General features: G+C 39.4%; 2 protein-coding genes across 3 annotated transcripts in view; one reads left to right on the top strand and one right to left on the bottom strand.

Annotated features, from left to right (window-relative positions):
• The window catches only part of LOC146314840 (unconventional myosin-VI), a 196,396-nt gene extending 185,705 nt beyond the window's left edge, over nt 1–10,691 (top strand). For both annotated transcript variants that reach the window (XM_084737001.1, XM_084737000.1), the window contains 2 exons: nt 4,742–4,960; nt 10,343–10,691. In XM_084737001.1, the coding sequence (XP_084593127.1) occupies nt 4,742–4,960; nt 10,343–10,542 (419 nt within the window). In that variant the 3' untranslated portion in view covers nt 10,543–10,691. The remainder of the gene's footprint in view (nt 1–4,741; nt 4,961–10,342) is intronic.
• A 5,210-nt stretch (nt 10,692–15,901) lies between these two features.
• Nucleotides 15,902–76,176, bottom strand: LOC146314839 (uncharacterized). Its single transcript, XM_084737112.1, has 17 exons — nt 75,667–76,176; nt 71,480–71,695; nt 67,771–67,937; nt 65,099–65,136; nt 60,422–60,477; nt 58,048–58,178; nt 55,055–55,204; nt 52,722–52,780; nt 48,338–48,358; nt 45,170–45,363; nt 44,899–44,954; nt 40,378–43,774; nt 38,223–38,923; nt 29,936–30,155; nt 25,657–25,864; nt 18,433–18,515; nt 15,902–16,317 (listed from the first exon to the last, which is right to left on the bottom strand). Exons 1-16 carry the CDS (start codon nt 75,728–75,730, stop codon nt 18,476–18,478), a joined length of 5,718 nt encoding a protein of 1,905 aa, XP_084593238.1. The 5' UTR covers nt 75,731–76,176; the 3' UTR covers nt 15,902–16,317; nt 18,433–18,475.
• Nucleotides 76,177–130,998: the final 54,822 nt, after the last annotated feature.

Genomic DNA, 130,998 nt, shown 5'->3' with positions numbered 1-130,998 from the left:
ATTCTGTAAATGGGAAAACTTTTCATTCTCTCCTCTGTTTTTATCATTTTGTCTCCATATGTGAAAACATCTCACTACTAAACATCAGATAGAGTGATGATGATGGTGATGATGATGATGGTGATGATGATGGTGATGATGATGATGATGATAAACGGTGTCATTAGGAGTAGCTGCAGGTTTCATCATGTTTTATGAACAGTGTGTTTTATATTTCCATCCTGGTGTCTGATTCATCATCATGTGATCATGTTTCACTGTTGCTGCTGTGTTGCATCACTTCCTGCAGTGTTTGTCGTGTAACCTGGCATGTTTACTTTCAGATCATGCACCTCCTGTGAGAAAAGCATGTAAGTGGTCCTCCAGTGTGTTAACGCTACTAACCAGCAGAGCTACACCCCCCTCCCTCCCACCTCCACCCTTATTAACCCCCCCACCCCCCCTCCCACCATGGTAGAGGTCTGCTCTAACTGGGATCACTGCTGGCCTCAGGTCTGCGCTTTGTGCTGCTCAGTTTGATGGAGAAGTTTCCCTTTTTCTGTGGAGGAGGAGGAGGGTGGATGGGTTTCCATGGCAACCGCTGCCTCTATTGAGACGTGTGTGGAAGAGATTATTTGAGCGATCTGCAGGCACGGAGCCACCGTTCCGTCTTTATGGCCGGTGCAGCGGTGCCGGCTCCGGTCCGTTCTGCGAGACGCCTCCCAGACAGCTATAAGGGTTTGATAAAGAGCCGAGGTAATTCCTGCGAGCTCTCAGGGCGGCTTGTTATTGATGCTCCCACACGGATGAGAAATTCTCATGGAGGAGGGGAAAAGACGGTGGGGCTTTCAGGGCACTTTGCCCGCCTTGTGTTTGGTGGCAGATGATAGCATCACGTTTTACGGGAGCGTGACGGGAGGAAAAGGCCGCCGCGCCCGCTGATTGGAAGGGAAACGTTGTAAAAAGGTGTCCTCGTTCAGGCAGCGAGCAGACGCTTCACTCCATTCACTCCTTGCTTAATGAAGATTTTAGATACATAACAGCCCATTCAGCTGCATGAAGCATCCAGTACGAGTGTGAGACCAGAGCCACTTTTTACAGAATGATTCAAGTCTGACTGACGTGGTTTATTTCAAATTAAAAGCTGCTGAAGTTTCTGTTTAAATTCATCAAGCTTCACGCTTCATCAAGAAGTTTGATCGTCTGTCTGTTTAGAAAAGGCTCATAAAGATCGTTTAGACCACTGAAACCCAAATGAAATTATTTAAAGGGTCAGTTCACCCAAATCACACCAAAGTCATTCATCCATCCAAATACAAACTCTACATGAATAAATACAATATATATACAAATACATACATTACAGACTCTCCCAAAAATCTTCTAAAACCCTGACATGTTTTTAGTCTGAATCTTCACTGCAGATCTTTAGCTTGGAGCCACGTTCATGTGCACACAGTCTGAACTGTGTGTGTGTGTGTGTGTGTGTGTGTGTGTGTGTGTGTGTGTGACGGTGTGCAAACAGCACGTTGGAGCTTTAGGAGACGACATTTGAAAACTGGTCATCATCTACTTTCATTGTTGTGAGATTCTGCACCACAGTTTTCCTGTGAAACTCCACCCAAACCATGATCTTTCCGTAACTATAACCAAATGTTTTTTGTCTTTAAATCTGAGCAGATTTTAACCACAGCGTTGTCACATTATTATTTGTTTGAATGATGCAGGAGTTTAACAAATCTTTTCCCCATCTTGCCAACCCAAATCAAACATTTCTGGTGGAGCCACTGCTGTAATCGGCAACACTAATTATGACTTGTTAAGGACTTGAAAGTCAAAGTTTAGGACTTGGGATTGACTGTCAAGTCAAATTTTATTTGCACAGTCCTAAGTCACAATTATCAATACAAACCTCAGTCCTTTAGACCCTCGATCAGGTGAGGAAAAACCAAACACTTGTGATTTGTGAGCTGCAAATCAATGACTTGGTCCCACCTCTGCAGAACACAGAAAGTGAAGTTTGTTTCTACTGTTTGGGTGAACTTTCCCTAATCTGCTAATGCAAAGATCAATTAGCAAAGAGAAAAATGTGAAAGCGCACAAATAACATTTGATTCTCAGCTTCAGCTTCGTCAGGTTTGACAGGCAGACGTATCATCAAACAAGTTTCTGCAGACAGACGTCAAACCTCATGTTTCCCTCTGTAGTGAAGACTTGAGTGTTGGACAGGTGTGTGTTTCGTGTGTTTCATGTTGCACAGTTCGAACTGTGTCCGTGTTTGGTAGCTGATCTTTATCCACACCATCAGGTCACAGATCCACCTCGTTTCCATCAGCCTTGGAACCTGAATGCAGCTCTCGAACTCTCAGTGAGTCACTGAAGGAATCAGGCGCTTTGTAGCAGAAAGCAGGAAATACGACAAACAGTAATCAACAACCTGAGAGAATCTGCAGGGAGTTCAGTTCAAGAGCCTCTCTGAGGAAAGTCTCCACACTTCTGCTGCTTTTTCTAAACAAAAAGGCTGATTCTTTTGTTGTTGTTTTTGGTGAAGGTTTGGGATTTTTTTTCTTTCTTTCTGGAAGTGGACGTTTGTTGGCGTCGCTCTTTTTCAGTTTCTCGCCTTTTTTTGGAAGGTGGTGTGAGGGCGCCTTTCTGTTGGTGATGGTGAAACGACGTGTTGCTCTTAAACAGATGGTTGTTTTAATGTTTTCAGATGGATGCTGCAAAGATTCATTTTAACAAGCTGTTAAAAGAAGTTTGGATTTTTAGACGTGAGGTTTAATGAGGTACTTATACAAAGTCAGTGTAGTAGATTGTGGTTGGAAGAACCACTGCTGTGAACAGGGTCAGAAATCAATATCAGTTTTAGGTACACTTTATTTTGACCACTTTTCACCACTTTACCTTGAAAATTGATTAAAACTTAAAAAATCAGGTCCTTTCTTTCAGCATGCTGTTACTCAAAATCAAGAAAATCCTCGTAACAAGCTGAACTACACTGGAAACAAGCGATTTCCCCCCACGTTTTATTTTTAAAACTGAATACAAGATGGAACGACTTCTTAAAATGACCATCTTTGCAGAGCTCTGATTCAACAAGCTGCTGCAGCTCGAGTCTCTTTATCACGTAGAGAAGCTTCCTCAATCTGTAGATCCTTATTTTACGCTCCACTTTGTAGAAAGATGCACATAATTTACGTTTTATGTTTCACGAGTATGCAAACCCCGGTGTAAACATCTGCCACGCTTGACGTCTCACTGATTTCCCCCCTCTGTCATCAGCGCCGCTGTGATCTCCGCTGACCCTCCTCTAACAGCAGGACTCGCTGACTGAACGTAACTCGGAGACCAGGGAGTCGGTTTATCGCTCAGAGCTGATCCGACTACAGCGGAGCGGGGACTAATGTTTACATGCAGAGAGTTGATGGGGATGAAACACACCCTCTGAAATCAGAGTGTTTCAACCTGCAGCGAGCTGATTGGGATTCTTTGTTCCATGTTTGTTTTTTTCTTTTTGCATGAGCCCTGTTCCAGTTTATCCACCTGTGTTTTAACTTCATGCAAATTCACCTTAAAAGCTCTTTTAGGTGGAAGTGAAGCTCCACAGCTGTTCTTTATTAATGCTACGTACATGTCAAGGTCAATTCCAGCGCTGGTAGTCTGCAGTTCCAGCTGTTTGCATCACAAGCAACCCGAAAAACGTTTCATGAACTTGTAAATTATTTAAGACAAGGACGAACTTCCCCTTTAAATGCGTGTTTCATAATTTGGGCAACGGGCTTATTTGATGAGAAGACCTTTTTTTCAACTGCAAATTATGTCTCCAAAGGAAAACTCTGTCAGTATTTTTTATCTAACGAGATCGAGCTTTCAATCTGTTTGTCTCACTCTGGAAACATGAGACTGAAGAAACACTCCACAACATCTCTCTCACTGAAAAAAACAACTGATTTCATAATTCTAGTTCCAAAAAGTTTTAGTCGCATTTGCTAAAATTACTAATTCATGTAATAAAAGATGTCGATAAAATATTGCCATGCAAAATACTGCAGTACTATCCTGTTTGGTTTTTTTTCCCACTCTTACTAACAACAGGTTATATTTCATTTGTGAGGCTGTGTGGCAACTAGCCTGGAAAAAATTAAATAAAAAGGATCAGAGTTGAATTTCAGTGAAATAAAGGTCAAAGACTTTTGAGTGTTTGAATGGAAACACTAGATCTTCAACTGCAAAAACCTTTGGAAAAGATCAAAATCAACAAACCTACAGTCCATAAGATACATGTCACTTTATTTCATTACACCTGGATCTGAATGTTGAGACGTTTTCACAAAATGTAGAACAGAAATAAGTTCTTCTTTGGAAACAAGGTGCTCTAATTGAAATTTAAACGCTGTTCTAAATATCTTACATCACTGAACTGCAGCCGTGTCGTGCCCTGAAAATAGTTTTGCAGTAAGTTATTTCCAGCTGAAGGGAGATTCTCTTTTTTCTCGCCCTCTGTCCGGAGGTCAGACTGACATCTGCTGGAGCTGATAATCACATTATGTTTCTTTGATGATGGTGGAGGTTCAGTCTCTCTACTCTTTCATTAGTTAATACACAGGTTGATAGAGAGGACTCAGGCTGTTGCTCAGTAGATTTTGCCCATCTTTCCCTTTAACTGACCCCACGCTGCATGTAAACACAGTCCCTGACTCCTGACTTTCATCTGTGGAAGACATCTAACTTTTTTTTTTCTTTTTTTCTATCCAATCAACAGCCCAGCAGAACCCGGCCCCGCCCATCCCGGCCCGGCAGTACGAGGTGGCGATGAACCGGCAGCAGCGCTACTTCCGCATCCCGTTCATCCGGCCGGGCGACCAGTACAAAGACCCCCAGAACAAGAAGAAGGGCTGGTGGTACGCTCACTTCGACGGGCCCTGGATCGCCAGGCAGATGGAGCTGCACCCCGACAAACACCCCATCCTGCTGGTGGCAGGTCAGTACACGGAGGAGGAGGAGGAGGAGGGGAAACAAATGAGTAGGAAAGGAGGAGATAAGGCTGGAAAATTGATGAACGAATGAATGGAAGTATTAATGAAACGGTGGAGGATGTGAAGGAGAAGGAATGGTAACATGATGAAAAAATCAAGAAAAGAATCAAGATACAGGATGGAAGAGAGAGAGAGGACTGGGAGGACAGGGACTGAAGGACAAATGGAGGGTGCAGGTAGCAGAATGCAGAGAAGGGATGATGAGATATGGAAGAACAGATTAAGGGATGGAGGGAGGACTGGAAAAGGTAATAATCTAGGGAGGAGGAGGATGTCAGGCTGCAGGGAAGAAGGGATAAAGAGCTGAGTGATGGAAGGAATGAGGTTACTGACTCTTCTGTCAATCTTTCCTCTCTCACTCCGCTCACATACAGTTTATGATGATCACTGTGGCAAATTTACCACCTGACATTAGGGACTTTTGAGACAATGATGGCTGTTGATTTTATTGGCCGCAATGACAACTTCAAGACTTTTTAAACTTTTCTTTTTCCCATGATGCCTCACCAAGGAGGTTTATGGACAAATTTACTGATAAAAAACAAAAACAAAAACAAAAGAAAGAGAAATAAAGTAGTGACACTTATAAGGCAAATATGTTAATAAGGAAGTCAAAGTAGTTACTTAAAACACAACGTTATTATTCTACCAAACGAGATTGGTCAACTTCATCACAGGAAAACTTCATGAATCGTTATTAGAAAGCTAATTAATGCTAATTCCATGAGTTGAAAGCTGCAGCTGACTTCTTTTTAAAACATGAAGGCTTGTTAGAGATCTTACACATGCATGTGTTGTTCTGTTTATCATGTTGAAAGACTGAGGCTAAAACTGTTTCTGCTGAGCATCACTGGTAGATTAGCACATCGTTAGCGTTATCTAACTAGCTAACTAAGAACTCATGAAAATTAGAACCCTGCAAAATGGTCAAATGTGAATTTGATAGCTTTGTAGCCGATATTATGGTACAAGACTGAGGCTAAAGCTGTATGCCACTGGCAGATTAGCAGACTGTCAGTGATAGCTAGTTAACTCATGAAAACCAGAATCCTGCAAAAAGGTTTAATATGCATTTGATAACTATGTAACATGCTATCATGCTACATGATGAGGCTAATGGTGTTTTTCTGTTTTCACTGGCAGATTAACAGATTATTAGCTGAAGCTAGCTGGCTTCATAGGAGATGTCATTTTTTATCGTAACCTGTAACCTGCTCAGTAATGTAGTTAGTTAATGATAATGCAGTTAGTAAGTGACATTAACTCATTACAGTGGGTAACTAGTTAGCCAGAAGTGACAACATTAGCGGCTTAAGTAAGAGCACATTATTCCTTTAAATGTTTCAGTTTAGGGAGGTGTTGGAAGTTGTGATAAATGGAGGGGATGAAAGACGGAAGAAAAAAGCTAGTATAGAAGAAGAAACAGATTAAGAGTGGAGGCAGTGAGGGTAGGAAGAATGGAAGGAGAGAAAGAAGAAGGGAGGATAGAAGGACAGAGAGTGAGTGCAGAGAAGTGCAGCAGAATCGATGAGTCGATGCTCAGACGCCGACAGAAACAAAAGAAATCAAAAGTGACACTTCACTGGCCGACTTTAATAAACGTTCAGGAATTTGACTTTGTGACAGAGCGGCAGATTCATCATCATCACGTCTGATCATAACGCGCAGTCAGAGCGTTCACCGCCGGCCAGCTGTAAAGAATATGAGGCTTTTATTTTTTAGGAGTCCTGTGTTGAACGTCCGATATGAATCACTGAGCAGAACTGGCAGAGTTCAGCTGCTGTCAGCTCTCATCAGACACATGAATGTGACAAATATACACGTCCATACTGATTCAATAGTTTATATGTAGAGCAAAGAGAACAGAGACAGGAGACATATTTTATCGAGTGTTTCTTCCCCTTAATGCACAGTCACAGTTTTACTACCCTGAATACAAAACCATAAATAATAAATATTCCACTGTGAAGTGTTGAAACAACAGAAAGTCTCAAGTCAGGAGTGAATCGCAGATGTATTGTTTTATTAGTGAAAAGAACAAAAACATGACATGTTTCCTTGTGCGTGGGCGGGTCAGTGTTCATGTTTGACTGACAGCTGAGACAGAAACAGAACCAAGACACAAAAACTTGTTCTGGTAACTTATTTTATCTCACGAGTCCAGAGGTCAAAGTGAAATAAAATGTTTCAGTTTTAGTTAAACAAATCATAAAGCTGCTGTCAGAAGTTTCAGCGTTTTGGTGCTTCTGTTTTATTTCTTTTAACCAAGAATAAGGTACAAGAGGCCTTGGTAGGTGTATTTTTTTTAACTTTGGTTAAAGACAGTCTAGCTGTTAGCCTCTTTTTCCAGTCTTCATGCTAAGCCACGCTAAGCTAATCATCTCCAGATTTAAGGCCTCAGATTAATAACTTCTCATCTAATTCTCTTCTAATTTAATTCACCATAGAAAGTAAAGTATATTTCACAGAGTACTGACCTGCCCTCACCCTGCGTCTCAGGGCTGAACTAAGTCAAAACAAATGAAAACACCTGTTCAGGTGTTAACAACATTTGTGCCACAACAAGCTGTAAAATCACAGACTGAACCAAATGACGAGTGAAAACACAACACTAAAAGTGAAAAAAACGAAGTTGTTTTGTTTATCCATCTGTCTCAGCATATGTGTGTGTTGATGAGTTAAAACCTCACGACTCCAACCTGCGTTTTTCACGACTTGGACGATTACAGTCGTCTGTGGGTTGAGGAATGTTTGTGAGTTCTGGCTTTATGAAACTGTGTCGTCGGCCGCACTTTGTGTGATTCAAAAACTGTGTGGTCGTCAATCAGAAAAGGCTCATATTGTGGTGAAATAGTTGGTGTTTTGGAGCAGCAGTGTTCACAGACAGCAGCAGTATGTGGGTGAATAACTACCTCATATAACACTTGGCTAACACACTGCTGGAACTTGTTATTGCCTTTACAGCCGCAGATGCAGCGCGTTACACTGACAGAATGTAAATTATAACCGTTGAATGTGTTCAGGGAATGAAATATGTCGTCTGAAGTTTGAAGTTATTCAGGATGCAGGAAAAAAAAGTCCAGAATGCACCAACTAAACCTGCTGTTTAAAGGAGCATTAAGTAATCTGTGGACAAAAAAACTTTTTCATTTGCGTAAGTTTGTCATCTTCCTATTAGAATGTGTCAGTTAACATCAAACTAATCAACTTAACTAAACAACATTATTTGAACAGTCACAAAATTAAACAGCTTCAAAATAAACCTGAAATTTGCAGAAAAGTTAGTCGTGAGCTTTAGGACGTCTGTAGGTCTGTTGATCTTTTCAACTTACAGGTGAAATATCTTGACATAATTCTCATTAACATAACTTTTATCATGCTAACTTTAGCATATTAGCATGCTAACACCCTAAATGTCAAAGTGAACTATATTGCTACAATTTAGGGTTTGATTATGTTAGCATATAACATCAGGGTAGAATATTGAGAACATCTAATTAAAGAATGTTAATCTGTTAACTTTAGTATATTAGCATGCTAACATTTGACGTCAAGATATTACATTTAGGCTGTTGCCATGGTAACCGCAGCATGTTAGCACAATAAAATCTTGCATGATACATCTAAGATGAAGTCTTCATATTAGCATGCTAGCATGATAAACTTTTAACATTTTAACATCCATTATGTTTACATACAAATGTAAGGATGCTAACATGATAATCTCATGAAACAGGTTAGCATGTTAATATCCTAAATGTTAACATACAAACTTTAACATGCCTACATTTTAAATGTTAGTGTAATCTGGACACGTTGCATAAGAATTAACATATCAACTGCATGATAACATGTTAAATGTAAGTCAACTTAAGGTTTTATATATGTATGTATGTACACGTGTGTGAGTGTGTGTATATTTGCTAAGCTAGTCGTGGACCTTGGGATGTAGGTCAGTTGATTTGTCTGATCTTTTCTATGTAAAAATTACTCATTAACATGTAATTTTAGAGGATGTTAATGCTAACAGAATGCTAACAGAGAACAGCATGCTAACAGAACATTAGCATGCTATTCACTTAAATCTGACTACACTTCACTTGGTGTATTATTATGTTAACTTTGGTATATTTGTATGCTAACATGTTGCTGTCACATGCTAAATGTCCGAATAAAGTCAACATACTACATTATTTTGACTGCTGACATGTTAAATGCAGCATGTTAGCACAGTGAAATTTGACATGCTACATTTAAGATGGTAACTCCTCATATTAGTATGCTAAAATGGCAAACCTCACCTTGTTAGCATGCTAACATCCTAAATGTTAACAGACTAACGTCAGCATGCTAACATGCTAAGTGTCAGTTAAATCTGCATACGCTGGATTTAGAAATTAACAAATTACCTTAACTAATGACCTCAATTAACCTCAATAATTAAGGTTGTTGACATCTTTCCTTCAGATTTGTAATCACAGTGATTCACAGTGTGTGTGTGTGTGTTAGGCTACTGTTAACGTTAATATACTACATGTAGGAATGTTACCTTTAGCATATAAACATGCTTACAGGCTAAATGAGTATTTTTAACATGTTTCGTTCTAGAGTGTAACACACAAATTTTAGAATGCTAACATGCTAAATGTCAGAGTTAATATCTTAATGTGATATATGAAGGATAACATGTTAAACCAAAAAATTTAAATAGCCAAACCTGCAACATCTAAGATGTTAACATGTCAGTTGGCTAAACATCAGATCTTAATAGGGTACATTTAGGATGGCCACATGTTAAATTCAGCATTTTTCTTGCCAACAAGCTGAACTGCAGAGTATATGAATATACTACATTTAGGATTTGTTTCTGGCAGCTTTATACTTTGTTAAACTGACAAAATGAGATTACACTGTACAGGTGCTGAAGAAAGACAAAAATAAAGGCATGGAAACTTTTTAAAATTTAACTAAAATGGACCTCGACTCCAGAGAGTTTTAAATCATGTAAAGCAGCTACTGTAGGTTGTCAGAAACAAGATGACCTCTAAATAATTGTTCCCAAAGTGGCTGCAGGAGTTGAAAAACTTTCCAACCAGAGCCAAGATTTAGCAGATGTTCAGTCTGTGGTTTGGAGGAGTTCGTCTGCTCTGGTTAGAGGCATCTTCAGGTCAAACAGACATGAAATCTCTGCTTCTTGTTGTAATCATGTAATCTGATCCCGACAGGTCATTGATTGGATTCTTTCTTTTCTGGATTTTTCTGGTAAATAATTAAAATTGGTTTTTGGTTTTAGGAGTCTAAAGCTGAACCATATTTCCATCTTCCAGGAAAGGACGACATGGAGATGTGCGAGCTGAGCCTGGAGGAGACGGGCCTGTCGAGGAAGCGGGGAGCCGAGATCCTTCCTCGGCAGTTCGAGGAGATCTGGGAGCGCTGCGGCGGCATCCAGTACCTCCGCAGCGCCATCGAGAGCCGGCAGGCGCGACCCACCTACGCCACGGCCATGCTGCAGAGCATGTTCAAGTGACGGGGCCCGGGGCCCCTCGCTGCAAACAAAGGGACAAACGCACCAGCTACCTAACACAGATGGCGTGTGAGCGTACTGCACCAGGTTCTGACTGGCATTCAGCGAGTTTTCTCATCTGTCCTTTTGTTTTGTTCTTTTCCTTCTGTTGTTTTTTTTTTTTTTGTTCTTGCCGGCTTCAGTTCCTCGATGGGTGGGCGAGACCGAGGGTGAGGCCGAGGGTGAGGGCGGGGAAGTTTTGCGGAGAACCCTATGCAGAAAAATCACTAAATTATCACGTCCAGTTGTTTTCCAAGGAATTCCGTTTCTGCAACACTAACTACGAGGCCTTAATACTACTTTAACAGGGTTTAATTGCCAGAAGTAGGACTTTTATTTTTCTTTTGTTCGAAGCTGCCTCCCCAAACGAGAAATCTTAATTCCTTTGTAATTATGCATTCCTGATTATTCCACTGCAGTCTCACTGGTGTGCCGCTTCCATCTTAACAGCTAGCTGGTGATCCCTCTCCGACTTAAACCCTGCTGTTTACATTGTCTTCATGTGGTTCTTACAGGGCGACACACACACACACACACACACACACACACACACACACACACACACACACACACACACACACACACACACACACACACTTGCACAAGGAGCTGTCAGTTCTCACCGTGAGGCTGAGCTGCGTGAGTGTCAGGTTGTTCCTCGTGACTGCGCTCAGATTTCAGTCAAATATTTGCTAATACTTTACCTTTTTATTTGACCTTTTGTCTTTCCGACCGAATGTAACTTGAGACCTCGTTGATTTGTTCATGTAGTGATTCCTCTTCTCTTCTCATCATGTGTGATTAATGTGTAAAAGCTAATGAGAACGGTCCAAAAACACTTTGAGAACTGTAATTCAGCTCAGTGATTAGTTTTTTTTCTTTGTCTGCGTTTATCAAGCAAAGCAGAAAATGTGAAATAATTATGCAAACTCCTCTCGTCAGAGGAGTTCAGACCAGATCAGCGCTGCAAAAAGAAAAAAAAAAAAGCTCCATCTTTAGTCGTCAAATTTGATCTTTTTACATGAAGAAACAGAATTTGCCAATGCAGCGATTCCCAAGGCAGTTTCACATGTTTTTCATTGATGCTAAAACATCAAAAACATAAAGAAAATCTCATGTCAGGTTGGATCTGTCGGCTGTGTGAGAAGCTATCGAGCACGTGGTTAACTCTGTACGATGCACTGGTACTCAGCCGTGAACTGGAACATTCAAACAACACAGAATATTTTCTATACAGCCGGTACAGTATATGCAGCCAACAGTGATTTTCCAACTGGAATGTAGAAGTTTATTTTTGAACAGTTTCTACTCGAGTGGCTCAGGCATGCGAGATTGTCAAGAGAAGCAATAACTCACACAAACTAAGCTAAGAGAGAAAAAAAAAAAGACAGGCCTCTTCTGACGGGTACATGAACACCTTAAAGACAATCTGCTGCGACGTTACACCTTCTCTATTCACCTGTTGCCAAGTTTGTTCCTGAGCTCTCTAGTGTTTTTTTGTCTTCTTCTGACGCTCTTCTCTGCACAACGAAAAGGTGACTTAAATCGAAAGCATGAAGATCTGTCTTGCTGCAAAGTAGCTGATCCCCTCTACAGCTGGCATTAACATGTAGGAAAACAGGCTGGAAATCAGTGAGTGAGTGAACGAAGCTGAAGGTCTGACACTGCAGCTGACAGCATCAACGTATTTATATGAGGATTATGAAGTATTGCATTAGAGAACGGTTGATGGAAACAACGAAATTTGAAGAAAAAGTCCTTAATTTCACAGAATACCCTCACTTGAGGTGTTTTTTTTTTTGCCTTTTTCAAAACAGTTAATACACTTGATCAGAGATGGAAACACTTTCCAAATATGTTTCAACAAAGCTAGGACTGAGCCTTCATCAGATTAATACATGACACTAACAGAAATGTCTGATTAGTGTGTCTGTGTCCTCTTCTTCTGTAATGTTTTTCTGACTGGTTACTGTTTATCTCGATGGACCAACACCCGATAATCGCATAATGTTAGTGGACAGAAACAGGCGTTCACCTGCTCTTTCTTTTGCTGATTTACTCAAAATTTGGTTAAAATTTGTGATACATTTATATGGAAACCTGGCAAGTTTGATTTGGTGGTTCACAGGTGAAAAGATGTGTGAATGTCGAGGTTACGAGCTGCTTCAACGTGTTCCAGTAAATATATTTCACTATGAAGCCAACAGTCTGTGCAAGAGAATTCACTTTTCAATCAAGTTCATCCCAATTTTAGGCAAGAAATCCAGGTATATGGAAGACAAATCATAATCTCAGTGCTTACTAATTGTGTTTCAGGACTGTGCTTTACCCTCCATGTACAATTAACATATTTCAGGTACATTTTTAAGTCGTCCATCTTGTCCCGTCTGATCAGTACATGCAAGGATTTGAACTTTCCAGCTGCAACTACGACCAGAGGAAAAGTTCTTGTAACTGATGTACTGACTGTGTCTTTGGCAGTGACGTGCAGATATGGTTACTGAGCCAGTTTTAATAATATACATCTTAAAAAATAAGTGTTTTATCCAAATTTAGCCAGTTTAAACTTCCATATCCTGCTGTCTTTCAATCTGTGAATCACCAAGTCATTGTTTACCTCGTCTCTGTCTGTTTTCTTCTAAACTGATTTATCCTGAATTGTTGAGGCAGTTAAAACTCTGAAATGCACAGCAGCACTGTGGCAGAACAGAAACGGCGTGAATAACAGGATAACCAAACTTCTAATCGTTTTCTAAGTTAATCAGCTACACAAACTGTCCAGTACTTGATCCTCTATAACTGCTGTCAGATTCAGTTGTATTTTTGTGACCTTTAAGGCCGTCTGTCATCGTCTCTGTGAAGCCGGTCTACTAGGGTCCATGCTAAGAAAACTCTCATCTGAGAGAGTAACTGTAGGCTCTGTGTGGATATCTAGAAACTTCTACTTTGTTGTGACAGGACTGACATGTCCATGTGATTCTGTAGACACCGATCTACAGAACTACTACGCCTCTGTGATGTCCACAGCTGTCTCTGTGCATCTTTGTTTGGGAGTATAATCCAGATTTAATCCATTTCAGGTGCGAGTAAACTCTTAGTCAATAAGATTTTTTTCTGAACAACAATTTTGCTCTTAACAAACAAGTTCTCACCTGTTTACTCTGATTAAGATGCCGTCTCTCACCTCCAAATCAAACGTCTTCTTTCGCTTTGTTTTTCTCTTGCTCTCTGCCTCCTGTAGTTTAGCTGTTTCCTGCTTTAGTTGATGCTGCCTGTAACATCAGATACGTGCAGAACAGAGACTTTAGAACAGAAGATTTAATATCCAGTCAGAAATTATTCCCACCACCAAGACCTACAGAAGGTAAAGTCCGATCCATGCAGCCAGGTAAACAAACACAGGGAAGCCTTCAGGGTGCAGGTGAAACCAGGTGAGACGATTTGTTTTCCTGCCTGTTTAACAGCACGTTAATGCCGAGCGTAAAGGAGCCACATCCTGAGCTTTGCCCACGATTCAAGATCCCAGTGTCGGTCTGAACACCCGAGTGATGACTTTGAAATAATTCCTCAGACGTACAAGAAACTGTCCTGCCTTTGCTCCGATCTGTTTCTCTCCACACATTTTACAATCATTCCTCGGGAAGCACTGCCTTTGTCCACTGTCATTTTTCTAACGCTGATCTCTCTAACAGATGAATAAATGCATTCCATGTTTCACTCACCTCTCTGCTCCTTCTTTGACTTCAGTTTGGTGTCCTGAAAGAGAACTTTTCAAGAAATAAACATGGTGACATCTCTTATTCAACACAGTTTGTATTTTTTAACTATTGTTTATGAAACTTAATCAACACTTTCAGTTGGGTTTTCTCCCCAAAAGCATCAACAAACATCAGTAAATGTGGGTTTTTTTTTTGTCTATTTACATGAACTGTACATGAGAATATGGCGACGACATCAGAGATCTACTGACTCACAAAATTGATGCACAAAAATATTAAATAAGATCCTGTTTGTTCTTGAACGGAGAAACATCAAACTCAAAAAGAAGCTGTTAAAGCTAGCTGTAGAGTGAATACTAGAGACTGTGATTTAACTAAAACATGGCTGTCATCTCTGAGTCTTGTTTGCAGTTCAGTGTCTTTAGGATCCTAATTCTGTGTCAGTAATCATGTGGGAACCCCAAAGAGGACCCAAAGTGAACCTGAGGAGTTACAAGATGAATAAAGGGTACGGTTGGGCGATGAGAACCAATTTCAAATACAACTAATAGGAAATTTTGATTCTGCTTATCACTGCTGTTACCTGCTAGCTTCAAATTAAACCGTGAACTTTACAACCTTCTGTATACCAACCTGATTGTCTGCACCTACAGATATTCAGGTTCAATGCATTTGTCTTATCAAATCATGAGTTTAGCATTATTTAGTTAATCTACTCAGCTATTGCTGAGTTGCTTGACTAGCAGGTGTGCAGTTGAGCTGCTCAAGACTTGTGTCCATGTTAAACCTTCAGACAACAAGAGGCCTCAAGTAGTTATAGCCTGATTTTAAAGGTACAATATGTAAGAATTTTAGTTTAAAATACTCAAAAATTATCAACTGAATGTGATGAAATAACAGTTTAACTTTATATCAATGACATCTATGTATTGTGCTGCAGTTAGCATGCTAACCAGCTAGCCTGGGCCGATCCTGTCTTGTAATACCACTTTGTACCTCAAGAGGTGATAGTAAGTCACTTAAGCGTCCAGTCTGCCTTCAGTCCAACCAAGGTTTTGGCTCCTGGTATCCTGCTGTAACCTCTGGTCAGGCCTCTGGAGGTGGGCGCCGACTCCAGCACTCCTCTGCATTTCCATGCCTCTCCGTTCCCCGCCTGAACCTACAGTGTCTTCTTTTTCCCTGGAGTCAGAGTCCTGGTTGGGACTGCTGTAAATCACCTGGGAACAGTACTCCCCATCATCAAAGCAGCCTCCGTCGATCTCAGAGGCTGTGTTCTGTCCTGGTCCACCCCGGCCTGGGCCTGGGCGGACCAGCACTCTCCCAGAGCTCTGGACGACTAGCTGCACAGCTAACTGAGCTACCTCGATAATGGCAGCTACAGTTAGCAGCAGTTAGCAGGTACTCTTGTGATATGCTGCTGCCACCTTTGTTTTAAGTATGAACTGAACAGGTGCCCAATTCTTACATACTGTACCTTTAAAAAAAAAAACGTTCTATATACGCCATGAAACTGGCCTATCAGCCTCCTTAGACTAGCTAGCTTCAGTCCCAGTATATACAAGGTTTGGGTACAAGAAGATAATGAACATTATGAAATCTGCTGAGGACCTAAACAAACAAAGAAAAAAAACGGATTCCTGATGCAAGGCTCCTTTTTGTTTCCTTATTTGAACTTTCAAAGTATCTCCGATTCAGATCCTGTGTCTTTACGAACAACCAACCTATTTACTACAGAAACACAAACAGAGCCAGCAGACGAGTACAAAAACAGTCCCGGGTCGATCAACATCCACCCGATTCGTGCTGCAGAGTTGTCCGCTGAGCTCCTCTTCGTCGGCTCGCTGCTCTCGGCTGCAGACGACGGCTGACCGACAGTTTTCAAAGTGACCTAAACGTCTGTTTCCCCTGAGGGGATTTAGTCTTTGGATATGAAGCTCGGTGCTCTGAAGAGTTTGTCCTGAAGTGTCTTCAGCTCAGCATCATCTTTGATTTTTAACTGTCCAGTCCAGTTCCATCGAGTCTGCAGGTGAAAAGAGACAATATTTAAAGGACAGGCTGCCATTTTTACACGTCAACATCAGTTTGATAGTCAGAAATCCTGCTTCACAAACTGGAGGTGCACAAGAAGGGAGTTTGGATCCTACACTTCCCTCAACAGTAAATTTGTATCTCGACAAACACCAGGGACAACAGAGATATCTCTGCCTCTACTGAATTCAGTTTTTAAATCTGGCTCACTTCAGTCCCTAAATCAAAAAAACATGCAGTGCTACAGCAGAAATATTGATGTTGTTGACCTTCAGATGTGTTTCGATCCTGATGAGGACAAAATTCTGCAGCGAAAACCGTTAAGTTTGACAAGACAGTCTCATGTTTAAAGGACTAGTTTAACATTTTGGGAAACAGGCTTGTTCACTTTCTTCCCAAGAGTGAGACGGGGAGATGGAAATCAATCTCATGTCTGTTTAGTACAGAGCTGGATTCAGGATGTGGTTAGCTTAGCTTAGCATAAAGACAGGGCAGCAAGGGGAAACAGTTATCGTGGCTCTGTCTAAGATAAAACCTACTTTATGACATCACAGATACTTTAAACCATATATTTGAATTATTGCCTCTATGACAATACCAACAAACAGCTGAACATTAAACTGCAGCCATCAACAAAATACTGCAGACTTTATGGAACCTGTGTCTAATGGACTGCATTAGACTGCACAGCTGTACCTAATTATGTGGTCAATCAGTTGCAGTTCCAACAAAACTCCCCTTAAATCAAATTTGAATTAAAAAAAAAAAAAAAGTTTATCAGTGAGCTTTAGAGATGTTAGTGAGTAACTTTTGAACAGATCCAGTCTAGCCGTTTCCCCCTGCCACCAGGCTTTATGCTAAGCTAGGCTAACACCATCCACACAGACATGAGACTGTTATCAATATTCATTCTTATATATTCAACTCTTATAAGAAGTGTAGAGTATTTCCCAAATTGCTGAACTACTCCTTTACATTTTTGACAAATTTAAGAAGCACATTAAGCAAAAATTACAGAATAACCATTAAAAAGTTACTTGACAGCTCTCCAAATATGTAAAATCTAACCTTCAAAATGAATAACTTTCTCTTAACGCTTCGTTTGACAGGTCAGTCATTTCCAGGAAAGAAATATGTCACTTACAGAGAAAACTGAGACAAGATCAGAGACAAACTTTAACAACTTTATATTGTTTTTCTAAGCAGTTAATTTGCAGAGAAATTTTCCTGCAAAGTAGTTTTCCAAGTAAATATTTTTGAATTATCAGCTGGCCTGCAGCGCGCTCACTAAATGATCTGATGATTCATGCCAGCAATTAATTGGAATTAATTAATCAGAAGTGCATCAATTTCTTATAACTAGTGCCAAATTACGTGTTAGTTCCCAGGAAATAATTAAGAAATGACAGACCTGTATCATAAAAACTAACTGATGTTGTAAATTTGGATTCAAACGGCTTCTTTCTCGCCTCAGTTTGTTCCACTTCACTGTAAACGTTTCTGCCTTTTCATAGTTCAAGGTTTTATTGTGCACAAACTGATCCAGGAAGACAAAGACAACACGCTTCAGTTTGCTTCAGGAGGACGACGACGACAACAACAACAACGCATCAGTGTGTTTTATTTTCCCTCGCTGCTCTGCAGCGGTTCAGACCCTAAAAGAGGATCACAGAGGAGCAGACTAATTGCCCCGAGGGGAGACGTGGACCGGGGACAAATCCTGGTGGAAGTTTGTGCTCCAAAACAGTCTTGACATTCAGTCCTCCTCCATCCTTTGGGAGGTTTAATTACTCACCGTTCAGCTCCGTGTCTGTTTTAAACACACAGCGGCTCTAAACCAATCTGGGCTCAGACCAGCAGGAAGGATTACAGTCCGCCAATTTGTCTAAATAAAACGCTCACAGGAGGATACCGGTGTGCACGGGTGTTTGAGATTAAACCTGAAAACAAATGGCGGGGTTTTCTCTGCATCATCAGATAACACAATCACCTTATTCAGCTCTTAATTTACACACTGAAGCTTTGCTGAGCGTGCAGCAGTAACACATGATTGCACATGTGGGATTTACCCAGAACAACTTTGCTCCCGGCAACCAGCCCTGCTTACCTTTTGTAGCGTTCTCAGGTGGCGTCCAATCCGATATATTCTCCTAACTGGCCAGGCTTGGGAGGGAGTAGCTGTCTTTGTATCTGTAATGAGAGAAAAATGAAGCAGGTGTGAAAAGGAAACTGCAACTCTGCAAATGTAGTGAGACGAGACTCCACCCTGAGAGCAGAGGGAGGACTCTTCTTGTCTTTGTGTGGAGGACAGAGATTCAGAGAACAGATATCACAGACGAGCTGCAGGTACTGACAATGTGCTGAAATACAAAAGACTGGACCAGGAGAAGACAACATACTCAGCTGATTATTGGAAATACACACACTAGACATGATGGTTGTGTTTGTCTCTTCATTGTTTTTATCTCTGAGGTTTTTCATCCAGATTTATCTTTTAAATAATGAATCTTCTGATTCTTCTGATGATCTTCTGTATCAATGAATTTCAAACAGATGTTCAGCTCCACTGACGGTGAAGCTTCAGACGCATTCAACATTTTTACTAAACAAAAACTTTTGTTTTTGCTCTCATTTTTTATGAATTATAGTAAAAGACTTCTTTTCTGCACACAAAATGTTTATCTCAAATCTTGCTCACAAGAGACCTGACACCCACCTGACAGGTGTGGCACACAGAGATGCTAATTAAACAGCAGGATTATTATTGTACTTGTCAACTTTGAGACCTTTACAGATAGGCAGGATTTTAAAACCAAAACATTTGAGTCTCAGAGACTTTGTTTCCTGGATTCTGTTGACTTTTAAAGAGTGAAAAGAACTAAAATGTATGCTGCAACCGTTACTTAAGTGAGGAGCCAGTTGAGGAAACTGGGGCGTCTGAGAGCTCCTTCCTTTGAAGGTGTTTTGGACATGTCTGATCATCTGAGGTCAGAGACACCAGGGTAGACCCAGAACATTCTGGAGAGATGATGCATCTTATCTGTTCTGGGAACGCCTTGGGATCCACTAAGAAGAGCTGGAAAACGTTGCTTGGGAGAGGGACACCTGGATGACCTTGCTTAACCCGATGCCATCGCAACCCGACCACTGATAAGAAAAATGGAAGATGAAATAAGACTCGTCTCATCTCAAGTTGTCCTTGCTTGAGTGCATGAGTTTAATTCCCTCTCAGTGCTGTTTAGAACAGAGAACATGCATCGGTACAGGTTCACCAAAAACCTCTGAGTGTCCAGCTGATATATTCAGCTGTCTTCTGTAACCACGTCATAAAGAAGAACCCAAAGAAGGTCAGACTTAGTGTCTGAAATTACTGGACAGTTTTCACAAAAGCCATTGAAGGTCTGTATAATCTTTACTACTGGATTGTCTGCATCTCCCCACATAAAGCTGGCCGACTGTGAAGGTCGCTGAGGCCCTCAGGTTACCCAGCTTTAACAATGCAGAAACCAGACAGTACATTTCTCCATCCCTAATAAATTTTCTACCACACTCCTAAAAAATGAGGCTCCTAAACTTAAAGGCTCTGAGGTTTTTGGTCAGGCAGTAATTCACAAAGCATTTTGGTGTTAACAGTAACTCCGAAGTCTGAGAGACATTAGAGGACGTCCAGAGGACACCTGAGTCAAAGTGACCTGCTCACAACAGAGAGACAAAGTCATGACATCAATTCCTGTCTAACATCCGTACCACAAGCTCAGTTCATCTCTCATTCAACATTTCTTTTATCCGTGTTTCTAGAAAAATTAAGCCTGTTCCTGGAGTTTGCTTTAAGAAAATCAATCAATCTGCTGCAGCAGCTCAACTCAAACTAATAATGAAGTCAACTACACAGGCGGGCCGTGACATTTAGCCTGCAAAGGTCTGAGGCTTATGGGAAACAGTGTTTGTTAAAAGGCTGCTAAAAAACCATTTATATTTTTTAAAAACTACGGTCCTTATTTTCACATATGTAGTGAGCCAGACAACATACTGCTGAGAAATAATTCGGTCAGCTCCACATTCATCTGGCAGATAATTAAACAGTTTGTATTAATTTATTTATCCATCTTGGTGTGAGCAGCAGAGTTTTGGAGATATCAGTCTTAAAGATGTCTGCCTTCTCTCCAATATGATGGAACTAGATGGCACTGTGCTGCTCAAAGCACAAAAAACATTTGAAAAACTCAACAGCAATGCCTCTTTCCAAAAACCATGACCCGGTTTCTCAGGATAATCCACAGAGCTTATATTGAGCAGTTTCATGTAAGAACTACTTTCTAGACTCTACTGCAGAGAGAAAGTAGTTCCTACATGAAACTGCTCACAACAAGGTTTGTGGATTATCTTGAGTACCATGGAGGCAGACATCTCTACAGTCAGTACCTCCAGAACCAGGAAACTCACACCGACACAGTATAAACGGCACTACAGGCCAGAGGAAACACATCTATTTTTGATTTTTGGGGGGAACTCTAACATAAGCTGCTTTACAAACAAATATCTGTAATCTGTACCAAAGAAACATGTCAGCAGTTTGCAGTAAATATAACGAGGATTACCACCTACTGGTCACACAGAAACACCCAGTCTGCCAGTGAACTGTATTTAAGATACTCTGTGAATCAACTTTTACAACATAAATATTTGTATTTAAAAATACACCTGAAAAGACACACAGCTGACAAATTATAAATCTGTTTGTTACACAAACACTAACCCAGGCAACGATGTTAACGTTGTTAAGCCAGCAAGTGTGTGGCTGCGGGACCTGGAGCACCAGGGGCGCATGGAGAGCAAGGTGCAGGACGAAACCTGAACAACTGTGTTGTGACTCAAAGAGTCTTGGAGGTTTTCTCTCAGTGTGTTTTCAGGGAATCTTCTGATTAACAAGCCTTTATCTCACACCAAAATGATTGTGTTGCTCCTTCCAGCGGCTCTGTGTGTTGTCAGGCAGCCAAGTGAGATTAAAAGGAGCGTGCAGCTCTGCAGTATTAACCTTCTAGGTTCTGCTCACTGTTCACTGCTGTTTTGTGCTTCTCTGTCCTGTTGTCGGCCAGTCTGGACGCAGGATTAGAACAAACAGGGTTCAGTGTTAATGACAGCTGGCAAATCCAAGACGACTGCAACCCCCGAGACCCCCCTCCAATCCCCCAGACGAGACAGAAAAGCTGCTGGAACCTTCAGTTTCAGAGAGGAGACCAACTTTAGCTTCTCTGCTATTTGTTCATGTAAAACTGATCAAATATTCACACGTGGAAAAAAAAACACTGCAGCTGCAGTGCAGTTTGAAGAAAAACTCCCCCAGACGACAGACGCAACAACAATCAACGTATCCAATAAATGTCAGTGAATTAAAAGTCTGCACGATGATTTGAAATCACCTGAAGCAACATTAAACAATCTAGTCTGTAGTCTCACAGAGCCAGACCTCCACAGTGCTGTGTCTGCAGAAAGACACAAAGTAGATTCATACAGGTGCTGTTCTTCAATGGGAAATATTGCTCTTTTTATTCCACTATAGAATCAGATTAATTATACAAAATATAATTAACAATGATGATGATGTATCATTATAGGCTAAGATAAAATTTTGTTGAACCTGCTTGTCAAAGTCTCAAGCCCCGCAGCAGTACACAAGGTAGTTAATATAGCTCCAACTTCACCACATAAAATGCATGAATAATTATAATTCAGTTATATAATATGTATATTATCCTGAAATGATCCATTCTGGATAATTATTACTTTTAATTTTGGTATGTTAAGTATATTTTGATCAAGTAAGATTTTAAATGCATGACTTTCACTTGTAACAGAGTATTCCAACTACTTTTACTTGAGTAAAAGTTCTGAGTACTTCCTCCACCACTGGATGCTGCTGTAGAGGAGTTGTTACACAGCAGCTTGGGTTCACAGGGGTTTCATGATATTGTAGTTCTCCTGTGTAACATCTCATTACTGACCAGGGGCTGAATGGAGATTCAGAAAATGAAATTTCTTCTGTCTGACTGTGCAACAGGCCTCATAAAGATGATAAGAATGTAACCTAAAAATATCTTTGCAAAGGTCCAGATGATGGGAAATTAATGTTTCAATAGAAAATTCTCTGAGGTGCCGTGTGTCAGGAGCCGAGCTGCTGAAGTCTAACAGGGTTGAAATTAGATTTTTCTGGCAGCAGAAAGGCAGCGACTGTGAGCCGGCTGTTAATAAGAGAAATGCTTTCTATCTGTTAAAAATCAACTTAGCATTGATTTACAGTGGAGAGAGCTGGAGATGTGACGCTGAGATTAGTCTGTATGTGAGTGTAGAGCTGCAGCACGACAGAGTAAACACACAAGACGGAGAGAAGAACAAAGACAAGACATACAAGTGTAGAGCACCAAAAACCTCGTCAAACTGTGCGCAGGTTTTAACCCAGCTCTATTTTAACACGCACAAACATCGTCTTTGCTTTTAGAATTTCATCATGAAAAAAACACCTCATAAAGGCTTTTTAACTTTTTGCCAGGAGAGTCCTTTGGACCTTTCTTCTTTTTTTTTTTTTTATTAAACTTTTGTGTTCTCTGCACCTTCATTACACCTGTTTGAACTCCCAAGTGCTTTTTTTTTGGTGTTTAAACTGAATTTAATTTAGACACGACACAACAACACAGAGTAAATAAAAAGACCTGAACATGGAAATACACAGATTGAGTTCACTGAGTCCACTTTAGTTAATTTGATATCAATCCCAATGACCTGTCATCTTTATACTGTTTAACTGTCTGACCAACAGTCTAAAACCCAAAGATATTCTGTTTAATACCTTAAAAGTCTAGAAAAAACAGCAATACAGCTGAAACAAGTGAATTCTTGACAAGAGTCTACAGCCACACTAACAGCTCTGTGAGGCTGTACTCAGACATCACTACATCACCATGCTAACATGCTTACAATGACAGTGCTAACATGTTCGCAGGTATAATGTTTGACATGTTCACTATCTTAGATTAGCATGTTAGCATGCTAACGTTTGGTGCTATATAAATAAACCTGCCTTGCCTTGGAAGAAACATCAGTGGATTAACAGTCATTAGAACACATCAGGCCTCATGCAAGAACAACTCATATGAACAGATTTGTTCTTCAGTGGTGCATACAAGTGATTTAAGACAACTTGTCACATTCATCAGTTTTTTGGGATTTGGAATTTTCTTTCAGATACAAATAGAATTGACTGTGCAGTTAGTCTGCTGGTATCCAAACTGATGTTTTTCACTAATTACTGTGTATTTCATTAGTTTGAAGATATCTGAGTTTGAGAAATAAATCACACTTCATAATTATGTTGACAATTATTGTTTGACTACATTTCAAATTATAATATAATTGTAAATTTACAGATAAAACCCTCATCATTAATTCAATGATCTATTATTACCTGCTGTAAGTTTTATTGAACACAAATCTTCACATGCAGGTTTATGAAGTCTCTGTCCATTTGAACATCCTCATTTATTCTGTCCTCTTTTCCCACGGTGGAAACTTCCCCTCGACCCCCTCCTCCCTCTGCAGTCATCCATCACCCCCTGCAGATGCCATTTTTATGAATGAACATGTCTTGACTTATGGGGCAGGAAGTATTATTTGGGTGTTATTTATGCTGATTTGACATTGGTTGAAGTCTCATGCATGTGCACTCAGAAACACACAGGTGGATCATTTATACAGTTATTTGAAGTTATGGGCGTTTGTTGAATCTGACACAGCGTGTTCATACGAGCCCTTTATACATAAAAAATAAGATAAATTTAAGATATGAATATGAAAATGTTCTTGCATGAGGCCCACTGTGTGGTCACCATGGATATCTAACAAATCTTGTACCAATACATCCAGTCGATGATGACATACAGACAGCATTTCTATTTCTAAACCTAAAGCCACACTGCTAGCATAGCTAAAAACACACAGTTAATCCAGCATCAAAATTCTGACAGACTGATTTTCTGTTGGTTGACTGACTGTTTCAGCTCTGTTACACTTCATTAACTTATAAAAACAGAATGTATTTACTGACAAGTATTGTGTGAGTAACAAAGCCTGATAGATGTTCCTCCTCTGTGTCATAGAGCTCCATTTGTGTCCAAGAACTATTAAAAACTCATCAATGAGCCTCACTGTTACACTGGCTGACATGTTCCTTCATTACATGAACAAACACACTGTAGTTTATTCAATAACTCAATCCCACACACACACCGTCCTGCTGCCACAAATACTCACCAAACGTGGATTAATCCGCAGCTGAAAATAGTCCCCAACAAACGCACTATTTCAGTGAGAAGCTGCTTTAAAAATGAAACTTTATCATTTTGAGGTGTTTTAAAAGTTTAATGTCCTCAGCAGGATGGGCTCAGGGCTCAGAGCCACAGACAGAGTTGGGAAAATCAGCCTGTTAACTAAAGTCTCAGTATGTAAAAAGAAATCCTTTCAGTTTTCAAAGCGCTGCGGTTCCCCACCAGGCAGTTTATTAAACAGTCCAGGCAATAACTTTTAATTCAGTTAAAGTTTCATAATTTAATAAAAATCCCCGGAGGACAGAGAAGCTGTGCATGTGAACTGACACACAGTTAATGAAGCACAGTACTAATTAAGCTTTTGAGGAATATGAGCTTTTGATGAATGGACTGATATTTTTAAACCGAGGCTGTGGATAGTTGATACTTAAATTATTACTCAAAACTTTAAACTTTGTTGCTGATGACTGGAAATTAAAAAAATAAAGAATTTTAAATGTCTCAGTGTTAATCACACCTTTAGACTGACAGACTGTGAACTCACTGCAGTTTACTGTCATGAAATAGTGACTGAATAAATGTTTGTTTTGGTAGTTTACATTCTGTTTATCATCTGCGTAGCTGCATTTTGTGAAATTCAAACTTTAAGAAAAAAGCTGTTTAAAATCAGGGCATGACCCTTTCTAGAAAAGAATCACCAAACAATGACATTATGTCAAGCTGAGTCTAAAGTCTTCAAATTTGTGACTCAAATATGAGTGAATCCAAGTCATGTGACTCGAGTCCACACCTCTGACTGATGTAGCTTTAATGTGGATCTTGAATGAGGGGAGGCAAAACTTTTCTTACCTCCTGAGGTTGATACTCATCTTGGAACTGTCAGCTTTCCAAAACTATATTTATTTCTCTAATAAGCTCTGGTTTCAGGGGTTCCAGCCTGTTTTTGTGTGGCTGTCGGCTGTTTTCTGACACTTAATTAAAACATCTGACAGGTCCTGTATGTATTTATTTACCTGCACATGGCTCCCTGTCCAGGAACGATGTGACACTCTCCTCCTTGGCAGTAGTCGGGCTGGAGGGCACAGAGGCTCTGACAGGGCAGACCATCCACCGACAGGTAGCCCGGCTCACACAGACACTGAGCCTCCTTCGTCCAGCCGTTCACCACGCAGCGAGAAAACTCGTCGCAGGCCAGGAACTTGCAGGCGTCGGCCTGATCAGCTGCGAGGAGAGGAGGGAGAGAACGTAGTCGACATTAGTATTCATGAAGTGTGTGTCTGCGCCTCCCTCTAACCAGCCTCCTCTCTCCAGGAGGTGTTGAGGAGTGTTTGATTTTAATGAGATCCTCAGCTTCTGGTCTGCATTGAAATGTAAGATTTAGCCTCTGGCGTGGACGACTTCCGAGACTAAACGTCAGATACACTCCCGGGAAATCAGCATGTTTGGAGAGTTTCATGGATGAAATGTGCATGACATGTGGTCAGTATCTATCTGCGTATCTGTAAATTAGACATATATCCACATGTATGAGTGTGTCTGTGTGTGTAGGTGTGTGTGTGTGTGGAGTCTGCTGATGATGCACAGAAGTAGAAAGTAATAAGAGTCGGACCGATGGATCAGCTGGGCCGATCAGCTGATCAGATCTGATCACAGATGCATCAGTATGTGTACATGTTGGCCGGTACGGATCAATAAAACTTCAGTACAGGAACACCAGTCAAGACCAAACATTTTGTCAGCTGCTGTTTACAAGGTCAGACATGAACTTTCTGTATGAAGCCTGTGTCTATAATGCATTATTAATGTACATATGATGCTATCTACTTTATGAGGGATCATTAATATTCATGTTGCTTTCATAACAATAATTATAGCACTTCTTCTTCATCTTTCGGCTGCACCCGTCAGGTTTCGCTACAGCAGATCATCTGCAGGACAGACCAGGATGGTCATATTTTTGATTTAGTGTCTGATTTGGTCTTTTTCTCCTGGATGCCCCAGTGGCTGGGGGACAAACTGGGGTACAGTGTCTGACCCAAAAACACTTCGCTAAACCTGCTAAACCATCTGAGCCAAGAGCCACAGCCTCCTCACAACAATCATAACACATTATAAGCTTTTTATAAATCACTTATAAGGTTAGGTGTCATAATATTTCTTCACTACTGGTCAATGTCAGTGTTAAAAAAATGTTGTTCTGTTTATTAACATGTATTGTTTGACTTTCCAGCAAAGAATTTTGCAAGCTAGTTAGAAACTTAGCTTTGCACCACCATCTGCTATGCTGACCCTTCTACACTCTGCAAACACTGCTACCAGTGCAAAGAGCACCCACATTTCCCATGATGCTTTCAAGTGCTGAAATGCAAATGTTACTTGTTTTTAGTGTTTGTGACGTGTCTGTTCAGAACTGTTGTCATTTTTGTGCTGGATTACAGTGAAACATGAGTGAGGTGGCTGTTACATTTCTTGAGGGCAGCTGTATTTTGAGTTTGACTGCGAGTATCTCCTGCAGTGAACGCTGTGAGAGGACTAATGATGCTGAGAGCCTCCTTTGATCCCTTTCATGGAAAATCTTGTTTAGATAAATGCTGGTTCACTTGGTTGGCATAAAATTGAGGTATTGCATGAGGATTATCATTGTACACCAGCCTGATCAAACAGCTAACATTATATCTTATGTTACTGTGCAACAGTCTAACTGCTGAAGGGACAAAAGACATTTTAAACCTGTTGGTCTTATTTTCCTTTGCAGAAACTTTGCTTTGCGTCTGATGGCTTAGCTGGAATCCGTTGTGTCAAGGATGAGTCGGGTCACTGAGGATTCGCTCAGCCTTACTGAGAAAGAGGTCTTTACACAACTGAGCAGCTGACGTCTGATCGCACTCAGTGACCCAACTCGCCAGAAGACAGGATACTGTGTAGGACAGCTTTGTAAACAGCTGCGGGACATCACAGCAACATTTAAACTGAACAATTTCCATGAGAAGAAAATCTCTGTCGCAGTTTTTTTTAACATTCGCAGTAGCACACTGATCAAACTTCATTTGGTCATCAATCAATCAATCTATCTGCAGGGGCTTAAATAATCTAAAACCCTTAAAATATCAAAGATATATTTTTGACATGTGCTAAAAATTGATTGGATTAATGAATTTAACTTTACTTTTATGTTGCTTTTATGTTAAGTTGCATTTTTCAGTCTCTCTGGGAGAAATTTGTCTGGATCATAATGTAAATGTGAATACTTCTTCCACCACTAGAGATCTGCACTTACAAAAAGTTAAAGATACTGAATACTGAGTGGGGGTGACAGAGAGCAGCATGCTGTTCTTCTGTTCGCACGAACATGTTGATTCATAAGCTGAATAAAATGCAGAACTATCCCTTTAAAAAGGCATGAGAGGAGGCTGAGATTCATGGGTGTATGGTGTATTAAATACGAGACAGAACACAGTCTTGTATGCAAACCTAAATTCATTTTTTCTGTAAATATTTAAAGGGATAGTTCACCTAAAAATGTCATTATCAAAGTCATTATCCACTCACCCTCGTGCTGATTGAAGGTCAGGTTTAGTATTTTAGTCCACAAAACTCTGCTGGAGTTTCACAGGAAAACTGTTGCAGAACCTCCAAACAATGGAAGTGAATGGTTATCAGTTTTCAAATGGAAAAAAACAGCAGAATAAAAACATAAAATGCTCCTATGCTGCTTGTTTGGGAGATTCTGCGACTCTGTTTTCCTGTGAAACTCCAGCAGTGTTTTGTGGACAAACAAAATAAAGCTGACCTCCAGTCAGCATGAGGGCGAGGAGTGACTGAATGACTGAATTTTGATTTCTGGGTGAACTATCCCTTGTGCTTTTACTTTGTGGTATAACTTGTCATCCTGATTGTCTATACCATAATTTTACTATGTTGGTTTATTGTGTCTGTTCTGGTAGAGGGATCCTCCTCTGTTGCTCTTCCTGATGCTTCTTCCTTTTTCTTCCTGTTAAAAAAGTTTTTTGGGGGGAGTTCTTCCTGATATGAATCCGGGTTCTAAGCACAGACGACACTTTAAGCTGTACAGACTGTGAATCCCCTCGAGGCAAATTTGTCACTTGCGATACTGGACTACATAAATAAAAACCGACTTGACTCTCTGGAGGCACGATTGGCTCTGTGCATATTACAGTACTGAGCGTATTTAATCAGTATGACTGTACGACACGATTGTTCCAGCAAAAACTTGATCCTCAAGATTCTGCTGAAACACAATCAGCCGCTCTCGAGGCAAAAGATGTTGCAGCAGCACTTCTCCTCTCTGCTGCTCACTTCTCATTTTCATTACTATTATTGCAGCCCTACAGTGTTCTGTACGGTCCCTCTGTGTATTGGTGGATTTGACATATAGACCTAATTACTGAGTCTATTTGAATGTGTTTGTGATCTCTGCTCTCTGCCTGCAGAATATTACAATACAAGCATACAAGTATGAAGTACATACAGAGTAGAACAGGACTTATTATGGGATGGTGGTTCATGTTCTATAACATACATGAAAGGATATAATGAAACATCACTGTGCTGCAGCTGTAAAATGAATGAGGAGCTTAGAGGTCTGTTCCATGGTGTGAGGTTTATAACAATAAAACTGTATGTAAAAAGGATGATGAGAAATGTAACACACGTGTTACGAAAATAAACCTGAACAGAGAAAGGTGAGCTGAGACTTGATCTAACAAAGTGACCTTTAAAGTTCCTGTTACTTACTTTATGTTATTATTAGAGACGGCATGATTCCTCACCGTTTCTTCTACAGTACAAGTAAACAAGCTAGAAAAGTTACCAAAAATTATTCCACTGACACCATGCAGGTCGAGGTGTTGTGTCTAGTCCCAAGAAAAGCGCAGGTATAAATAATAAAATGAATCATGGCTGCTGCAGTGTCAGGGTCCTGGTATTGTGCACCCAATCAGAATAAAAAAAAGGCCTTGATTATCCTCCACAGCTGGAAGAGACTGGTCTGATCTGACCCCATAAAGAGGAATTTTCACTTGCACTTATAAAATCTGCTAGCGAGTCATAATTTTATGACCAAATGTATCAAACAAACTAAACTGATTAGTGGAAAAACTATCACCAGATTGATCACCAGATCAGATCTAAACGTGCGCTCCACCTGTGTTCATGTTTGGATCTATTTTTCAACTGACAAGATTGTGACAAAATCAATTAAGCGATATATTTGTCACCATGGAAACCTGTTAGAGACACATCCCCAAACATTTCTGCATTCCTGAGCTGTACCTGGCTCAACGTCCAGAGAGCGGGTGTCAATCTGGATGTGCAGGTTCTTGAAGGCGTCGGAGCAGAAGTCCTCCAGGACGCAGTGGACGGCCTCAGTGATGTTGTACGGCACCGACTTGGTGAACTTCATCTTGCTGTTGACGACCACACTGCCCTTCCTGAAGTTGAGGATCTCCAGTTTCTTGAAGCCCGTCAGGTTGGCCTGCAGATACGGCAGCAGCTGGAGACAGGAGAGGGAAAAAAATAAAATAAAAATAAATCACTTTGTGGTCCGTTTCTGTCATTTTGAAAACAATTTTGATCGTGAATGTCTCTGAGGCCGGGTGGGAGACTGAGTATCCCTCAGAGGAAAGAAGCTGTTACAACATTTGACAGTTAATTTGATATTAATGGCCAAGTGTTTGGCTTCATTTATCAAATCGCCTCATCTGTTATACATGAGAAGCTGCAGAACTCACTCACACAAGGAAGACATTAAGAAAAAATGTGAGTTTTATAAAAACTACAGATTCCCACCATCCTGAATCAATTTTTCAGACTTTACAAAGAACAAACACTGGCATAAAACAAAACTGCTACATGGACAAAAACAAGAAAAAGGGAGAAAACATGTAAATGCAGTTTACAGGTGATTATCATAAACTTCTGTCTAAACCGACTGAAGTCATAAATAATTCGACGCTTCCCCTGTCAGGTCGCTGCCAAACAGTCAATAAATCAAAATTCTTCATGTCATAAATTAACAGATACGATCTGATTCTGTCCTGCGTCTCACGTGAATGCCTGGAACGTCTTTTTGGTGATTTGGGTGAACTGTCTCTTTAAACCAAGGACACATATCTCCACCACGGCTGCACAATACATTATTTATAGCTTATTCATTAATAATGGAAAACCTTAAGAAATTCTATTTTCATACAATAAATCGGTGGCTTTTCTTGAAGAATTACAGTCACGGTCTCTTCTGAAAGGAAACTCTCTGGAGTTTAGTTGGACTGTCAAAGTGTGTCTCAGTCAACAGTTTCAGACCCAGTAACCCTTAAATAATGTCCACTCAAAGGAGCACATTTGGAACATGCCAAGTAGAGTTCATTGACAATATTAATTTTATGTAAGTGGACATAATTGCAATATTTTTTTGTTACCAGATCGTCCATATTTAGGCGTGAACTCCTTGTTTTTCTTTTCTTTTCTTTTCTTTTCTTTTCTTTTCTTTACTTTTCTTTACTTTTCATATTAGCCTACCATTTATACTGGTTTCCACTGGATGTTTGATCCATTCATTTAGTTTACTTTAATAAATTACATTTATTTGACATTTTTATCAACAGAACAACAACAACAACAGAACTTTTGGACTTTGTATTCCTCATTTCCTCTCGCTGGATTTGTTTGTTTTGGACTCTAAGTTTTGTACCTGCCGGCCTTGCAACTAAGCTCTTTGTATTTTCTGTTTGTATATTCTGTTGTTTTATTAAACACATTTTAATGTCTGTCTAATGTCTAACGTCTGCATTTGGTTCCTGCATTATTGTTTAGTGTTACACTTGGATAATTATTAATTCTACCTGTGGTTGGAAGTCACATGTCTACAGTGAGTGTTAATGCATACTATGTACAGAGGCACAAACAGGAAAAATATCTGTTTATTCTGATCAAATCAAAATGTTTCAGTTTTGTACCATCTGGGTAAAGCAGCTGTTGTCGGTGATACAGAGATTCTAAAATGTTCACACAGATATAATAATGAAAACTTCTAGTCAAGCAGCTGCATATTATGGGGTTAAATCTCAATAAATCCTATTTTATCTGGGATGGTAACTCTACTTTTCATAAAATTTCCTGGTAATTTTTGCATGAAAGCAGCAGCAGGAAATGTATTTTGTAGCTGCTGTTTGTGTTGTTGTTTTGTGTGTGTGTGTGTGTGTGTGTGTGTGTGTGGTGAAATGATAAATACTAAGTGGTACTGGCAGCGACTGCCACTGATGTGATTATGTTGTTTACTGGAGAGATGCAGTTTAGCAGCACACTGCTCCCTCCGATGACTAACGGTTGCTTCAGTTTGTTTCAGTCATCAGTTTCCTTCACTTATTTCTTCTGTCGTCAAGGTCGTTTTTTTTTTTAGAGTCAGTCACCTCAAAACAGACACCACATCAACTTCAAAAGTCTTCAAACATCCACTTTAACTGATCCATTTGGGGCGACGTTTATGCACAGCAGACAATTAAACTGAAAAAAACAGAAACACTCAACTATTTTGTTTCTCTAATTCCCATATGGCCGTACATAATTACCTCTATTGATGCAGTTAACACAACTGTTCAGCGGAATGAATAGTAAAATCTATTCAGAAAATGTGGGCCCCCTGGGATTTAGAGCACTTTTTTTTTTTTACAAGGCAATATATAGGCCTGAGCCAATATATTCTATTCATGTGATAATTACTGTGTTTCAGTGTTTGAATTGATTTTTACTGCTGTCAGCATTAAACAGCAGCACAACCAAGGACACAAAGAGAAAGAGCAGGTGGCTGAAAGGATGCTGGTTTGAGTACTCAAGTTAAAACAGGCAAATCGTTCAGCAGCGTTTTTCAAATTCAAGCACTTTTCAAGCATTTTCAAGGTGCATTTTCAAGCTTTTCCAGCAACTTCCAGCTGAGGTAAATGACAGTTAATTGTGTTTCATAACATTATACTGAAGGAAAGGAAAGGTTTCAAAAGGTGTCATCTGTTTGTAAGTAGACTCGACATCCGATATAAAAATGCTGAGCTGAAATTAAACAATCACTGGACAAATAACTTCAATTAGCATAAAATCTTTACTGCTGTACTGCCATTAATGATGGCTCACACCAGAATGTGAGTAATAGACCAACCTGAAATACTAAAATAATCCAGCAGGTTGTATCTAAAAATGTTGTGCATCCTGCTGGCAGCGATCCTCACAAAGATGAAACCAAAACACCCACAACATGGTCAGTGATGATGTTTCATATGATCCGTGAGAGATGATCACAGGACAACAAAGTGAGTACATGAAGCGAGAAGAGAGACCAGTGCATATCTAACCAATCAGCAGCTAACATTGGCTAACATCTTCAATTGTGGAAAAGAACTGTGATGTCATTTAAAGATGCCATAATTTACATACAGCACTACCATATTCTATCACCCTAAATTCTTCCTGAGATTTCAGTCCCTCCAGGAAGTTGTGATGTTGCGATCGCAACTTAAACTGCACATGCAAATTCAAACAATCTTAGTTAATTCTGTATGACTTTGCAATTTTGTCCAATCATCTCAACTTTTCGACAAATGTGACCAATCACTGCAGTGTTTTTTCCCCCACAGGTCACGGGTACTGAAAAGAACTTAAGGTTTTTCATTGTTTTTATTGTTGTTGAGGGGACTACACTGTTCAATCCTATTTTGTATAATGACAATAAAGCTGAACCTTGAGATGAATAATACCCAGACATATAGCGGAGTAGCATTTCTTCTTATTCTGGGACACGATATAATGGTGGGTGAGAAAATAACATTATTCATTCAAAGGCCACTTACTACAGAAGAAAACAAAACTTCATCCAGTGTTTGAGGTCTGTTTAACCCACAGTTATGTTCACAGTGACTCCTCTGGTGACGCAACAGTAAAGCATCAGTATTGTTTCCATGGTAACATACAATCTAAGCTATCGACGGGTGCTGTAAAAAAAAAAAAAAAAAAAAAAAAAACAGGCAGCAGGGCATAAGGATGGAAGCTGTGAGTCAGATGTTGTGTGCATTCATTTAGAGTTATGGGTTAACTGTTAAAACAATTAGCTGCACCCCTGCTGCTTTAAATATAAACTGCAGTCTGGCAGTTCTTTCTTCATAAAGTTACAGCGATCAGAAGAGCGATAACGATTTTAATCTGTAATCACCTCTCCAGGCAGTTTGTGGATACATAAACTGAAAGTGAAACTAAAATCAAAGTTTACAGCAGAGGGACATAACTGAAACACGTCACTACACTGAGTCAGCTCATCAAAGCTGAACTCTCTTAAACTCCAGCCAAGTCCCACAGATCTTTCCACCTGTTTTAAGTCCACATTTGTGGAACAATGTGCTGCTTTGTGAAGTCACAGCTAATTTAACTATAAAGAAAGGAATCTCTGTCTGCCCTTAGATCAATCTTTTCTAACTGATTTGCTGAATTTGGCCGGATGTTGGAGCTACAGCAACGACCTTTATGTTTTGATCTGAACTTTTGAACTGTAAGTGTCGGACACATTTTCTTTCCTCGACAATTTTGAATATTGTCTATATTGTTTTTTTGCTACTCCTCCTAAAAAAAAAATGGTGCAGAGCATATCTGGACCTACCCAGAAAAAAAAAAATTTTTATTGTTTTTTCCATTTTTTTATATTCCAGACACTTTTGCTAAAGCTGCTGACCCTCAAAGTTTGTTTAAATGCTGTGGGCGGGGCTTACAGTGGATACGCTGATAGGGATCATGGTTACAGTAACTTGTCTGATTCTGCCTTTGCATGCACATTGAAATCTTGAAAATCATTGTCTCCTCAAAGCTTACGAGAAACTGTCAGTAAATCAATAAAATGCTGCAGCAAAACTACAGTAAGCTTATTATTAAAGCTTAAAGTTTATTAAAACATGCTTCTGGGCTTTTCAGCGATAAATTCTTAAAGTTTTTATATGATAAACTGTGAAGAATGAGACACGGAAAACCAACGCGCAGACATCTTCTTGCTTCAAATACAAAGTATGGGGACACAAATTCACAGCTGTACTTAAAGTTTTAAAGCCTCGGCACATGTGAAACCAACAGCTCTTCATTCTCATTTGAAACTGCTGTATGTGGTGGTTGCATCTTTGCCTCTGTAGGCCATCTCTTCTTTTCCCCACTTGCAGCCTGCATGCAGGATACATGTGCAGGTCAATCAAGATTACATGGCCTCAAACATGTTCTGATTGATTTTTATTCAGTCTGATGTTTTTCTGTGTTATTATAATGTTTAAAATATGTGCTGAGACGCAGAAGAACACAAACTTCGAAATTTTTTTTGCTTTATTTATTGAGTTAAGGTATGCTGACCGTGTGTGATCTCTCTCAGCCTGTTTAGTATTCACCAGAGGGAGAACCACTGGGAGAACCACTGGGAGAACCACTGGGAGAACCACGGCCTTCTAATAGCAGCGACTGGGAATGTCCCACTGCGAATGGTTTACTGGTAAATTATTGCTATTTGAGAAGTTAGACTGGAAAATATATCCACTGCAGAGAAGAGGATTCACAGCAGCTGGCAGAAACATATGTCAGATAAGTTCTTGAACATAAGTCAAATAAATGGTTGTGAAATTAAACTTCTAATTTGATGCCTAATCATATACAATAAGGGCACTAAATTCAATCTAAATTTAACCCTATACTTAGCTCTTAGTCTAAGAAAGACCCTGTTTGGGTTTGTCTGTTCTGGTTCACAGCAGAAACATGGCTATCCAACATGGCGGACAACATGGAAAAGGACCCACACCCTCTGTAGATATAAAGGGCTCATTCTACGGTAACACAAAGACAACAATTCTTATTTTCAGGTGATGATACACTAGTGAAAACATACATATTCCATTTCTGTCATATTCTGCCAATGAATCCCCCTAAATCTGACACAATGGACCTTTAAAAGGAGAACTCTTCAAATGTAGTTCAGGGGGTGTTTTCTATTTAAAGAAAAGCTTCTTACTACACAGAGAAACCACAGCAGTCTGATCCAAATGATTCAAACCAGGCGAGTGCAGGCAGCCAAAAGGGCATCTAAATTAAACCGCTGCCTGGCTGCTAATTGAAGGGATTTACACACTTGTTTAGGGAGGAGTGCTAATCAGAGCTGCATTCAAATGAGAGAAACTCGGATTAATGAAAAAAAAAGAGTAAAAGCAGAGTGTGTGTGAGCATCCCACTGAGTATTTAGGCTGATAAAATGGTAGAGATAAATGTTGAGCTCCTTTCTGGAGACATTATTTGATATTTGATGTTATTTCTGTTTAAATACCTTTAAAGGTTTTTTACAAACAGCCCTGAAGGAAAACATGCTGCTGTTTTACATAATCCTTGACTAGAGGTGGAATGTTTTTTGGATATCACTGGTATGACCTGTACGCCTCACTTCTTTGACTATTTCTCTTGTGTTTCTTTTGTGTATTGGTTGTGTTCATGTGACATGTGAATAGTGCTGGAGTGATTCATCTATTACAAATTATATGCTGGTTTGCATAACGTGCACTGGTGCAATGAAGCTGTTCATTGTTTTTTCCTCTACTTTTGTACGTTTCTTTCCTTATTCTGAAAACTAATAAAGTGGTGAAATAAATAAAAGGGTGCATTCTTTACATATTTAAAATCCTCCCTTTACAGGTCAGACTTCAGATATACAAAATGTCCGGCCCCCTGGAACTCTGGCCCTTTTAAAAAAGTAACTGAATAGTCCTGATGTAAAGCATGTTCGTATTTCTCTCACAGAGAGTAAATGCATGAGAACTCAGAGCAGCATTGTCTCTTATTTATGACTATATTCCCATAGCACATTCTCCCTACCTCATTAATTAGGTCGAGTCATTGTTTGTAGTAAAATGAAAGCTGCATTCTGTTTACCTGAGCTTGAAATTATTCTCTTCACTTCGTCTATTCATAAAAAAAAACTCTGACTCTGCTTCTGGAAAACTCCTCCAACATGAAAACAAAACTACAAATGAACAAAGCAGCTGTTCATGTTCATTAATTCACAGGGTAAAGTCACACACCTTCATCGTCAGAGGCTTTAAAAAACTGAGGTTAGAAAACTCAGAATTCTTTTCACTTTAAGAGATAACTGTTTTTGATGTCTTGATACCTTTTTTTTTTTTTTTTAGCTTATTTTATGCTTTTAACTAAAGGTTATATTTACTGTTTTATTACTATGTTTTATGTTCTACTGTAAAGCACTTTAACTCGCATTTCTTTGTATGAAATGTGCTGTATGAATAAAGGTTGTTATTATTGTTATTCTAATTCTCATTATTATTATTAACATCATTATTGGTCCTTGACAGCTGAGCGACTCTATTGCCCGAGGAAAGAACTACCTGGAGTGGCTGAAAACTTCAGAAATAACAAGTGATTTTAATTGTGTGACAAAAGTGATTCATGTTTTTGGATGTTTTTAATCTCGTTCCTCCTAAAGGAAACTAGTAATTAATGGAATGTCCAAGGACTGCTTGCATCATGAAGAGTTACCTTTGAAGCAGTGCAACAATAAAATAAATCCTTGAAAACTTTGTTGTTTGATGTGCATTGCAGGGATCAAACTATCATAAACTGCTTGTTTTATTATTTAGTCAGAATCATGTGTGGGTGGCAAAGAGCTAAAGCAATGTGTCATTCCTAACCTGACAGACGCCTGTCAGCTGGGAACAGATTAAAGCAGGAACCAAATAGTGTGTTAAATGAATACCAATACAAGTAAAAGTATTCAAATGTAGCACGAAAGATTAAAATATAATGCATTACTTTCATGACATGTTCAGAGGCCTGCCACTGGCCCACGGACCAACTTTGAGAACCCCTGAGTTAAAGGATTACAGAGTCAGTGGAGACATGCGAAAGAAATGTCAAAGAAAATATCACTCAAGATCTGGATGAAGATTTCTTTCAACTATAGTTAAACTCATTCCTCGGAGTGTAACAATTCACTCATGCATCCGATGCATCAGGCTTTAATGTGTCAGATACAAGTGCATCGAATCAGACGGCCTGTATCAGTAAAAAGCTGAACGTGAATCAGAAAAAAATCACCACTCTCGTGGGATGCCTGCTGCCTCGCTAACACAAAATAAGCATTCCCTAATACGATGTTAACATTACTGTAACGTCCCCTTCCCTCTGTCTCTACTGGATTTAGTAAAACTAATAGGATTTCTTTTTGCCAATAACAGTACCAAATATATCATTAAAGGAATCAAAATGCAAAGATTCAGGATTAATCGGTTTGAGTAAGAAAAAGAAAAAAAAAAGTCAAAATTCATTGATCCTAGCTTCTGAAATGTGAATATTTTCAGGTTTCTTTACTTCTCTGTGAGAGTACACTTAATATCTTTGGATTGTGGACAAAACAAGACTGATTGACATTTTTCACCATTTTCTGACGAGGACCCAACAACTAATCGATTAATTGCAAAAATAACCAACAGATTAATCAACAATGAAAATAATCAGCCCTCATAGGTACTCCAGTTTTTGTTTTCCTACTCACCACATCTAAGAAGGTGGTCTCCAGCGATCTGTACTCAGAAGACGTCTTGTTAAAAAGGTCCTCAGAGAAGTCCATGTTGGTAACGCGCAGGCTGAAGAACACCACCAGCTCCCTGCCCTGGGTGGCCGTGGTCATGGTGGGTGTGGTCAGGTACCTCAGTGGAGGCGGGGCTGTGACGCTGACAGTGGTGTGTTCCTCACTCAAAGGTGGGAAGGCACTGCCTTCCTCCGGTGGCTCGTTTGCTTCTGTGGCTGCTACGTCCGTTTGATCCAGTTCCACTGCCAGGTCCCTCACAGCCTCGTCAATGACGTCTTCAGTAGCTGCCGGTGGGCTGGTTGGACTTTCACCTCCTTCCTGCACGGCCTCTTCCAAGTCTTCATCGATAATGATGACGGTTGGCTCACTTTGCTCTGACTCTGCCTCTGGCTCTGTGCTATCGTCCTCTGAAGATTCAGGAGCAGAGGAGATTACAGACGGCTCTGCTAGCTCAAAGAGTCCTGAGTCTACAGTCGGTCCGGGTGCGGACGCTTCAGACACAGCAACAGAGGATGCCGGAGGTGCAGGGAAGTAGTCTGAAGCTGGTGCTGCTGTAACACTGATGTCTCTTTCTGGGGATGAATCACTTTCTTGTGTTTCCTCCGGCACGTCTTCTGTGACTTCAGTGGCCTCTGATGTATCCTGCTGGTCTGGAGCTGACACGTCTTTGAAATGTGAGGCAAAAAGGGACAAATTAAGTCATGAACGATTTCCACAAATTACAAAAATGTGCCTGCTGAGTGAACTACACATAATACATTCAAACTGCTTTATGCTGAATTTTCAGTGTGAATCCCCATTTTTGCAGTGAGATAATATCATATTTCTTAGGACCTGACAGTATCTGTGCCCAGTTGTATAAACTACCTGAAGTTTCAAACTTATGTTTGTCCTTAAGCAAAATATATTTTCTAAGCAAAGGGGTTAATTTAGGAGTGTTGCATAATGCTCAAACTGGGGCTTTCAGTTACTGTCATCATACAGCGCATGGGAACTTCAGTTACTATGGTTATACTTCACTTGCATCATTCTTCGGTTATTAGAAATCTTTATGAGGTTGTGTCTCGAAGGAAACTTGAGATTTGCAAAACTCTCGAGATTTGTATTAGTACCTAATGTGCTGTGATTGGTTAGCTTTCGTTTCCTTAACGATATGTTTTTGTGATTGTCAGATAGCCTTTCTAACATTGTGAAAAGGGTCTGTTTTAACCACAAACCATGACGTTCTCCTAATTCTACCCAGGTAGTTTTTTGTGCCTAAACCTAACCACAGTGCAGCTGAAAACTGAAAATTAAAAACTACCACTACTGGGCTGAATCAAGTGTGCATGTGCAAGACTTTCGCAAATGTCAGGTTCCCTTCCAGACACAGCTGCATTACTGTCAGTTGTTTGTTCGCTTAGCTAACATACTTTGCTGTCCATTTTGGAGAAGCTAGGACAGGAGATGAGAATGTTATTCTCCTCGAAGAATAATCCAAAGTAAACCAGCAGCCATGACACAAGATGTGGCAAGATGTGACTGACAAAATGAAAGTGAGAAAACTGCTGTGAAACCAACTATAGATGAAGAAATGAAGAAATATGAATATATTACTGTAACAGCAAGAAAGAAGAGAACATCAACAGGCAGGAGTCAGCAAAAACTGGTGAGTTTAGGTAAAACGATATAGCTAACATTTATATATGAGACAGAGTTATGTTAATGTTTGGCTAGCTAGTTACAAAGTTGTGAGTGCTAACATCAAATCTTGTAAAAAGTTGCTAGAATAATTCATTGTGTCTTGGTGTCTCCTCCTCTTCATTCACCATAAATTCAGCCATTGTCTTATGTTACACAAATGATTTCACTTTTAAGGGATTGTTATGGGTCCCTTAAAATTTTCTGATGAAAATGGTCACTGACAGGATGCTGATAGCAACATCCTTAGGAAATCCTTGTGGTAATTTTATGTGACTCTTTTTTTTCCTAAGGCATGTTAGATAAAGTTTTAAAGGAAACTTTAGCCAAAGTGGTTTTATGCAAACAGGCACAGAAACCCTGCTCAATTAACATAATTCACAGCCTTTAATCACATATCATTTCATGCTCTGTACAGCAACTAATGCCTGTTCCTCACCTGCAGCATCAGAGGTCTCAACAGTATCACTCTCCACTTGTGTGTCTATGCTGTCAACATCCTCCTTGTAAATGTCGTCAACGATGGGATATTCATGGTCAGATTCACCTACATCTTCTTGAGGTTGGATGTCTATTGGTATGATGGGTAAGTTAGCCTCGTGTGGCCGGTGATAGTCTGGTCTGTCTGGCTGAAGGAACTCGTCTTCAACAACATGAACAGTATCCTCTCTAAAGTGACCCCTCCCATCCAAGGGGACAAGGATTTTAATTGATTCAGCTGGTGGCTCAGTAACATCTTCTTCAGGTTCTGGTTCTAAAATCTCAACTATCCCGTCTTCTGGATTTGATTCTGGAACATCAACTCCCTCCCCTCCTGGTTCTGGGACATCAACCACTACTTCCTCTTCTGATTCTGGCTCTGAAACTCCAGGTACCTCTTCTGCTAGTGGTATGACATGATCTATACCTTTCCCTGGCTCAGATGCTTCCTCTGGATTCTCAATGGCCTCCTCTTCTTCTTCCTCCTCTGAAATATCAGTTGCCTCTTTTCCAGTTTGTGGTGGAAGCTGTGGTTCCGAAATGTCCACAGGATCTTTCTCCATTACTGAAACCCCAACAACTTCTTCTTCGGGTTTTACATCCTCAGCTGCATCCTCCTTTGGTTGTGGTACATCTGGTACTTCCTCTGAGTCTTTCTCTGGTTCTGGAGCCATCTCTACAACCTCTACCACTTCTTCACTTGGTTCTGGAACCTTGTCTGTGTCCTCCTCTGATTCTGCATCCTCCTCTCCTGCTTCTGTCATTTCAGTTACATGCCCTTCCTCCAGTTCAGATGCTGGTTCCGATTTGTCAACCACACCTTTAACTGGCCCTGGAGCTTCACTAGCTTCATCTTCTTCTGCTTCCAAAATCTTCACCACTTCCTCCTCTACAATCTCATCTTCTGGTTCTGAAACCTCAGTAACCTCTTCTTCTTCTACAGGTTTCACAACATCAACTGCTTTCTCCTCAACTACCTCTGCTTCTGGTTCAGAAACTTCAGGTACCGTCTCCTCTGGAACTTCAGGTACTGTTTCCTCAGGAACGTCAGGTACTGCCACCTCTGATGCTTCAGGCACTGTTTTCTCTAAAACTTCAGGTACTGTTTCCTCAGGAACTTCAGGTTCTTCCTCCTCAGGAACTTCAAGTCCTGTTTCCTCAGAAATTTCAGGTGCCGTCTCCTCTGGAACTTCAGATACTGTTTCCTCAGGAAGTTCAGGTACCATCTCCTCTGGAACTTCAGGCACTGTCTCCACTGGAACTTCAGGTACTGTTTCCTCAGAAACTTCAAGTGCCATCTCCATTGAAACTTCAGATACTGTTTCCTCAGGAAGTTCAGGTACAGTCTCCTCTGGAACTGCCGGTACTGTTTCCTCTGGAACTACAGGTACTGTTTCCTCAAGAAGTTCAGGTACAGTCTCCTCTGAAACTTCAGGCACTGTCTCCTCTGGAACTTCAGGTACCGTTTCCTCTGGACCTTCAGGTACTGCTTCCTCGGGAACTTCAAGCACCGTCTCCTCTGGAGCTTTAGGTACAGTTTCCTCTGGAACTTTAGGTACGGTCTCCTCTGGAACTTCAGGTACTGTCTCCTCTGGAACGTCAGGTACTGTTTCCTTGGGAACTTCAGGTACTATTTCCTCAGGAACTTCAGGTACTGTCTCCTCTGGAACTTCAGGTACTGTTTCCTTGGGACCTTCAGGTACAATTTCCTCAGGAACGTCAGGCACTGTCTCCTCTGGAACTTTAGGTACCGTCTCCTCTCGAATTTCAGGTACTGTTTCCTTTGGAACTTCAGGTACTATTTCCTCAGGAACTTCAGGTACTATTTCCTCAGGAACTTCAGGTACTATTTCCTCAGGAACTTCAGGTACTGTCTCCTCTGGAACTTTTGGTAGCGTCTCCTCTGGAACTTCAGGTACTGTTTCTTGTGGAACTGCAGGTTCAACCACCTCTTCCACTTCTGAAACCCCTTCTACATCACCACCAAGTTCTGACTCTCCCTCTACTTCTGGTGCTTTATCTGAAACCTTGTCATCTTTCTCAGGTTCTGGACCTGGGTGAGACACCTCAGTTACATCTTCTTCTGGTTCCCCTTCTGTAACTTCAACAATTTCCTTTCCTGGCGGCAAAACTTCCACTCCATCTTCCTTCATTATCTCAACTGTGCTGTCATCTGCTTCTGTCTCTACTTCAGATTCTTTTGGCTCTGAAGCCTCAACTACTTCTGAAACTTCATCAAGTTCTGAAGCTGCCACCTCGTCTTGACTTTCTACCACCAACTCTTCCTCCGTCTCTGAAACTTCAGCTAGTTCTTCCTCTTCAGCAACCTCTTCATCTATCTCTGAAACTACAGCTCCCTCTGGCTCTGAAACTTCAGCTACTTCTTCCTCTTCAGCGACTTCTTCCTCTGTCTCTGAAACTACAGCTTCCTCTGGCTCTGAAACTTTAGCTGCTTCTTCCTTCGGCTCTGAAACTACAACTACTTCTTCCTGTTCAGCTATTTCTTCCTCTGGCTCTGTAATTATTTCTATTTCAGGTTCTGTAGCTTCTAAATCTTCTGGGGCAGAAACTTCAGTTTGGTCAGGTGTTGGCTGCAAAACCTCAAGCAGTTCTTCATCAGGTTCTACCTCTAACTCTCCCTCTGGTTCTAGCAATTCAACTTCAGTTTCTAAGTCTGAAACTGCACCTTGGTCATGAGTTTCAGCATTTTCCTCATCTGGAAGAGCATTAGCTTCTTCATCCTCTAGAAGGCTCACAATTGGCTCAGTGGGCGGCTGCCCTGTGATGCCTGAAAGTGTTGTGATTTTGAGTCCTAAATCAGACAGCTCCTCTCCAGCAGGAGCTGTAGTTAATAAAATCTGTGTGGTGGGAGTGACAGCATCAAAACTAGGATTCTCGCTGTCCTCATCAACAGGAGTCAGGTCTTCCACTGATATCAGATTTGGAGACAGACTGACAGATGGAGCATCTGTCTCCAGCTCTGGAATTGTAGGAGGGGTCGGGATGTAGTCTCTCACAAGTTCACCAGTTTCATCGTGATGAATGGTTTCAATCTCATGTGTAATGATCAGTAATTCTTCTTCCTCTCCTTCTTCACTTGATGGCTCGGGCTCAGGCTCATAAATTGCCTCAGACTCATCAGTAATGCCCTCTGAGGCCGGGGAATGATCACTGCTGTCTGCCATCCCACCAGTCACGACCATCACCCCATCATCTGGGACAGCCGTAGGATCCAGCAGGGTCACAAGGGCATTTTCCTTCTCCATGGGGGTGAGAGGAACCACCAGCCGAGGTTTGTCAACTTCTAGCTCATCAGGGAAAACTTCAAACTCATTGTGTGAATCAGGCTCACTGGACTGTGGAGAGATGGATATATAATGTGATCAATGTCATAAAATTCCTGCAAAGGTTATCATTAGTCAGTGGTATTGCTTTTAATGCTACACAAAGTATCCCAAAACCTTAAATCATATATATATATATTCAATTCCAAAAGCTTGTGTTATTGGGTTGCTATCAGTCAGACTTTATTTTTCAGGTCTATTTTTTTCCGTATAATTTCTTGAAAGGAACCAATTTTAACTACAAATTCTTAGTGAGGTTTGTGAAAAGAATTATGTAATTTGGTACTAATTATAGGGAAATTGAGACATTGTTTATTTGGTACACTTCCAGTTAATCAGGTCCAATTAAATGCTCACATAACCAGTAGTCTTTTTTTGAAGTGCACCGCAGGTCAGAAATATATTCATAAAGTTTCCAATAAGAAATTATTATTATTTGGGTTTAAAAAGATACCTGTCAGCTTTTTCAGTCATTAGTATTTTAGTTCTTCCAAGATGATTTCTATGACGAGCAAAACTATACAAAACCCTCTCCTTCATTGATTCTTCCATGAAACTTCCTGCGAAATGATGGGGCTTGTAAAGTAACACTTCACCTCTTGTGCATGAGGTGATATTTTTTTTATTCTAACACATAATTAAATCATTCCATGTAATGTGAAAGTGCTGCTTCATGCTGCCAATCACACTGAGAATCAACACTAAATCTGTAACTTTGCACTTCTTTTAGCACTGTTTGACTTCATACTTTTGCTTCTTTGTTCCCCTCCAAGTATTATTTTAGATCTTACTTTAGATCTTATCTGAACCACAGGTCTACAGAAAGAGCACAGGTTCTCAAACTTTCAATGACGGAATGTCAATTTAGGGAGCCAGCATACGATTGAGAGCCGCACATGAAAATCCATTAACTTGTCGTAAGACTTGTGACTGTTTCATGATGACATTTAACATTAAACACTAAAAATTCCAAATTCACCTGTTAACAGATAAATCGGTATAAGTAAGATTTAATCAATTTTTTTCTGAGAACTTTTCTTCTTAACCATACAGCCATCTCATTTCCAAAAATCACTGTATACCTAAATATCTTCCCTTTCTTGGTCTATTCTTGTTGCAATTATAAAACCTCTTACCTCATCCACTATTTCTACTGAAGAGGTTGATGTCAGTGCTGGTAGGATGATTGTTTCTGTCAAAAAGAAAGCAGCACAATGAATTTTTATACATTGGTTGGATCAAATACTATAAATCATTAACAGATCCCCCCAGCTTGCTGTCAAGGACAGTTGGGTTTGTATGAAATCCAAATATTCCACATCATTCTAGATAATTTAATTTACAGTATTTTACATTTTGTATTAATATCAAAGTTGAGGAAGACGAAAAGTTCTTAAGAGGTTGTACCTGGTTCAAAGTTAATTGAATCCAGATCGATTGGCAATGAGGCCTCCTCACGTAAAGCCTTGGTCACCATTTCCCTCAGTCCTGAGTTGGCTGAAGACTCTGGGGCACTGGTCGTCGTCTCTGAGTTCTCAGAGTTGATTTTAGGTGAGTTAATCTCAAAGACGAGAGAATAGTGCACTGAGATTCCTCCGGGCCTGAAAAGGAGATATTATCTCTCTGATTCGGGGTTGATGGCTCTAATTCTTCACAATAAATGTATTGATCGACTAATCTATACCAACCCTCTGCAGCTGCAGGCCTACTGCTGTGGTGATTTTGTGCTTTTGGCCAGTGAAAATCTCACCTATTGTTCCTTTAATTGTGTGATGTTCAATACAGAGAGTCTAATTTGTCAGTGTCACAAGTCCTGAAACTGTTAATAACTCTGGATTAAAGGGTTTCTGATGCTCAGCATGAGCTGCAGAGAGAAGACCTCAGTTTAACACACAGCAGGTGGCAAACAAAGGCAATCAGAAGTCGCGTGGTGCTGCAGTAAGACGAGGCACATTCAGATACCAGGCGTCAATATCTGTGGCTATATTTCAAAAACAGAAAGAAAAAAGACACTGCATCAAAGCTTCATCAATATTCTGCACAGCTATTGTCATCAAGAGAGAATAAGCTGATTTTGCTCAGATGTGACTCTGATTAGAATGACGATGATGTGAATTTCCCTGCTTTTGTGAGAACTGACGTCTGGCAAACAAAAGCACTTCTTCATTAGTTTGCAGTGGTGGTTCTGCGTCTCAAACATCCCCCGCATCACTTTATTCCAAACTCAGACAGCTCTTTGTCTGGAGTGGACCTGATTGTGTCCCATATCTGTGCACGCACACCTTGTCTCCTCTCTATAAAGGCGGCCAATGTTCTGAATTTTACTGACTTCTTATCCGTAGGATAAGGCGGCCTTCTTTGCGGAATATTTCCCATAGACAGCTAAAGAAGAGGGCGGTGCTTCTGGGTCTGAAAAATGAAACCTCTTTAAAGCCAGCCAGCCAGCTCTCCAATCACCAGCAGGGGGCGACGTCACTGGCTGAAAAAAGAAGCCTGATTGTATGAACTCTTGCGGCAAAGTGACCCAAGTTCTCACTTGATTTATGACCTCAGCAAACAGCATCCTGATGAGTTCATAGTCTCAGTCACTTGTTTCAAGTCTTCCTCAATACAACATGATGTTCATTTTGGAAATTCTGGTCCCATTTAGAGAAAAATAGACCATATAGCAGGGTATACTTTAAGACGGGACCACTGTCTGATTGATAAGTCATTCTCAGTGAGTCTGTCCAGTGTAACACAAAGGGCTCACCAAATTCAAATCAAACTGGAGAGAAGCGATCAAATATGAATCAGTATTCTGTTAATACATTGCCTATTTCTTGCTTAAATGCTTTCACAGACATATTTTATTGTACTGTTTAGCTGGTAGTATTTCACTCTGAACGGACGAGCCAAAACCAAGCAAAAGTCGCAGTACGTCACTGAACCAGCTGTAGTCGGTGCTGCGCATGCTCTGGTTGCAAAAAACCCAAGATGGCGACCCCCATAATGATGAACTTGAGAATTTGAATGTTGGTCCACATACCAACAGCTCCGTCCACTTATTCTATTGTCTATGATATGTCCTGATGTTTTGTTCTGTTGCCTTCAGTAAGTCATTTTAAAGGGTGGCAGGCGGTGTGTGTCTCCACCCACTCCCTGCTGTTGAATGTGCTTCACCTGTTGTCAATCATGTCGTCATGTATCTGTTTCCAAAGCATCTAAGTTGAGTTTCTCTTTGTTCTTATTTTCACTCTGATGGAGACAGGCGGTGGAGGCACGTGGGTGTCGCTCACATATTAAAGGCTTTTTTCAACTTTTCAAGCAGAGAAATGTGCCTTGAACTATTCTTCTGGGGAGATCAACCTTCCTGAATACAAGCAAAACAGCTTTATTCTTTGCCTTTTGTCTTCCTCTGTACACACCTTGGTTTCAAAGAAGTCTTTTCATTTATCTGATGTACAAAGGAGCACTCCGTGGCTTTTTTTTTCCCTTTCCTTTTTTGTTTGATTTCAAAAACTCCTGACTACCTTCATTTCCTAGATGATGTTAACAACTTAAAGCTCCACTAATCAGAAGTTTTTATATTAAAACTGACTCAAATAACTTGCTTCTAGTGTGGAAGTGGTCACACACAGTAAAAAATCCACAGAAAGTCACTCACTCTGAAGCTTTATGGAGCTTTTTAGTCTCTTTTAATTCATGGTTTTGATTTTTACAGCAGATTTACTGTCCTGTTCAGTGTCAGTGTTTCCATCGTTGGGCATCAAACACACCCTAAACCCACTGTACACTACCTGCCCAGGACCAAACAGCAGACAGACACAGATAGAGAAAAGCTGGTCAACATGGTGGAACATTCTACACATTTAATCTTGTCTGACTGAGTGTGAACAAAACAGTTTTGCACTGCAATAAAAAACAAATTGATTTGACAAGAACAGAAAAATTACTGTTTTGGCTAAATGTGAGTATAAGTTGTCAACAGAAAAATATTGTTTCTGTCATGATTTTTAATTGAAATTAACTCTGTAAATGATGTTTCCAGAAAGTGCGACTCTGCTGTAGTTTCCTTTGTTTTGCGAGTGCTGCAGTCTGGCAGACAAAAGCAGGAGGAGTTGTGAATCCTTCATAAGATTAGAGGACGAGCCCCCGCTGAGGCCTCGCCTCCGTGTTATTGGCCGTGACAGCGCCAGACACCACAGGGGGAGGCAAATTAACGGGGGAGCAGCTTGACAATTACTGTATCCACAAGTCTTCCTGTTTCACTGCTCACCTGCCTTCTCTGATAATGAGAGAACGGGCAGAGCGTTCTAACGAACTTTGGGGAAAAGAGCAGCACCTCGGGCCTCTTGTTAACCTTTAACAAAAAGACATTCACAGGGCAAGTGTCCTCTTGTCTTGTTATTTGGTCCTTGCAGGCCACTGTGCAATTTCGACTCTGTATTGAACTGTCTGGGGTAAAATAATCCCCCTTTCTGCATCTGACTCGGATCCAAATAAATGCCGAGCTGCATACTGGCAGGAACCTGCACAGACACACAGGGGAGGGCGGGTACTACAAGAAACATTTCATCTCTCGGTGTCATTTACCCGTCAGTGTCCTGGGTCTCGCTTGCATTGGGGAGAAGAAAAGAAGGTAAAAGAGCTGTGAATGAAAACTGTAGCAGGAAGAAATAACACAAGCAGGGAGGGGAAGAGTCACAAGATGTGTCATTTCAGATTTTACACAAACCAGTCGACATTTTGGTTTCAAATCTCAAGGATTTATCAATAGCATGAGCCATCTGTGACGGAATAAGCAACAAAGTTAAAGAGGGAAAAAAACATATTTAGTTATGAATCAATTAGTTTAACAACTAAAGCCTCTGTGGATCTGTTTCATCGAGACTGTGGGGAATCTAATGTTTGACTGAAGTCAAATTAAATCCAAGGGATAAACGTGGCAACAATTACATCTGACAAGATATTAAAAACCACATCAGAAACAAAACATACAAGATAAAATCCAGCATTTTAATCTTTTGAACCAAACAAATAAACCCAAAATGTATCACATCAAACATCTAACTGCCACACTGTGTTTTGTACTTTTTTGAGTGTCCTCATATTCTTAACAAACAACTAAGACATAAAGTCAACAGTGTGGTTCTACCTTTAGTCTCTACTCTCAGTTTTTATTATATTTCACTGTAATTTATCTATTTTAGTTATAGTTTACAATCTAACTTTGTGAGTGCTTTTAGTTTTTTCTTACAGGTTTCATTTGTTTGCCGTTTTACAGCAGCCAAGTCACATAAACTGCATAATTTCCAGCCTGTTCTCACCCCCATAACATCAAATATGGCAGCTTGCTCAGTGCCCCAATGCTTCACACTGTGAGGCTTTACACACCCCTGTATCATCATCATCATCATCATCATCATCATCATCATCATCGTGATGAATGGGTCGAACAAACACAGGACATTTATTTAAGAGACCAGAGTTCATGTCCCGTGTAAAACCAGCGATTAGCCTCAACTTAGTAAGCATGTTATGTTACCTACGTTATGTGTGTGATCTTTTCCTAAACCAAGTAGTTAACGTTAACCACCGCGTTCATCACTTGAAAAACTGACACTAGAGGAGTACTTACAGCATTATATTTTAAATCGTACGACCTCTGATCAAACTGCTGTATTTGGGTGCCAGATCACACTGAACTTTCTCTTAAGAGATTAATTAAGTAATTGGTAGAAGAAATATTAAGATACTTTAGTGAAGTAAGAGAGCTAAAACTTCAACACAACTAAAACTCCTGCATTCAAAACCTTACTCAAATAAAAGTATCTAAGTATTTTCATCGAAATTTAAGTTAAGTATCAAAAGTAAAAGTACTTATTGTGCAGTAATTTTATGATACTATATCAATTCTCAAAAAACTGTATCAAGCAAAGATTTATATCAGTGGTTCATTTTGTGTTGTGTTTAAAATCCTGACTGATACAGAGCAATGTTGTTATCTATTTTCACTTTTCTGACAGTATAAAAAAATGTACTTAATAACTCCTATTTTAAAAGTAAAATTATAGCACTTTGCATACAGTATCACAATATATCACAATCTACTGAACCCCTGTTTCGTGATATATACCTCAACACCAGATTATTGCCAATTCACTACAGAACTGATAGATACTCCACACACAATACTTCTGTGTACACCTGTAACTCTTACTTTGGTACACAAATCCTAACATTGATGTATTTATAGTGTTGTATTTTATTAATCAAATTACGTTTTTATTTCATTGTCTGTTATTCATCTTATTTTCTATATCTGACTGCTGTTTTACTGCTGAGCCACCTGTTTTTCTCGTCCTATACGTTTCATTGTACTGTTGACCCTGCGTTAATCTACATATGAGTAACACAACCTAATATGAACTTAAACTGCTTCAAACTAGTGAGAAGAGCACAGACAAAAATACTAAATCATGATAAGTAAGCAGTTTAGACTCTGGCAGATAATAACTCATCATTAAAATGATGAAATAATCAAGGCATTTGAGTTCTCACCACTTAAAAATCAAGAACTCTTTCAAAATCAGATTCATTTCTCTTCAAACACAGGAATTAAATAAGTGTCTAAAGTAAACTTTTAAACTATCACGTCCTAAAAACACTTGGTGTGTGACGTAGGTGAACTCTTCATGTATCCATCAGTCTAAACGCTTCTATATTTATCATTTAGAAACTATATTCATGAGGAACACGTCAGGAGTGACTGACATCAATAAATACACCATCGCTGAAATGTTTCCTCTGCAAATGACTGGTGGCAGTGATGGTGATCACACATCCATCACAGATCTGCTGCCAGTTTTTTCCTTCTCTTTCTTCAATTAAGAGGAAAAAGAAACACACCGTTTTAAATGTGTATAGTTTTAGACAGAAACTGTTAAATTCCTTAAATACTTTATCATCTGAGATCATTGTTGGTTGACTGTTATTGAATACACACAGAATATTCACAATACATAAAACTCTCAAGCAGAAAAACAGCTGATTTTATGTGTCAACATTTTCATTTTCCACGTTTTCTTCATTGTTTGTGGTTTGATTTATGAGAGTTTTTTCCTTCAATTTCAACCTTAAACCTCGAAACAGTTGTTGTTTGAGCCCTTAATTGGAAGTTTGTTTGTTTTCTAAAGTGTTATAAATTTGTGCCAAATGTGTATATATTTTTTTTTTTTTGTTAAATCAGTGGTGTGTCGTGCAGCCATCCAAAACATTTCTATTTCCTGGAGAGCAGAAGGAAAAAAAAGTGCTCACAGTTTGAATTCTTTTCTATTTAACGCATTTTCTTCATTACTGTTGATTCACTTTGGTGCTGCTTCTGGTATTTTTATCTCTCTTTTATCACTGAAACCTTTGAGCTATTATTGTTGAATTCTTTGCAGAAAAATGCAGCGATTTTCTTTTCTGAACTGTTCATAATCTGTCTTGTTTATCAAAAAAACTGACAAAATTCCTAATTTCTCAACCAGTGTTGTACATGAACATGCCAAAAGAGTGTGTTGTATTACAGCATGTAGCATGTCGGTGTTTGGTCCTAACTAGTTTTCAAATTGTTAACCATGCGCGAGACAACAGTCTCAAATATAAATCTTATTCATCTAAACAGCAGCAGTTGCAGCGTCCCTCTGTCACCAGATTACTGTTCATTTTCAAGTCGCATCTCATATGTGGCAGTTATGATTGTGTAAGTTAGGGCTGGGCAATATAATGATATTATATCGTATCAAGATGTAAACATTCATCAGTCACAACCTACATGATCTATAATTACTGATATCGACCGATATGAACCTTAACTATCGTGACAGGATTTGGAAATGTAAGAAATGAAAGTGAACGTCTTCATTTTAGTCTCAGTTTAATCTGATCTAAACTTTGAACTAGCTCTTGTGAAGTGTGAACTTGTACAACATTGTTATCAAGGTCATCATCACTGGATAGAAATGGAAAACGTAGTCATCCATATTAATAATATCTCTTGAAAATCAGATGAAAAATTATTACCTCTAGATTTATTTCTCAGAACTTCTGTCATTGTTTGTACCAGTTCTGACAATTTCTCCAAAATTTAACTGAACATATTGTTTGGTCTTTTATACTGAAAATTGCAGAGACTTTGTTTACTAAACAGTTCATGTTGTTCTGCTGTTTCTGGCCCAACATCACAGGATATAAACAGAGAATGTGGTGCCCATTTGGGCAGTTTTTCTTCAATTTTTCTCCATTTACCATTCAAAATGTGACAAGTCTGATGGATACGTGCACAACCAGAAACTTCACAGTCTAAATGCTTCTGTATTTATCATTCATGAGAAACATGTCGACCTGTTTGCATCAGGAGTGACTGACACCAGTAAATACACCATCACTGCAACGTTTCCTCTGCAAATGACTCGTGGCAGTGATGATGATCACACATCCATCACAGATCTGCTGACAGTTTTTTTTTCCTTCAGTTTAACCTGAAAGCCTGAGATTGTTGTTTGGACTGTTAAACAGGAAAAAGAAACATTGACATTTGATATTTTATTTCTAAACATTTTCTTTGTCACTGGAGGTTATATTGTCGTGAATATAAACAAAACATACAACCATCCATTCAGTTTCTCCTGAACAGCAGAGCAAGAAAAAAATCTCAGCTTTTCTATTCTGTCGTGGAACGAAACACTCGCCTGCAGCGGCATCTGACACAATCCCAATGACAAGCAGCCTCTTATCTACTCGAATGGCTGTCCACGCCAAACGATCTGCTCATTTAAATTTAATGAAATTATCGAGGCTCAGTGGAATGACTCGCTGCCACCGCTGTGGCCACGGTGAAGATTTGATTATGCTTTAACGGTGCGTCCCTGGTCTCATCTGCTCAGTCAAACCCTTTAACAGTCAGACGTGTGTTTTCATGCTGACGACCTACCTGATCCCCAGCACATGGATGGCTTTGAATCCTGGAAGTTCGTCAAAAACATGCTGCATCTGCAAAAGAAAAAGGTGCTTTTTAATGACCTGAAGTGTCAGTCAAGATGCCTCTCATCATCATCAGCCTCCCTGTGCAGAGGCTAATGTGATTAACTCTGAGCTTGTTAATAACTTGGCAGGACGCCCGTGTGTCAGTGTAAAAAAAGGCCTGCATGAATGAGAAACTCTCATTGATATCTATCTTTGGGAGAGTTAAGCACCTGGACACTCTTATGGCATAATCGTCTTTACAGCCTCCATCAGGGCAGGTGACATCCTGCTACAGATCGCATGCAGCTCTAAATGGTCCTGATGTCCTTTTAAGAGTCTTTTAATGAGGAAATAACACTGAAGGAGTTAATTTCTCGACATGACTTTCCATCGAGGAGCTCCACAGATGGAATAACCTGCAGAAAGAGAGGACTGTGGGTAATCTTCTCCCTTTCTCTGGCCCTGACCCTACAGCCCCGAGCTGTAATCTTCTTTACAGAAGAGACTCATGGAGACTATGACATTCAGTGATGGACATGCTGGATCAAGACGATAACACTCTGAGTATGACAAACAAAAATATAGATATAACACTTTTGTTTTCCCCTAAAAGACACACCTGTATCACAATCATGCTGTTTAATCAGCATCTCTGTATTCCACACCTGTCAGGTGGATGGATTATCTTGACACAGGAGAACTGCTCACTAACACAGATTTTAACACATTGGTGTAGAAAAAATTGAGAGAAATAAACCTTTTGTGTGCAGAGAAGAAGTCTGACATCTTTTACTTCAACTGATGGAAAAACAGGAGTAAAAACAAAAGTGTTGTGTTGTGTTTTTTGTTGAGTGTACTTTTGGTATGACCTTGTTCATTAGGGAAAAGGGAGGTTGCATAAAACCGGGGGATTTTGGTAAAATAAAGTTATTTATTCACAAGGAGCTTAGATAATTGACACAAACAAAAATACACCAGGCAGACTACAAAGGAAAAGGGCTTGTGGCTGCTACTCAAATCAAAGAAATAAATATAACCAAAAGCCTTCTTAAAATAAGAGCTGCAGCTTTTCCTAAAAGAACCCAAAAATGAAAATAAAACCTCACTGGCTGACCTTACTTAGAGAAACCAAGAAAACAGCATGTCTGGCTGCAAGTGTCTCTTAACAAAGGATTTCTGAGTGTGTGTGTGCTGTCAGTATTTGAATGTTCCTGGCCCAGTCCCCCAGTAGTTTAGCGAGTGTCTCAATACTATTTTAGAGTTCGAACACCAACATGAGAGGCACGTTGGCGAGATGAAAATCCCAGAAGAACCAACTGGAAGGATGACAGCAGCCCATCCAGGTACATCACTTTTGCATCATACCACGCCCCTTTTTTGGGGAAAACAACTATTCTAATAAAACCAATCAATATAAATTATTTGGTCAATATAAAATAAACAACATATTGCTGTTTAGCTGTTAGGAGCCCAAATCTTCTGACCAGTGAAGTGAGCAATTATGCTGATCAATGATCACGACGTAGATAAAAATAAAGAAATCAGGGTTAATGAGTGTCCTTTCAGTCCACCTCCATCATAGTGGACCAACCTGAGATACACAATTACCTTTTTCAATTTTCAGACATCTGTCACTTTTGATAATTGATAATTTGATTATGACACTTAATTTTGCTGTTCTGGTGCTGCTGAACCAAACTACATTCTAAAAGCAGCTGTTTTATGGTACGACTGCACTTTTTCACAGTAAAAACTTAATTTCAAACATCATTAAGTCGCTTTTCTGACTCAATATGATCTACAGACACAATCGGCACATGTCATTTACTCAGTAACATCATTAAATAACCTGTGATGAAGTGTTCAACACAGACACACATAATGATTAGACACTTTCAATTCTGATATTTATCTCCTCAACCCTTAAAGTTGTCCTCTTAAAATGTATTATCTTTTTCCCCCTCTGCACTGCATCACCAAGTCAAATTCCTGTTTACTATGTACAGCGATTCTGATTCTGATTTTACAGTGTTTCTTTTCACCTAAAGGTGGGCGTGGGTTTTCTTCAAGTCATCATATGTAAAACTTTAATTTTTGCCGGAGCACCACTGTTTATATCGAAAGAGATGACAAACAGCCCCAATTTTCAAACAAAAATATAATTAGAAAGGTGATATGATCATAAACAGTGACATGAAAGTATTAGTTTGTACATAAAACCTTGATGACTCTACAGAGAACATGTCCAGACCAGATAATAAAAGTAAAAAAAGATAGAAAAGCTGGAGGGACAAGTTTCACCTGGTCCTGCAGGTGATGAGCCAGGTCGATGTACTGAGGGGAGTCTGGATCATCCAGCAGCTCTCTGTAACCTGGATCCACCAGGTCAATACTGAACTCCACGATCTGCTCCACCGGACTCTCAGGGACCACGTTAGGAAGCTCTGAGTCCTGCGGGACAAAAGAAACAGGAGTCAGTATCAAGGTAACTTTTCTGTTTGGCTCCCAAGTGATCTGAACATCTCTATTATTTTTTGTTGGTGACTGGAAAAACTACAATGTCAGATCCATACTGCAATGAATTATGGTTAATTAAATCAGTGAAGTCTGGCGAATTGTGGTTTTGGAAAGCACTCAGACTTCACAGGAACGTTCATGACTTTGCAAGAGCGGTGAAGTACTGAAACATGTACTGCATATATCAACCAACAACATGAAATGACCACTGATAGAAATACATCAAGCTGGTGGCCTGGTGGCTCGATTGGTGGAGCGTTTGCCCCATGTGCCACGGCTGTGAGTCCTCTGCAGCTGCTGCAGGTTCAACTCCCATCTGTGTCTCTTTGCTGCCTTTCATCCCCCCACCTTCTCTCCCCCTTTGCTGTCATATCTTCAGCTGTCCTACAAATTAGAGGCATGAAGAGCCCCCAAAAATATAAATATTAAAAAAAAAAAGAAATACACTGCACCACAAATTCAACATCCAGTTTTCAGTTTGACTCAAGAAAGAGCGAGAAGTGAAACAACCTGCTCTAAACTGAGTGACAGCAAAAACTAATTATTCTGCAAACTTCAGCTCAGTTTGATAAAATGACAGGATTTCCAACCTGCGTCTGGATCTTTAGAGGAGTTGTATGTCAAAGCTCGGGTGAGGATTTTTACCTTTTCTTTCCAAACTACACTGAACTCCTTCAGTACAAACCCGATCACACAGCACAGACAGGAGACAGCAGTAATTATCTCAGGAAAGACACGCTGCACTGCTGCAGCCATCTGCTGCTGGAACAAACAAACACGACAGGAGCCTGGACCAGGTTTACAGCAGGAACAACACCAGCTGGGAGAGCGCTAAGTAAGTCCTTGTTACCTGCAGCAGGTAAACTGTCCTCACTGTTAGTGAACCAGACGACAAACTGCACAGAGCTCATCCTGTGCATGGAAGGTCACGTGATCAATCTCTGAGGTGGGAGTACAGAAGCCCAGCTGAGATGCTTTTTTTTGGTTGACTTGCACTTTTTCAAGTTTTTTGCTAAGTTGAATTTTCAGAGTTACTTGCAGAACCACACTCAAGTCAGAATTTTGTCAGTCAAATCAGATTTGGCTGGTTCAATATGAAGATTCAATGATTCATTGCTTTCTTTTTCACTTGAGAGTCGCACTAAACTCTTATAAAACCATATGCGAGTGTCATGTACCTCACGTTTCAATGCATTTCATTCATTTCAATGTGCTTTATTTCAGTAATCTACGTTTTCTATTTTTATCACTTTCACTGGGCAGGTTATATTTTTAATTTAATTTGATTCTAATGGTTTATTATCAACTCTCCAAAAACTTGTGAGAAGTTTTCAGTGAAATCCGTTGAACATTCGGCCACGCTCAAGAAACAAGAGATTAGTTTTTGGTGGGGAATCTTTTAATGGCATTTGTTAATATTTGAGCTTTTTTTTATCATGTTCACATTGTATAAATTAAAAATCTGTGCATCTAGTATCACAAGTTGAGTTATCATAGTTTTATTTTAATTTACTTTTAATTTTTGTTTTCAATTCAGTTCAGTTTCAGTTCAGTGGGTTTGCTACTTTCAGTTTAGTTTTAATTGTTTAAAACTATTAAGTTTTAGTTAAATTTTTGTTTTAGTTTTAGTTACTTTTGTTTTTTATCATAATGTTTTTTGTCAGGGGCAAGATTTTAGAAGTTCACAACAGGTATAAAAATACAAACACAACTGCCTCCCAGTCATGAAGACGTCCCAGATGCGTCAACGCCTCCTCGTACTGGTTGTGTTGACAAATTTGATCAAATTGACAAAAACTAAAGACATTTCCTGTATATTTATTTTTTATGGAAACAAGTATTCATTCAGTTAGTTTTCACATTTTTCTAAAGTGGCATTTTTATTTTTATTTCAGTTAGCTGCATTTATTTCACACCTAGTTTTAGGTTTTTTATTTTAGCCTCGGTCAGTAGTGACCTCGGTCACATGGACATGTTCAGTCTATAGATACCCTAATGATTTCAATAATAATATCAATAATGCTGTGATGGATATCTATAATAAATGTCCTCTCATGATAATTTTAAAGCGTACTTGCATAAATGAAACTGTTGGCTGCCTGGAGTTTAGAATCTAAATCTAAACACTTCAGAATGTGGCTGACAGTAACATAAAGAAACTTTATGTAATTTGTAGTTACAGTTCAAAAATGTGCAAACCTTTCATTATGGTGAATGAACTAAATTAAAGTCTAAATCTAAGTGAGGTTCCAGCCTAAAGACAGCAGGTTTCTGAGCAGAAAATCACTTCTTAGGGACGACGATAAGCTGAGAAAATCCACAAAAGGTAAGTGGATGAAAATCTCTGTCTGCACACAAACTATCAAAGTTTCTTTGAGCAAGGCACATAATCCACTTAAGTGCTCCTGTGGAGCTGCTCAGAGCTGGACTGGAGAAGAGTGCTGCTGGGAAAATGGTCAGCAGCTATAAAAGTAAAGTATACATAAACAGTGCTTACTTGGATAAATTATCATTAAATTTAGTGTATTTTAGATTGAAAGGAGACCGGTGGACTTAATGTACAAATTGCTGACTTTCGCTCAAATTTTAACATGTATAATTTAACTCCTACTGATGTATAATTTCAGAGAACAAGTGCTCATACTTGAGTGTGACATTTGCAGCCGTCACAGGAGCTCCTCGTCGAGCTGCTGCCTCCTCTGACTTGTTGCTGTAGATAAGAGCGTCCGCTAAATACCTCAAATGTAAATGTGAGTGCTTCTCGGTACCTCCTCGACCTCCTCGTCTGGTGGGGTCTGATCAGGGCCAGGGCTTGGAGAGGCACTCACGGGGCTGAGGAGGACGGTGGTGGTGCTGATGGTGGCCGAAGGTGGGTCTGCAGATGGGCCGGCGGTCTGAACGTCTGCACCTGTAGTAACATCAGAGAGACTTTAACCACAGAGTAAATGAGCAGGGAGGCAAGCTGTATGCAGATTCTCAAATCTGTCTGGATGTACAGAGGCACAAAATCCTTTGAAAGAGAACTTATTATACTTTCCCTTATTTTCTGTCACATATATAATGTGATTTCAATGTGATTTCAACTCTTGCGCTTGGAGTTAATTTTAGACCACTGTAAACCACCATTACAGCATTTAATAAATAAATATTTAACACCTTTCCTAATAGAATTTAAGGCTATTTAAAACTTTGTAAGGCATTTTAGTAAGTATTCAGCAAGAATTACTTATGTGAATTTAGAGGCCTGCAGCCACCCTGGTGTGTAAAATCTCTGTGTAATCTCTGTATCCAAAAACTTGGGCTTCTGACTACTCAAAACTTAATGCAACAAGCTGATATCAGCTCTGCTTGGTCATCTGCTCTGGGCACAGCACCCCCACAAACTAAAGGGAAGCAGCCATCCACAAGCTCTGTCAGTCTAATTTATTTGATTGCTACTCTTCAAGTGTTGGGAGGTTGTTCAGTATGTCTTGCAGAAAGTACTTTTTCAATTGTGAAGGAAAGTTAGTTTCCTGATGGACAGATAGCTTCAGTTGTTGCTAAAGTAACTGCTAATTGTAGCTGCCCCTAGTTAGTTAGCTCAATTAGCTGTGCAGCTAGCTGTCAGTCATCTCAATACTATAATCTTCCAGTGCTCCAGCTCCCAGTCCAGGCAGAGTAGTCATCTGAGAGATTGTTAGATACACAACTAATTGAGCTAACTAACTGACATCAGCTGCAGTTAGCAGCAGTAAGTGGCTACTTTAGCAATAAGTAAAGCTATCTGTCCATCAGGAAAGTTGAGGCAGAGCAGCAGGAGGACATCAGAGTAGGTTTGGGCAGTATATAGGTATTTTGGTATTATCAAGGTATTAAGAAATCTCAACGTATTTTTTTCGATACCGTCATGTACACACTCCTCTTTCTATTAAACTGATATGGAGATTCTCTATTGCAGTGCGCAGCATGAACCACTACAGGTCGCTCCCTGTACTGGTGCACAAGGCAGCCAGCTGAGCTGAGAAACATGATGTCTGGGGGATAAAAATTCAGGACTGAGCAGTGGTGGTAGTAGTCGTAAAGAAGAAAAATGTCTCTGCCCTGGGAGTATTTTGGATTTAGTCCTGCTGATAAATGTGAGCCAGCAAACACAGCAGACTGCTGATTGGTCAGGTTAGCATAACACAGTGAGAGTCTAACTTGACGAACATGAGACAGATCGAGTGTCAGACAAATAACTGTCTATGGTGTCAGAGAGTGAAGGTGAATGTGCGCTGAGTGGAGGAAAAGATGAGCAGTGAAGTTGTTGGTCTGGCAGTAAATGTACAGTTTCAGTTTTCAGTTTGTCGGTGAATAAAGGCTGCAGCTTCTCAAGACTGACACACAACTCCTGTGTGCTTTACATAAATACCGCCATAGTACCGTATACCCCGTTAAAACGTCAGGAAGGTATTGAAAAATAAATACTACTCAAACCTACAACACTCGTTCCTGTGGTGTCATTTCCCCAACCTAAGTTTTGTCTCATGAAATTCAGTGTCCCATTTAGCTATTTTCCATGCTAAGATACATTAGCGGTCATATGCTGTCTAAGACACATGTAAGAATATGAGGCGATGATTATAAGCACTGCTGCTGCTAATAGGCTTCCTGAAGTTGGCCACACAGAAGAAAGAAAGAAAACAGGAGCTAAAACGATGTGTTTGAGACAGAGGATGAACTGTGGGGCTGCATAAAGGGTCAGTCGAAGATAAAAATCAATCTTTTGAATTGTGAATCATACTAAACTACACAAGTGGAGTCATTGAATAACAATACAGAGCTGAAATTGAGCAGAAGTCCAGTTTAAGGTTAATAAGAATTATTTGTTTGTTGTTTGTTGTGGGAGAGCTGGAGCTTGTAAACAACACACAGTCTTACAGTTCATATGGTACAAGGGCAAGACTTAACTTACATGCAATAATAACTTTCTAGTCCACTTTCTGTATATTACAGCTGGACACACAGCAACAAAAAAATCAATATACATTTCACAGTTCATGGTGCAAGAACAAAAAGATCATTACAACACATTTTATACTATATATCCAACCGGAGCAGCAGGAGAATTCAATAACAACATTACAGAGACACAGTAACAGTGCTGGTATCAGATCATTATAAATGTTGTACCTGTTATCTCTGGGATCTTCTCTGTGGGTGCAGGAGGAGGAGGAGGAACAATTGGTCTGCTGAAGAAGGAAACAGTTTATAATATCAGTAATGTCACCCTGTATGAAACATGATGAAGGACTCCTATTTAAACAAAAAAAACACAATTAAAAAATATATGTGTAAACAGTGATGAGTCAGTCCTACTGGGGATTTTTCTTCCATTTATTTCTAATCAGCTGGGTCTGTTTACTTTTTACAGTTATGTCATAGTATGCTGTTGCACCCTGTTTTAAAACACCAAAAATATACAATTATGTTCATGTATGTTTTATGCATATTCTTATGCTTTCTATGATGTATCTTCATGGCTTTTCTACAGTGTTTTCCTTTATTAGCTGACAAAACATCATACACTTCAAAGCTGTCCAGCCGACCATAAGAATTATGACTCTTCTCCGTCTGGAGAAAAGGAGGAAAGAGTGACATTATTTCAGTCTACAGAGGGATGAGTTCAGTAGTTTTCATTGAAATGTCATTTAATTTGGAGGGTTTGTTGAATGTACAAGCCTGTAAACTCTGTAGAGGGTCCAGGGCCGTTAATGTAAGAATATTTTAATATGTAAAGAAAACAATGTTGTGCTCTGAAATGCTGGAAAAGATCAGGGGCCTCATTACAGAAACTTTTTAAGTCTAAAATCCTGTCTTATCTCAGTTTAGGAGTGGGGTCAACAACCTGCAGTTCTGGAACAACATGCAGCTGTTTTGCACTTCTGCACTGGCAAAAAAATATGTGGAAATGTATATCGGTTCTTTTTTTTTAACAATTTAATTTTTATTTATCATTGTTGTGCCTCTAGTGATTCTTATATTTTCCAAATTGTAAAAATGTGAAGCCATTACAGCGAATAAAAAAAATGATGTTTTAATATTTTGCTGACTAAAGTGCATCAAAGCCCATGTCTACAGCTCAGGGCCTTTTCAGCTAAATTTTGCCAGTGGCTACTCATTTTATCTTCCTGGGCTAGCTATGGATAACTGAGTTGTTAATAATTGTGGCTCCAGGCAGATTTTTTATCTTTCTTTTTTTCTTTCTTTCATTTAAGATTTTTGGTACTACAGAAGCATGTTTTATAACTGCTCCTATCTTATTTTAGGACAGGTGTTTAGCTATTACAGAACCGTACTGACTGAAGAATTTCCTAGTTCCTGTTAGACACCATCCTAAATTCAAAATAACCTAATAATAATGACAGCACCACTGTGTTTAGGTTTGTATGACAATGACAGTTGATGTTGGAGGTACCTGTGGAGAAAAGTGGTCGTGAAACCATTGTAATAACCACAAAATATAACCTCAAAAATAAATTTATCTAAATAAAAATCTTCTCCTGCTCCTTTTTAACTGGGGACGATACTACATACTGTAACTTTGTCTTCTAAAATATAAAAAAAGGCTTTTTTTCACATGATTTCAAGGAGAAACTGACCTGGTGGCAGATATTACAAACTATACAGAAACAGCCGATCCTCTCACAAATGACCTCATGAACTTATGTAGGTCATATGGAGACATCAGTAATAAATTAAGACTGTTTCATAAACAGTTAAACATTCCTTGTAGTAGCTTTAAGATAAGACGTAAGGTCTGAGACAGGGTAGGACAAAGCCATGAATTTATGAATCCTAGAATGAAAAGATGGGATTTTTCCTATTTTTTAAACGTAAAACAGGACAAGCAGGTAGGAAATTCTGCTATAATGAGCCCCCAGAGGAAAACACAACAAGAACTGAGTGGTTTATTTTGACCACTTTATGTTCAAGAGCATAATTTCCTTTATCTTTTGGACTGAAGCAGCGTTTTGAGGGCTCACTGTAGCTGCTGAGTCGTGATGAGTCTTCACTTCACTCTGCTGCACCTGAGAATCACCTGCTGTGAAACTTCATCCGTTCAGTGCAACTCAAACTGACAACATCACACAACACAGCGCTGAGGCCTGATGCTGGTGTGTTAGAATTTAGACACACACACACACACACACACACACACACACACACACACACACACACACACACACACACACACACACACACACACAAACAAGGGATGCAGGTGTTTGAGGCTTTGGGAAACAAAATGCTCATAACAGTTGAAGCGTCTTAACTTCATCTTCAGTCAGAGCAAATTGTCCTGTCACATGACCAAACACAGCTAAAGTTAGCTTTCTTTAACACTTGTTACCTTGTCAATTGATTTGGACACAGTAATCTTAATGTATCCAAAAATTTTTGAATGAAAGCAGTAAATATCCATCATCAAGTCTGAATCAACCTTACAGCGGCTTTCTTCGCAAGTGGAAAATGTTGGTATCCTTTCATTACTGGAGTTATAAATGTCTTTAATTTATCTTGTATAACCTTGTGCCTCTTCTGTCAAGAGCCACACTTGACTGAACCATCTTGACTCATCATAACTTCATTTATCGTGTTTGATCCTGACGAAGGCAGCTGGAACACTGAGATCAATGAAGAGAAATACTGAATCACAGCTGAGAGTCTGAGAGCGTGTTCCTGTTTAAATGTCCTTCAGTGAATGAGGTCAAACAAAGACGACAAAGTGTGTTTTAGCTTTGACCTGGTCCCGCTCAGTCTGTGGAAACTGTCCTGTCTACATCCTGGTTATGAAACAGCCTCGTATTCTTTTTATTGAAGTGATTACAGAGTAAAGAGCGGAGCTGCGTGATAAACTTGTGAGTCTGATCGTTTCTCTGAGCTGGTCTGCGTCCTCATAACTCCTCAGACTCAAATTATCATCCTCGTATCTCCAGAGTCACGTCTCCATTTGTGAAATCACTCTGGACAGAAATAAAGTCAGAATGATGATGAGACTGGTGACGAAAGTGGATTAAAGAATAAAAATGTGATTTAGAGAGACTAGAGGAGGAAATGACTGTCTCTCAATAGTCTCATTACCTACAAAAGTCTGATTAAAGTCATTTATATAATTCATTAACGTTACATCTGCACTAATGTGACATTTAATTATCAGGAGAAATGTGGAGTTTTCTTTCTAAAATACATATTAATCAATAATCTCTACATTTAAAAAATTATTATTTATATAGTCTTGTGAATGTTAAATCTTTTTTCAGGGAATAATGTTGTGGAGAAACTTTATCTAGCAGAAATCAAAGATTCTACCTTACTAACTTTATATCAGAGTATATACTGTATGGTACATTTGTTAAAGTAAGGTATGTTATGGATGAAGTGTTTCTTTATGGGTTGAGAAAATTCTTACACTAAATAAATAATTTAAAAAACCTCTTGGATCCGCTGTAAAATGTACAGTCACAAAGCTGGAAACAGGCAGTTCTCACAAGGCAACTAAACATATGATAATCTTATAGACCATAATGCATTGCTGTACATTAAATTACCAAACAGTATATTAATATTAATATATAATATTAATTCAAAACAATCACTGACAGAAAACATTTTACTACATAATGACTAATTTTCCTACATTATGTAAATTATGCTGAGAATATGTACATACTTTTATTTAAATAAGGTTTTGACTCACTTGTAGTGGAGTATTTTCATAGTGTGGCATTAGAACCTTTACTTATAAAAAGGACAGTTCCACCTAAAAGTGCTGTTTATCCATCTATATTTTTGGTGCGAGTATTGGAGATATCAGCCTTCTCTCCAATGTAACAGAACCAGATGACACTGAGCTTGTGGCGCTCAAAGCACCAAAAAATATATTTGAGAAACTCAACAGAAATGTGCATCTACTTGTGGACAAGAGGCTCATGCTTGTGACAGTGTGGGGTGAGATGTAAACATTAATGGTGCGATCCTCCTTGGCTGAGCTGTAACCTCTCATCCATGAGTAGATCTTCCTTCTGCGTGGTGATACGGTTGGTGGGTGTAGTTTGGTAGAAAGAAAGTAGTTCCTGCATGAAACTGCTCACAGAGAGTAACTGAGTCATGATTTTTGAAGAGATGCTGGTTTTGAGTTTTTCATGAATTTTTTTGGCACTGAGCACCACATGCTGAGTGCCATTTCAGTCCCATTATACTGGAGAGAAGTCAGAAATCTCTGCTGCTGATATTTCCAAAACTCTGCAACTCTCACCAAAAAAATATAGATGGATAAATAGAAGTGCAGTCTGGGGAAAAACTGCATTTTTGGTTTGGGGGTGAACTGTCCCCGATATGCCGATGCCGATATGCCACCAAAATGTTTTTAAGTATGGCTATACTACAGACCTGTGCTGTCTGATAAAAATAAATACATAAAATGTGGAGGGATTTTTTCAGGAGTGCTTCCAATCACATGATGGTATCAACTGAAGTAGAAGAAGAAAGGTATCAAACAAAGCACTGGCATTAGTATCGCTTGGTTCTGATACTCATGATTTAGTGTGTCCTTACCAGCAGACTGCTCACAGTGAAGAAGACAATCTGACATCATATTTAGTATGAAGAGTACATTAGTTAGCGATTCACAGCACAGCCCTGGTTTCATGTCATTGCCCTTCTCTCTCTCTCTGTCTCACCCCTCATTTCCTGTCATCTCTGTACCATCAGCTCTGACTTTTTAAAGGTTAATGTTCATGTTGATGTTCACGTTCACATTATCTGTGTGCATGTACTCTGACAGATGTGATTATGTGTCGTTCTTACCGTGTTGGAGGCCTCCCGTCTCTCCTCCTGTTCATCCTCTGTAAACAAGCAAAGAACAAAACAATCATTACTGTCAGTGTCACACAGAGCACATCAGACACACACACACACACACACACACACACACACACACACACACACACACACACACACACACACACACACACACACACACACACACACACACACCTCTCACTAACACTTAGGTCTCACACTTGAGCACTAATTGACCACACAGTGATTATCTTGTTTGTGATGATGATGTCATGTGTCAACTGCCTGCAGTCGCTTGGATTTAGATTGGTGACTGATTGAGCAACTGATTAATTGATTCGTTCTCTTACTTTTTTTCCCCTTACACTCAGGACTTGAGTTTGTGTGGATGTAATTATGTGCAGATTACCTGTTGTGTGTCGTGGTTTAAAAATATGTTGCGCTGCAGCCGCCTCTGAAGCCTTCAGGGAGTCTAACAACCCTTCAGGCCATAAAACCCATTAAATTTCCACAGTTTAATGTCAAAAATGAGCGTGTAAGTTAATGAGAAAAGAAAACTTTTCACTCTGTTTGTTTAAAGGGCTAGTTCACCCAAATTGCACAAACTCTTGATGGTTTCGTGCACGCAGTTTTGTTTAATTTCTGTCAAAAATGTTTGGTAGATTCATATTTAAAATTTAACTGTTCACCTCTTCAACAGGATTACATAGACAGATTTCATATACACTTAGTGGCCACTTTATTAGGAACACTTTTCTAGTATTAACACCCCTTTGCCCCCAGAACAGCCTGAATTCTTGTTGTCATGCACATGTAAATTTCTTAACGCAACTTAATTCTGCTACAGTGTTAATTTCATTGACGGATAACTTTCGTCATAGCCTCCGTCAAACTAAATAAAAAGTCACTTTAACTAATACCTACTGCAGATAAACTCGATGCAGTTCAGTTATTTTATGTGAAAGTAAATTGAAGATGCCTGCAGGGTAGAGACTCAGTATCTTACTCAAGTTAGAAAATTAGCATATTGAATTATTCCTAATAGATTTTGAAGGCAGCAATAATCCCACATGACTGGCTGATTAGACATTTGCATTAACAAGCAGGTACTCAGGTACCTAATAAAATGGGCACTGAGTGTAAATCTTTGTGTAAGAATGTTTTCTGTCATCTTGGCGTTAAAAGAGGCCATGTGGCAGACAAGATGAACGTGCAGAGAGCGACATGTTTGCATATTTACTGAAGAATTTACGACACAAATGCTGGTCAACAAACTAAAACAACAACCCCGTCTAGCAACACAATGGTTTAGAGTTTACAGAGAGTTTCACAGGTTTGATTCCTGCAGGTCACAAAATCTCCATCCTCATAAAAATGCACTCAACCGGAGGCATAATGTTCAGCTGTAAACTACTAACAGCAACTCAACTGTTACTTTGCTCATTTAGAGAGAAGATAAATTTGCAGCCACAGTTCATATTTATTATCATTTTATTCTCATTGTGCTGGCAGCAGCAGGATCATCTTCACTGACACTGCAGGCTGTTTGTTAGCTGAGTTGCTCTCTGGAAAACAAACTGTTCACTATCTCTGCACCTTAAAGCTGAACTCAACCAATAAGATTATTTATGCCTTAAACAGCTACACTGCAGTGTTTTAGAGCACATGCCATGCTTGTGGGATTAGGTTGCATTAAAGGGGAACTATTGTGATTTCCCTTATTTTCTGTCAGATTTCTGTCAGGATTTACAATGTTTTTTTCTACTTTTGTGACAAAAGCTGGGTTTGTGATATCATGTGATCTTGCCAGGCCTCCCCAATGGACAGAAAAATAACCAATCACTGCTGCTAACTGCAACTTAGCTGATGTTAGCTAGTTAGCGGAACAACATCACTCCCCTTGGTACCCCAGTCAGCTAATGAGACCACTAGCTGCACGGCTACCTGAGCTAACCAGCTAATAGCAGCTATAAGATAAAGTTATTAATCCCACACTGGGGAAATTCACTTGTTGGTTAGTTAGCGGTTACTTCAGAAAAAAGTCAGACCATCTGGCCATCAGGAAGTTATTTTCTCCATAAATGTTATCAGGTTTCACCAAAACCAGTGAATACAGTAGGGAGCAGGGCCTTAAAGAGACAGGAGCTAAAATGGCTTGTTTCAAACAGAGGATAAACTGAGGGGCTGCATGACGGGCCAGTGTAAGTGTAAGATAAATAAGTTTTATTATATAATGTATTTTTTTGAACTGTGAATCATACAAAGCTCCTCTAGTGGAGTCCAAGAATAAAAATATAGAACTGGAAATGAGCAATATAGGCCCCCTTTAAAAATCCTGACCTTGACAAAGTGTTTTAGTTGCATCAGCGTAATGTTTCTCTGACTTTAACCAAGTGTTGTCTAAAGATAACCATAATACAATGACTCATGCTTTAGTTTACAGGACTGTGCAGAAAACAGATGAAAAGTGTAGACAGTGAATGATTTGTTCAGTATATACCTTTCATCTTTACGTCATAAAAAAAGAATCTTATATCACATATTTGTTATACATGAAAATATTTGCAGGACGTTTGGTTTTCTTACATCTTTGGTAAAATGTCTACACGTTGTGTATGTCTGCAGACTGTCGAGTGACGATGACAGAATGCTTTCTAAGCCTGTTGTGGTTTTCTTACCCTGTGAATCATGCTCATGTGCTCCTCGGAGCTGCTGAAGTTTTTGGCGAGGTCAGAGATGCACAGCGACTCATGTTGACACGTGTGAACCCATTTCTGGTACTCCGCCGTCCCAGGGATCCTGTCGAAGAAGATCCTGAACGCCTCCCACACAGCCTCCTGACAAACTGACCAAACAAACACACACACACACCACAGTGTCATCTTAGACAGAACTAAACACACTGCTGCCAGGAGCTCTTCTACACAGTAACAATCTGTTCAACACTGTAAACTACAGTGAACGGGCCTGTGACAGATTCACAGTTCTGTCTCTGTTTAAGTTGCGCTGTTTCTGCTCTGTATTTCCATGAGATACAACTGCCAAAACTGTTTCTTTCTATAAATTAACAGGTTTTTTTCTTACTTTGGTTCCAAAAGTATTTTGTGCACGCAACAAAATCAAGGTCAAGCATGAGCGGGATCTGTAACCACAGCTTTCTAATTTCAGACAATAGTGATCAAATGTTTAGACTCAAACTCTGGTTTAAATTAAATATTTCAATATTTACAAATGTAGTACAAGTGTGTAGGCTTTAGTGGCATCTAGTGGTGAGATTCCAGATTGCAAACAGCTCAGCTCACCCTCCCCTCCCAAAAGTGCAGGAGAACCTACAGTGGCTGCAAAACTCACAAAAAATATAACAAAACATGGCAGACTGTATCTAGAGCCAGAGCTTGGTTTGTATTCTCTGGGCTACTGTAAAACTTTACAAGATGTAAGTACAACATGTTGGCCTCTTGTGTAGCTATAACCAATGTAACAAAAACACAACAATTCTTATTTTCAGGTGACGGTACACCAATTAAAACATATTATTATTATTATTATTTTATTATTATTATTATTATTATTATTATTATTATTATTATTAGTAGTAGTAGTAGTAGTAGTAGTAGTAGTAGTAGTAGTAGTAGTAATAGTAGTAGTAGTAGTAGTAGTAGTGTTATTATCACACTCCATTTCTACCATATTTTGCCAATAAATCCCACTAAATCTAACACCCTGAACCTTTAAAAGAATCCCTGAAGAATATACATATGACTTTGAAAAACAGGGCGATGAAGCAGGTGACATGTGCTGCATTAGAAGGAGGTAACATCACTTTTTTTATTATTTGATCTCCTTGAAAAAAATGATCATCATTATGATTACTTTTATTCTGACATTAAATTCTATATTAGATGATAAAGGATCCCAAAAAAGTATGATTAAAGAGAAAAGCTAGAACAAGATAGTAGATGAGAAGAACAAGATAAAAATAAATATTTGCAATATTTACATATGCAGTCCAATTAGATATAAAAAGCTAATGTGCAGAACAGAATTAATGTGTCAAACAAAGTTTGTATAAACATCCTGCAGATGAGAAGTGTCTCTGACATTTACTTCAGTCCAATAAGGAACATGAACACGATGTGAAGCGGCACTGCAGATCATTAACACTGTGTATACAGGCAGGTTTGAGTGAGTGAGCGAGCTCGTGACCAGGAGGTCGTCGGGTCAATCCCCTGACCAGCAGGATAAATCTGGATGGGCAAAGTCAAGGGCGGCACTTGCCCCTCCCTCATTACCGCCACTGAGGTGCCCTTGAGCAAAGCCCTTAACCCCAACCGCTCCAGCTGGCCAGCAGATCTGCTCATTGGCCAGCAGTGTTAATGAGGTAACTGCATGAATGTGATCAGGACATTCCTGCAAAAAAAGAGCACTGCTCTCATTGAAACTCCACTGAATAGATTAAAGTTAACAGTTAAAAAAAATGCTGTCACAGGAAAAAAAAACAGCCCTGTGGTTTTGTGTCTGTGGTCAACAAGAGGTAAAAAATAAACTGTCCACCTTCAGTCACTCCTCTTTGTCCCAGGGTTTGGACAGAAACAGACTTGTATCTGACAGTCTGTGTGCAGGAGGTGAAGAAGTCACTTCATCACTCCTGAGTGGCGTCGCCGATGGCTCAGCTGGCTGCACTGTGGATCGTGTACCTGCGACATCCTGAGGTCAGACCAGGTCCAGCTCCTTCATCACACATCATTTCCCTCCACCCTGTGTCCTACTCTGATGTACACTGTGCTACATATTTGTGTGTTGTTGTTTTTTTTGATTCAGTGTTTCAGTCTCTAAAAGCACAGCTTATCACTGCAACACTCACTGATGTGCTCCACCAGAAAAAACACAAGTTTACACGAAGGTCCCTGCTTCCTGTTGTGTTACCAATAATACCCTCAACTTGGATTAAATCCGACCAGACTGAATCAATCAAAAACATGTTTATTTATAGTTTATAGTTTAAGCATATTTATAATGTATTATTAATAGTTTATAGTTTAATCAATTTTGCGTTCATGTTCAAATTCTAAGGTGTCAGCAGGGATGATACGGTGTTTTAAGAGTGAAATTTCAGCACTTAAAGGTAAATAAAGAAAAATGTTTCAGTTGAAAACCGTACACAGACCAGATATTTACTGTTCAAACGAATAAACTTTATTGTTTTATGTAAATATACACTTATTCTGAATTTGAGTCCTTTAACACCTTCCACAAAAGATGGGACAGGTTTAATAATGACGTTTCTTAGCTCACAATTGCAAGGACTTCAGGGATTTCACCGTCAACAATCTACAATATCATTAAAAGATTCAGAGAGCCCCAAGAAATCTCTGCACGTAAGGGGCAATGCTGAAAACCTGTGCAAGTGTCCATGGCATCATGGGTATCATGGGTTCCAACAGCGTGTCTTCATAGTAAAACAGTTCAGGTACTAGATTGACCTGCCTGCAGTCCAGACTTGTCTTCCATTGAAAATGTGTGGTGCATTATGAAGCACAAAATACGACAACAGAGACTGTGGACTGTTGAGCAGCTGAAGTCGAATATCAAGAAAGAACAAAAAAGAATTTCACTTTAAAACTTCAGCAGTTAATGTCCTCAGTTCACAAACACTGACTGAGTGTTAAAAGAAAAGCTGATGTATCACAGTGAGAAACATGATCACAACAGACTGAGTGTATATTTACAAAAAACAATAAAGTTTATCAGTTTGAATATTAAATATCTTGTTTTTGTACTGGATTCAATTGAATATTAATTGCTGTGAATACATTTGCTAAAAATACATTTCATAGAATTCATATATAGCCACAGAATTCAATGTATGTTGTCACTTTTATTTATTTTACCAGTTGTTCATATTAATTTTGATTATATGTTTTGATTGTGATTATTTAATGCTTGCCAACTTCAACACCAGGAGACATACGACAGGACTCTTTCATTTTAAATACCAAAAGATTTTGTTTTTTTGTTGTTTTTTTTTACACAACTGATTGTGTTGATGAAACATCAGACTGTGTTGTATTTTTCAAGATGTATATTTAAATCCAGGCATATATCAGACACTGAAAACATCACAGTTAAAATTAAGCCTTTTCCAAATTTTTCAAGATTTTATACAAACCCTGTGTCAGCTCAAAGAAGAGCAAGTTTATGACAGGAAAAACATCTGTTTGAAACACTGACAAGCTGGAAAAATCCAGAAAATATCAAAACACGAGCTGTCTGCTGATGGACCCTTCAGCAAGGCCAGAGTTCGATGTTCATTGACTTTATATGTTAACAGTCATGAGTGTGTCTATAACTGTATGAATGTGAGTCCAGGTGATGTTTGTGTCTTACCTCTGAGCTGGTAATATGCCTGGTGGCTGGCGAGCACTTCGTTGATGGTCTCTTGGGGGCAGATTCTCACTCCGGAGTGCAGAAACACCGACCTCCTTGATCGAGGTCTGTCCACCTCAAACCCAGAACCTTCGGTCTGTGAGGACGTCCTCAGCAGCTCCACCAGACGTCCAGAGCCGACGGCCTTCACCCCCGAGTCCAGCCCAACGCTGCGCTCTGAACAGGAAACATGGTTAGAAATGATTCGGGGTCAGACTCACTGCACACCAGATCCTGGTCGCATCCAAATCCTTGGCATTTGTTCAGAGCGACAGATGGGCTCTGTTTACTACAACGGGACAAACAGATAATGTCACATGATTTAGGCAACATTTGAAGACAGTTAAAATTGGATTTAGTTTCCTTTTCTGTCACAAACAACAGAAATGACGCTACATCCTGTGAATCCTACCCGTCTGGTACTACAAGCAGATTAAAAACAAACAGGAGAAGTGTTTTGGGAACATCATTTCTCCTAAAATCTGTTTTTAAAGCAGAAGAAGATAAAAAAAGAAGTAAAAATACATTTTTGATCATCAAAATAGAGCAGCTAGCAGCTCAAGCTGTGTAATGTGTCAATTCCAGCTGTTAAATGTGGGCATTTAATAAACAGTAAAACGTATCATGTTTAATCAGATCTACAATGACAGTCTGAAATCGTTCTGCAGTGGTAATCACCAGGATTTCAGAAATGCTGTTGTTTAACTCCAGTTTCTGCTGTACAAGTAAATCATCTGTGATTTAAAGCCAAGGCTCACAATTTATGTGCTCACACTGTACGGTCTGATCATCAAACCATGACCTGAGTGCTCGCACTGCATGTGTAAGACAAAAAAAAAAAAACGTCCCATCTGGCCCTGCAGACTGTTCTGACAATTGTCAATAAAGATCTGTTTGAAAACTCAGAGGCAGGTTGAAGTTTGTTTGCTAGCAGTGATGTTAACAAGGCAGAAAGGTGACCATCTGTGCCATCTTGTGCACCCAAACTTCTAAAACTTAAGAGGCATCGGCAGTTAAGGACTCACAGGTGGTGAGTGGGACATGGACAGTACGGTTGGTCCATTTATCAGAAAGAACTCAAGGTAAGTTGGCTGCATTTTACTTTCCATATTTTCCGTCTACAGGCACTTCGTGTCTTCGTGGCAATTTCACACACTCTGTTTGCCACTTTGAGCGGTGAGAAAAAAAAGGCTCCGACCTCAAGGAATCAATCTGTGGCTCAGCCTCAATTGTGAGAGAGTCAGACAACCACCGACCAACATTTCTGACATGTCAGAAACTCATCTGAACATCCAACAGCCGCTCAGGAGCAGTTGATTGGTCCTCGCTCCCCTCATACAAGGCAGTCCAACTGTAAAATGCATTTTACGGCTCAAAAATCAGCTCAAAAACAGGCCCACATTGTACAGTGTAGGCCCAGCTTTAAACTAACATGAATTGATTCTGGCTAAAATAGATCTTTTGTACGTTTTGTATATTTTGTTTGTTTTGTATGTATGCAGATTATGTAGAGCTGAAACAAAGAGCCTGTTAATCGAGACGGTTGGATATCCTTTACGTTATCGACCAAAATAACCAGTACTAAATAGTTCTCAAACTTCCAGTCAAATGACACCTGCATTCAATCCTTTTTGTATCCAGATCTAGAAAAAAAGACTACTTGTTTGGTTTTGCTTACAGCCAATCACCACCCTCTTCAGTTTATGAAACATGTGATTGGCCCACCATCGCAGCAACTACACCACATATAATCTGAGGTGTGGTTAAATTGTGTGTCGTGTATTTGACAGAGTTGGCAGAGACACACGAGTGCTGACATTAGAATCCTAATTTTAAAAACTTAACATTCTTCTACTGTTGGCAGAGAAAACAGGACTTTCAAAGATAATCACGATGGACTCTGGGAAACTGATGAACATTTCACCTTCACATTCACATTTATGAGAGACAACTAATCGATCAATTAATAACGAAAATAATCCTTTGTTTTTTTTTGTTTTTATTCTCTTCCCCTATGTCTGAGTTTCTTTTCAAAGGATGGTAACAAAGGAAAAAAGTAACATATGACAGATAAAATCCTCAGAACTTAATTTATTTAATATGGACTATGGGTTATTGGTTTATGAACTTGATCAAATGTGGGGTGTTTTGTGCGTTTGTGCAGTGATATGTGAGTGAGATGTTTATGCCTGGATGATGCTGATGTATTGTGCTGTTTGATGACGATGAGTTAACATGTTTGTAGTTAATGTCCTGAATAATCCCATGAGAGGCGGGTCATGAGAATGACCAAGTACGAAAATAAAACATTTATTCATTCATTCCCCTATTCTTCCAACTCCCTCTCTCTCTTTCTTTTGTTCTCTTGTCTGTCCTCTTCCAGGTCTCCATGGTCGAGGGGAGGTCATACAGCTCAGGCCTCACTTGGCAACATCTGAAATTAGACAATGTCCTCCTGGATCCATAAGAAACACCAAATTTTCACCCAGGCTTCATGTTCCGTGTAAAACCAAAAGTCAACATTATCTAAAGTTTTAAGTTACGTAACGTTCCGTACGTAACGTAACACAGGTTTAGGAAAAGGTCATTGTTTGGGTTAAAATAATGTTAAAAATGTTTACTGGCAGCATCTCATACAGACGGTAAAAGGTACTTTGTGAATTAGTGTGAGATGCCGAGGGGCGTGACAAACATGTCAGTAGCTGACGACTTTCGGGTTGCAACAATTACAAGCAGCAAACTCTGAAGTCACTCATATGTGCCACTAAGAACAAAACTGTCAGCAGTGGTGTATATTTTCACACTTTTCACACTGATTTTGACCTTTGTTTTTCTAATTGTCTTTCAGGGACTCACCAGCAGCTCATTTGTGTTTTCTCTACTTTTCTATGTACATTTTTATTAATAGAAACCCATTTTTATTTTTACCGAGCCATTCTCTCTGCAAGAAGACCTTGTTTACTGTACTGTACGGTTTCTTCTTGCAGTACAGAACAACATAACCTTTAGACGTACAGGGACATAAAAAAGTAGAATTTAAGTTTAAAATAATCAGCCCACTGGGAAAACTGCAAACAGTAAGTCAAACACATTTACATCAGGCTCAATAGAAACTAGTCTAACCTCAATTGACATGACTTCCTTAATTTATACCCTCATCCTTATGTTTCTATGCAGAGCTTTTTATAAAACGGTATGTCTCCATCCGTATGTCTGTGTTTTGTGTTATTTGTGGCGATGAGCGGAGTGGAGTTTTGTATATCTGCCTGCCAGAGTTCGGGGTTCACTCTCCCTCCTTCTGCCCACTCACTCTAAAAATAAAAGCACTCACTGTACTTCAGGGGTGCTTGGAACACAAGCGACTACCCGGTGTACTGTATGTATATGTGTTTTTGATCCCACAATCTGGCAGATATATTTAGGACGGCATTAGCCAAAGTGGGAGTTCGTCGGGCAGCGTACTTATCAATGCTTTTAAAATAAACTCAAGAAATTATTTGAAGTGAAGGTGATCCTCAGGTGTTTGATATCGGACATCAGAGGCAGAATATTTAGCTTTATTTGTAATATTCAGTCGAGAGGATTCAGAGTTTGTAACACAGGAAGCTGATAACCCCCCTCCTCTCTTTTGTCATGTTTATAGCGTTTTATAACAAATAAGTCTGGAGAGTACTGTAATTCAAATTGTCAAGCTGTCACCGAGCTGGCAATAAATCCACTAAACTGTGCTATTATCCCTTTTCCATTTTCATTTGCATTGTGGACATGTTTGCACACATCCGTGGCCCGTCGCAGTAAATACTGATTTCACTTTGGCTGCGGTTCAGAGTGAAGACGAAGACAAAGGATTCACTCAGCTTCTCTTCTGCATTTAAACAGCCTGCTTGTGTCCTCAGGTGAAACAGTGACAGTGTCCGACACCTTAAGTGATTTCACAGCCAAGTACTTATGCAATCGTAATAGGCTTTGCTTTAGTACGTGTACAGATAGTCTTGCTCCTCAAATCCTCATATCTAACTGCTTTTATCTATTGAGGAGTGCCAACTTTTATTCTTTTTGTAAAGAATTAAAGTGTAAAAGCGAGTAGTAAAGGACCTGAGGTGTCAAGGCTCAAGGGATTGTGGCTTTGCGAACAAAACGAGGCTTACCTTTAATTCCTGCAGCCTGTGGAGCGAGGACGAACAGCAGCATGAGTCCAAATTCCCGCAGCATTGTGGCAGAAGAGTTCCCCAAAATATGAATGTCAGAGTAAATCCAGCAGGGTGAGGGGAAGTGGGAGGGAGGGGGAGTGTCCTCTGGCTCAGGTAGAGCTCATGGGTGCAGCCGGTTGGGTTCGTAGGATGCTTGACTTTGCATGGAGACGACGGATCATTTAAGGCCCTGAGCTGCTGTTGAAACGCTCCTAATGAATCGCAGGAGGTGCATCTGATGGAGGAGGAAGGCGTTCCTCCTGCCCAGGGGAATTGTGGGACAGTGGGAGCTGTAAGTGTGGCAAGAGTGACGAGGTTAAAAAAGTAGGCACCGTTTCGGGAATAATCTGTTTATCTACTGCTCAGACATAATCCGTCTTTACCCCGCGGCCCTCGCAGCGCTGGCGTCATCCTGTTAGTGGCTTTCTGGGGGCATCTGTCAACCACGGTGACCAGTTTGTTCAGCCCCCCCCCCCAGCGACACTTTATACTGGTGGTTTTTATCCTCGGCAGGTCTGGAAAGCAGCATGGAGAAGATGTGACCCAATGCTCCATTGAAACCAATAAAACTCACAGTATTTGACAGCGTTGACAGCTCCAGTAAACTTGGATTTATCCAGTAGAGTAACATCTTCGCCTCCTCACCAGTCTGACAGCTGTTACTGGTCTGGTTGGTCCTTGTAAACACATCAACCTGGAGGGAGAAACAGGTGTGTTCAGACTAAAGGTGACCAAGACATTAAATTCTTAGGTTTCACTTATTTTTATACTTTTTGACTTACTGTATTCTTGAGTTTAATTCAGGTTTATGTCTTTGCTTTTATTAATCTGTCTAATTTTTCTCACTGTTTTAATCTTAAATATTTTAGGATTTAAATATGTCAAGATTATGTTTATGATCCAGTTTTATTTTGCTGCAGAGGCTGTCAACTCGCAACATAAACTGTGAGAGAACTGTGACACTGCAGTCTGGCTCTGAGGAATAAATGAATACATAAATCCTCCATTGTATTGACTTTCATGCTTTTGTTTCAAATCCCATAAGTCCAAAAGCTTCTACAATCGCAGGCTTTAAGTCCCAGTCAAAGCCTCAGACAAATGATGTTTGTTATAGAAGTAAAGAAACGGTTTTAAGATAAATCTGGATCTTATAATATGTGTAAAAAGTTATTTGAGTCATGATTCTTCTCTTTAGATCAGACAGGAGTACTAAATGTGGGTATACGAACTATATACTTGTGTATGTAGTGTATAAGGTTGTAACTAACAATTATTTTCATTGTTGATTAATCTGTTGATTATTTTCTCATTAGAAAATGGTGAAAAATGTTAGTCAGTGTTTCCCAAAGTCCAAGATGACGTCCTGAAATGTCACGACTCAAATTCAGGTTACTGTCACACAGGAGTAAAGAAACCAGAAAAGTTGGGGATTTGTTTAATAATCAAGCAGCTCTAATATTTTATATATATTTTTATGTATTTTATGTGCATCTGTGAAGCACCTTGTAACTCATAAGTTTACTTACTGTTACAACTCTGTTTGTGTTATGTTTCACGTTTACATTATATGACCCAACCCTCAAAATAAAACTACTTTAAACATTTTACCGCATTAAAAAATGTACTTTTATATCGTAATTTTGAGTTCAAACTTGTATTTCTCTTTCTCTCTTTCAGTTTAATTATTTTCCTTTTACTGTAGCATTTCTAAAGCAATTAATGATCTTTTTCATTATTAGTTAATTTGATGAAAATGGTTTCTTATTATCTATTTCAATTTTTAGTCCATAAAATGTCAGAAAATAATGAAAAAGATACTGTATTTACTTTAATATCATATCTGACTAAAACAAATTCTAATATTTGAGAAGATGAAAGTAGAGCATCTTTTAGTATTTCTGCAGTGGCTCAAACAAGTGATCAAAGATTATCAAACTAATCCATTAATTGTCTTCATCATCATTTCATCCTGTCTTGCTGCAGAGTAAATGCTGCAGTTTGCTGACTGTCGAAACACTGTGGACCTCATTAATCTGTATGTACATTAAATGAACCACACTATCAAAAACTGTTAAGTACTTCACATTCTTGCACATGCACTCATTCCCAGAGGATGATGATGAAATAAGGAGGAAGGCTGGTGCATTTGAGAGGCTGAGAGGCCAGTGAAGCCCTGTGTGTTGTGTCTCTTTGAGGATTTGCAGTAGAAATAGGACTGCGGATTTATTCTCCTCACAGGACGAGAGACCACTGGGTGCCTCTCCTGTTGTTTCCCACAAAGAAAATGACCATTTTATCACGAGTGCTGGAGCTGCAACAATGAGTTGAGTCTGAGTATTTTTTTTAAATGTCCAAATACTGTGATTGCAGCAAGAGAAATGTGAATATTTTCAGATTTTTTCATTACTCAAAGACAGTAAACTGAATATACAAAACATTTGAGGATGTCACTGAAAGCTTTGGGAAACCATGACGGATATTTTTTAAACATTTACTCAATTTTATGGGCGAAAAAACAATTTGTTAAATTAGAAAATGACAGATTAATCGATTGTGAAATAATTAGTTGCAGCCGTATGTATCATTAGACTTTTTTGTGAGGGTAAAGTTAAGACGAACACCAACACATGACCCTATTTGATGTGAACAAGTGGGGGAAAGTTGAAGGTATTAAGTTATTGTAGGTCAGCTGAAGCTCAGACATCACCAACTTTGACCATATCTGAAGAGCCGAGAAAAAGAAGATTAGAAATTGCTTTTAATCTCTAATCCTGCGGCTGGTTCACCGTCCAGCTCTGTTCTGTTTGTTTTACTCCCTCCTGTGAGGAACAGCAGGAGCAGCAGCTACTACTACTAGCAGAAGTAGTAGTAGTAGTAGTAGTAGTAGTAGTGGTCGTGGTAGGATTAGTGGTAGTGTCAGGAGTAGAAGTTGCATTCATAGAACTAGCAGAATGGTGGTTGTATTACTGGAGGTAGCAGCAGTAGTTGTGGTTCTGCTTTTAATCTTTGTTCAAAATGTTAACATTCAAATTCTAAATTAAAATTTCAATGCATTTAATTACCATGTTTATGCACAGCTGCAGAAAAGATTAGGCTACACTGACTTTATTAGTATTATACTATTTGTTGTAGAATTAGATTTCAGTGTGTCCGACTCCTGCCTTGTAAAATCCCAAAGTCAATTTTTTTTTTTTAATTAATATAACCAAAATTGTTCCAAAACATGTTTTTAATCTAACTAAATATTCAGCTTAAAATAATATTTATTGGTGTTTAAAAAACATTTTCACAGCTTTTTCACTACAGTTAAAAACTTCTTACACTAAGAAAAAAGATCAATCTCTTTATTCAAATTGAGGATTTTGTTTAAGGATTTTTTCGCTCTCAGTTTTTTTAGGTTGATGACGTCATAAAATAAGACAGCAGACATTTTAAATTTTATTCTAAAATCTCAATATTAGACATAAATGTTAGAAAAAAAAAATGAATGAATAAAAGATATTTAATACAGCTCTAGTAGTTGTAGTAACAGCATTTGATGAAGGCGCAGCAGCACAACTAGTTGTACTGGTCGTAGCAGTAACAGATGAGACACTGATGATGATGATGATGATGATGATTACAGCATCAGTGGCAGTAACAGTTAGGGCTTAAACGTCACCAGAAATACTGGTTGGTTTAACTAATTATTGATGCACAAGGTTAACTGTTGCCTCGAAAATGTTACGCAGCTGCCCACCGCTAATGGGGGCTGCAGCCCCTCTGTCCCTGCAGGGATGGCCAGCAAAGTGGGACAAAGGACATATCGTAAAACCAGCACAATTTGGCAGAATTTTAATCAAGAAAATTAAAATAAGTTTGTCTGCAGGCTGTGTCAGAATAAACTGGCGAACAACTAGTTTATTCTTGTGTATATGTGACAAGATTCAGCACAGGCTTGTGAACGTTAACCAGCAAGGAGAGCAGGCTGCTGGCGCTAGCACTGCTAACAGTAGCCACACTGTGTGACAGCCTGATGTCATGACACTGTTTACCTGCAGATGCTGTGATACACCTCGTTCTGAAAAGATGAAGCATTTAGCAAGTTCCTGTCATGTTTTATAGGATAATGTGCATGTTCATAATGCACAATGCAAAATGCCACACATCTGAGTGACTCAAAATATGATTTGGTTATTGATGACTGTGACTTATAGCTTCAGATTAGTTTTAATATACAATATTTTCTCAGACAATGAAAACTTAATAGTACTAGTAGCTGTATCAGCAGAAGTATTAAGCAGTAGTTGTAGCAGCAGAAGATGTAACGATAGAATTAAGTGAACTAGCTGTCACTTATCAATTACACCCCAAAATTCAATCATTTAATCTCAATGAAATGATCAACTAATTACTCAACTTATGTCCAATTGTCTTCATTTAAATTTTTTGTTTTGTCATTCTGCGAATTCTTTGCGAAGCAATTAGCAGTACAATTACTGTGTTTTATGGAGCATGTTTTAGTACTTTGTGGAGTTTGTTTACACTGAGTTTTGTGGTATTTTATGGTTCATTTAAGTTTTAGTTCTCAGTGATAACACTCCTCCTTTCTCCCCCTCAGCTGTTTGATTTAATATAGCAGAAATCCTCAGAGAGAGCTGCTAATAAAACTTTCACTTTACACACTAAAATCCAGCTTTGGTTATCATAATATTATATTTAAGAGAATATTTAAAAAATCCACCATCTGGGCTCAAACTACAAGACTTTGACATTTGACTAAATACTTAAAAATTCACAGCTGATATTCAACACCTGAGTAATAAAGGCATCTGACAGAACGGAAATGAAAAGGAAGAGATCTGCAGGAAACTCTCTGAGGTTGCGGGCAATTTAATAAAATGGGTGAAATAATTTAGTATTCAAATAAACGTCCCGTGTGTCCCCGCTGGGAAGATTCAGATTTCACTCTCAATATCTGTCTGATGGGCTGTTGGAGGAATCAGTTTTCTCGGTTTGAAATAACGAATTTATGGCTGTAAGTCCACAGAGTCCTGTAGTAACCCTGTGCACAGGTGAAATGACAACCAGGGCTTTTCTCCCAGAGAATCCTACTTCCAGTGTGTTGTTGAAATCCAGACGAGAATGACAGATAATCCAGTTAATTTAGTCTGTCAAGCCTCTCTGTTTAACCTTTCACCGCTAAAAATAATCCTCCCAACTCCTACGCAGCCGTCTCCTCCACAACAACACAGGTTACAACTCTTATCACCATAGAAACACATATGAATATAACGTTGAAGAGTATGGCTACCTTGACGAAGTAAAAACAGACAATCACACTACAAAAACAAAGCTATTTCTAACCAATCATATGACCTGCTTCCCAAAATAGACACGACAGGGTTGTCTGAGGCAGATATACATGATGTTCTTTTGTTATCAAAGGCTGAATAGAAAGATGGAGAGACCTGTGCTCCTTCAGACGAAGACAGGAAGCAACAGCTCAACAGTCACAACGACCTTAAACAAAGTGGATAAACTATGTAACAGGGCATCAGTGTTGTGGTGACTTTTTGGCTACTTAAAACTTCCGTCTGGCCAAAGTGGATGAGACAGTCTCAGATGGGGCGATCCTACTTAAAAGTCTGAACTCGGCCTCCTCTCTGCTGGACCGTACCGGGACTTCTTCCTCTGCTGGCTGTCAGTGCCTTCATCGTTGTCCTCCTCAGAGGGATGTGAGAGTATGTATGAGGCTAGATCACCATGGTAACTTACGTTGTAGGGCCAAGGCAATTAGTTGATAATAACTGACATCAATTGCAAAAATCTGTCAATTTGTGTAACGTGCGTTGACGCGTCACTACGAACTACTGTGCCTGGTCAAAGCATCAATTAACCCAGAGAACAAGCTGCAGAAAGCCTCGCCACGATCATCTAAAGTGTGGGAGTATTTTGGACAAAGATGCAACAGTTTGGCTGTCTTCAACTCCACAGACTGGACATGACTTATAATGGCAGTACAGCTGCTCCACATGAGTGCTGGAGGTGAAGCACTGAGCGACCTGTCCTCCTCCTGCAGCTGCAGCTGCAGCTGCAAAACAGCAGCATCGTCCTGTTTATTTTCTGTCAGCACTGAAGCTGATATATATATATAGATCATCAACATGGGGAACATGTTTCTGTTGGTAGAAGTCACTTAAGATAGATTTTCTAGGTGTTCCGTCATCACATCAATGTTAAAAGTGATGTCTGCACTGTTAACATCTCATGCTGTTATTCTGCCATTTTATACTTTCTGTTCACTTTATCAGCCACACACAAGTCAAAAATGGCTGAAACTAATGTTATAGACTGTCTGTAATTCATTTCAAGTATTTTCTTTGCTCCACACTGACGCAAAAATACATAGCCAGTGATCATCTTACCTGCATATGACTCCAGTGATGAAATAACTGCATATCATAACCAGTTAAGGTCTTAAGTCAGTAAAGGGTTGACAGTGATTAGTGATTAAATGAATATACATCACAGCACCTTTTAAATTTCAGGTCCAGTATTTTTCTGATCAACCATCAGATATGGAGTCTACAATATTCTAATATGCTTTATGTGTCTATTTTTCAGGATTACAATTGGATAATATTAATGACACAAGTTTCCGATTTGTATTTTAGGTAAATTAATTGTTATATAATTGAATGATTTAAAAAATTGGTAGATTACTTGTTTAAAAAAAAAAATTGTTAGGTGCAGCCCTGTTACATTGAACTCATAACCTGGTCGGGTCGAGTTTCAGATTAAATCAGCTCTAAAAAGTCACACAATTTGACCAGTTCTTTTCCTGAAGATGTTCTTGAGCGATGAGCGAGAGAGATTCTCACTTGAGGAAGGATGTCATATATGCAAACCTGTTGAGTCATGTGTTGGTAATGTCACTTTGTAAATGCAAAGCTGTGTAATGTAATTACAGCTACATAAATCACGCATATATCGTAAAAAAAATAAAATAAAATAGAATTGCAGTCTAAATAAATGCTTCAGGTTGTGTTTATGCTGATCAGGCGCAGTTGGGACGTGAGATATACTGAGCTGATGCAGACAGCTGCACTGATACAAATTAGAGTTTCCGTTGCGTAAAGACAAGCGGGTCAAAAGCACATCTGACTCGCTTGTGGTCCTGTCATAGACTGAAAACCCCAGGTTAATCCTGAAGTTACCTCACCAACTCCAAATGCTGCTTCTTATTACAGAACCCTGGAAGGAGAACAGACCACACAAACACAGCAGAGGCAGCACAGCATCCAAGTAGATAGGAGGGCCACACAAACATACAGAGGGAGAGAGAGAGACACACATGATAGCATGCAAACTAGGGAGAGCAGAGGGGAGGCTGAATCTCCTGGGGGACGACGATCCAGATCCAAACGTCTGGATGAAGCACTGACAGCCAGGAGAAAGAGAGAGGTTCCAGGACAGCCGATGGTCCAACAGAAAGCAATAATGAATTTGATTTAAAAGCCTCAACAGAGTCACACTTTAAAAACACTGTTGTTCATGTGGTAACTTCTTCTTGTCAGGCACAAATATAACATTAAGGAGTGTAAGCAACTGAAAATTTAACTGGTGCACTTGTAACCATCTATATCACATCAGGTCATGGTGATGGTGATTTGTTTTGGTGAAAGGTTCATGTATTTATAGTTTTTGGAAATTTTTTACATTTTCTAATGAACAAACACCACTGCATTTACAGGCACAGATGAATAAGTGATGATACAATCTAATAATAAGTTATTATTTCAATTATCTATTGTTAAAATAATAAATACAGAGAATTGTGTGGCCTTGGTGGACACAAAGCTCTCTGGGGACCGTCTTCATCTCTAAGGCTGCACAATTAATAGAACATTTTTTACCATTTTCTGACATTTTATAAGCAGACAACTATTAATTGATTAATCAAGAAAATAATCAACTGATTATTATTATTAAAGAATGAAAATAATCGTTAGTTGCAGCTATAAAACAGCATTATAATGAGGTTCTGCAAAACATGTTTGTTTGGTACAGACCCCAACAAATATCACATCATCATGATGTAAATAAGCTTTTTTTCAGTAAAAATGTAAGTTCCTACTAATCATATCGCAATTTCAGTCAAAATAATCGCAATATCACCTTTTTTTTACCATATCATGCAGCTCTATTTATAACTTAAAATAGAAAATAGAAGAAAACAGAAACAGGGCTTGACAGTGGTTGTTTCTGACTGACATAAAACCTCAGTTGCAAAGATCCAAACTTCTAACCTGCAGGATTTAACAACTAATACAATGGATGAACATAAGGATTTAATGGTTTGTACATAGTTGCACCAAATTGCATCATTCAGGTATGTTGAGCCTTGCTGTTCCTGCACCATGTGAGTCAGTATATTCTGTATCATCTGCTCTTTAACTCTGCATCAACAAAACCAAGAGACACCTTCCTTCACATTCAGAAGACATACTGAAGAGGAAGTTGTTTGACAAATCCTTCTTCCTTTTCAGGCTCCATGACCTTGGGTGAGGAGAATCAGAAAGCTGTTTCTTCCTCTCGAGACAATGTTGAAAAGACTTTATATAAGTCAAAACCATGTTTGCAAAGCCCCGCAGCTCTGATGCCTCAGGGTTCATACAGAAACAGAGGACTTCAATGGGCTCAGCTGTTACAGAGGACGCTTACGTTTCCTCTGCTGCCATGGGCGTCTTCCCATGATGCAGCTTTGTTTCGGATATGCCAAAACAGCAGAATGACCCTTTTATCAGTCAACATCAACAGGGTTTTAAAAAAACAGGGCTGTTACATAGGAAGCAGAACAGATCATATCTGTGGACTGCACATGGAAAAAAACAGATTTATAAAACTCAAATATCAGGATTTTTTTCTTGTCATATCTGAAATACTTCAGATTGTTGATCATGTGAAACAAGCAATATGAAAAGGTAAACTTGGGCAATGTTAATAAATAACAGGGATTTATTATTTAGAATGCAGTAGTCATTAGTTGTCTGACAGAAAAATAATCAACTATTTTGATAAGGGCAGCCCCCAACAGTCAAAGATTCGAGTCACCAGCTGGAGACCCATCAGTCAACTGAGATTCTTCCAATGAAACAGTTGTTTCAGCTTGTTTTTTGTCTTCATCGTTGTACACAGAGCAATGCAACAGCATGACAGGCTGTAAACTTCACAAACTGTCTATAAATCATCAAAAACCATAAAACTAACTGTGATGGAAGCAGAGAAGAGTGACACGCTATCAAATATTTCTACCCAGCACACCGGCAGAGTGCGCAGGGCAGGTGATCCTTGCTCGTTTCCTTATGCATGTTTGTGCCACTGACTAAAGTGTCTGACAACATTATGGAAATGATCACTGCATAAAGAGTGAGAAACGTTTTGTTCAACCAGAAACAGCTGTTTTAGTGGTCTTGCCAAACCAAACTCTGTTTGAAATACTGTAATTTAAACATCATCGGTTTCATTCACACTCCACAGAAACAAAATAAAACTCATAAAAAGGGTCTTGGTGCATCTGTTCCAACAATCACCAACTCTGGTTTGGTTGAAGTAAATCCTTAATTCACGATGTGAAGGAGTGTGCAGGGCAGATGATGCCAGAGAGAAACTCTGCTTGTGCACTTCATTATAGAAAGTCACACACTTTCACCTTCTCTGACTGTGTGAAAATCTGATGAGATCACAGATGACAAAAAAATTATCAAATACGTGTTGTGAAAAAATTCTCAGCTGCAGACAGTCATAATTTTGATTGGCAATCATTTTTCAAGTAAAAATGAAGACAAAAATATGATGATTTGCTGATTTAAACTGCATTTATATGAATATGTGACATTTGACTCATTTGATCCCAACATGAGACTGTAACTATTAGTGGGCGGGTGCACTAAGTTCGTAATGAATACATAATACTGGAAAACTGTAGACGATTGTCACATCAACTCAATTAAGATGTAATTGAGACTGAGTGCTCTATCATTAGCACATAATTTGCAATTTATCCTCTCCATATTTACAGTTTAACATGATTAAGTTGACAATAAATTGCCCTCAGGTCTTATCTGCACACTTGGAGTGAGCCAGAAGCACAGACTGCATTAACCCAGCAGATCAACAGTCAGACGAAAATGAATTCTGCAGAGAGGGTAAACACAGAGCCCAAGGCCTGTGTACACAGCAGCGACTGCAAAAATCACTTTGTGTGCTGAGCCTAACACCAGCCACACTGTCCCAACTGTCACTGAGTCAGGAGACTGAGACAGAGGTGGGGAGGAATTTTACATGAGTGTTTCTAGATTTCCTCCAACACATTTCTGAGGAGAATATTGGACTTTTTACTCATGATGTTTATCTGAAGGCTGCTGTCACTGTAGATTTATATTTTACATTCAACATGATTAAAGGGATAGTTTGGATTATTTGAAGTGGGGTTGTATGAGTTACTACCATAGTCAGTGCATTACCTATCGACAGTAGATGGCGATCCGACACATTCCCAGTTTTGAGAACCAGACCAGAAGATTACATGGAAGTGGATTTTCACTCCTGTCCAGTGTCAGTCCCAGAGGTATGACTCCCGTCCCATCCTGCTCCTGTCAATCCAGTCCACACACATTATGCACTGGTGAGTTGGCTGCAACCAGCTACCAGAGTAAACAGGAGAGAACAAAAAAAATTAATTAATTGATTAAATGAAATAAAAACTAGCATCAATATTTACCCTATATGCATTTAGTAGCAGCAGTGCACCACTGCTGAAATAAGATAAGAGAGGAGAGGGCTGAGTCTCATCTCATTAGTGAACATTATTTTGAGCTACGAACGCGTCATATCCAGGTTCATTAACACACCTGTGAGTAAAAAATATGGGAGAGGAGAGGACTGTCATCTTTTTAGAAACTGTTATATTACTTTGTTCAATGAACGCCTCATATCTGCGTCAGTTCACATACGTTCGAGCAGAGCGCACCCACACACACACCGGCGAAATTTTGGCAGTGGTGCATAACACAGTCACTCTCAAAAGCCACTTTGGCAAGTGGCCTATGGCTAGGCAATAAAATGATCGTGACATTTTTTACTCACTATGCACAGATCTCTAGACATGACAACAGTCAGTCTGCTGTCCCTCTTTCCAGACATGCTTCACCTCTGCTGCTCTAACTCCTCGGAGAACCACAGAGCACTGTGTTCAAAATAAAGAAAAAGTGTTGATTTATATCAAAACTGCTCCTTAATGTATAGTAAACTGACCTATTATTTTTCTGATTCCCCCTCCCATTGACCTTTTTTCCTGTCCCATCCCAGTCCTGTTTTGAATAGTGAAACTGACTCCCGTCCCATGGGATCCCCAAAATAATGTCAGCCTCTAATGCAGAGAGGAGCACCGCTGTAGGCAGCTAAACAATGTACTGCTGTGGACAAGGTCAGCAGCAAGCCGTAATATAGATATCTTAAAAAAATTCATATCAGTCAATTATGTGCTATATTTAGAATATTTTCAACATTTAACCTTGCTGTCAGACAACCTTTTGTGACAAGAAACCACCATTATATTACACAATATGGTAAAAAAAAAAAATGCTTATTGCAATTATTTAGACTCAAACTGTGATTGCAATATGTGAAACAAATAGTGGGAATGATCATTTCTGCATATGATATGACATTTGTTGGGGTCTGTATCTAATAAACATGTTTTCTTCCATCTGAAAAACAACATTTTCAGGCCTGGTTATCTCTGCAGAACCACAGTACGTCATTAAGAAGCCATTTTCTCACACATTTTTCCTTTTTCAAAAAAACTGCAATTTGGTTTTGGTTCTGGTTCTGCGAATTAGATATTGCAATTCCTACTTTATATTAGCCAAATATTGCTCTTGACAAACCAACCAGACTGCTTTTACAATAAAACAAACATACTAACAGACTGAGGCAGCAATAAACCAGCAACTCCCATGTTCTGCAAGGTAAAACTATTTGCCAGTGAAATCTAAATACCTCATACAACCATGCAAATAATTTCCACAAAATAAGAGACAAAAGAAATAAATAATAGTAATTAGTGTCGTATGTGAGGTAAGAAGATATTACCTTTAAAAAACTGTTTTCAAATGATCTGTAAGCATGAAAATCCTAAAAAACTGGAGCTGCAAGGTTTTCGCCTGGCAGTGCAAGTACGCTCTTCACTATCTATATGATTAACTGTGACACTTGACAATATTTTATTGATTACTTGTATAATTTTAGTCACTTTTTTCCTGTAAAACTTGCTAGCACTTATTCCATTGGGATAATTACTCTTTAAAATGATCTGAGTCCAGGTCTTTCTTCCACCACTGCCTTGTAATATGCAAACTTTGTGGAAAATGAAGAACAGTTCAACACGGATATCTCTGTCTCAGCCACTTTATCAATGAGCACGATTAAAGCAGCAAATGACCTGACAGACCTGCTAATGAGTCCGATTTTCATTACAGCCAAATTAAGGCCGTTTTAGTAGTTTCTTAATTATGATAAATGGACACAGACCATTAGCGATTGCTTGTGTAATGAGGTTATAGCTGTGCTCTTACTGAGTTCTGTGAGACGAGATGATATTCATACCAAAGAAAAGATGGTGGAGCAGCAGCCCGTCCAACAGCATCACACTGTTACACTCTGGATGATTTTCTGTGGGAGACAGACATAAAAATCCTCTGTCATCCTTACATCATCTCACCAGTACTCTGAAAGTTGGCTGCACAGTATCTGAGGCCTCTAAAACCATAATGAAAACCCTGTCAATTATCAGAACTGTTGCAAATTCATCTGTTGATGAACTATTTGATTAATCAATTTTGACCAGAACTGTTTCAGCTTTAATGATAAATATTGTCTAATTTCTGGCTTCTACTTTGTGTGTCTGACAAACAGGTTTCTGAATGTCACCTCTCAAAACTTAAAACTGTTTTAATGGGGAGCACTAAGTGACAATAAAGTGCAAATAATAATAATTAAAAGTCTGAAAGAATTCTGCATTGAAACCTAGACCAACACAACTGTTGAGTTTAACAGTTTTTAACAGAGGTGGAAAAAGTTTTCAGATCTTTTACTTGTAATACCCACAGTATAGAAATACGACAAGTAAAAGTCCTGCACTCAAAATTTTACTCTGTACAGAAGTATTAGGGATGCAACAATTGACTGCTGTAGTAAACCAAACTGTTGCACTGCACCTGTCTGGATAAAAAAAAAAAAAACTATCAGAACTGCTTTGTCAGCATATTACTGTTTTTATTGATTAAAAGACCCTCAGTGAAATAATGGTTCACTAGAGCGTCTCTCACTGGCCGTCCAGCTGGTCACCATCATCTACTTGGGGCTTCCACTGCAGTGAGGAACCCTGCATCATTTAGCGATATTATCGAGCATGATGCAGGTGAGAATTTTTTACACACTGCACAGAGGAACAAATGTGAATGGTGAATTGATCGTTAATTGTTTAATTCAGAATTATTTTGCTATGATCTGTCACGTTAATATGCAAGAAATTAATAAAATGACGACTGAATACATTCCACAAGCTCTACGTGTCTCTACATCCACCTTGAATCCATGATGAATCCACCCTTCCAGTGTGATCAAGATCATCCTGATTTTTATCATCAAAACTTTACTAATCTGCACCTCCGAATTTACAAATACCCCAAACAACATTTGATCTGGATTCTGAGTAGAATTGGATTTTCAAATATGGTATCCTATTTTTGTAGGATCCGGATCAAATATCCTGCTTTTGAAATACCTAATTTTAAGATTTAATCCTGTCAGTATCATTCTGATCTGGATCAAAACTTTTGAAATACTGGCCCCTGACTGCCTCAATGAGGATTTGAGAATAGTTAAAATGTAGTTTAGCTAACTGCTTTTAATCAACTAAAAGTTTGGTAAACTGTAGTTTCACAATAGTTTCCCCAACACTGGAAGTAACTAACAAGGAGTATAAAGTACCAGAACACAATACTCAACTAGCTAAAGTAGTCTACATGTAGTCTAATTAAAAATGTAACTTACTTAAGTTTAGCTTAGTAGTTGAGTAAATGTACTTAGTTACTTCCCACCACTGTTTTAAAGACATGTCTGCTTAGTAACAAACGTAACAAAGAAAAGTGAAGTTATCAAAAAAAACTTAAATTTCAGCCTGAGCCCATCAATGTTTAGCCTGCTTCCGGGTAGCTAAGTTAGCTAGTTAGTTAAGCTAGGTTAACATACTTAGCTTAACTAACGCTAACTAATCACCATCCGAAGACAAACCACCACTGTCAAAAGTGTCTCTGTCTCTCTTTAACTCTTAATAAGACAAAAAAAACATTACGGTACATTGGCCACAATGTGGGAAAAAGTGATCTTACCTCGGCAATAAAGCGATTCAGTCAGCTTTCGTTTGCTCACTAGCTATTTTTAGCGGTTTGTTGACGTTAGTTAGCTACTGGGGTTGACGGCGTCGTATTTAGAACAGAACCCTTGATTTGCGAAACACTCGTGAGATTTGTACACATTTCATAATTTTCTTCAACAAATTATTTTTCTATAATGTGACAACACAGGGTTTAAGATCTAGGCAGGTTTAGGTACACCAAACCCTTAGTTATGGTTAGGAAAAAAGCGTGATTTGGGTTTAATTGATCACTCTCGCGAGATCTTTCGCGGATCTGGGATTCCCCTCTAGAATGACTAAGTAACGGTAACTTTGGAGCAGACCAAGCAGTAGCGTTACCGTTGATTAGCCAGCCACCATTACACGCATTTTTACACCTGTCCACACTGATAAAACACATAAAAACACACACTGATAAACCAGCATACTAATACAATAAAAACCTGTTTACCGTTAGAGGAGAACATGGAGTCAAAAATCCAGTTATTAACCGTCCAAACGGCTAAATCCACACAGAAAAGTCACTCCTAAAAACCTGACTGATAAACTGTTCGTTAACTGTTATACGTGACGTTACAGCTCTTCCTATCTCGCTCTTTATATTTACATCCATGCCAGGTGACCCAACACACTCACGTGTCAGGTAACTTCAGGTAAAGGTAATTAAAAAGTCGCCCCCTGTCGGCTGGTTGGTTGTTCTACAGGTGCATGTTTTTAATGATTCAGCTGAAGGTGTGTTTGCATTTTAATCCGGTGTGTAAGTAATTAATTAGGGCCGCGCAATTATTGGAAATATTATAGAAATAGCAATATGACCAATTGCAACATCCACATTGCAGAAGCTGCGATTTTCTTTAAGGAAAAAATGTGACAAAACCAAAAATTAAATCATGTTTGTTTGGTACAGACCCCAACAAATGTCACATTATCATGATTTTAAATTATTTTTATTTAAAATTGTGGTACAAAAAAACCATACTTCCCACTAATATCATGCAGCCTTAGAAGTAACTAATCAGAACTACTGAAATCAGAGTAATTAAATCATTCTTTTAAATACCCCCTTGTACTTTTATGAGTATTTTTCAAGTCTGTAATTTTACTTGTACCTAAGTATTCAAGATGACAATATGTAATCTACTTAGTTCCTTTTAAAATCATAAGTGAGTACTGATTGAATTAATATCCAGACTTTCCATCTTCATTTTTACAAAGCTATCAATACACTGACACTCTTTGACCTGAATGGAATGGAACATTAATTAATATATTAGTTAGTCTCTCCAGGATTTTGCGTGTTGCTTTGAGGATTGATTTCATGGCAACAAAACTGCAGGAGTAAATGAAAATTGCAAATAAAAGTTCAGTTTCTTTTGTATAATCCATTAAAAACTAAAGGTAACTTGTTCCAGGGGGACTAAAACTGCACTCTGTTCCATACCAAAATATCCTTTATTTGCACACTGACCGACAAAGAAACACAATCTTTTATGAGATAGCAAACAAGCATGAAATTACAAAATACAGAAGTGCACAGAGCATTGAGAAATGTCAATAACAATGACAGACCAGTCACTGAGGCATAAAGCTACAGTGATTGGTCAACTTTGCCGAAAAGTTGCAATGATTGAAAAAAATTGCAAGGCCGTGCAGAATTCATAGGGATTGGTTGAATCCGTGTGAATTGTTGCGATTGCAACACAGCAACATCCTGGTATCTGTGTTTACTCAACTATTTGATGTCAGAATGGCTGCTGTGAAAAAGGTCTGTTTTTCATTTTTTGGTCCAAAACCTCACAAGGTCACATTTTTACCAGCCATATTATTACCAGCCGTATGTCCCTGTAAGACATTTCTACTGTCGTAAAAAATGTTATGGGTCTTTTTGGGAAGATGTTCAAAAAAGGTAAAGAAAATACTGAAAAAATACACAAGTTCTGCAGAGAAGAAACACAGAGAAAGAGTTTAGTTCAAGGTCAAAGTTACTTTTATTATCTCCCTTGAGAGAAAAGTCAGGAGGAAAGTTTTTATTTATTTATTTATTTAACCTTTGTTTAACCAGCAGATTCCCACTGAGGTTAAGAATCTCTTTATTTGTAAGGCGCTTTATATGAAAAATATAAATCACCTTGAACAGGAAGAATTGTTGCATAAAAGGCAGATGCCACGATAAACAAAAGCACACCTGGAAACAGAAAGTAACCAGACACTATTTACACACTCAATGTTCAAATGACAAGTATTCTGAAACAAACATATTTCAGAAATAAAACGGGTTATGTAATCAGCAGATATCTCACTTTACAAACTCATATCAGAGCACATCAGTGATTTAATACCGACCTCCACCTTTCTGTACTCTGTTTTCCATGAATAGGTTTTAAGGCCCTGACTGTTTTTCAGTCAGGGGAGACGAGTGAATGAAGTAAAGTTAATTGTTTATTAAAGTCCTACAGACGATGTGAGATAATTAGTCTTTACAGAAAGTCTTCAGACTCTACAGGGAAGTTTTTTAATCGAGAGGCTTCAACAACAAGATAAATCCCTCCACAGAGTCCAGACTCTGGTGGTGTCTGATGAAATGATGTTACTTAAAAAAAACAGCAAAATTTTGAGGAAGAGGTGCCGAATTGTAGATGTAGGCTGACGCATATTTTAGATGATGGAATATTAAAACATTTTTGGTTTACGCTGTACAAAGGTTTAGATGAGAAAACTCAAAATCTCAAGGCAATTTACCTTCACAGATTTTTTAATTTTGAGCCCAACTCAAACTGTTAAGTTTTAAAAACGTTTTACCAGCTAATAATGTTTTGTCAGCACTTTTCTTTTCTTCTTTAAGTAAATTTGAATCTTTGCATTTTTTTATATTTCAAATGAGCTTACTGAAGTGAAAGTAAATAATATTTTTTATAGATTTTTATAGATTATAGGTCAACAAAACTTTGTTTAGTTTATTTCAAAATTTTGAATTTGATTAAAAACTCAAAAATCTAGTGAAGACAGTTGCCTTGGCGTTATGAGTTTTCTCAACTTTTTTTTTGAAGAATTGAATTAGATTCTTTTTTATAAAGTGAAGAATCACTTTAGGTCGACAACATCGATGAATGAAAATTAAAATGTGAAAAAAAAAATTCTATACAGGTATTTTTTTGTCAAAGGCACAGGGAGACAGTGGAGAGAGGCTAAAGATCTGCATGCAGATCTGAAGCTGCAGGTTGCAGAACCCTGCAGTAGAGGTTTCAGACAGAACAGAGTGAAATGAACATTCACGTTCAAAATGATTCACAGCTGTGACTCCTGTTGTCTTTCTCTGAAGGTTTAATTGAGGATGCGATGATGAATCCTTGAGGGAAAAAACAAATAATTACCTGTAAAAATCAGCACCATGAATCTACATGAAGGTACAGAGACAGAATATAAAGTGTATGTTTACTGTCAGGAGAGAAAACCCTCACAAACACAAACAGATGAACGTGGAGAGAACAAATGTGCTGTTTTATTTCTCTGTCATGACCGGGGTGTTTGAATTCCCTCTTCAATCCAGCTTCGTCTCAGAGCGCAGGGCTCAGCTGAGAGGAGGCTGCAGCTTTTATAATGAGCTCTGAATCCTCCATTCTGTTTGATTCCATCCAATCAGATCTTTCTGAAGGTTTCTGACAGCTGAGCTGAACACTGATGTCAGTCTGGTTTCACTGGGAGCTGAGATCTCTATTTTAATGCCCCCTTGTTAGACGGCCACCGTGATATTTTCAATGGATTCCCCCGTAAAGTTCAGTGTCGATCCTGGAAGACATAAAAGTTATACACAGAGCATCTTAAAGAGCTCCTGAGTTTTTATCACCACATATCTGGAACAAACTCTAAGAAAACTGCAGCACTACTGTAACTCTCTTTTTTTCCATCCATCCATCCATCCATCCATCCATCCATCCATCCATCCATCCATCCATCCATCCATCCATCCCACTTATCCAAAGTTGGAGGTAGTACCAGGGCCACATCCCTGGAGCCAGCCTCTGCTGGTCAGATGTGGTCCGTCTGGAACTCTGGCCTTCACCCGACCTGGCCGGCCCCCTTTCTGGGCCTGGCTCCACACGGGAGCCCCAGGTTTCCTCCAGACAGGGTCACTGTACAGAGATCTTTTTGAACCATTCTTAGTCTAGACCTTCACCTCAGACCAGTTTTTCATGGGAGTCCCTACCAGGAGCACTGGGCTCCAGATAACACAGCTCCCAGGTTCATAGGGACTTAAATCCTTTAATTGTATTAAAATGTCTTTTTATATTGCTTTATGCTCCTTTTACATTTTGTCTTGATGCAGTTTATGTTTTATGTAAAGCACTTTGAATAGTCTTGTTACTGAAATGTGCTGTACAAATAAACTTGGCTTGCCTTGCCACGTCTTGGGTGAATCAAACAAACCAGGTCCACCCCACTGTTAAAAATTAAAATTAAATTAATCGTCCACTGCTTGTAACAAACGCAGAAAGTGTGAAAAACAACTCTAAACTATATTATTAATGTGGCTGCTGAAGAACAGACGCTCTGCTCCTGAAACACTGATGTTACACAGAGCCTTGACACCATATCCTGTAGATAATATCAGTAAATCTGAGTGAAATACAGACTTCATTTCCCATGCAAATGACATGAGGTCCCCTGGTAATACTGCTCATGTGTGAGGGGGGCTTTAGCCAAGCTTATTCTAAGCCAAGCAGTACCTCAATTTTTACCTCATGCAGTTACTTTTTTTTTTTTTGCATTTGCATTTGCATTCTACATTCACAGATATGAGCCACTCTTTAACTCAAAGATAGATGCAAGCCAACATTTGAAAACTCTGACAGGCTATTTGGCAGCACTGACTTTGTTTTTGGCTGCCAGAACAAAAAATATTTCACAATAATGCCGAGTTTAATCCATTTCACAGTATTGGATTAGATGCAAAACAGAAACATCTAATACACAGGGTGTGAAACAAAAAGGAAAACACTGTACAAGAGAGCTCAAGGTCTTATTTTATTGGCCTAAATATTTTCTTGAGTTGGGTTTTAAATGTGGAACAGATAATTCACGTAAGAATAAAAAATACTGACCTGCCATTATCTGGTGTGAAAACTAGGACATGTCCTCTTATATTTAACTTTTAAGTCCAAACTGAAGAGACGTTGCAGACAGATGTCACCTTGTCTCAAGTCAGATTATCAACGTCCGGGTCTTTGTGGCTGTAAAAGAAGAGCTGAAGAAGACAAATAACTACATTTAATTTCTCTGCACAAGTAAAAAAAAGATTCATGGAGGCTCATTTTTACATATCCTGTTTCACTTGGATGAAACATCATTAACACTCGGTCCTCAATTTCAGTTCAACACAAGTCCTCCTCGTCTCTGCAGCTGCTACCTCATTATTATTAATTGAAAAAAGGTGAAATTACAAAATTAAAAGCAATGCGACACAATAAAGATGATAGTGTGGTTCATTTAATCAGGCCGGTGCAGAGAACAAACTACAAACGGCAAAAGTCTCCTTGTTTTTGATGATTAAAGAAAAGATTTTTTAAACAGCAGTTTAACAGTAAGGCTTCAGCAGTTGTCAAACAGCTTTGGTTCTTTGAGTTTTCTCCTCCATGTAAATGTGAAAGAACAACTTCAGAGTAAGGTTTATCAAAATATCGAGCTGACATCTTTCCTGAAGGAGTTTCATGGTGTTGCACACAGGTTAAGTTCATCAGACAAATCTGATCTGTCTGTTAAATCAGATCTTTAACTGCATACACATGCAAAAGCATCTTGATCGCCCCCTGGTGGCTGGCTGCAGTACAGGTCATAAATCCTGCCTCCCCAGTGTTAACAGGTGGGACATGGGCTGGACTAAAAAATACACAACAAATAAACGTTCTGACATTTTAGGCAGTTCTCATCCCACTGATGTTTGTTCAAGCGTTTAATTTTCTCATCAGTCTTGTTTGTATGTCTTTAATCTAATCATAAACTTCTTGGGCGGAGCTAAACCCAGGATTATTTATTATAAACCTCATCATCTATGAAACCTTGTGACCTCTCCCGTTGCCTCATCATCAGTTCTAGCTCCACTTGTCTCTGAACAGAACTCACCATTATTTTGTTATATAATGTTTCACATGAAGTCTTTTGTTTTCTCTACATTTTACTTTGAAATTCGTATTTACCTGGACCAGTGTGCTCAGATTCTGAGAACGTCTCAGCTCAGTGAGCAGACTTCTGCACACACAATACAAGTAATCAGCCTCTCCAGCCACCAGGGTAGTCATAATTCAAAGGCCGAAGAATTACTGAGCAGGAGAAGATCAATATCCCAGTTAGACTCTGTCCTGCTCAGAGGGGGGTCACAAATTAGGTCAATGTATGCCCACAGTAATTATAAGTCAAGCTGTGAGAAGGAAATTTAATAAGACATTATCTGCAGTAGGTTACCGGCTTTAACAAAAGGCTTAGAGAAGTGGAACAAGCACAGAAACACCACAGAACTGAGCCAAAAGATGGACAAGAAAATAATTCTTAAAGTTAGAGTTTGATTTTAATCACCAGATCGATCCTTTTCTTGCAAAGATAATCTAACAAGCTGACAAAGCATGTTTAGTTTCAGGTGAAAAGAAACAGCTGTATCAAAAAAAAGAAGAGCAAAGTAAAAATAATCACAGGATTCACAAGAAGCCTTTTTTGCACCGTCAGGAGTCACACAACAATTTGACAAAAGTGCTGCGTTTCCTTCATTGATATTCAGTGTCGTATTCACTGTCACTGTTTCAGAGAAGTTCCACATTAATTCATGCACTGATACTGGAATTAAAAGTGCACTTTCTGAATTAAAAAGGCTTGCAACAATAAAGGGATAGTTCGGATTAGTTGAAGTGTGGTTGTATGAGGTGCTTCTCCATAGTCAGTGTATCACCTGCAGTAGATGGTGGTCAACACACCCCCAGTTTGCAGCAAAATGCATTTTAGACAGCTAAAAAAAATCAAGATCAGTTTGAGTATATGGTGTATTTAGAATATTTTAACCACTTTATCTTGCTGTCAGACAGACTTTTCTCATGGGAAACCAATGTCACATAAGCAAAATATCACTCTTTCCAAACCAACCAAACTCCACTGACAAATTTTGTAATTTTACCTCGCAGAATAGAGGACCTGCCGATCGACTGCTGCCTCCACTGTGTTACTGTGTGACCTCGGTGTTTCAAAAAGTTAGTTCAGATTCAGCAAAGTCACACAAAAATGAAAACAAACTAAGTGATCAAAGCAGCGGTAGACCAGCGACGCCTGTGTTCTGTGAGGTTAAATTACTGTTTTTGCCTATGGAGTTTGGTTGGTTTGGAGAGAGGGATATTTGACTCAACGGAAGTTTCCTGTCAGAAAAGGCTGTCTGACCGGAAAGTAAAAAAAGCAATGAAAATCTAAAATATAGCATACACTTAAACTGATTTTTTTTAGGTGGTTCTTTTTGTACATTTTTTGTTGACCCTGTCCACAGCAGTACATTACTTAGCTTCCTACGCTGGTTCTCCTGCTGCTTCTCCAAACTAGGGTCGTGTCGACCTCCATCTACTGTAGGTAACACACTGAGTATGGATGTAAGAACCTCATACAACCACGCATCAAACAATCTGAAGAATCCCTTTAAGTGAGATTCAGTGAAGAAACTCAAAACCTCTCCCTACACTTGATTAAGTGACTGAATTTACTGAGATTAATGAATCCTAAAATTATTCCTTACAGCAACAGAAGACAAACTGTTTGGCAGATCTGTAGTAAAATTCTGACACTTTTCCAGATCATAAAAGGACTATTTCCAGACCTCTGTGCTTAAAGTGATGTTATGTGGCACAGTCGGTCACTGATATAGATAGAAAACAAGTGGGGCAGATCAGGAACAAACCTCTATCTTTAGCATGGGAAGAAAACGGTGTTGACCTTGTCCTATTTCTATACTTCTATACTTCTCTTCTTTAACCTTTAAGCACCATGAAACAGGTACATCTGACCATACATGTGACTATTCATAGCTTTGATCAAGGACACATTGTCTGCATGTAAAGAGTTAAAATAGCAGCTTATTTTACACGCCAGATCATTTACTTTATGTAGTAATGAAGCAGATTTAAAACAACTGAAGATGAGGTCATCAGGTGGCCTGGGAACCAGACGAATCTGCTGAGCTCACGTTCATGTGAATAAAAATAACAAAAGCATAGCAGAGCAAACAATTGTTCCTCACTCAGACCTGTAAAGCTTTCTGACTTTACTCATTGCTTACTGGACTTTTTGCTTCTTATTTTGAGCTTCATCATGTAAATCTTGTATCAATATTGGTATTTTCAGTGAATACACTACATAGAGTGCTGCAGGGATTATGTATTTTTCTGGTTCTGGGTTTCACTTCCTCCTGCAGCCACTGGCTGAGTGTCACTCCCCTGCTCTCTCTCCCCCTTTCCTGTCATGTCTTCAGCTGTCCTATCATTATTTTTAAAAAAAAATGACTTTGAGACGAGGGAACTGGAGGTGCAAGTCTGCTACCTTGTTTCTGGGTTTTAGGATGTCCACTAAATCCACCTGTACCTGCAAATCTGCTGTTTCAGTGTCAAAACGGCAGCATGAGCTGTTTTTATGTTGCTCAGTCTACTGTTACATCGCCGTCTTCAGCCACTTCTCACTTCCCTCAGGCCAACCATTTCTGCATTCTAAGGAACTTACCAGACTTGTCGTGTCCTTCCCCACCCGTCCACCAGATGCCCTTGGACATCCCCATAAATCCCGGTAACCTGCTCACCTGTTCACTTTCCCAAATCGTCCCCACCTGCTGACACACCTGCCGCTCATTATCTCATCAGTCCTTCAGATCACCAGCTCGTTCCTTCTGCCAGTTCCTAATGTTCTGCACCTGCGTTCCATCATCACCATTTTGTGTTTTGTCCTGCTGCTTGTTTATGACCTGCCTGCCTGCTTTGTCTCGGCCCTCTGGATTTGTTTGCTTGTTTGGACAGCCTTATCATGCCAGACCATCAACCTTTTAATTTGAAAGTTGATTTAGTGAAGTCCTTTTTCTAAAACCTGTTCTGCCTCAGTCTGCCTTCAGGTCCTCACACACAGCTGTGACATACAGTACAGATAAACTGTGACGCCTGAGTATATTAGATTCAGCAAAACATCTCTAATTTAGGTAAAGCGTGGCTGACAAATGAGCAGCTCTGCTTTAACAAAAGACAGGTCTGCACTGTAGCTGTTATTTGAAATTTATTTTATTTGACAATGAAAATACCTTTAATATCTCCAGTGAATATTTTAAAACACAACTCAGGTGCCGTATTATACTGGCCATGAAGAAAGTTAACAAGATAATAAAAAATCAATTCAACCACTTAATAAAAATTCATACGATCATTTACACTGAGTAGGAAAGGTGATCATTTGTCCTGAGGTTGGTACAAGATGAAAGGTCATTAAAAAGTGAGAGTTCAGCCTCAGGGGAACACATTCAGTAAAATATCATGGCAAATTATTTTGTAACATTTCCTGCATACAAGCAAAAACTTAGGCTCTAAATAAAATATCATGGAGTCACCAAAACCTTCATGGCTCATCATCTGGTAACCATGAATGTTAGTTATGGCTAATACTGAAAAACATTGCCTTATATAATGCTATCACGTGAATGAAGCTAGCTAGCTAACATATTGATAGCATGGTTAGGGTTTTTTTTCCAGGTAACGACAACAGCCCTTAAAAATGTCTGTGCATGTCCCTGTGCATGAAAATACACTAAATGTCTTGAAGATCTTCCGTGGTGCTGAACTATCAGGCAGGTGCGAATACCAAGCGGTGGTACCAGAGGGGGAAAAAGTGTTAATTACAAGACACATCCAAAATCAAGATTAAAGAAAGGTGTTAGTCAAAAGAGGAAACACATAAGAGTTAATTAGACTGAATGATATGAGGGTGAAGCTCTCATTAGCAGTGTCTCCACCTTGATGAGATGTCAAACACTCGCTGACCTACAAAAAACATGGACCACAAATTAAATTTCCCTCTGGAACCATTAGGAACGTCTGACACATTAAAACGTTGCTGATATTTCATCCCGACACTGCAGTCAGCACAAAAAGCCATTACATTGTCATGTGGTCTGAATTATTTATTCATTGGGATATCATCTTATTTCACACAGGATGTAAAATCCTCATGAATGTCCTGTGTCCTATCACCTTCAGACTGCTATGTTCCAGCCGAGGCATGAAACAGATATGTGATATGTGGATACAGCGCCTCTCTCGGGTCTAGTGAATTGATATTAAAAGTTCCCTGTTGATGTGCAGACGCTATTGATGCCGCTCCGCCAGGCCAGAGGGCTCAGAGCCTGAACCTCGCCGCTTCAACAGCTGTGGTTTTATTGGATTTTCTCTGAGTGTCTCCAACAGCCATAACAGCTGTTTAAACTTGCAAAAGAACAATGCTGCATAATTCAAAGAGCATAGATACAAAGAGCCGTATGTGACATGACACTGATAGACCAGTCCTGCTATACAGGGACGCCGCCACAGCTGCCTGTCGGCATCATAAACACAGTCATTTCTCCTCAGGTGCAGCCGTGATGTTACATAACATATCAGCTCTTATATACAGCAAACAGGAGCCTGTTAAATATAGTCTGCAGCTCTGGACTCTGAGCCCTGCAGGGTTTCATTCCAGCCAGCTAATCACAGCTGATTCACACCTGGGACAACAGGTGAACGCTGCTAGCTCAGATTAATTTGATAGAAGGACAGGAAGGCAAAAATGTTTGCCTCTGGATGATGTCTGGATAAAAGATGGCTGCCAAAAGTCAAGCTTCCTTCCAAATTTTAAATGAATTTCCATAAACTGTAAACTGCAAAGTAATCTGCTCTCATCCATTACTGTAATGTGAATATTAGGAGTTGGATGGATCGAAGTAAACAACTGGTGGAGCTCCAGTCAGAGCCATTAAACCAGTGCAGAGGAAGAGGTCATAATGAGATGATGTAGAGGGCTAGTCAAACCTCAGATGACGCAAGATGTGATGGAAATATGGTATTTAAGTATATTTCATGTATTAATTTGAGGAAGGTTATTAATTAAGCTTCTGTGGCTGTTTAAGTCATCCATATATTATAATATTTTATCAATTATAATGTTTATTGAAACAACAACTTTTCCACCTCAGCCATGTGTAAAAAACATTTTTTTGTGATATTTCAGTGTTTTTTAAAGTGCAGTTAAAATGTGCATAAAGAGGGGAGGTTAAAAACAAACTTAAAGTTAAGTGGACTGAAGTGCCATTTTCACTTTTGTTCGTTAGTTTGAGAGTTTTTCCAGCCTGTTGGCACTCCCAACACGTCAAATACAGCAGCTTGATCAGTGATAAGTTGACCCAACAGTTCCCATAAGAAGCAAGCACTATGGTGAAAGTGCTAAAAAAAGAAAGGGCAGGTTTATAGCATTATGATTTTATGTACCATCAAAGTCATAACACTTCAGTGTATAACATAACCAGTAACATATCTGAATGACATTTACATTACATGTATCAGTTTTTGCAGACATTAATGTAAAATAAACAATTTATGCATGAAACCTGTTTTGGAGGCGTCCTGTTGTCTCCATATATCGCACGCTCTCCTGCTTTCACTTGAATAGCTTTTCTCTTTTCTTCCTCCTGGTAAATCCGCCATCATGAATCCATCATCATGCTGCCAACACTCGCACACAGAAACCCTAAAACACACCCATGAATAAATCAAGGTACTTGTGCACAGCTGATGCACGTATCCCAGTGTGCTCCAGGAGCGCAGGGGGGCGGGACAGGGCAGGATACCTCTGCACCCCTGGTAAAAGACAGCATATTTTGATATTGATCAGCTCATCATCAAGCCTCTGCAGAAGCCTGATAGCAGCCTGATCATTTGAATCAGGTGTGTTGGAGCAGGGAAACACCTAAAACATGCAAGACAGTGGTACTTGAGGACCAGGATTGAGAAACACTGCCACAAGTGATATCTCAGATGGTTCTGCGACCATCTGGCATGAACGGTAAGTAAAATTTGGACATAAGCTTTTAAAAAACACTGCTCTTACCAAGTACGACTTGTCTCCCATCGTTTGTGAATGTAGCATCACTATTATTACCTGCTGAACTGCTTCTGTTCCTCCAGAGCTGTAAAATCACATCAGTGCAGCCATGTGTTCTGCTGCAATTCAGGACTGTTCTGGGTCTGAACGTCCGCTGAACGTGACGCCTCCGTTATACGTTACCATGACTCATCTGATGTAGTGGCAGATTATCTTTCGTATCATCTAATTGAATCACTTAATGATTGAGGGCCTGCAGCTCACAGATGGTGTGTGTCGGGTCAAACACATAAAGAAACAGACAGTCAGAGGCTTGAGGCTGAAACATTTCTTTATTCCCCTGCTCATAATAACAAATGTCACAACTGATGTAAGACTCATTTTACTGCTCACTGTAGACTGAAGGGAGTGTTTATCACGGAGAAAGTAGTGCATGAGTGATTTCTGACAGCAGAAAACTGCAGTATTTCAGGCAGTACTTCCATTTACCTCCATGTCAAACTTGTATTAAAGGCACTGAGCTGTACAGTTTGAGGTATTGAATTCCTCAGTTCTGAATTTATTTCATGGTAAATTGCCTCTTCTAATTATTCCTGAGAAATCCAGATTCAAGTGTAAATATGCATTAGGCTGTGCAGAGAATTAAAAGACAACATTACTGTGGATTTTTAAGCCGTCATATCTTTGAATAATAATGACTTGTTTAATATGCAGGTGTAGCTAATGACAGTCCTATCGGGTCTTTTCTCTTGTATGTCCTTTTCAGATAATCACTGACTGCTGCGGTTAAAGACATGTTATTTGTGCTGCCTTCAGGCTCCTGTGCAGCAGTGCGTGATCCTCCCCCCCTCCAGAGAGCTGGTCGTGTTCCACGGTGTGAACTGAGGGTTCGAGGGCTGAAAAACATTTGGCAGAATAAAGAAAACCTGTGAAGGTGGATCCACCAGGAGTCTGGAGAGCCTCCTGACGCTGCTGGTCACTGAGCTGATCCACTGAACCAGGCAGGAGCTCACTGCTGCATTCAAGGACAGTTTACAGTGTCAGAACTGTGGGAATTAGAGATGCACAGTGCACTTTGTTCAGTTCAGATCTGAATTTAGATCCAGTCAATAATAAAACATGGAGGGTTCTTCTGCCTACACAATCTGCGTACAGTGTGTCACTGTATTTTTATTTATTTATCCATTTTATCTCCTGAGTGTCTCTACAGAACAAGAACCGCTTTTTATAATAATATTTCTTACTTTTTCACTGCATATAGAAGGAAAAATGTCTGTTAAAGTGAAATAATCAACACTAAACACAAAGGCAGTTAGTTAGTTAGAACACTCTTGGAGTAGGTTCTCGATAGAACTTCCTGAATGTTTTCTACATAGAACCCTTAAAGTGTATGGTTCTTGATAGAACTCCCTGAATATGTTCTAGATAAAATCTTTGGAATATATCAAGGTCCTCAATAGAACTTCCTGAATGTGTTCAAGATACAACTCTTGGAGCATACGGTTCTCGACAGAACTCCCTGACTGTGTCCTGGATGAAACTTTTGGAGTAAATAAAGGTTCTCAATAAAACTCCCTGAGTGTGTTGTAGATAAAAGTGATCTGATGATGGTTCTAGATAAAAAGTCAGAGGAACGTCAAACTCTGCAGGATTCATCCCACAGATATCATGAATGTCTGAACAGAACACTTGTTGAGATATTTCAGTAGAACGTGTCTAAGAATCACTTATTGTTGCATTAATTGTTCCACTTTGTCTCCTCGCAGGTATTAACGGCTAATTGAACATCAGTGAACTCACATCAGATTAAAGTCCACCAGGGACGAAGGAGAACAGGATGAACACGACTCTCTACAGGCTGCAGTACAGAGAAAAAAAGACACGTTCTTACACATGATATCATTCTGCAGATAATTCCCCTCTAAATGAGAAAATACTGACATGAAACCTCCACATTATGCAGGAGACCCTGAAGTACCCGATGAAGGACCCCTGGGGACTCCGCTTTGGAAACCATTTCTCCTTCTTCTTCTTCTTCTTCTTCTACTGCTTCCATGAAAAAAAGATAAAAGGAACTTGTGAAGCAGCTGCTGTCTTTGAAAGAGAAGAAGTCTGTTTTTAAGAACTGGGTTATTCTGTCATTGGCTGTCCTCTGTCCTCTGTCTTCTGTCTTCTGTCTTCTGTACTCTGTCTTCTGTCCTCTGTCCTCTGTCCTCTGTCTTCTGTCTTCTGTACTCTGTCTTCTGTCCTCTGTCCTCTGTCCTCTGTCTTCTGTCCACCATATGACTCATGCTCCTGCAAACTGGGTTAGTTTACTATATAGCACACATACTGTAAACCTTCATAGTAAATTATGCTGAGCTCACAGCTGTTGGACATTATTTGTGAAATCAGAGTATTAGACAGAGCTGTCCTTGCGCTGTATTTCATAAGTTCTTTTATCTAAGTACATTAATTATGCACAGTTGAGATGTTGTGGTACTTTACTGGAGTATTTCTATTTTAAGACACTTTATACTTTTGCTCCACTACATTCATCTGACAGTAGATTTTAAATTAACACACACAGCTAACATTAGCCGTACTGGTGATAGTAGTGTCACACACTGTCTGTTTAAAAATGTCTCTTTCACAAAAACTGTCTTCTCAGTTTTTTGCCAGTAAAGTGGATTTTTTTTTTTTTTTGATGCAACCAACCAACATTCTTGTTCAACAAAAAAACAATGAATGAATCTCGAACAAAAAGCTTTTTGTGTGTCTGAAACTATCAGATTTGTTCTTTCTTTTGATGTATTTCATGTTAACATATTCATAGAACTGAATATTCTGAAAAATCAGGGAATTTTGTCTAAAATGCTGCCGCTGGCTGGCAACTTTTAAAAATGAAACACTGTTGGGGAAAAAGTTAAGGTGGAAAATGTTCGGAGATTTTCTCAACCTGTTGATGAACATGTCATCTTCCAACAAGTTGTCGCTCTGTAACAGTGGTTCCCAAACTGAGGGGTGGGTCCTCCTGAGGGACACAGAGCCAGTGCAGGGGGGTCGTGGAGGACCAGGGGAGAAATAGAGTCATTTACAGACCAAAAAGTCTACAACTAATGTCCTGCTGGACCTACAACTAATCAGAGCAATTGGCTTGCCATTATATTCTTACTCTAGCTGTAACCAATCACACTGCTCATGCCTAAAACTACACAACCCAAACTACCTATGCCAACATAGGCAATGAAAATTAGCCAATCAGAGTCAGAGTAGGACAGGTTGTGCCTCTGCAGTTCTGAGAAAAAAATCATTTGGGTACAGGAAACAGGAAAGGAGCAACTTGACTGAGGTTCTGCTGGGTAATTCTGCCTGATCATTGGAAATACAGATTTAATGGTGTCATCATGACAATTAAGTGGAAAAATCCATTTTATTTTAATGAGGCAGAAAACAGGTGGCAACATAAAGTCTTCTCCTTTTTATTTTAACTTCTCAGAAAAGAGTTTTGCATAAACATTTTCAGGTGAATCATGAATATCTTTAGTGAGCAGCAGTGAAACAACTCTCCAGTTTACTTTTTGCTCTTTAAGGTTTTAAAGTCCAGGTGTTAATGAGTCTTTTCCTCCTGATCTTTGGGGATAAGCCGAGCACTCTGCGATCCATCTCTTACACTTTGCTCCTGTCAAACAGACAAATTGCAGCTCCTCGGGGTGAGAGGCAGGAGGTAAATGTAGGAGTGACCTCCGGCCCCATTTCAGCCCACTTTCCCCACCACCTCAGACAACTCGGCGACTTTCACCACAGTTTAGTAACTTCATCCTGCAGCATTAGGGAAACCCGCCAGTGTGAGCACCTGGAGGAGGAGGAGAGTTTAGAGAGTCTACAGCATCCATCCCCTGCAGAAACTACACTCACAATGCTGCAGAGTTGCTGAATTAGCTGTTTTTGTGTACATATGTAACCTAAAGAGGAAAAGATAATGACCAGAAAGTCCCAAAGCAGCTGGAAAAAGTTAGAGAGACATTCTCTCCTCCATCAACAAAACTTAATGGCCCGTTTGTACAAAAAGAACTTTAGAAATGGATGAAACTCGAGTTGTAAACTCGTGGGCTGTAAGTTGACGACCCGAGGGCGAAAAACCGCCTGACGCAAGGGAATTTTCTTGTTTATATCATCGCCACTTCCCAACAAAATGCTTTATGTAAACACATTAATCGTGCGACATTATGCTATTTCTTTTCTGTGTAGGTTTGGTCTTTTTTTTCCTCCCTCTCCAGCCGTCCCTCAGCTGTTCCATAGCAAACATTACTTAAGTCTCAAGTTTCATTCAAACCCTTTTTATGCACATTTTGAAATATCTTGTAGAAAAGACTGATGGAAACAGTCAAATTGGAAAAAAAACTTTTTCAAATTCGCAAAAATGTTGTATAACACATCCGTGATGGTTCCACACAGAACTGATGGAACCTTCTTCATGTTATTAGAATCAGAAATACTTCATTGATCCCTGTGGGGAAATTGTTGACATTACATTACAGTCGTACCCATTCAAGAATAGAAAAAAATATATAGATAATAAAACATGTCTATAAACCTAGACAATAACAAGGGAGGCCTGGGGTCCCCTGCTGGAACTGTGACCTCCATGACCCGACTTTGGATAAGCAGTTGAAGATGGATGTAGACAACAAAGGCAAACCAGTGAAGCTCAGTGATATCTAATAAATTCAGTGTAGGCAGGGCGAGTCCTCAGTCAGAGGAAAGTTTAACTGTTAGTTTTAGGTTTTAAAGTCTTTTAACTTATTTTTAAATTGTCTGAAGTTGTGAATCCTTATTCTGGCACAGGGGTGTTTTTTTTTGCACAGAGCAATTTTAAAAAAGCACTTCATAAATTACACAAATTTCTTTCATATATAAATACTTCAAATTACATTTCCTCCAAAAAATGCCAATAAGAGTGTTGGTATTAATCATTTTATTTATATTTTTTAAGGTAGAACATGATTTGACATGATGACATATTTCCATATACACCAGTATTCTGTGTGCATTTTGATGCAGAACCTGCAAATTAATGAAATTATCTCTCTGGTTTATACATAAAAAATTACAATTGAAACCTGACATATTTTCACCTGAAGATATTACATAAAATGTCAGAAAAGACTGAATGTGTAAAACAAATATGAATTTAATAATGAAAAATAAACGTTAATTAAAGCCTGGTTGTTTCTAGGGGGCTCAAAACTGCACAGTTATTTTTAATGTCACACCTTTGATTCCTGTTCCTGACCTTTGTCGTGTGTCCTCTCCTGTAATTTCCTGCCTGTCTCCACCTCCTACACCACTATCTAATAAAACTGCTATGAAGCTATAAAAACAGATTTGGCCAACAACATCCCCGGAGCTCGATCGGGTAAACTGTCCCCGGCCTCCTGTCTGTGTGCATAATTGAATTATTAAACTGAATAGTGTTTAAAATCTCCAAAATGCAGCCCCAAAATTTCCCCGAGCAGTCGTTGGCAATTTGAATAAATCCTATTATGAGATAACTGAGGAGTCTTTGTAGCATCATTGGTAAGCAGCAGCTGTAGTGGCCATTAACAGCTCTACTCGACGGCCAATCACACACCAGCACAGTCACTTGTGCTCCCACACACATACGCTCACACACACACACACACACACACACACACACACACACACACACACACACACACACACACACACACACACACCGTCAGGGCTGCACTCAGCTGCAGTCTGCTGCCAGCGACTCACAATCACATGTTTTTGTCAGATAGTACACATCGTGGCCGAGCCAGAGCCGGGATTTCAGGTCTTGAATCCAAATTTCTGATGAGATTTTTTTTTTTTTTTAGATTTTCTCTTTCATAATCCCAACCACAAAGCTCTGATTGGTCCATTGTGTCTTCAGCCTTTCTAAAAAATCTAGTGAGCACAACACCAGATTGATTGTGATTGCAATAAAGATGTGGACGATCACTCAAAAAATTGCAAAATTACTATCTTCTAAGTCTGGTTACTGTTGATTCACATGCGGCACACTAGTGTAGCCAGAGAAAAGACTGTGGCTGTGCATCACAAAAAGAAGGCATGCCACATCTAATTTTCTCAACATCAGTGTTAAAGTGGCAGCAAAGTTGGCAAAATACAGCGTCCAGTTTAATGCTGTACTGTAGTCCATTGTACTGCTAATACCACTGAGACTAAAAACTTTTTGAATGTTGAAAAGTATGCAGTTTGGACTGACATGCAGGTTCGTCTGTAGATTTCTGTGTCCTCTGGTTCTGTCTTTGCTGAAGGAGTCGCACTTGTTGAGGAGGAGAGGAACCAAGAAACATCCTCCTCAGCTGTCACAGGCCTTTTGTCTGGCTAGTTATCAATGCATCATCAATGGTTCTGCTGCTTGGAAAAGGGCAGGCACTTTCAAAATATACTTGCAGGTGCTTGGTAATTAAAGAACCACCGATCTATCACCATCTATCAGACTAACTTCAACCAATCAGATCAATGAACCATAAGACACAGTCAAACTCTTATTGAAGCTGGTCAGGAGAATAAAAGACTTCAGTGCTGTTCTTTGCTCTACAGATGGAAAAAAGAGTGCAGCTATAATCTTCCATATTTACATGTACATGTTCATTAATATGCACTGTCCCTATTTTAAATAAATAAATGAAATTTTTTGGAATTTTTAAACTGCTTAAAGGTTGTATTTCTCCTTCCAATCAGAAATTTGGGCTTTTCTTTTGTGCATCATCTCTACCTGACCCTTACAAACTGCTGGTTAGTTGGTTTGTTTACAGCACACAGCTGAGAGACCATGTGCCGCAAACTACGGTTCTAAACCCCAATTGAGACTCATATTCTGACTGCACTGTCCAAAGAATGCTCCTAAAACTTGCATAATGCCAAATTATCCAGTTTACATGGATACTATTTACATGACCCATATATCAAGTTCAGAGTATTGTTATATTTGGAATAGAAAACTGGTGCGCATGTATGTATGCACATGCACATGGTGTATGAGAAAACACTTTGATTTCCAGACCCCCTGGATACCTGTAATAACTCCTGTTTTTCTGTGAAACTTCTGTTTTTTACATCTATAGAGAGAAAAAAAATTATTTACCACCTGCGGCTCCTCCTCTCTGTTTTCAAGGTTTTCATTCAAAACTCAGCCAAAAAATCCTTCACGCTTCTCAGACGTCCATCTGATGATATTTATCAGCTCAGCTAAAAGCCTCCATTCTCCCTGAGAGCGACCGCATGTGAGGCTGCAGGATGTGACTTGGTTTCAGAGCGCCGCTCGGCCGTATGGGATGCATAGGTGCAGAGCGTTTCATCTTCAGGTGAATAATGCATCAGAGGAAAAGGTTTCCACAGAAGTAAAAGGACCCTCTGCAGTTTGTCGTAGAGCATCGTGGAGCTGCAGGGGTCTGCAGGAAACATGGATGGGGATCAATTATGTCGGTGTGAAGAGATGGAAATGTTTTATCACATAGATCCTGGTTCCCACAGATTGTAAGAGTCGAGATGAAAGGCAGGCCGCCGATGTGGAAAAATAAGCTTTTCTCTGATTTATATATGCAGTATATCCCCTAGGCAACGGGTGGTCAGGAGAGGAACGCGTTGCATGACAATGATGCTTTTGAAATTCAACAAGGCGTTCCAGTGCTTTGTTCGTGCATTTAGTTCTAATCTTGCCAGGTCAGCACAAGGTCTGTTTACACCAAATATCTAATATGCTGAAGCTGATTATGTGTGAAGAATGTCAGATTTGATCTGATCGTTAGTTTGGAGATTTCATCAGCAGAACAGCTGTTTGGAGTTTCTATTCAAGTCTGTCTTGGTGTCTTATGAGCGGAGACGTTTCTTTTTCTCACTGATGATTCAAATGGTGCACTTGGACATGGATCAGACCGAAGCGATGAGTGTCCGCATGTTGAAATGTTAAAGTGTGAAGGAGGGAATTGGCCCCACTTTGATGTGTAGCCTCTCGACTCACACATACAGGAGTCGGCAGGGACGCTCGTGCCGTCGCTCTCAGCCCTCCTTCATGCTCGTTTCCATTTCAAAGTTATCATTTACAGTCTGCTGACACAGACGACAGGCAATTATGTAAAGGTTAGCGTGACTAACGCCATGACAGGCTAACAGGAATGTGAAATAGATGCTTCTGTTTGCTTCGTCAAACGTTTAAAAGGCCGTGAAATTTCTGAAATCTGTGAATGAGAATCTACGACTGGAAGACTGTGTGTGGATGTCAGTTGCTATAAATATATTTCTGCTTCAGATCTGCTTATCTGAACTTTGCAGCGCTTCTTCCTCCATGAAAATAAAAGTTTAAGACCTCCTTCATTATGTGTCCATCACAAACCTCTGATAGGCTTGTTATTTATTAGCCAGTTAGCTTTCTGTGGCACTCAGTATGAAGCTGTTTAATCAAAAACACAACCAGGCGTCAGTTACAGTATGAGAAGTCCAAGAATGGCCACCTGCAGGTGGGTCAGTCATAGGAGATGAAGTTGGACCTCTTTCTCCAGGTGAGACACCTGATGTGGTCATATCATCTGGCAAATTTGGCAACTTATTCTGCAAATGGCGTCGCAAACTGTGAGAGTTTCACAAATGAATGGTTCTCTTCTGGACATGACCCAGGAGGACGCTGCTCACTGCAGAAGCATCTTATTCTGCAGTCTCTCAACTCCTACTCTCTACTGGTGGGCAGGAGGACGCTTAGATGCTTAGAAGGGAACTGCAGACGTACAGAAAAGATCTCACGAGAGTGACTGTTTAACCCCCAAAATGATGACAGGTTCTCTCCAAGACGTGACCATGGACGATGCTGCTTGCTGCAGAAGAGGGAGTTCACCTCTGAGCTAGCATTTTGCTAACATTAGCTAACTTAAGATGTGAATGTATCACTTTCAAAGCAACATCTTTTAACCTTCTTCAAATTTTGGTTTTCTTTTCAACATAGCTGAGGTGGGCACATAACATATATAAATACAGCAAACAGGAAAGGAGAAAATTGACTGAGGTACCAAGATTGCTCAACTGTTATTGGAGCATGGAGCAAAAAGGGGTGGGACTTAAAAAGGATCAAATGGAGGATGCTGTGGTTCAGATGTAGGCCTGTTAGTGGTTTGACAAAATATTCTTAATAAATGGTCCAACAACTAGTTTTTTGTAGCTTTAACTGATTCTCAGCTGATGTTAAGAGCCAGCAGAGGGATGTGGTGACCCGTCTCTCTATGTTAAAGGATGTTTGTTTTGGCAGAAAATGGCCCCATTCATCCTCTGTGATCACTGAGCAAACTCCATCTGCTCATTAACAGAGTGAGATGTGGTTTAAAGCTCCAGAAAAAGCTAATCAGGACAGAGTTTTTTTTCTGTCAAACAACCACTTCCAAGGTCAAGAAATAACTTTCACGCTCAATAAAATAGATTATTCCAGACCACAGAGCTCAGACCATCAGGGGTCCTGAAACCTCCTGAGTGCCTGTATGTGGAGAGTTTTGAGCAAATCTGTTTAACTGTGAATTTGTTGTATTTTTCCAGATTTGTTTGTTTGAGCACAATATCAGCTGCAATAATACAGACTTTAATTAATTTTAAGACCCTGATATGTTCATTTTTTTTGTCTTGTGGTTACATGATGCAGATTCTGGTCAGCCTCCCACCTCGCTCCCAAATGTTTTGACAAACCATGACTTCACCGTCCCACTGGGATTAAGACAGCACTCCATCTGTCTGTCTAACTCTCCAAGAACAGCTAAATCTAAGTTATTATGGATGCTGATCCGGGTAGTTTGTTCACTCTGTTAATGTGAAACCAGGGAGTGAAATTAGCACCTGTCAGCCACAGAGTAACTGTTGGCTGTGGCAGGTAAAAATGTAAAAATAGTCAGGGATTAAGGTTACATGATATACTCTATATTTCTACTGTCAGGTTAACACTGACTCAGTGTTTATGCAACACAGTGTCACTCTCAACTCATCAAACACGGCAGCTTGGTCTGCGGTCCGACATTAGCATCAGGTTTGCATGTACAGGGCAAGTTAACAATAACATTAAATGTCCAGATAGATTATAAAAAAAAAGGTACAAAATCTACGTGATTAGGCTTAAGAAAAGGAAATGGTTTGGGTTTAAATAAGAGCTTTACGTAAGTTTACATAGGTGATGTATCTTGCACATGTTACATGACTTAAAAAAGACAATTAAGATCAACTTTTGCTTACTTTTGCCTGCAGTCTCCAGGGTGAAAGTCCTGTATTTGTTTGACCCATGCATCCATTCCACTTCCTCCATATGCAGATTTTCTCGCTCTTTATGCTAAGTTGACTTCCAGCATTTTAAAACATTACCGCTAAATTCCACCAGGAAAGTCTACGTCGCGTTACGGCTGCGCTGTGGCAGACGGAGCTCAAGCGTCTCTCTGCTTCAAATATGCGCCAAGTCTATTTTTGATGTTTGACGCTGTGTCAGTTAGCACAGAGCAGATCAAACGGACAGGAAGTCAGGAATTTTGCAGATATTTTGGTAAAAGTTTTGCACTCAAAATCTAAAGCTATGAAGCAAGAGCTTACTGTTGTCATGACAAGGAATAATTCTAGTCCCTTTTACAATCCAAAGATTACAATACAAAAGGTTAATCAGTTTGTCACACACTTGTGAGCAAATTCTTGCAAAACCGAAGCCATTCCATCAGCCCATCAAAGCTCTGTTGTACAGTCCAGCCTGACAGAGCTGAGCCAGATTCATCATTCATCAGAACTGTCAACAATGAGCATTTGTTTTAAAAATTTGGGCAGACTGTGCCCAAAAGGAGAGTGGGTGGTTAGGGGTGAATTGATACTACAAGTGATACAATCATAATTTACAGCGTTTAAATGCAATCGGCTCCTCCATTATCACTGCAAATGTGAAAAGATAATAAGCTCATTACAAAGATCCAACAGAAACATCTGTGAGGAGACGACAGACTGGATCGTCTTCTTAAATTATTCAATAACGAAGCCACGGCGTCTCTTCATTTACAGGCTGGAAAACGAGGCCTGAAAGCCTTCTGATCCGCTCAGTCACAGACTTTTTGTTTCATTTGTGCTTCAGACGGGGCTGCGTTGTGTGATTCACATGTGTGGGACAAACCGATCGGCCTCGTCACCTCCCTCTCTGACCGCCCACGGCAGTCAGCGGTCAGACAGAACAGACACAGTGTAAACCTCACAGGCAGGAGGCTTCCTCCTCTCTGCAGAGCTGCGGCCAAACAATTAGCACACACACATTATCGACTGACACATTAATTATTCTTACTGCCGTTTTCACTGTCGATCTTCTAACCGACAGAACATTAAGCTCTTGCTGATGTGCAATTACTAAACTGATCGCTAATGAAGCCAGAAAGACCAGTTAAGGTCTGATTGCTTGTGTGGCTGCTTATTTATGGACCTGCAGTCGATTTTTTTTTAAGCGCATATGGGACAATTTATATGCATGTCACACAATCTGAACTATTCACTGATAATTACCCTTGTGTCTTGTTTTAGTTCTTACTGCCTCATGTGGATCATTTTAATTCCTCTGTAAGAACGAGTTGGTTTTCTAATTTGGCAACTTGAAACTAAACTTTTCATGATCTTTTCTCTTTCATCATTTGAATCTTGGCACAACCTCGTGAATCTGAGCAGACCATTTTATATGAAACTGGTAAAGTGATGACCTAAGAGAATATAAAAATAAAGCCGTCTGTTTGGTGAATTTCTTAGTCCTGTCTGTTTTCTCTTGCAGGTGAGTGCGATTTATGTAGAGAAAAGTCAAGTCATCAGCATCATCGAGATCTTCTAGCTGGGTAAAGAGAGTCCACTGGATGCCTCTGGGCTCATTTGAGTTGGTCCAGTCCAGGGCGATCAGGAGGAGTATGGGAGAGATGATACATCCCTGGCGTACACCAGCTTCCATGGGGAACCAATCAGTGAGGTTGCCAGTGCCAACAGATTTTTGAGTTTTGAGCCCAACTCAGACTTATAAGAAATTCAAAAAGTTTTGTTGACCTCTAGTCACATAAACGACAAGACAAAAATAACATAAAGGTGAGGTTCAGTTAGCTTTGCACAGAAACAATCAGTAGAAATATCCTTTTGAAGTGGACTTTTTACTTCTGTACTCTGAGTAAATGTCAGAGCCTGTACTTTTTCACTGTTATTGCAGTAAACAAGTTGAATCTGTTCTTCTACTTTTACCTTTTCTTACACAAGTATCTGTATTCACACATGAGTGACAAATATGTGTACTTTTGTCACTTCTCTGTCTGTATAATAGTAAATAAATATACTGTAAAGATGAAGTGCATGAATGTGAGGTACATTATATCTGCTGTTATGGGAGGGCAGCGTCTATATCTGCAATAGCAAACATGTTGCAGGATATGAAAAGCAGCTATAATTGATTTAATGTGCAGTGTGTGCAGGAATGTGAGGACAAAGAGCTCGATGCTGAGAACGAATTACATGGAGGACAACTGCAGTGCAGAGAGTTAACCTTGGTATTAAAGTGCAGGATTATAAGGAGAATTAAACTGTTTCTTTCTAACATGATGATGTCTAAGTGTCATATGTTTCACTGGACTGTGTGATGGATTATGTGTAACGGGATAATGTAATTAGGATACCAAAATAGGTAACTATATTCCATTACAATTACAGGAAAAAAAAATAATAAAATTGGGAATTTCAAATAAAGAACAAGTGAAACCAGCTAATCTGACCGTTGCACATTCATTATCATGGCCTCTATGAAAAAATACTTCACTGGGTGGAAATTTCAACATTATTTTGTCCGTAAATCAGAAAAGAGGAACGACATGTATCAGTGTAGCCAACAGTTAAAGTATGACAAGACCACAGGACACGACAAAGAAGTTTTAAAAATACTGGAAATGACATTTCACGTCAATTAATTATTGAAAAGAAATGTTTTAATGTCCTCACAGACCATCGCAGTCCATGACGCTGCCTCTAATTTTGCCTCTCCTGCAGTGTCATCATGTTTGTTGTCAGAAACTTTTCGCTTTGATTACAGTTATTTTCATACGTACAGGGGGCATAAATGAGCCTTTATTGTGTTGTGTGAGAAATTCTGCCGCCGGAGGACGGATCAAACCTGTGCAGTGCTCAGTGGAATCAGCTGGTATTTTAATATATCTGAGATCCACATAAGGCAAATAATGTGTGTTTTCTTTGCACAGTTATTGTTTTGGACCAGAAAGCATCAGCGGGGACTGACTGTACCCCAGCAGTAAACATCTCACTTTAATATTTCTGTGCATTCAGGTGATGTGTTATGTGTTTGTTCTATATATATTATATCTGTATGTGTGTGTGTGTGCCGTATATTATTTTGCTTTGTGGCCTTTCATGTATTAGTGTTGACCGAGGGGGCAGTGAATGCTACCTGCTGTCAGACAAACATAAATCTGCAGCAGCGACGACTCAGCCTGACTTCTGACGACAGAGCAGACCTCAGATTACCTCCCGTCTGAATGCTCGACATAAACCGCCACATAATCACACTATGGGCTGTATAATGGCTTTTCAAGGACTGCAGTTTGCTTTTGTTGGATGGAAACCAGCTATTTGCAAAAAGCCTGTTGGAACGTCACTATCTCCTCCTACCTCCCCCGTGCTTTTTCTTTCTGCAGGTGTGACGGGACCTGAGGATTGTGAGACTCGGTTAATTTCAGGCTTCTGCTCATTTTCATGCTTTTAAATGAGCGCTTTTTTTTTTGTTTTTTTTTTTTACAGACCTACATTCCTTGACTCGATCTGTAGTTTTTGGTCTTTTGGTCTATAGAAAGAAGAAATGTGTAAAATAATATATATAATATAGTGATGCCAGTGTAAACCAGTATATTGCACTATTGTATTATTATTTGCACACAGTTTTGAACGGCTGAATTATTGCACAAAATTACAGTATTGTTAAATCAGTATTGCACAGGTGAAGATATAAATGTTAAACAAATAATACTTAATTTCTGACAGTGTTAAAATGAGTCCAGGACTGGTCCGCTGACTTCCTGTGACGCTTTGTGGTGTGTCTTAGTGGACCAGTATGTCATGGAGTTGGCGGGAGACATTGTCCAAGACGTAACATACTTATTTAACCCAAACCACAGTCCTTTCCTAAACCTAACCAAACTGCTGCTATTTCACGACATCCTTTAACGTCACGTGACGTACGTAACGCACTTCAGAATCTGTTACGTCTGTTGCTGGTTCAGTCCACAGGTCGTACATGTTGTTTTGGTAGTCAAACTTTTCAATCATGTGGAAAACTTGGTCAGAATGATCCGATATAAAAATAACAGTAAGTAACAGAAACACAAACACAAGTAAGGAATATAACACAGAACCAGAAATATAATTAGAACAAGAAAGATAAAATATACAATGAGAGGTAGTTTTTTAAATAAAAATACAATTCTGAGAAAAAAGAAAAGACAAGCCACAATACAGACATATATACACTAATATATTGAATACCAGCTTTTCTTGAGAATTAACAACATTCATATTAGATAAGTTTTAAAATGTTTCTATCACATAAAATATTCACTTCCACTTTCAATTTGACGTTTAAAATTCTTCAAAAATACATAGATTTTTAAAGCTTAATAAATAGAAGGAAATAAGAAATAGTCCATTTGTTCAGGACTTTTTCCAGCAGTGGATTAATGCACATTTAGCGCTCGAGTGAGTCCAGATAAACAGTGTGTGTTCACAGTGATGAAAAAAACAAGTCAGACGGTGTAAAAATGTGGCTCATTGGTGTGTTTTTAATAGATTTTGGACAACAGCGTGGTTTTTCCTGGCCATTGTTGAGAATAAATAAAAATATCTGAACAGATTTGTCCTAAGTGAACCTATAAAACTCCCTCGTATCCTCGTCTGTGTATTTTTCTACATTTAGAGCTCTCAGTCAACACGTCTCCCGCGGTTCCGGGATTTGAGGCTCAGCTTTTTGTTGAAAGTCTGTCACCTCTGGCTACAAACTTCTTTTGTCTCTGTGAACTCCGAGCAGCTGGAAACAACCAAAACACTCCCAGCAGCTAAATAAATACTTGTTGACAGGCAGATTTGAAGGAGAGTTTAAGGCCTCTGTACTTATAAAGCCAACCAGGAGGAAATATTCTCCTCGGCGGGGTCCAGATGGCGACAGGAGTCAAATCTAACATGGAATTTCAGCTTTGACGTGAGTTACAGCTCTAACATGTCGACGCAGCTCTGGAAAAAAAAACACAAGAAACAAACCATTTGCTAAAACCTTCCTCCAAACAGCAATTATCTAATCATAAAAAAGATGCAGGACTATTAAGCTTGGGATCTTCTGAATGCTTGTGTCTGTGGAGCAACAGTGACTATAATACTTGGTATTGAAGAGTTTGGAGGACAGCGCTTCAATCTTATCTCCAAAACAAAAGAAATTCAACTGCAGCTACACTCTGGGTATCCTCTTAGCAAAGTCAGGTGACAGTATAAAGAGTGAGAGAATCAGCGTTTGGCAGAGGTGAGGTGGATGGATGGACCAGACAAACACAGGTCTGTCAATCAGAGGGGTGCACTGCTCGGCGAGATTAATGTGTTAGCGACGTGTTGAGTTTAAAGTCACAAAAGTGGTTCTCTGTTAACCTGGCTACATCACCATGGTAACTGATGCTGAACTCCTGGTCAGTTTCAGATCAAATTGGCTGTAAAAGCTTCACTCTTTCACTGATTCTTCACCTGATGATGTTCTTCATGAGCTACTAATGACTTGGTCATTTTTTAGTTTTTCCACTAAAAAATGACCAAGTGTTTGTGCCTTTATTTTCTCTGTCTGTTCATGTGTTGAATATGAATTATTACTAGTTTGACCACAGAGCCCTGCACGTTCAAAACTGATGGATTCATATGGGTCCTTCACCTGAACCCAGTAAATCTGATGCCATTTGAAGGGAGCATCATTAGCCATGTCACAGACGTTTAAACCAATGACTCCTGAGTTAAATACAGTAAGAAGTTTCTTTTATTAGCCTCAGTCTGAAAGTAAGGACTCATTCTTTGACACTAAGGGAGTCATAACTGTGGCAGCTCTTCTGCTAAAACTTTAAATTGTTTTGCAAACAGAATGAGTAGTGATTTCTTACACCAAAATCTAGCAAGCTCTATTAGCTTTTTACACAGGCTGCCATTTAACAACTTAAAAATGAATAAACTTATCAAGTGGATAAATAGTTCTGAGCTTTTTGGCAGCAAATATGGCTTCGTACAAAATAAAGATTGACTGATGAATGTGTGAATTCACATATAGCATGTCTTGTATAGATTTCTGTGCTTGACTTTCACATTTAATGGTTTATATTTGTCATTTTTATTTCCATGGTTGCTTATTATTGAATATTGAGACTGGATATTGGCCTCTGAGTCCTCCATCAGTTTGGGAGATATTATGGAAGCAGAGAAAATGACGCCATTACTGAAATGATAAAGTTAATAATTGTGATTGATACAAACAATCAAAATATTCTGCAAATGAAGCAGAGCTATAATTTTAGCAACAACAGCAGAGCCTTAAATTAATCTCTTAACTTCTTTGTCAGACTGAATCGCCTGCGAGTACAAGACAACTGTGGCAGAAAATTCAATCAGGCTGACAGTTAATGAAATCAAGTCTTTTTTTTTTTAATAGATGAAGATCAGACTGAATAAGAAATGAGCTGCAGGTTGATCAGACAGACGCTGGAGGTTTTAGATCACCTCGTGTGACTCAGGATTCCTCCACTGTGTCATGATGAAGAGACTTATATTAACATATTATAGACAAATAATGTGTAGATTTTATTAATGGCATCATTTAAAATCAAATGTGGAGCAGTCAGAGAAATTCATGCATTTATCTCCATAGATTTAAATAAAGAAGCAGAGGAGCAAAATTAATCAGAATTAGATCCAAAAACCAAATTTATAGCTTTAGAATGAAATTAAATTCAACAGTGAAAACCAAACCAAACTGAGTTGAAGCTGAGGACACAGAAAAGAAGACAAGAATTGACGTGGACAGAAAGCTGTGAGTGTTATTAGATTTGTGAGGTCTGTCAGCCATATTTCCCGTCACTGGATTATTGTTGTACAGCACAGACAGACGGAGAAAGTGACAGATTAAAAAAAAAAAAAGTGTGTTAGCTTTAAACCCACATTATGAGAACCTGACGTGTGGTTTATTCTGCTGATCCGCCGGCGGCGTTAACAAAAACTGACATTTGTCCAGCAGCAGGTCAAAATAAAATGAAAGTTAGTGTGAGAGTGTGAAGGTCAGGCTGGACGTGTGTGAGTGAAACATTTGACTCGACGAAGCAACGGAAAAATGGGCTTCATTCATCACTGCCTGCTAAAGTGACACATGAGCGTTTTCTGACCCGCTGCCCACTGACAAAACCTTTATAAAAATGATTAATACGACTGTTTTCTGTGGGTAAAGTTTGATTTGTTCTCAGTACAAAAACTATTTGGTTTGGGTTAACAGGTGGTCAATGCTGACGAGTCCCTGCAGGAAGCTGCGATGTTGCAAACGCAACAATTCATGCAAATTCAACCAATCCCTGTGAATTCTGCATGACCGTGCAATTTTGTCCAATCACCCCAACTTTCTGCAAAATCATTGAAGCCTCTCATATCTGTCCCCCATGCAACTGTCATTCATGTACGTCAGTGTTTTATTTAGTTTTTCCACTGGCACTGAAAAGAACACAAGGTTTGACACTGCTGACATTTATCAATCAATCCTCTGTGCACTTTGATATTATATAAATTTGTGCCATTTTGAGGACAAGTTCCAAAAACATTTTGCTTCTTTGTCGAACACCCCCCGGTACACTTCTTCATTTACAAATAAATGAAAATCGATCAAAAGGCGAAAAAAGTTTTGAGGGGTGCAACAATAATTAAAAGTAACCAGAGAAGAAAGAAATGGAACAAACATGTAAACAAAGGTTCTTTTTATTAAAGAATAAAGTGCAGGGTTTTTTTTAGGATTGCTGCAGACTAACTGAGCAGCAAACAGTTCTAGTTATTGATTCCTTCAACAGTTCCTCAAGGGTTAACTCACTCAGTGGAATAAGGCCACTGCAAAGTGAAGTGTTATCACAATCAGATTAGACCTGCTGCTCCTCACAGATAAATCTCCACGATAACATGAAACAGCTGCTTGGTGTTGCTCTCAGATTAATAACATCAACTGATAAGTGGATTTTGTTAACGGTGCAGATATGTGCTGCGGATAAGAGAGAAGCCGGTCAGGTAGACGGCTGTCAAACACGCACGTAAATGATATTTCTGCCTTTATTTATGCAGAGAAAGGTTTGCTGAGGACGCTCCATGGAGATGCAATTTACGAGGATCAATTTGTTCTGCTGTGACTGACAGATGCACGGCCTAAAACATATGGAGAGCGATCTCATACCGATAGAGACACGCAGACAGACGCGTGGACACACAGATAGGCACTTTATTAATAGCAGAGCTCTCCTGTGTTATTTGGAAGAAATTGCTCCGTACAGCAAATCCCTCCAGAGCGCTGCTAGACGGCGAGACAGAGAAAACGTAATAAGGTGCCAAACTGGTAAAGACCAAAAACAGGCCAATTAAAAAATGATTTAAAAAAAAACAATTTAAGTGAGCATCAGGGGCCTGTAAACACCATTAGTCTGGAGACAAATCGCTGCTGTTGTTCTGGTGACACTGAGCATATTATTACAGCGGTAAAACAGGAGAAGTGGCTGGGCAGTGATCCACTGAGCAGCAGCTGGAGGACACAACACAAAGCTGGACGTCTCACTGCTGATTTCTACTGAGAGTTTGCATGTCAGGTTAGAGAGGTTAGTGACACCTGAATTACTTCACACTTTGTTAGTGGCTTAATTATAATAAATTGTTTTGAACAAGCAAGGAAGTGACCCTTCACTAAGCTCCACCTCCAAACAGCAGCTGTTCGTGGTCTGACTGGGTGACCCGTCTCAGTCTGTTAGCATTAATGTTATATCATGTACGCAGCTGTTAGTTAACTTTACATAAACACTTTCTTGTATTAAAACGTGTCAGATGGAAACATTAAATTGTCAGCTGGAGATTCTCAGCTGACTCAAGGAGTTAGCATTAGCATTAGCTCACATCAGCAGCTACACTTATGAAATCTGTTTGTGAGTCATTATTTTAGTGACAAAATCCACCGTCGTCAGCTAGAAATGAGAATCTGCTTTTGTTCATGTCTCTAAGGAATCACAGACCTCGTGTGTCATCAAAATGCATGCCACTGTGTGTAATAGACCATAATGAATGAATATATTCACAGCAGTATGTTTCTCTAGAATAATAACCAGTAATTGTAAATTTTTGAAAATTAGCTATTTTAAAAACAAATTATTGGCTCATAAAAAAGTTTCGATCAGCAACGTCTGCAGATGATGCTGAAGATTGGCCCAACACTTTCCAAAAAAGTTTCCAAAAATAGGACTTTGGTAAAGAAAAAAAGTCATAAAAGTTGACATTTTTAAAGCAGAAGACTAATTGAAAAAAGACGGAGATTAAAACAGTGAAAGATTTTTGAGTCTAGGCAAAGCCGTTTTCAAGATAATTGCAAAAACATCATCTTGTTTGTTATCAGCACCATGAGGTCAGTGCGTGTCTTTTTTTTTTTTTTTTGCCTGAGTAGTGGGTGGAATTTGCTACCAACTTTCTAACTGTGGTGAGTTTTCATCTTACAGTTTTGCTGCACAAACACTTTTTGTGGAAGAAACAGAGGAAGAAAAAGAAAGAACAAAAGAATCAGAACAAAAACAGTTGGGTTCCACAGCAAGCAACATGGCTGTAGCTAGCTAAAAACATTACATTCATCATGTCAAAGGATTATTTTAACACCCTGTGCTCACCAAAGAAGAAAGGTTATATTGAAATAAAGTTGCATAAACTCAATATTGCCTTTATATCTCAGTGTCCCTTCTCCTTACCTTGCTTTTCTGTGAGGAATGGTCCCACTGAACGGCCAGAAGTGAAAAACTTTGACATTTACGACTATGTGATCACCAGGCAAGATCATCATTTATCCTAATGAAGATCATAACCAGGCCTTTCATAGCTGAGTTAGCTTCAACCTATAGTTTGTCTGAACAAAGTTTTTTTTTAGTTCAGAATCTTTTTTTTTTTTTTGTACTAACACACTGCAGCTTTTAGACAATTTTCTGTTTGTTAGCAGACGGAAAGTGACAAGAGGCACCTTCCCCAGAGGCAAGCACATTGCATAAGGTCTTTTCTTCCTTCTGCACACTATAGATGCATTATTTTTAGTTTTCTCTTTTTTTTTTCTTGGGCTAACATGCAGTATGAGCTTTTATTATTAATGGCTGCAACAGTAGAGTGAACAGACTCAGGCTGGAGGACAAAATGAGCCAAGAGGTTTGTCCTGAAAAGACAGGTATTATTTGCAAATGTTATATTCCCCTTTGAACACTGTGTAATATGAGTCCTTTTGCAAACTAGTCCTCTCACAGCCTCGTTTCTGTCCTGCAGACGAGAGCGGACACTGTTTCTAATGTATTTTGTACGCCTGTCATCTCAAGATCAAGACCTAATTATCTTGTTACCTCCAGATAAGAAACCGTGTCCTTGTTGTTGTGACTTCATTATTCATTTTTTTCATTAACAATAGATCGTGACTTATTTCATTATCCAGAATTTAAGACTTCATGATCACACTGACTTTGGTGGACTGTGACGGACAAAAGCCTGAGATGAGATGTTTATAGGGGACGTCCAATCAGTGTTGATGGAACATCTGTAGTACTTCTTGCATCCAGTGATGTCACAGTGATGTCATTGGTGTTTAGGAAGAGTCTAAACATTGTTTTGTTTTTTTAAATGTTGGTTAATATGCCTTTAAAAAGAATGTAGGAAAGGGGCATAAAATGGGGAGTCAATGGCTCCTTGGACCCCCTACTTCAGAAACCCTTGGCAGAGATTATTTGGGATCTGGAAACGAGAATAAGCATTTAAATTTTTAACAGTTTATACAAGAAGCAATTTGGTTATTGAAAGGTTGGATTTCTCCACCTCACTGAGGATGGCAGTTCCATCCGCCCGTCCCCAGAAGTCCTCAACCTGGGTGACATTCTGGACTCCATCTTCTCTTTCCAGTCTCACATCAGATCCATCACCAAAACTCTTTTATACCCATTTAAAAACAGTTCCAGACTCCAGTCATCACTCTCTGAGTCCATGGCAAAGACCCTGATTCATCTGCTCCCATCTGTTGTCACTATTTTGCAGCACCATTGTCGTTGCATCCTGGGCTTAGCTCCACCCAAGACGTCTGTGATTGGTTTAAAGGAATGACAACAAGCCAGGGTTTTTTTCATTCTCTATAGCAGAATGTGTACATGTGGAGTCAGACCCTTCTCCGGTGCCGGGTGCTGTGGAAGAGAGGTCTGGCTATGCAGGACTACTCCAACTTAACGGCTTGAGGTCAAGTCCTGAAGCCAGGTCTGCTCTCCACCCTCTGGAACTCTCGGTAGAGATCTGCACTGCCCCGTCTCTGTACACTTACAAAAAACATCTGAAAACCTCCTCATTCATCAAGACTTCTGGCTTCTAGCTTCACACATCTCTGACAATCATTGCTGTTTGCTTCCTTTCTTTCTTTTTGTTTCATACTCTGTAAAGTGGCCTTGGGTACCTTGAAAGGCGCTACATAAATCCAATTTTTTCTTCTTATTATTAATTTAAAAAATCCACAGACACATTTCTGAGGCAGAGTACGTAAATATATCTGCACAATTACAAGTCTTTAGATGTGACCCAGTAACTCATTTTAGATAAAGCAAAGCAGCATGAAAATACACTAATCTTGTATTTCTAGACTTGTTGAGATGATCTTAAACAGCTCCTTAATAATATGAGTTTTCAATATAATGAGACCAAAAGCCTTTATTTGTCAGTTTAAGATTGTAAAAAGTTTGGGTAAAATGTTGTAATTTAGCTTTTCAGTGTACTCATTTTCTCAGCCTGACTCATCTGCCGGGATGATTTCCTCTTTCCAAGAATTTATTTCTTTTCCAACTGTCTTGTAGCTGAATTACATTCTGGCCTATTTCCTGCTCCTGTGGGTGTAGAAATTACTTTCTGTGTTTCTTCTCCAACTTTCAGAGTTTCCTCTCTGATGAATTTCTCCTAGAAGGACGCTGGAACGTTTGAAGGCTCCACAAAGAACTTCTGACGTTTACATTAGATCATTTTAGATCACTGCAACCTTTTCTGCTATCAGACATCAGTTACTGTCTTTGCATCACGTCAGGGCATCAACATTTGGCCTGTAAAGACGCAAAATAAATCAAAATGGATGCAAGAATGCAAAGCACATCACCAGCAGCTGCTCCCAGTCGCACAGGACTGAAAGGTTGAACTGCACAAAGCTGCTCTTTCTATTTCTGTTTCAGCCCACAAAGCAGAGCAGCCTGCGGCGTTGTTGTGTTGTAAACACTCACAGAACCAGGCAAAAACCTGTATCAGTCATTCAAATCAGACTCTGTTGGTTCTGCTAAAGAGTGAGCTCATGTAGAAAGTGGCCAGAACTTATGATTAATGTTGTAATTTATTAGATTTTACAGACTTAAGTGGTTCAGTCTGCCCATTCAAAACTTTGGACCCACGACAGATTTCTGTTGGTCAGGTTGATGTTGGTATTAATATGCATGGAGGCTGGTTCCTAATGGTTTTAGTGACCCCACCTGATATTTCATCCAGTGCCACCCTCAGGCCAATATTTCCACTTGTAGAAGAGAAATATCAAATATAATAGGGTAGACTAAGGTTTAATTACAAGCCAGGGAAAGTCGGCATCTGCTCCTAAAAAGCCTCCGGTTCTCTGTGTGACAGTTGGTCTGTGGTAATATGATTTTGTAACTTTGCACCCGATGTGATCACATGGGATGGCTTATAAATAGCATGCCATTTTTAAGGACATTTCATGGGTCCTGTGGCCACAATTGAAGCTTTGAACGTGCTGTATTTACCCTAGAGAGCGCAGAAGAGCATCAGTATCTCAGACCAAAACAAATACACATTCAATTATTTCAATAAAGTTGGGAAAAAAGTGTCATGTGAACAGACACTGCTCACAAAACTCACTTCAAACTGTCAAACTAGACAAAAACAAAAGAAAAATGCTTTCAGAAAGATACTTTAGGGACGGTTTGGCTGTAAAACGAGAAATATTCTAACCAAGCGGCTGCCAATTTGGCTTGTGTCTAGAATTAACCAATGAACAATGAACAAACACATACAAATCTCACGTGAGTTACACAAATCTAGGGTTTCCTTCTAGACCTGATGACATTTAGTGACTGTTTGGCAGCAGTATGATAAAGTTCCTCACCAGGCTGCCATGTTGAAATTGCAAGCACATATACACGCATAAACACGCACAAACACGCACAAACACGCAAACACGGCCGTCCCTGCTGAACCTCGGCCGACTATATGTGAGTATGGGATCTGTCTCAGCTCAATATCATGACTTTGAAAACACCAAATGACTCACTTTAACTGATTTCTTTAGTTTATAATATGAAGAATTGTAAAATGTCACTTCTGTTCAGTCAGTGATTGATCACAGGCATAAACTTGGCATTTCAGCCTCGCAGTTGTAGTGAAGGTCAAGCCGCATGCTCAGTTTGTATCATGTTCCTTATAATGTTGATTAATGTTGAAATCATATTCTTCTGCCTCAGTAATTATTAATACCATCAGATAACACACTGAAGTGGTCAGGTTAAGAACCCACATTTGTCTTTGTTAAAAACTACAGTGTTGCCTGAAATATGACCAATGTGTTTTGATGGTCACCAAAATTATAGTTTAAAAACATTAATTTCCCATGATTCCCTGTAAAATGTGCTTCTTTTCTCAGGATAGAAAATGTCTCACTTTGTGGAGAACTATTAATCTGAGACGGAGCCGAAGAAGCCTTTGGAATGAGAAGTGAAACTGTCATTTCATAGTCACTTCCTGTTTTATTTTGACATGTTTTCTTTCGTGTGTCTTTGTTGTTTTTACTTTCTGTCTTTGTCTGTTCATGATCACTGATTATTGTCACCTGTTCTTCATTGCCCCCACCTGTGTCATTTCCTCTCCTCTCTCTTTACTGCTTTTTCTCAGTATTTCCTCATCTGTTTGTCTATATTCTAGTGTTTTCTTGTGGATTTGTTGCTGTGTGTGTGTGTGTGTGTGTGTGTGTGTGTGTGTGTGTGTGTGTGTGTGTGTGTGTGTGTGTGTGTGTGTGTGTGTGTGTTTTCCCCTGCATGCTTTCTTTTGGATTATTAGTTTTCATGGACTTTGATTTTTATATTTCTTCTTTTGGAGTTTTTTTTTGTTGTTGCTGTTGCCTTTGTTTCATCTTTGTGAATTTTATTTTATTTATTATTTATTATTTTGTTATTTTGTGTTTAGTTTTCTTATTAAATTTTGAAGTCGACCACTCCTGCTGCAGTCTGCATTTTGGTGCTTTCTCCTGTTCCGGCTTCATAAACTGTCTGAGAGAAATGTCCTCAAGAAAGTCCAGCTGCCTTTGAACAGCTCATAGAAATACAATGAGCTGGATGACTGACTTTTTTTACAGTCAGCACTGATTCATCGTCACCTTTTAAGTTGACCTGTTAGCAAGCAGTTGCATATATACACATCCAGTTAATATAATCCCTCATTTTCACTCTCTTTTAGCTCTGTTTTTGGTCTCCACCAGCTCCTGAGGAGAGCATCTGTCTCTTTAGCTGCTAAATGTTTTACTTTGTCCACCAGCTCGTCTCTGACTGTGTCTGTCTGCTGTCTGTGGCTCAGCAGGTAGCGTACACCGGCCTTTTACAGCTTCTTTTGCCCTGTGAAAACATTTCTTTGAGCTCTGTTTACTGTGTCAAATCTTTTCCATCACTGTTTTCCTGACTGCTGGGCTGGAAAGCGTGCTCTGTTACCATGACGACGGGCAACCATGAGCCTTTCGTGTCATTACTTTTTGTTTTTCTTCACATCACACAAGTGATTCGATTCTTTGCTCAAAAAATCTCCCCAATAAACAGACCCCCCTCCCACCTCGCCCACCTCGTCCACCTCCACGCTGCCTCCTCCGCTCCTCTGACACCAGCCTCCTGTACGGTCCCGTGTTATCTTGTGCCTTGTGTGTTTTCAGTCAGTCATCAGGTTGGACAAAGCGGCAAAACAAAAGTAAAAATGAGAACCACCTTTCTGCTCTGAATGTATATTTTGTCAAACTGGAGAATTAACATCAGTCTACACTCCAGCAGAGCGCTGAGCCCTGCTCCTTAAAGCAGCGGTTTCCTTTAATCAGCTCATATCTGTGCAGCACTCAGTTGAAGAAAACTGAAGCAGGAACATCACCGGCAAAACAGCAGAATGACTCAAGGATGACTAAAAGAAAAACAGGACTACAGATGGACAGAGGCGATGATAAACATCACACTGATGATTCTGAGAAATATGAACTTCACTGTAAAACAACTAAGTAAATGACTGGACTGATACACCTGCAGGTAACACCACAGATTTACACTCATAGAACTGCTGAAAAAATAAACAACATACTTTGTATAATCTCATTATCAGCAAATATCTCATCACCGTTTTAATCTGGCTTCAAATCTGACAACTCCTCACAGACGATGATGTTCTCTGCTGCAGATCATGGTGAAATCACGGGTTAGAGTTAGATTTTATTCGGGTCTATGGAAGAACGGATTCAAATCTAAGATTTATATCTGCAGTACATCTTTTATAAAGCACCTAAAATGTGTGTATTGTTTTAGTGATGAGAGGAAAAAAACAGAAGCCTGCTAATTCTGCCCAATGCACTTATTTTACAGAAACGTCCTATACTGTGAAAACAAAAATCTTATTTAAAACTTATTTATTTTAGAAACCCCCAAATATTACATTTCAAAAAAATACTGAGTCAACTGGAAGTAAAAGTGAATAATTGTTAATATTTTAATATTTTCATGTAAAACCATGTAAAACCAACAGTTCACAGTTTGCTGTGAGCAACTTTTGAAAAACTTTTTGAGTTTCTACACCTCAAAGATTCAAATTTATCTAGAGAAGAAAAGTTAATTACCTCAACACAAGATTATAGGTCAACAAAACCAACAAAAAGTTTATTTCAAAACTCAAAAAATTATTATAATAATGCCTTTCAATTTTGAGTTGTGTCAGCATTTTTTTTTTAAAAAAGGTTTGTTTTCTTGATGAGAGGAAATAAATGCATTTCCTTTTATGCAGTAACGTGTATAAGAATGCGTCAGAACATGAGGTGATGCTGAAATGGTATTAAAATGGTCACACACAATTATAAGGATCATTTAAATGAGTATTAAATAAAAAAGAAAAAGAACATCTCAAGGGGTTTATCCCAATAAATAAATTTGACCAATAAATATTTACGGGGCTTTTAAAGATAACTAGTGGAGTGCCTGTGGAGCGATGTTCACACACACACACACACACACACACACACTGTCTGAACTGTGTGTGTGCTGTGACAGTGTGCAAATGACATGTAGTTTGGAGGCATTTCATGTTTTTTTCCAGCTGTTTTTTTTTCACATTTGAAAACTGGCCACCATTCACTTCCATTGTTTGGGAGATTCTGTAACACTGTTTTCCTGTGAAACTCCAGCAGTGTTTTGCAGACTAACAAAATAAACCGGACCTTCAATCAGCATGAGGGCGAGAAGATAATGACTGAATTTTCATTTTTGGGTGAACTGTCCCTTAAAGTTGGCACATATTACAGATTGGACTAATGTGAAATCTGGTGACAGGTTTGTGATAATCTCTGACAAAACTGAAATGCTGTCGTTATCGAGAACCTTAGTGTGGCTGCTCCCAGCGTTCTCGAGAACTCACACTGGAACTTCACACTGGACACTGGAGTCCCTCGCTCAGCAATCCGTCCACGAAGTGTGACGTCAATCGAATGAACGGTTCTCTAGATATGTGAAGGACAGTCACACACACATACATACAGACAGACATAGATTCCTTCACAGCCTGGAAAAACCTCACAGGGAAAGGAAGGTGAGCCCTGAAGCCCCGCCCCTGCTGCCGCACAGAGCGCTGTTTGCCTGTTTGCACCAGTTTGCATAATGCATGTGCTGGGGTCTCCCAGCAAGACCCACCACCAAGTTTCCTTTCTGTATATTTTTATATAGTGGACTCTCTCTGCTTATGTCTTTACAATCCATGATTACTCTGTAAATACAGGATTACATCCTGACCTCTAACTCCAGACTTTCTTTAAATTGTTTGTTTGTGATATCTCTGATCGAGGGTCTGAAGCCGTCTCGTTCTGGATAAGTGAGTCACTAAAGCGCCGATAAGGTCAGTTTTAATGTGTTATTGTGCTGTTGGACACTCTGAAGTGATCTGTGACTTCTTGAGCATCAGCTCCTTTTAAAAGTCCAGACACCTACAGAGAGAAGCCTCGACCTACAGCTCAGCGCACACATTAGAGAAGAGAAGAGGCAGCAACGTAATCGAGTGGCCGGTAAATTACAGACGTCTCTTCCCTCCTGCGTTGGACAGCAGTCGAGGATGCCAGCGTGACATTTCAAAGTCTTAACAAAGCATTTCTAATTTCGCCTTCACACGCAGCGAATCAAAAAGGCCACTTCATCAGCTGAGCGGGACGGCGTTATTGTTCCCCTGGCCACACAGCGTTCACTCGATTAAAATGTATTCCATGAATTCAGAATGGGGTATTTGTAATCCTCAAAAGTAGAGGGGGGGGGTCAGAGGATAACCACACTTGCATTATTCCTGCAAATTGCATGTCATGAGAGGCTCTGGTTCTCGAGTCCAAGCTGAATCCTGACAAGTCGGGGTGGAAATTAGTGCCAGAGGAGCTCCAAGTTGAAATAATTGAACTTTTCCATCCTGCTGTTGACGTGGATAAAATCAGAATAAGATTCACTTTATATGTCAAGTTTCTTTACAGAGATTTATAGGCATTATTCACAGCTGAAGTCAGAGCTGAATAACTATACGACAATAATAATTATATGTTCTAGGTACTTGACTCGGTGTGTATTACTGTTATTGATCCCTGTGGGAAAATGTAAATTAATGGAAACATAATAAAGCAGTGCTCCTGACTCCTGACAGTAATCAGTCCAAATGATCTCAGCAATCAGCCCAGTCTCTTCAGTCTGCATACAAATAACACACCTTCAGAATTGTTTACAGTGCAAACATTTTGCACGCAGGTGATTCTTTACATTAACTGCTGTGTAGTCAGGTAAGCTTTGCTGAGTTAAAGCAATGAAATGGTCACAGTTTGGTTTGGTTCAGGCGCCATAACTAGTTGGTTAAGTTTAGAAAAATATCGTTAGACAGTTTTTTTAAGCACTTGAAGGGAATCATCAATAAAGTTTCAGCCCTGATCAAACAGAACGCAGTTTTTACAGTGAGAGGCATCTGTTTTCAGCTGTTGCAAAAAAGGCACCTTCACATCATCTCACCTTCATCCTGCTGGCACTGATTGGGAGTGATTTTCTGTGTGCAGTGGTCTTGTGTCTGTGTTTTGGGATGGA

This window comes from Lutjanus erythropterus, chromosome 15, assembly GCF_056507025.1.
Source record: "Lutjanus erythropterus isolate fLutEry1 chromosome 15, fLutEry1.hap2, whole genome shotgun sequence".
Taxonomy (NCBI): Eukaryota; Metazoa; Chordata; class Actinopteri; order Lutjaniformes; family Lutjanidae; genus Lutjanus; species Lutjanus erythropterus.
Note: the sequence above shows the minus strand (reverse complement) of the source record. Positions and strands in the feature narration are given on the sequence as shown.

Coding starts and splice junctions, on each gene's coding strand:
- LOC146314839 (XM_084737112.1), bottom strand. CDS start 75,730: ATGCTGCGGGAATTTGGACTCATGCTGCTGTTCGTCCTCGCTCCACAG. Junction 55,205..58,047: donor AGACCCCACCAGACGAGGAG/GTCGAGGAGGTA, acceptor TTTGTCCCGCAG/GACTCAGAGCTTCCTAACGT. Junction 52,781..55,054: donor CTCATCACCTGCAGGACCAG/GTGAAACTTGTC, acceptor TTTCTTTTGCAG/ATGCAGCATGTTTTTGACGA.